The 119,623-nt window shown below is 45.4% G+C and overlaps 3 protein-coding genes across 13 annotated transcripts; 1 reads left to right on the forward strand and 2 right to left on the reverse strand.

Moving 5' to 3' along the window:
* Positions 1 to 5,743: 5,743 nt before the first annotated feature.
* CRTC2 (CREB regulated transcription coactivator 2) lies at positions 5,744 to 59,692 on the reverse strand. 5 transcript variants are annotated; one of them, XM_033924105.1, is made up of 15 exons: positions 59,432 to 59,684; positions 48,791 to 48,889; positions 43,556 to 43,672; positions 41,193 to 41,254; positions 32,823 to 32,888; positions 30,749 to 30,852; positions 29,828 to 29,857; positions 25,768 to 25,850; positions 22,256 to 22,305; positions 21,128 to 21,345; positions 19,016 to 19,320; positions 17,677 to 17,913; positions 10,887 to 10,973; positions 7,529 to 7,739; positions 5,745 to 6,562 (listed from the first exon to the last, which is right to left on the reverse strand). In XM_033924105.1, exons 1-15 carry the CDS (start codon positions 59,570 to 59,572, stop codon positions 6,357 to 6,359), a joined length of 2,016 nt encoding a protein of 671 aa, XP_033779996.1. In that variant the 5' UTR covers positions 59,573 to 59,684; the 3' UTR covers positions 5,745 to 6,356. The 5 variants fall into 5 exon arrangements, with proteins under 5 accessions (XP_033779999.1, XP_033779996.1, XP_033779997.1 ...); XM_033924108.1 differs by lacking the exon at positions 10,887 to 10,973 and having other exon boundaries at positions 5,744 to 6,562; positions 59,432 to 59,692; XM_033924106.1 differs by lacking the exon at positions 29,828 to 29,857 and having other exon boundaries at positions 59,432 to 59,687.
* A 788-nt stretch (positions 59,693 to 60,480) lies between these two features.
* On the reverse strand, positions 60,481 to 69,794 carry SLC39A1 (solute carrier family 39 member 1). 4 transcript variants are annotated; one of them, XM_033924110.1, is made up of 5 exons: positions 69,520 to 69,601; positions 68,020 to 68,118; positions 64,771 to 65,028; positions 62,824 to 62,954; positions 61,594 to 62,286 (listed from the first exon to the last, which is right to left on the reverse strand). In XM_033924110.1, the coding sequence occupies exons 3-5, from the start codon at positions 64,940 to 64,942 to the stop codon at positions 61,594 to 61,596; spliced, it is 996 nt and encodes a 331-aa protein (XP_033780001.1). In that variant the 5' UTR covers positions 64,943 to 65,028; positions 68,020 to 68,118; positions 69,520 to 69,601. The 4 variants fall into 4 exon arrangements, with proteins under 4 accessions (XP_033780005.1, XP_033780001.1, XP_033780004.1 ...); XM_033924114.1 differs by lacking the exons at positions 68,020 to 68,118; positions 69,520 to 69,601 and adding an exon at positions 69,642 to 69,794 and having other exon boundaries at positions 60,481 to 62,286; XM_033924113.1 differs by lacking the exons at positions 68,020 to 68,118; positions 69,520 to 69,601 and adding an exon at positions 69,646 to 69,786.
* A 5,182-nt stretch (positions 69,795 to 74,976) lies between these two features.
* Positions 74,977 to 106,136, forward strand: CREB3L4 (cAMP responsive element binding protein 3 like 4). 4 transcript variants are annotated; one of them, XM_033925532.1, is made up of 10 exons: positions 74,977 to 75,079; positions 82,530 to 82,693; positions 87,658 to 87,922; positions 89,283 to 89,431; positions 89,650 to 89,736; positions 93,899 to 94,005; positions 96,568 to 96,636; positions 96,766 to 96,850; positions 103,764 to 103,860; positions 104,107 to 106,136. In XM_033925532.1, exons 2-10 carry the CDS (start codon positions 82,541 to 82,543, stop codon positions 104,463 to 104,465), a joined length of 1,371 nt encoding a protein of 456 aa, XP_033781423.1. In that variant the 5' UTR covers positions 74,977 to 75,079; positions 82,530 to 82,540; the 3' UTR covers positions 104,466 to 106,136. The 4 variants fall into 4 exon arrangements, with proteins under 4 accessions (XP_033781423.1, XP_033781427.1, XP_033781426.1 ...); XM_033925536.1 differs by lacking the exon at positions 104,107 to 106,136 and adding an exon at positions 103,293 to 103,447 and having other exon boundaries at positions 103,764 to 103,902; XM_033925535.1 differs by lacking the exons at positions 103,764 to 103,860; positions 104,107 to 106,136 and adding an exon at positions 98,607 to 99,144.
* The last annotated feature ends 13,487 nt before the right edge of the window (positions 106,137 to 119,623 follow it).

Here is a 119,623-nt window from a genome sequence, read left to right on the forward strand (position 1 = left end):
AATCAATAGAATCTTTTTAAAAAGGATGTTTACATAGGACATTGCCTTTGATACAATTCTACACACTGCGAGCTAATGTCAAAAAGCACAGTTACTTACCGTAACAGGTGTTATCCAGGGACAGCAGGCAGATATTCTTGACTGATGGGTGACGGCACCGACGGAGCCCCGGTACGGACACTTTTAGAGTGATTGCACTCTAAGAACTTGGAAAGTTCTAGAGACCGCACCGCGCATGCGCGAGTGCCTTCCCGCCCGACCCCGACGCGCGGTCCCTCAGTTAAGATAAGCCAGCTAAGAAGCCAACCCGGGGAGGTGGGTGGGACGCAAGAATATCTGCCTGCTGTCCCTGGATAACACCTGTTACGGTAAGTAACTGTGCTTTATCCCAGGACAAGCAGGCAGCATATTCTTGACTGATGGGTGACCTCTAAGCTAACAAAAAGAGGGATGGAGGGAAGGTTGGCCATTAGGAAAACAAATTTTGCAAAACAGATTGGCCGAAATGTCCATCCCGTCTGGAGAAAGTATCCAGACAATAATGAGATGTAAAAGTATGGACTGAGGACCACGTAGCAGCTTTGCAGATTTCCTCAATGGGTGTGGAACGGAGGAAAGCTACAGATGCTGCCATAGCTCTAATTCTATGTGCCGTGACAGAACCTTCCAGTGTCAGTCCGGACTGAGCATAGCAGAATGAAATGCACGCAGCAAGCCAATTAGATAGCGTACGCTTAGAAACAGGACGTCCCAACTTATTAGGATCAAAGGACAGAAAAAGTTGGGGGGATGATCTGTGGGGCTTAGTACGGTCTAAATAGTAAGCTAAAGCCCGCTTACAGTCCAAAGTATGAAGAGCCTGTTCCCCGGAATGAGAGTGAGGTTTAGGGAAAAAAACAGGTAGTACAATAGATTGGTTGAGATGGAACTCAGAAACAACCTTAGGGAGAAACTTTGGATGTGTACGTAGAACCACCTTGTCGTGATGAAAGACAGTGAAAGGTGGATCAGAAACTAGTGCATGGAGCTCACTGACCCTCCTGGCAGAGGTGAGAGCAATAAGAAAAAGTACCTTCCAAGTGAGAAACTTGAAAGAGGCAGTAGCCAAGGGTTCAAATGGAGGCTTCATCAAGACGGAAAGAACCACGTTCAGATCCCAGATCACCGGAGGTGCTTTGAGAGGTGGTTTCAGATTGAAAAGACCTCGCATGAATCTGGAGACCAGGGGATGAGCTGAAAGGAGTTTCCCCTGGACCGGCTCATGAAAGGCCGTAATGGCACTGAGATGAACTCTGATGGAAGTAGACTTGAGACCAGAAGTAGACAGAGAAAGCAGATAATCCAATAGAGGTTCCACTGCAAGAGACTTGGGGTCATGATGATGTAGGAGGCACCAAGAAGAAAACCTCGTCCACTTTTGATGGTAACATTGTAGAGTGGCTGGTTTCCTGGAGGCGTCCAGGATGGAGCGAACAGGCTGAGATAACAAAAGATCAGCTGAAGTCAGCCCGAGAGATACCAAGCTGTCAGGTGTAGAGACTGCAGGTTGGGATGGAGGAGGGTTTCCTGATCCTGTGTAAGCAGAGATGGAAACAGTGGAAGTAGAAATGGATCCCTGGAACTGAGTTGAAGTAGAAGGGAGAACCAATGCTGTCTGGGCCACCGTGGAGCAATCAGGATCATGGTGGCTCGTTCCCTCTTTAGTTTGAACAAGGTCCGAAGCATGAGAGGCAGAGGAGGGAAAGCATAAAGGAATAGATTGGACCAATCCAGAAGAAACGCATCCGCTGCCAGACGGTGAGGAGAGTAAAGTCTGGAGCAGAATTGGGGCAACTGATGATTGTGAGGAGCTGCAAAAAGGTCCACCTGAGGAGTGCCCCATTGTGCAAAGATGGACTGTAGAGTCGATGGGTCGAGAGTCCATTCGTGGGGTTGGAGAACTCTGCTGAGCTTGTCCGCTAAGAAGTTCTGTTCTCCCTGAATATAAATCGCTTTCAGGAATAAGTGGCGCAAGGACGCCCAAGACCAGATTCTCTGGGCTTCCTGGCATAAGAGGCGAGAGCCCGTTCCCCCTTGCTTGTTGATGTAGTACATTGCCACCTGGTTGTCTGTGCAAATTAGAAGGACTTGAGGAAATAGAAGGTGTTGGAAGGCCTTGAGGGCATAGAACATTGCCCTGAGTTCCAGGAAATTGATGTGATGCTTCTTTTCCTGAGGAGTCCAAAGGCCCTGAGTTTGGAACTCGTTCAGATGAGCTCCCCATGCATAAGGGGAGGCGTCGGTGGTGATGACCAGATGATGAGGAGGCAGATGGAACAGAAGGCCCCTGGAGAGATTTGAGGATATCAACCACCATTGCAGAGACTGACGAAGAGACGATGTCACAGATATGTGTCGTGAGCAAGAGTCTGTCGCTTGAGACCACTGGAGAGCCAGGGTCCATTGAGGAGTGCGCAGGTGAAGCCGTGCCAGGGGTGTGACATGAACTGTGGAGGCCATGTGACCCAAGAGAATCATCATCTGCTTTGCAGAAATGGAGTGCTGGGACAGCACCTGCTGACAGAGCGATTGGAGGTTGTGAAGACGGTTGTCAGGCAAAAAGGCTCTCATCTGGACCGTGTCCAGTACCGCTCCAATGAATTGAAGTCTCTGCGTAGGCAGAAGGTGAGACTTGGGTATATTGATTTCGAACCCCAGTAGTTGTAGAAAAAAGATGGTCTGGTTGGTGGCCAGAAGAACAGTTTGAGATGAAATGGCCTTGATTAACCAATCGTCCAGGTAGGGAAAAACCTGAAGGTGGTGGGAGCGTAGAAACGCTGCCACCACTACCAGACATTTTGTGAGCACTCTTGGAGAGGAGGCAAGACCGAAGGGGAGCACTCTGTATTGGTAATGACAGTGATTGATCATGAAACGAAGGTACTGTCTGGAGGCCGGATGAATTAGAATGTGAGTGTAGGCCTCTTTGAGATCGAGAGAGCATAGCCAGTCGTTGTGATCGAGGAGAGGATAAAGCGTAGCTAGAGATAGCATCTTGAATTTTTCTTTGACCAAACATTTGTTGAGATCTCGCAGATCTAGAATAGGTCTGAGGTCTCCTGTTTTCTTGGGTACTAGAAAATACCGGGAGTAGAATCCTTGCCCTCTTTGGTCCAGAGGAACTTCCTCTATGGCGTTCAGAAGCAGGAGGGACTGAACCTCCTGACAAAGGAGGGCAGATTGAGGAGTGTGCAAAGCAGACTCTTTTGGTAGACTTTGGCCCGGAAGGGTGTGAAAGTTGAGAGAGTAGCCGTGGCGGATGATGTTGAGGACCCACTGGTCCGAAGTGATAACTTCCCACCGGCTGAGAAAGAAAGACAGTCGTCCTCCTATCGGTTGAGGGAGGAGAGGAGATGGTTGAACGCTGGCTATGCCCTCGAGTATCAAGTCAAAAGGGCTGAGTCGATTTTTGTGGAGGAGGCTGCTTAGCTGGTTGTTGCTGCTGAGGCCTAGGTGTTTGCCGCTGCTGTTGCCGCTGCCTCCTAGGTTGCTGAGTGGAAGGCTGCAAGGGGCGAGCCACAAAACGCCGCTGATAGGCCGTTTGCTGTCTGAATGGCCGTGAAGGTGGAGGTTTCTTCTTAGTCTTAAGAAGGGTATTCCAGCGGGTTTCATGAGCCGAGAGCTTCTGGGTCGTTGAGTCCATAGAATCTCCGAACAGCTCATCCCCTAAACATGGGGCATTAGCCAACCGGTCTTGATGATTAACATCAAGCTCAGAGACTCTGAGCCAAGCCAAACGGCGCATGGCTACAGATATGGCTGTTGCTCTAGAGGTAAGCTCAAAAGTGTCATATATAGACCTTACCATGAATTTTCTGAGCTGGAAAAGAGCTGAAGAGCACTGATGGAAAGCCTCACGATTTCCCACAGGAAGGTACTGCTCAAAGGAAGCCATGGTGGTAAGGAGATGCTTTAAATAAAACGAAAAATGAAAAGCATAGTTACCAGAACGATTAGCAAGCATCGCATTCTGGTAAAGTCGCTTACCGAATTTGTCCATGGCTTTACCCTCTCTGCCAGGAGGGACAGAGGCATAGACACTAGCTCCCAAGGACTTCTTGAGGGTGGATTCTACAAGAAGAGACTCATGAGAGAGCTGTGGTTTATCAAAACCAGGAATGGGGATTACTTTATAAAGGGAATCCAATTTGCGAGGAGCTCCCGGGATAGTAAGAGGAGTCTCCAGATTCTTGTAAAAGGTCTCCCTCAGGATGTCATGTAAAGGGAGTTTCAAGAATTCCTTTGGAGGCTGGTCAAAATCAAGAGCGTCCAAAAAAGCTTTGGATTTTTTAGACTCAGCCTCCAAAGGAATGGAAAGAGATTCACACATATCTCTTAAAAAAGAAGAGAAAGAGGTGGAATCAGGTTTGGAGGAAATATCCTGCAGAACAGGCTCGTCTTCCTCTGATGAACACTCACCTTCTGACTGAAGGGGTTCTTCAGAGTCGCCCCACAGATCAGGGTCTCGAACATGGGGACCACGGTCCCGAGACTCAGGGGTGGAAGGTTCTCGGTGTCGGGACTTCTGTACCGACTTACCCGACCTCACCGACGCGGTACCGGGCGATGTTATCGGTCGCACCGGAGCCGATGTCTGAACCGATTGGTGATGAGACCTGGGCTCCGGTGCGAGGACAGGCATCGATGCCGATGAGGCCAAGTGTACCGGTACCGAAGGAGTGGATGGTGACAATACAGACTGTTCCACGATCGGTACCGGTTGCTCAGTGGGGACCGATACCGGAGGGCTCGGTGTCAGGAGAGCTGGAAGGAGTTGTTTGAGCTGTTCCTTCAGCTGTACCTGCAAGATGGCCGCAATGCGATCATCAAGGGAGGGCACCGGTACCGCTTTTTTCTTCTGCGGTACCTGCGGTGCCGCTCGACGCCCCGGAGATGAGGAGCCCGATGTCGAGGGGACTCACCTCAATAGGGGCGGAGCGCTTCCGCTGGCGCCTCACGGTTGGCAGGATTGGACTCTCTGCAATGGAGACCGGAGGACGTTCCAGCGGGGAAGGCTTCTTAGCCGGCTTACCTGCATGCTGCGACGTCGACGCGGTATCGCGTGGCGTCGATGAGGTGGGTGCCGACGAAACAGGTACCGAGACCGGCGCCGAAGACGTGGGATCGGACATGTCGGTGCCGAAAAGCAGTCTCTGCTGTATCTCTCGATTTTTGAGAGTCCGCTTTTTCAAAGTGGCACAGCGGGTGCAGGTAGAGGCCTGATGTTCCGGACCCAGACACTGAAGGCACCAGTTGTGCGGGTCTGTTAGGGAAATAGGCCGTGCACACCGCTGGCACTTCTTGAACCCGGGCTGAGGGGGCATGAACGGCAAAACGGCTTCTGCCAATCGAAGGCCGAGGCCTCGATAATGGCAGTAGGCCCCGCCGGGTCAAATCAAGAAAACTCGACAAAACAAGAGAAAATTTTTTTTTTTTTTTTTTTAAAGAAAGAAAAATGGAAGGGCAAAAAGAACCCGAAAAAGTTTACGCGAGCGGGAAGGCGAATGAAAAAATTTTTCAACAGCCGTTGAAAATGCGACTTCTTAGCTCCGCGGAAACTAAGAAACTGAGGGACCGCGCGTCGGGGTCGGGCGGGAAGGCACTCGCGCATGCGTGGTGCGGTCTCTAGAACTTTCCAAGTTCTTAGAGTGCAATCACTCTAAAAGTGTCCGTACCGGGGCTCCGTCGGTGCCGTCACCCATCAGTCAAGAATATGCTGCCTGCTTGTCCTGGGATAACATTGTGTATGGAATATTATTATACATTATATACACACACACATACAAACACGTTCCCTGTTAACTCTTTACAAAAAAAAAACTTAAGTTAACTTCAGTAAAAAGACTTTCACAATCAAAACTTCTGAAGTTTGAGAAAATGTGAGCATGAATTTCTGGAAGGTTCAGGATGCAGCTGGGCCTTAGGTGGCAACTACTGGCCCTGCACATCATACCATTTAAAACAACATCAACACATGTTACATGGAATCACACAGCATACATACCAGCACATTTAGCTCATATTTTTCAAGTGAAAGCTGGGAGGGCTGCTATGATTGCCTGTGTTTGCATTTCTTTATATGATACATATAGTGCACAGAACAGACACAAGAAAAGCTTAGATAAAGTCTCTCTGGTTTTGCTTCCAATGCTCCATAAGTATTTTTCTTTTCCCTGTGGTCTTCTGGTGCATCTTGCTGTGAACAGTCCACATGGCACCACAGGGTCTGGCAGAGTCAATCAGTGCAGCAGGAAACCTGCCGACGCAGGTTTCTCAGAAATGGTTCATGCAGAGGGAATCCTGCAGATTCAGGTTTGTCAGAGACGATCTGTGCGAAAGGAGTCCTCCACTGTGGGGTCTGTCAAAAGAGCATATGGATCACTCAGCATATTTAGACCGTCCAACATGAGTGGTTCATACTTCAGGTTCTCATCCAGTCCCAGGGATGCGTCCACCTCAAAGCCTGGAAGTCCAGCCAAGGCTGCTGTGATCTCCTTTGAAAAGCCTGGAGGCGGGGCGTCGCCTATAAGAGGCAAACAGAAGTGTGTCAAGTATCAGGTTTGGGCATAGGAAACATTGCAGACAAAATGGAGGTCTGTTAAAATGGTGAAGATCCCGCCAAAAATAACCCCTCCAGGGCCTGTAGTGGCTGGGAAGCCTGAACTGTCCCAGCTGCTAAAGCAGGCAAGCCGGCAACAGCTGAAAGAAAAAACAGCTGAGAGGGAATCCTTTTACCCCTACTGTGGTGGTTCGGGGAATCCCTCCGGAGGCAGTGAGAGAAGAGCCGGGGAGCTCTAGACGCCTGCAGCCGCTGCCAACGCACCAGCCCAAACTGCCAAGTTAAGGCCGGGATGCCTCGCGGCTGGACTAAATTGTGTCCCTCTCCCCCTGAGAGGTGCCCAATTGCTCCATACCCGACCTAGCTGAAATTTAAAGTGCCGGTTAGTAGAAAAATACAGTAAATTGACAGGGAAACAACCCTGCAGAACGGCACTACCTCGGGATTATTTTTTTTTTTTCAGAACACTCTCCACAGGCTCTCGAAGCAATATGCCTTGCTTGATTTAGGGGGCAAGGCTTACTGCTGAGGCTCCTCTAAAAAAATGTGGGGAAGTGAGGGGAGGGACCCCGCTCAAGACCCGCCGGGTTTGACACCCCCGAGGTCGGACAGACCCCCAATCAGGGCCCACCCAAGCTCTGCCTGGCCAAAAACAGGGACTAGAAACCTCCTAAACAAATTCCAACAGCTCAACACCTGCTGGAGACTGAAAGAAGGCTGATAGGAATAGGGGAAGGTATCTCTTATGTACTATTCCAGAGTTTTGTTTTCAGTCTCCGCCTACTGGTCATGATTGGATATATACCCACTCGTAAAGATTAACTTCTACTGGGCTTGAGAGTGCTAAAGAATGGTCTCATTTAAGAACATAAGAAGAGAGAGTGAAAAACTTAAAACATACTGAACAATTTCTACGGGAGGGAGACATACCTGTCAGGATTATGTTAGGAACTAATCCATGTCCATTACAGTTGCTTAGGTTCTGCTTGGTCAGTAATGTGGGTTCATGAAAGCTGTTAATGCTCACTGGAATCAAGTTGTCCATTCGCTGGTAGTGGGAAGTTCCAGACTGATCTAAGTACATGTTGTTATTAACCATTAAGCAGCCAGTTTGATTCTCAACCATATTAAATTGCTCAAACTAAGGAAAGAAAAAGACACATGTAGCAGATAAGTTCGACTTAAAATAAAAATATAATTTCCTTCCACTCCTATATCTCCACGCTACAAAAGACAGAAGGAGAAATTTGGTTCTTACCTACTAATTTTCTTTCTTTTAGTCCCTCCAGACCGGCACAGAATGGATACTCTTCTGCCAGCAGGTGGAGGCTGAGAACCCACTGACTTTTAGCAGTAGTACAAGTGGACTGTGCAGTCCCATTTACAATCAGTTTGATGAATAGCCAAGCAGGAACTAACTAAGAACTAAAGAACCGTGAACTATAAACACACCAACTCCACTGTCATATGGAGAAGACAAAGTAGTTGCCTGGATTGGACAGGGAGACACTGTTGGATACTGACTAGAACAAGAACCTTCAAGGTGTCCCCCACAATTCACCAGCTAAGCCAGACAATCAAATGCTGTTCCTCTTACTATACTCCCCAAGAAACCAAGACAAGATACCGTAGAAAAAAACGTACTCTTTGTGAAAAACACCAAATAAAACGAAAGAAAGGGGGTCTGGAGGGACTAAAAGAAAGAAAATTAGCAAGTAAGAACCTAATTTCTCCTTTATTGTCCCTCCAGACCGGCACAAAATGGATGGGACGTACTAAAACAATACCCATAAAGGGTGGGACCCCTAAAGGGCTGCCACAAGAACACCGAACACCGCGTCCTGACGTGCCAGAACATCCACACGGAACAAAAGAATGGAGAGAAAACCAAACTGCAGCTTTACAGATATCCACCGGATGCACAAGAGAAGATTCAGCCCAAGAAGCTGCCTGACCTTGAGATAATCCAGGTTTCTTCTGAAGAAGGTGCACCGAAGCAATAGCCTCCTTGAACCAGCAAGCAATTGTAGCTTTAGAAGCACCATCCCCCTTATGAGGACCTGCGAGAAGGACAAAAACACGATCTGACTGATGGAACTCCTGGGTCCATTGAACATAAGCGCAATGGGCCTTAAGGACATCCAATCTGGGCAACTGCCTTTGCTTCAAAGAGCCCTCCCAAGTACCCAAGATCGGAAGGGCAACAAACTGGTTGACAGCTTGAAAACCACTGCTGGCACCTGACCTGAGGGAGGCAGTGAGGCAAGTGTCTTGTCAGAAGAAGACTTAGCAGATTTGCTCGAAGACGAGGTCCCGTCGAATGAGGTAGGCTTGATCAAGGCCGAGGTCGAGGCAGAAGGCGGAACCCCGGTGAGCTTGACTGGATGCGAGGTTGAGACCGGGGCAAGGGGATCCATACTGCCAAAGAGTTTCTCCACCTGAACTCGACGACGCTTGCGGGCTCAAGGTTGAAAGGTAGCACAGCGAGTACATGACTCCGGACGATGGTCAGGTCCCAAACACTGAATACACCACCTATGTGGGTCAGTGAGGGAGATTGCGCGCTGGCAATAGCTACACTTCTTGAAGCCTGTGACCGGCCTGGACATAGGCGGGAAGATGGCCTCGGCAAAATCGAAACCCGCTAGCAAAAAACATAGCGACCCTGAAAAATAAGAAAACATGAGCCGCGGTGAGAGAAGGCACGCAGTTTAGAACTGAGTCTAGCACAGAGCGTCAAAAACAAGACTTCTTGGCTCCGCGGAAAACTGAGAACTGAGGAGACGCGCTCCCTGTACTGGGTGGGAAGGAACTCGCGCATGTGCGGTGTGGCAATCGCAAACATTCTAAAAGTTCTACAAGCAAGTCTGCTTGCGAAGCTGTCCGTATCCGGGCTCCGTGGATGACGTCGCCCACATGTTGAGAATAGGCTGCCTGCTTATCCTGGGATAAAGTAGGGTTTTGGGGACTCACATTTTTGAATGCAGTGGTTAGAGTGGTTTATAGGCCTGGGTCCTCCTCTCTATGGTTCACTAGCCCAACCTCCAACTTAAGCCACCTCTGTACAGCTCTACTAGGCTTTCCTATGCCAGGCGCTGGAGGCAGGTATATATGTTTTTATTCCGATTTGTATGGCGGTGTGGGGGGGTCAGTGATCACTGGGGGAGTGTGTGGGGGTCCATACTTTGTATCTGCAGTAGTTATCTGGTCACTTTGAATACCTTCTGGGCACTTAAGACTTGTTTTTAGATCACCTAAGTCACAACGTATAAGTTCCGTCCAGGTAGCCTCGTAAAACTTTCGACTAAGTCTAGGTCGGCCAACGTCCCACCCTCACCACTTCTCCTAAAATGCCTCTTTCATCTCTTGGCATACAGCGGCATTCAGAGGCCTAAAATGTCCATGAATACATCTGAAAACCCATTTCGATTATCGGCATCTGAATGACCTGTCTTTTAGATCATCCAAGTGCCAATTTGGGCAGGTTTTTAGATGTATTTGTGCTTCGATTATGAGCCCCCCTAGCATATGGAATCCTACAGGGACTAACAGAAAGAAGATTATCGAAGGTATAAACCTAATCTTCCATTGTAAGCCGCTAGGGAGGAAAAAGTAAGTGCCGGTTAGAAATAAAAAACAATTAAGCTCAATTAAATGCTTCCTCTCAGATCGGCAATGCCTCAGGATTTTTTTTTGTAAGTAAAAACTTTAATTAATAAAGGAGCAGACCCCACAGGCTCTCAAAGCTGAGGCACCTCTAATTAAAATTTAGGGAAGTGGGGGAAAATGGGAGGAGGGACTCGGCCGCCTGAGTTTGGCACTCCCAAGGTCAGATGGACCCCTGAAAGGGTCCCCCAAGCAGGGGTAAAAAGGCCACTAATCAGATCCAACAGGCCCTAACTAACCAGAGGAAAGACTGCACAGTCTTACCACCTCCACCTGCTAGAGACTGAGAACAGACTGATCGCAGAAGGGACTGCACAGCCCACTTGTACTACTGCCAAAAGTCAATGTCTCAGTCTCCACCTGCTGGCAGAGGAGCATAAACCCATCTGTTCTGTGCAGGTCTGGAGGGACGATAAAGCAGCACTTAGCACTGGTTTATATGAGGAAACCCTGAGACTGAAGTACTCACACTCTGGCTACTAGAGGCACAGAGCTTCAACTGGAAAAGAGAGAGGATGGGAAGAGGAAGAAGAAGCAGATTAAAGCAGAGAGGCCAATGCTGAAGGTTTCTGCATGTCTGCAGCCTTCAGGAAGCAAAACTACTGTACACACTGTTGCATACCTGCTGGGACAAGGCACTTGCTTGTTGCGCTGTAAGTTGATTGTCAAAGCATGCATCATCAAAGAGAACACCCAGCAAAGACGCCGGCTAGAGAGATCGAGAGAGTGGGAACAAGAATTAGGGACAGGAAGCTGAGTGTACAGAATGCACAGAACAGGACCGCATACCATTGCTAGCTCTTTCCTACCAGGCAGCCACTTGGGATAAAGATTTTAAATAATTACTACTGACTTCTATTTCTTATTTACACTTTAGAGAACAATTAAAAACCTGTTTTTCAGATTTTTGAGTAATGAATACCCAATTCTTGCCATAGGTCTTCTCTTTCTTAATTAATATGCAGTCTAGAAAAGCACAGTTACTTACCGTAACAGGTGTTATCCAGGGACAGCAGGCAGATATTCTTAACACATGGGTGACGTCACCGACGGAGCCCTCGGTACGGACCTTTTTAACTAGAAGTTTCTAGTTGGCCGCACCGCGCGTGCGCGAGTGCCTTCCCGCCCGACGGAGGAGTGCGTGGTCCCCAGTTAGGATAAGCCAGCTAAGAAGCCAACCCGGGGAGGTGGGTGGGACGTAAGAATATCTGCCTGCTGTCCCTGGATAACACCTGTTACGGTAAGTAACTGTGCTTTATCCCAGGACAAGCAGGCAGCATATTCTTAACACATGGGTGACCTCCAAGCTAACAAAGAGGGAGGTGGGATGGTTGGCCATTAGGAAAATAAATTTTGTAACACAGATTGGCCGAAGTGTCCATCCCGTCTGGAGAACGCATCCAGACAGTAGTGAGTAGTGAACGTGTGAACTGAGGACCAAGTGGCCGCCTTGCAGATTTCCTCGATGGGCGTGGAGCGGAGGAAAGCCACAGAAGCAGCCATAGCTCGGACTCTGTGGGCCGTGACAGTTCCTTCCAGTGAGAGACCGGCCCGAGCGTAGCAGAAAGCAATACAGGCAGCAAGCCAATTTGAAAGTGTCCGTTTGGAGACAGGACGACCCAAACGGTTGGGGTCGAAAGACAAAAAGAGCTGAGGGGCTGTTCGGTGAGCTCTGGTACGATCAAGATAGTAAGCAAGGGCACGCTTACAATCCAGCGTGTGCAACGCCTGTTCCCCAGGATGCGAGTGAGGCTTAGGGAAGAAGACGGGCAGCACAATGGACTGGTTGAGGTGAAAAGCTGAGACCACCTTGGGAAGGAATTTAGGGTGGGTACGCAGAACAACCTTGTCGTGGTGAAACACAGTGAAAGGTGGGTCGGCAACCAGTGCATGCAGTTCGCTAACCCTCCTGGCAGAGGTGATGGCAATTAGGAAAAGCACCTTCCAGGTAAGAAGCCTGAGAGAAGTTGTGGCAAGAGGCTCAAACGGAGGTTTCATGAGAGCTGAGAGAACCACATTCAGGTCCCAGACGACAGGAGGAGGCTTGAGAGGCGGTTTGATGTTGAAGAGTCCTCTCATGAATCTGGAAACCAGAGGATGAGCCGTGAGGGGTTTTCCGAGAATAGGCTCATGAAACGCAGTGATGGCACTGAGGTGGACTCTGATGGAGGTAGTTTTGAGGCCAGCGTTGGACAGTGAAAGCAAATATTCCAAGACAGTTTCCACCGCTAAGGAGGTGGGTTCTTGATGATGCCGGAGACACCAGGAGGAAAATCTGGTCCACTTCTGATGGTAACATTGGAGAGTAGCCGGTTTCCTGGAAGCGTCCAAAATGAGGCGGACCGGTTGAGATAGATTCTCCGGAGAGGTCAGCCCGAGAGAAACCAAGCTGTCAGGTGGAGCGAAGACAGATTGGGATGTAGCAGAGACTGATGCTGTTGCGTAAGTAGAGTAGGAAACACAGGAAGTAGAATAGGTTCCCTGGAGCTGAGCTGGAGCAGGAGTGAGAACCAGTGTTGGCGAGGCCACCGAGGCGCGATAAGAATCATGGTGGCGTGGTCTTTGCGGAGTTTGGACAAGGTCCGCAACATCAGAGGAAGTGGAGGGAAGGCATACAGGAACCGATCCCTCCAATCGAGCAGGAATGCATCCGGGGCCAGACGGTGAGGAGAGAAGAGTCTGGAGCAGAATTGGGGCAGCTGATGATTGTGAGGTGCTGCAAAGAGGTCCACCTGCGGAGTGCCCCATCGAGCAAAGACGGAGAGCAGAGTCGGAGGGTCCAACGTCCACTCGTGGGGTTGAAGGATGCGACTGAGAGTGTCGGCCAGAGAGTTCTGTTCGCCCTGGATATAGACCGCCCTGAGAAAAAGATTGCGGTCCGTGGCCCAGGTCCAGATGCGCAGAGCCTCCAAACAAAGGGGGCGAGATCCGGTGCCGCCTTGCTTGTTTATGTAGTACATGGCGACTTGATTGTCCGTGCAAAGGAGGAGGACTTGAGGGCAGAGGAGATGTTGGAAAGCCTTGAGGGCATAGAACATGGCTCTGAGTTCCAGGAAATTGATGTGATGACGACGCTCCTGTGGGGTCCAAAGTCCCTGGGTGCGCAGATCTCCTAGGTGAGCTCCCCACGCGTAGGGGGACGCATCTGTGGTGATGATCATAGAGTGGGGGGGCAGATGAAAAAGCAGACCCCTGGAAAGATTTGAGGAGTTCAACCACCATTGGAGAGATTGCTGAAGAGATGATGTCACAGAGATGGGATGAGAAAGAAGGTCCGTAGTCTGTGACCATTGGTTGGCGAGAGTCCACTGAGGCGTACGAAGGTGGAGGCGTGCCAGAGGAAGGACATGCACCGTCGAGGCCATGTGACCCAGTAGGACCATCATCTGTCGGGCAGGGATGGAGGGGTGCATGAGTACCTGACGGCAGAGATGGAGCAGGGTCCGCTGGCGATCGGAGGGGAGAAAGGCCCTCATTAGCGTGGTGTCCAGAACTGCTCCAATGAATTGAAGTCGCTGGGTGGGAAGCAAGTGCGACTTGGGGTAGTTGATCTCGAACCCCAGGAGGTGGAGGAGAGAGATGGTGTGATGAGTGGCTTGTAGCACGAGTTGAGATGAAGGTGCTTTCACCAACCAATCGTCCAAGTAGGGGAACACCTGGAGGTTGTGAGACCTGAGGAAGGCCGCTACCACTATAAGGCACTTGGTAAAGACCCTGGGTGAGGAAGCTAGGCCGAACGGTAGCACCTTGTACTGATAGTGGTGGTGCAGTACCTGGAACCGTAGATAGCGGCGAGAATTCTGGTTGATGGAGATGTGAGTGTAGGCCTCTTTGAGGTCCAGGGAACATAGCCAGTCGTGATGAGAAAGAAGAGGGTAAAGCGTGGCAAGGGAGAGCATTCTGAACTTCTCCTTGACTAGACACTTGTTGAGGTCCCTTAGATCGAGAATGGGACGGAGGTCTCCCGTCTTTTTGGGGACCAGGAAGTAGCGGGAGTAGAATCCCTGACCCCTTTGATCTGGAGGTACTTCTTCGATGGCATTGAGAAGGAGGAGGGATTGAGCCTCCCTCAGGAGGAGGGGGGTATGAGACGAGTTTGAAGCAGACTCTACGGGAAGGTTGTCCGGAGGTAGAGTCTGGAAGTTGAGAGAGTAGCCGTGGCGGATGATGTTGAGGACCCACTGGTCCGACGTGATGACTTCCCAACGGCTGGAGAAAATGGTGAGACGACCTCCGATGGGTTGTGGAAGAGGTAGCAAGGGTGGATGACTGGCTATGCCCTGGAGAGAAGAGTCAAAAGGGCTGAGTTTGTTTAGCAGGCTGAGAAGGCTTAGAGGGTTGAGTGGCCTGAGATCGAGCCTGAGCATGATGTTGCTGTTGACGGGGCCGCCGAGATTGCTGGGGAGGCGGGTTGAGTGGCCTGGCTGAGAATCTCCGTTGATAAGATGTTTGTGGCCGATAAGGTCGGGTAGGCGGTGCCTTCTTTTTCGGCTTGATCAGGGTGTCCCACCTGGTCTCATGGGCAGAGAGTTTCTGGGTGGTGGAATCCAGTGACTCTCCAAAAAGCTCATCCCCGAGACAGGGGGCGTTGGCTAGACGATCCTGGTGGTTGATGTCCAGGTCGGAGACTCTGAGCCAGGCCAAGCGACGCATGGCTACGGCCATGGCAGAGGCCCGAGAGGTGAGCTCGAAGGAGTCGTATATCGAGCGGACCATATACTTGCGCATTTGGAGAAGGCCAGAGATGTGCTGTTGGAATAGCGGGACCTTGCGCTCAGGAAGGTACTTTTGGAGGGCAGACAGTTGTTGGACCAAATGTTTGAGATAGAAGGAAAAATGGAAGGAATAGTTGTTTGCCCTGTTTGCAAGCATGGCATTCTGGTAAAGCCTCTTGCCAAACTTGTCCATGGTTTTACCTTCTCTGCCAGGAGGGGTAGAGGCATAGACACTGGAGCCCTGAGTCTTTTTTAAGGTGGATTCAACCAGAAGGGACTCATGGGGCAATTGAGATTTGTCGAATCCAGGAATGGGAATGACACGGTAAAGGTTGTCCAGTTTACGGGGGGCTCCCGGTACCGTGAGGGGATTTTCCAAGTTTTTGTAGAACGTTTCCCGTAGAATGTCATGCACGGGAAGCTTGAGGAACTCCTTAGGAGGTTGCTCAAAGTCTAGAGCCTCGAGAAAGGCTTGAGACTTTTTTGAGTCCGATTCCAGAGGAAGGGATAGGGCAGCAGACATTTCTCTCAAAAATTTTGAAAATGAGGACTGCTCTGGTTTAGAGGTGGCATCGGGTGCCGATGGTTCCTCATCAGATGAGGAGGGATCCTCCTCGGTACCGAGAGGAGTTTCCTCCCATAAGTCAGGGTCCCTGACTTCTGGTCGAGACACCGGGGTGGAGGGCGCGGTATGTCGAGTTTTGGACAAGGACTTTCCAGAGCGCACCGAAACGGTACCAGGGGAGGACGACCGGCGTCTATCTCGGTCCCGAGAAGAATGCCGTACCGCCTGGTGCCGAGGAGGATCCAATGTGGCCTGAGAATGAACCACCGGATCGCCTTGAAGTTGTTGGGCCGAAAGGATCGGCATGGATGTGTTCACCGGTACCGAAGGGGTGGACACCGGGGGCTCGGTACGGGGCTCGGGCCGGTCTGGTACCGGAAGGAGCGGTGCCAGGATAGTGGGCAACAGTTGTTCAAGTTGTTTCTTCAACTGTTCTTGGAGTTGAGCCTTTAAGATGGCCGAGATACGGTCATCTAGGGGTGGCATCGGAACCGCTTTCTTTTTCTTCGGTTCCTTAGATGCCGCTCCACGCCCCGGCGATGAGGAGGCCGATGACGAGGCACTCACCGAGATCGGGGCGGAGCGTTTGCGGGACCGGTGCGATGCTGGTAGGGACGGTGTCGCCACCGTAGCCGGAGGGCGCTCGAGGGAAGAGGAAGGCTTCTTAGCCGGCTTACCTGGCGCCAGTGACGCCGATGCGGGGTCGGTCGGTGTCGAGGACGACGGTGCCGATTTTTGAGGTACCGCTGTTGAAGGTGAGGAGTCCATCGCCGACTCGGTGCCGAAGAGGAGAGTTTGCTGAATTCTTCGGTTTTTAAGGGTTCTTTTTTGAAGAGTAGCACAGCGGGTGCAGGAGTCCGCCCGATGCTCCGGACCCAGACACTGCAAACACCAATTGTGTGGGTCAGTGATGGAGATCGGGCGTGCACACCGCTGGCACTTCTTAAAACCGACCTGCGGGGGCATGAAGGGGAAGATAGCCTCCGCAAAATCGAAGCCCGAGGCCTGTATACTGGCAACAGGCCCCGCCGGGGCAAAAACGAAAGAAAAAGGGAAAAAAACAAAGTTTTTTTTTTGTTTTTTTTTTTTTGCAAATCAAAGAAAAATAAACCCGAAGGTAAAGGAAGAAAAAATAAGGAAAAAAGCGCGAGCGGGAAGGCAAAAAAGTGGTTTCAACGGCCGTTGAAAAAACACACGCGTCTTCTTCGCTCCGCGGAAACGAAGAAACTGGGGACCACGCACTCCTCCGTCGGGCGGGAAGGCACTCGCGCACGCGCGGTGCGGCCAACTAGAAACTTCTAGTTAAAAAGGTCCGTACCGAGGGCTCCGTCGGTGACGTCACCCATGTGTTAAGAATATGCTGCCTGCTTGTCCTGGGATAATTGATTTTTATGTTATGTTATGCCAAGCGGTCCCTGGCATACACCAGTTACTATACAAATATCCTTACAATCTTCTTTCTACTTTTCTTGATCTTTCTTTCATCCTCAACAGACTGTTCAAAGATATACTCTCAATGCTGAAACAAACATATCAACCCAGTGAGCTTATCATATAAGCAAGGGGCTAAGTTCGCATATTAGATGGGGACAAGATGGGAAGTACAGACAGAGTCCGTTGGAATAAACAGATGGGTGGCTAAACTCAAGGCAAGCTGATTATACAGTTAAACAAGATATAAGGAACTGACTTAGTTAGTGTGTGGGGCAAGCTAAGCCTGGTACAGAATAAGTGTATAATCAATGGCTTGGATGAAGTTCAGGGTTGGGAGTAGGTCTTGGAAAGGTTTCTGTTGAGGGTGAGTGGGGGTTATAGTGGGGTTGGTATGTTTTTCAGCATTGGGAGTGGGTCTTGGGAAAGTCTCAGTTGAGAATGGTGGTGGTGGGGGTTTGATACCTTTTTATTGTGCTTTATTTGCTCAGTTTTGTTTAACTGGGAGTGCAATTTACAAGAAACAAATTAGCCTTCTAATTTCAAAATTATGGGGCTGTTCTATTGGAAACAAAGGAGACGGCACTGTGCTTATCCCGGACTGAGCAGGCCTCGAGCCTGTCTTTGTACTTTCATCTGCTTTAGGAAAAGGAAATCCCACACACTACACAAGCGTAAGAGGACAGCTGACCTGTACTTACATTCCCCAGATGAATTTCTCCTCCAGGATGGGTGTTATATTGCTGCATGGAAGGGTGATGATGGCATGGTGTGGTGTAGTTCTGCTGTGTACTTGTGCTTTGATGCAGCGGTTGCTGTGACCACTCTGGCTGGGGGCCCTTTACAGATTGCTGGTGCTGCAGCGGTAGGCTGGGTTTGTAGGGATACAGGGGAAGTCTCTGCTCTGCTGGCAGTTTGCTGGTATCCAAGGGCACACCCTGCAATAACCCAACAAGGCCTAGTTACAAATAGCCCTCCAGAGTTCCTAAATTCCACAGGAAACTGCTGAAAATCAAGACCTTTCCTGTTCCTGCCAACCATACCGATGACAGACAACTAAACAATTGGTTAATCCATGTAATACTAGCCGTAAAGGACCAATTAACAGCAATTGTCAGTGCGGCACTAAAGACACCCCAAATTGTGTGCGTTCCTAGCCTCGCTGGATTTGACGGAGGCTTACTTACATATTCCCAGAACACCTCCCCTATATAAAGGCAAACCAAATCAAGAAAAACAATCAAAGAGATGGATAAAATACTTAATATAAAATTAACGCACTGTGAAGCCAAGTTGACCTGTAGGAAATGCCCAGACTAAAGACAAAAAAATGCAACTTGGGCGAGCTGAGCCACAAACCTCACTGCAAAGCAGCCTCTGAGAAATTCTCCGCTTTGCTGCTCACATAGACATTCGGGGATCTCTCATTTTTAGAATCTGCCTTTTTTTTTTAGATTTTAATTTCCTGTTGCTATGAGAAGTTTGGAAATTGAGCAGCCTGGATTTGGCAGTGTCCCGTCAAATGAGCGGACAAAAGTGCTCCGATAAAGCCGCGCCGTCAATAGCACGCAGGGACACATGGGCAAAGGACAAAACCGCTAAGGGACAAGTGCACGCAGGACCGGACAACTGCGGCGGTGGATCCTTTTTTGTCTTTTTGAGGGTTGGGGTGGAACCCCCCCCCCACTACACTTTAATTGTTCATTTGCTATCTAGTGTTAGGGTAAGGTTTATATCATGATTATGGGAACCCTAATCATGATATTAACCTTAGCCCAACATGAAGACCGAAGGCCCTGATTTGCTCACATTCCTCAGGTCCCATCCCTTGGGAGGGGCTTGAGTCACCTCAAGCCCCTCCCAAGGGACGGGGCCTGAGGAGTCTGATGGCCGCAAGCCTGCGCTCATTTGTCAGTGTACGGACAGGGCCTGAATTCTCCTGCGCGCACTTGTCTCTGCGTGCAGTTGTTGGCACGGCTTTGTCGGAGCACTTTTGTCCTGCGCTCAAACGTCGGTGTACCGGATTTGGCACATACATACCTGAGTGATGGAAGACAGCGTGGGGGACATTGTTGGAGAGAACTGTTTAGAGTGCGGTCTCCTTGAATCTCCCCCCAGTGGAAGTGTGAGGGGGCTGAGCGGCCCCCTGCGCCTGGGGGAGGTGCTGACAGCTGCTGCCGCCAGTGGATTCACTGTGGGGAGACAAGAGGAAGAGCTGGCAAAGCTGGGGGTGGTGGTGGTGGAGGATAGGGAGGGGTTACTGGCCGAGGAGGACAGGGGCTGGCTGCTTAGGGAGGACTGAAGGCACGGATTGCTCCGGGAGTTCTGCATAGGTGAAACAAGTCCTGTGGGAAGAAGAAAAAAGAAAACCAATCCCCAATTAATTGGAAATAGGAATAAGTAAAACCAAACAGCAATACTTGGAAAACATTATGGCAAAATCAGCTGTATATGCAGCTGACACGATCCAACAACAACAAGACAGATTAGCTCTGTCAGAGCTCAGAAAGATAGGTTTTTCCACATACGCACAAATGTTTCTGCTTTACTCTTTGCTTTGTGAATCTGTTTAGTCATAGGTGAAGGCAGGTGGGTTTGTGTGGCTGGTTTAGCCTGAGAACTTATTACACATAAACGACTTTCTCTGTCTAACAAGCAGATTTCAGTGTCCATCGAAGTTCCTCGAAGGTCTGCCCCGATAACAATCCTCTTCGAATGAGGAGTTTCTTATTGACTGTTCACAGATAACGTTCATTTTTTTTTTTTTTTTCATACCACTGACAGATTCCTTTGACTCTGTCCTTGCTTTGACGTCATTTTCTATTAAACATCTAAAAACCAAGTCATTTTTACTCTATTCTTCTTTTCTGGCCTATGGCCTGTTCTCAGAGTTGGCGGTATAGCAAATTGAAAAAAATAAATAAATTACAGAAAGATCAAGAAAAGTAGAAAGAAGATAAGAGTAAGGATATTTGTATAGTAGCTCCCTCTACCTTGCAGCAGCACAAGTTTCAAGCTTATTAAAAATTTGAGCTAAACGCTTATCAGGATTTCCCCTTAAATATGCATGTCCAGAGGGGAGGGAGGGGTTTTTTGGTTTGATTATTAAAGTAATGGTATATAGGAATGGGGTTTATGGTAGGTTTTCTTGAATTTAAAGAACGTTATTGATTAGGGGGAGATGGGATAAATTCTTTTTTTTTTATTTTTTTATTTCTTTATTCATTTTTTCATATTACAAGTGTATCAGAAAAATACATATAATCTTATAAACACACACTTGATTTTCCTTCATGAATACTTTAAGTACAATATATCATATTTATATTCATATTTTTATAATGTTTTAGATAATATGTAAATCATTTAATATGTATGATGGGATAAATTCTAATAGGGATCTTAACAGAATATTAAGTGTTGTATCTGAGTTTAAAATGTTATATATGCTGTTACACTTATTGTAAGTTTTCAAAAAATGAATAAAGAATTGGAAAAAAAAAGGATTTCGAAGCAAGATACCAACAATTAAAAACTGGGTAGATAAAAGAAATACAACCTAAAATAAAGACATGACTGGTACAAAAGGAAAAAGGGAGGGGGGCATAATTTCATTCCTTATAGGATAGAGAACAATTAAGGAACAAATTAGGGAATATTTTTAAAATCTGTTGGAAAGAACTTATAGTAATGTAAAAGCGTCCTTAAAGAAGAAGCTTTTTAATCAATCTAAGGTATTCCAAATATGAGTGGCCTAGTCTAATGTCATTACGTCTCTTGTGCTAATTATTTTCAATGACAGAACGGTTAATAGGTTTTGGTCACCTATTGGGCGATGAGGTGAATATGGTACGAGTAGTTTATCGATGAACGAAGGCGCTTTTGACGATAGTGTTTTAAAGGATTCCCTCACACCAGCAGGAGCATGGGAACAGGCAGCTCCTAGGCAACAGCAACTGCTATCGCCAAGGACCCACAGCAGGAGCAGTCAGGAACTTCCCCTTCGGCCTATTTCTGACCAGTGCCCAGCCCTGCCAAGCAAAATAAAACATTCCATCTTCTTTCTAAATGGGAGCTAAATCCTCACTGCTGCACCTTCTGACAATCTGCTGAAGACACTGCCTGCGAGGTGCACTGAGGAGGGCCACATACCTGAGGAATGGTAGCTGGCTGCAAGCGCCAGTGTGTTACTGAGGTTGGTGGTGCTTCCTTTAGCACTCAGGCAGGGGAACAGAGAATCCTCAGGATCCAGTGGAGTGGGCAAAGGGGAGGGAAAGTGAAGGCTGGTTAAATCCGGAAGAGAGCCACTTGTGTTCAGAGCTGTTGGGATCACAGGAACATTGACAGGTTGATCCAAGGATGGGTAAACACTGTAAGAAAAATCAGACTTTTATGCTCTTCAAGAAGAAACAGTGTTTTATTATAGCGCACAACATGCACCTCTGATTGCCAAGAGGATTCGTCACAGCTGATAAATCTGGAGCTCCTCAAACCCCAACTCCACCAGACCCTCCCAAAAACTGAAACTATCATTCCCCTCTACAAAAGGAATATCCCGCGCAGGAAAACTTGGAACATCCCTCCCCTTTAGAACCACAGAACTCTGGAACAACCTCACATTCCCGCTCAGAAATTCAAGCTCCCTCCAATCCTTCCGCAAACACTTGAAAACTTGGCTCTTTTCAAAAATCTAATCACCTCCCGCTCTCTGGTACCCTTGTCCCTCTCCATCTTCTTAGTTCCTCTCCTATAACCCTTCATTGTAGTTCCTTTCTATCCTAACTCTGTAAACCGTGCCGAGCTCTACGCTCGCGGAGATGGCGCGGTATACAAACCTACGGTTTAGTTTAGCACCACTAGGACCTTGAAGACAAATTAATCAATGTCAGCCCATGTCATTTCCTGTCCACATTGGGCGAGAAAGCACAGTTACTTACTGCAACAGGTGTTATCCGGAGACAGCAGGCAGATATTCTCATATATGGGTGACGTCATCTACGAAGCCTGGTATGGACAGTGTTAAAAGTGAAATGCCACTTTAAGTTTTAAGAAACTTTGCAACTGCCCGCACCGTGCATGTGTGCCTTCCTACCCGACATAGGCTCATGGTTCCTCAGTTCCGTAAGCAAGCTAAGAAGCCACCCAGGGGAGGTGGGAGGGATGTGAGAATATCTGCCTGCTACCCCCAGATAACACCTTTTACGGTAGCTAACTGTGCTTTATTCTAGGACAAGTAGGCACATAGGTCCACATTTTTTACCCTATGCCATGCACACTTACTTGATATCAGGAACTTCACAGGATCTGGGCCGGCTTGAGCTGATTAGCAACTGGAAAATAAAAAAGCATTCGATGAAAAAGAAATAGATAATGAAACTGCTAAATTTTTGGATTTTCACTCCAAGTCTTTCACTGTTTCTGAAACAGAATGGCTCAAGGCCTTTGCAATTCAGGAGCAAATTCAGGATCATAATACAAGAAAAGAAGAGTATCTTGTTTTGCTACAAAATAAGGATATCTGAACTACAGCTGTTGACTCTTCTCATAAAACAGTTAATTACCTTTAACAGGGGCTCTCTGTGGATAAAAGAATAAACTGGCCACACACATATACACAGGTGACATCATCACACCACTTTGAACCTGTTCTCATAGAACTCAGAAAAGTCCTCCTAGAGCAGGGGTAGGCAATTCCAGTCCTCGAGAGCCGGAGCCAGGTCAGGTTTGCAGGATATCCACAATAAATATGCATGAGATAGATTTGCATCACAAGGAGGCAGTGCATGCAAATCCATCTCATACATATTCATGGTGGATATCCTGAAAACCTGACTTGGCTCCGGCTCTCAAGGACCGGAATTGCCTACCCCTGATCCTAGAGGTTAACTGCTACCCCCTGCTAGTCTGTTCTCTAGCTCAAGTTTAATGTACGTTATCAATTGTTTCAAACAGTGAAGAAGAGGGACTCTGTGGCTGGCTTATCCTGCTGTCCATGCAGAAAGCACAGTTATTTACCGTAAAAGGTGTTATCCAAGGACAGCAATCAAATATTCTCACATGTGAGTGACGTCATCCACAGAGCCCGGTACGGACAGCTTTAAAAATGCATTGCCACGTTAAGTTTTGATATTTTCACATGTGGATGACGTCATCCACGGAACCCCAGTATGGACAGCTTTAAAAGTGCATCACGCCATGTTAAGTTTTTAGAAACTTTGCAACTGCTCGCACCGTGCATGCACAAGTGCCTTCCCGCCTGACGTAGGCTCACAGTACCTCAGTTCCATAAGCAAGCTAAGAAGCCAACCATGGGAGGTGGGTGGGTTATGACAATATCTGCCTGGTGTCCCTGAATAACACCTATTACGGTAAGTAACTGTGCTTTATCCTAGGACAAGCCAGCAGCATATTCCCACATGTGGGACAACCTAGCTTACTAGAATAGGACGAAGGGAGTGTTGGCCATTAAGAAAATAAATTTTGCAATAAGAGGGCTGTTCAAAAAGTATCAGACCTTTATTCATAAAAAATACTCGTATTCAGATACAACAATCTTATACTAATCTCCTTCAAAGTAGTTCCCTTGGGCTGACACACACTTCTTCCAACGGTTCTGCTAGCAACTGGTCCGTCACATTCTGCATGATGTCTTCTCTTGACTGAATCTGGTCCATTTCAGGGGCATTTTCAGCTTGGGGAAAAGCCAGAAGTCACTCAAAGCCATGTCGGGAGAGTAGGGAGCCTGAGGAATCACAGGTGTGTTGTGTTTGGCCAGGAAACTCCATATCAAATGTGAAGAATGGGCAGGTGCATTATCGTGATGGAGCTGCCAATTGTCCGCTGCCCACAAGTCCGGCTGTTTGCATCTCACAGCGTTATAAAGGCAACTTAGAACCTCTTGGTAGTACTCCTTGGTGATTTGATGATCCTGCAACACCAGGGTCCTCACTTGGTCAATGACGATCTTATTTCTAGATGTTGAGGGCCTACCAGAACGTGCTTCACTCTCTACAGATGTCTGGCCATCTCTGAAGCGGTTGTACCACTCCTTCATCTGTGTGGTGCCCATTGTTTCGTCCCCGAAGGCCTGTTGAATCTTGTGGATTGTTTCCACTTGGGAATCGCCAAGCTTTACACAAAATTTAATGCAGTAGTGTTGTTCAACTTTTTCTGTCATTTTGTCAAAAATGAAAATCGGAAGGCGCTCACTTACACTTCCTCACTCATCGGCGGTTTGCCGGAGACTGACAGCTACTGTAGGTAGAAAAAAATTCAAGCATGCGTATCAGGGTTGCCTACATACATGCACCAAACTACGCCTCCCTAGCTTTATTTGTTTACGCAAGAAAAATTAAGGTCTAATACTTTATGAATAGCCCTCGTACTGCTTGGCTGAAATGACCATCTCATCTGGAAAAAGATTCCAGACAGTAGTGAGATGTGAATGTATGAACTGAGGACCAAGTAGCAGCTTTATAAGTCTCATCAATAGGAGTGGAACGTAAGAAAGCCACTGAAGCTGCCATAGCTCAGACTTTGTGTGCATCACTTTCCTTTCCAGAGATAAATAAAAAAAAGATTTGACATTGCTATGTGAACATTTCTTAAGAAAGAACTGAATATTTCATGGGGTGTCCTAATTTTGTCACATGACTGTACATGGAATAAATTTATTCCATCCATATTCATTGTGGTAATCCAGAAAACCCATCTGGCTAGGTGTACCTCTAGAAGTGGGTTGAGAAGCACTGATATGATACGGAGCAGTGCTACTTCCCTATATCTCACCTTTCTTTCTGTAACCAACTAGATCTTAGCAATATAAGCACTTCCGCACTACTTATTCTACAAAGACATAGTAAATGATGGCAGATAAAGACCTGAACGGTCCATCCAGTCTGCCCATTAATTATTCTCATTAGAAATTCACGATTAAGTTAACTTGTCTCTTCTTTGAAATTTCAGGGTCATAGACTAAACATAACGTCCTCCTCCATATCCATATCTAAGAGAAGAGACCTGGAAGGTTGAAGGGAATAAGCTAAACGGTGCTTGGAACAGACAGTATGTACAGCAGAAGATAGTCAATGCTGGAGCAGCATGGGGGTGGGGGTGAAATTGGGGAAGACTTAACACACCTAGAACTTCCATCAATCCTATATTGAACCCCATGCCAGCACTATGACCATTGCCCAGGACTGACCAGTCTACTGAAAGTGCATTCCTTCTCCTGCTATAGTGGTCAGAGCACTACAGGTGTGTGTGTAAATGGTAAATGAGGCCGGGTTGGGTCTTTTGGTTTGTAAAAAGGTGGTATTGGTTACCGCATTTAATATTGGGTACAGTAAACATTGCCTGCATCTTGTACATATCAATCTGCAGTTTCTTTTTTGTTTTTTGCCATCTCATCACAGATCATTTTGGTGGATGCCAGCTCAGACATTCACTCCCATGCACAGGGACCTAGGATCCATTCCCAGCTAAGATCTTCTGTTCCCCATGTCCCCAGGGAAAACAGACCCAGTCATTGTGCAACAGCGACATCTAGTGGTCATGATTGCCAAGCTGCTGCAGTCGCTGGGCTAGGTAAGGATGGGAATATAAAATAAAGAATAAACCACCAGGTTATTGCAAATGAAAGCTTGTGGTACTGTAGTCCAAGACTGCAAGAAATTGCAGGGTCCAAAAATAACAACTCGTTGGGAGATGATTTTAAGGTAATAGGACACACAGAGGACTCTATGGCTAATGCCCTTCTAGCAAGGCTCCCAAGTCAGGAATCTTGAACCAACCTTCCTGGTATCCCAGGGTTTCAGTAACTGTCTGCTCTCATTTAGCAGGTTTTCTTCAATTGAAGGAACTGGAAATGGGAAAGCTGGGAAAACAAAATAATCATGGTTATGTTTATTAAAATGTCCTATACTGCTTCACATTTACGGAACAAAAAGAGATTATGTACTTACCCTGGTACATAACACAGTTATCTACTGTAACAGGTGTTATTCAGAGACAGTAGGCAGATATTATCACATGTGGGTGACGTCATCCACGGAGCCCAGTACGGACAGTGTTAAAAGTAAACTCTCATCTTTAAGTTTTAAGAAACTTCACAACTACCCGCACCACGCCTTCGCGCGTGCCTTCCCGCCCAATGCTGGCTCACAGTACCTTAGTTCCATAAGCAAGCTTAGAAGCCAACCACAGAAGGTGGGAGGGATGTGAGAATATCTACCTGCTGTCTCCAGGTAGCACCTCTTATGGTAAGTAACTGTGCTTTATCCTAGGACAAGCAGCCAGCATATTCTCACGTCGGACTCCCTAGCTTACTGAAATGGGATGGTGGGAGAGTTGGCCATTAGGAAGAAAATAGATTCTGTGATACTGCTTGGCCGAAATGACCATCTCAAATGGAACAGGATTCTAGACAGTAGTGAGATGTGAATGTGTGAATTGAGGACCAAGTAGCTGCTTTGCAAATTTCATCAACGGGAGTGGAATATAAGAAAGCTTAAGTGATGTCTAAAGTGTAAAATGTTTAATTTATTCTGTTCCAAAAAATGCCAAAGACAGACAATGATGAGCTCAGAAGTAACCTCAGAAAATACTTTTTCACAGAAAGGGTGGTGAATGCTTGGAACAGCCTCCCAGTGAAGGTAACAAAGAGTGTATCTGAATTCAAAACAGTTTGGGACAAGTGCATTAGATCTCTAAGGAAGAGGAGAGGATAGTGGGTGGCATGGTTAGGCAGACTAAATAGGCCATATGGTCTTTATTTGCCTTCATTTTTCTCTGTCTCTGTGTTTCTATATCACATTCATTGTTGATTTAAAATTGTGGAAAACGTAGACAAACATGATTTAATGAGATGGAGGCAGCATGGGTTCAGCCGGGGGAGATCTTACCTCACAAATTTGCTCAACTTCTTTGAAGATGTAAATAAACATGTGGATAAAGGTGAGCCGGTTGATATAGTGTATCTAGATTTTCAGAAAGATTTTGATAAAGTTCCTCATGAGATGCTCCTGAGAAAATTAAAGAGTCATGGGATAGGTGGCAAAGTTCAGTTGTGGATAAGGAATTGGTTATCGGATAGAAAACAGAGGGTAGGGTTACATGGTCACTTTTCTCAATGGTGGAGAGTAAACAGTGGAGTGCCGCAGGGGTCTGTACTGGGACTGGTGTTATTTAACTTATTTATAAATGATCTGGAAATTGGAACGACGAGTGAGGCGATTAAATTTGCAGATAACACTAAACTGTTCAAAGTTGTTAAAACGCATGGGGATTGTGAAAAATTGCAGGTGGACCATATGAAATTGGAAGACCAGGCTTCCAAATGGCAGATGAAATTTAATGTGGACAAATACCAAGTGATGCACATTGGGAAGAATAACCTGAATCACAATTACCGGATGCTAGGGTTTACCTTGAGGGTTAGTGCCCAAGAAAATGAAATGGGTATCATTGTAGACAATACGATGAAACCTTCTGCCCAATAAAGCAAACAGGATGCTGGGAATGATTAAAAAAGGGATGGTTAACAAGACTAAGACTGTCATAATGCCCCTGTATCGCTCCATGGTGTGACCTCATTTGGAGTATTGCATTTAATTCTGGTCTCTTTATCTCAAGAAAGATATAGTGGCACTAGAAAAGGTTCAAAGAAGAGCAACCAAGATGATACAAGGGACGGAACTCCTCTCGTATGAGGAAAGACTAAAATGGTTAGGGCTCTTTAGCTTGGAAAAGAGACGGCTGAGGGGATATATGATTGAAGTCTACAAAATCCTGAGTGGAGTAGAACGGGTACAAGTGGATCGATTTTTGCTCTGTCAAAAATTACAAAGACTAGGGGACACTCAATGAAGTTACAGGGAAATACTTTTAAAACCAATAGGAGGAATTTCTTTTCACTCAGAGAATACTTAAGCTCTGGAACACGTTGCCAGAGGTTGTGGTAAGAACAGATAGCATAGCTGGTTTTAAGAAAGGTTTGGACAATTTCCTGGAGGAAAAGTCCATAGTCTGTTATTGAGAAAGACACGGAGGAAGCCACTGCTTGCCCTGTATCGCTAGCATGGAATATTGCTACATCTTGGGTTCTGGTCAGGTACTAGTGACCTGGATTGGCTACCTTGAGAACGGGTTACTGGGCTTGATGGACCATTGGTCTGACCCAGTAAGGCTATTCTTATGTTAAATTGATAATAAGAGTGACCGATGGACAGGCTGGATGGATCGTTCAGATCTTTATCTGATATCATTTATTAAGTTACTATGTGCTACTTACTGAGAGAGTTAGATTATGCTAAAGATTTCAATGTTGGTTCATAAGATTTTTTATTGCCAAACACCTGCCTCTATAAAATCCTTGGTTATTCTGCATGTTCTAATCTAATCTAATCCTTAGGTTTGTATACCGCATCATCTCCACGTTCGTAGAGCTCGACGCGGTTTACAGTAGGAGAAATAGGAAGGAACTACAACAGAGGGTTAGAGGTAGAAGTGTGAAGAAAATTTAGAGGACTTGGGATGCCAAGATATAAGAGTTTCCTTGATTCCTAAGTTGGAGGGAGACTTACATTTTTTGAGAAAAGCCAGGTTTTCAGATGTTTGCGGAAAACTTGGAGAGAGCTCAAGTTCCGAAGAGGGGAGGTAAGGTTGTTCCAGAGCTCAGTGATTTTGAAGTGGAGGGAGGTCCCTAGCTTTCCTGTGTGGGAAATGCCTTTTAGCGAGGGGAAGGATAGTTTTAATTTGTGGGAGGATCTGGTGGTATTAGGGTTTGAGGAATTCCAAGAAAGAGGGATAAAGGGAGGGAGGATACCATATAGGATTTTGAAAGTTAAACAGGCGCATTTATAGTGGACCCTGGCGATTATCGGAAGCCAGTGGAGCTTGGCCAGGAGCGGGGAGACATGGTCAAATTTACTTTTAGCAAAGATGAGCTTGGCCGCGGCATTCTGAATCCGTTGAAGTCTGTGGAGGTTTTTCTTAGTTAGGCTTAAGTAGATAGACTTGCAATAGTCCAATCTGGAGAGGATGATGGATTGGACAAGAAAATAATTTAGCAGCTCTTCCCTCAGTTCTTAAGGGGAAAGAAACAGCACTGGATAGTTTCCAAGGCTCCCTCAACTTTCCTTTATAGGGATGCCTTTGAAACCTAAACTCAAGGATCAAGAGCAAAATTTGCAGCACTGAAATTTTTATCGTTTAAAATGAATGCAGATAGTTTGGGACACATTAATTTTAATTGGTTCGGGGTCCGTTGGCATCTTATATTACTTCACTATAGCAGGTCTTTGATTATAAGTCAGTTTTTGTCTAGTTTCATACACATCCAAGGAAGGGGGGTATTTCTGTCCTAATTTGACCTTAGAGTATTTACACTTGGGAGGGGGGGAGAAAATGATTGGTCATGTATAATTATAAGTTGAATGTGCTTATATTGACGTATTATATATTATTTATTCATGTATTGCACTATTGAAGTATGGAAAATCAATAAAGAATTATAAAAAAGTATAAAATAAAATGTGTCTTTATGACAGCCTCTTTCCACTCCTTGTTCTTCTAATCTAGATGTTTTTCTTTCGCTATTATTTTCTAGTTCTTCCCCTTTCCCTTCCTGTCCCAGTCAATATTGTACATCTGTATGAATTTGTTGATGTATGTTATTGTGTGCCCCACCTCTCTATTTTAGAATTGTAATCGCTTAGAAATTTTGATAAGCGTGTGTATCAAATGTTAAATAAAACTTGAAAGGACAGCCCACTGAAAAGCATAAGCTCACAAACAGAGGAGCAAAATCTTAGGGTTCACAGGCAGAAGTATTTGGGAGTTACGGTCACTCACCTTTACAATCTGTCTCCCCATCCATAAAACCTGAAAGATAGGAACCAAAAGGCCTGGATTTGCACCCACATCCAAATCATGTGGTAAATACATTCTACAATAAATGCTACATCCCATGAAAAAAGGGCTGCCAGGAAAAGGGGGGGGGAGACAATCTAGAAATCAATCCTATAATATGAATGGGGCTGAGTACATTGCCAGTCACACATATTGGAAAATTAATACACTATTCCGGAGGGTTGTTTTTTTTTTAGGTTTTTCTCTTCCTCTACTTCTTTTCCCTCTGTCACTTTCTCTTGTCAAACAGTTACCCAGAAAACACATTCATAGCCAGCCACTCACATCAAACTGTAAATAATAATAATAATAATAATTTATTTCTTATATACCGCTATACTGGGAGCACAGACACTCTTAGCTCATACTACAGTGGACAAAATGTCAAGAATCAAGAGGAATTAGGATGCAGAGGCCTACCACCTGTTGCTAGGAGACACAAGCCCTGACCTTGCTCCAGGAGATGAATGGCACCTCTCACTAAGAGATATGTACCCTGGCCCCACTCCAAGAGATAGGATAGGGGCGGGAAGTTTCATGGCGACACCAGGAAGTATTTCTTCACCGAAAGAGTAGTTGACAATTGGAATGAGCTTACAGTGCAGGTGATCGAGGCAAGCAGCGTGTCAAATTTTAAAAACAGATGGGATGCCTAGGTAGGATCTCTAGGAGGGTAGAGTTAAAGGGATATCTCAAAAGGTAGCTAGGAGGGAGGGTCAATAGAGTGGGCAGACTCGATAGGCCTTGGCCCTTTTCTGCCGTCACTTTTCTATGTTTCTAAAGACCTGCTGCCTCTCAATAAGAGCTGCAATTCTCAGAGTGTAACCAGAGTATGAGTCCTAGGTGTGGGAGGCAGAAACTTACCAACTTTCTGCTTAGGGGCTGCGATTCCTAGAACCGAGTCAGGGTACGTGTCTTGGGAACTAGGGTTCATCACACTTGTATGCAGTGCAGAGTCAGAATTGGTTCTATCGTTAAAAAAAAAAAGAAAGACAACAAGGTCAAACCCAAAAGCTGACACTTCACTATCAGACACCATATTTGCAGCACGAATGGCTAGTGAATTCTAGGTCTGGGGAGGAAGGAATGTAAATTAGAGCAACAGCCCCACACTTGATTCCTCTCCCAATCCTTCTAGCTGAAAGATGGCAGCATTTCTTGGTTATGAATGCCTCCCCCCACCCCCCACTAGCTTCAATCTGTGAACTAAAGGCCAGGTATGAGGAAGTCCTATGTGAGCCCAACACATGGTAGAATCCTCTCCAAAATCTTCTTCTGTGTGGCTACTTCCAATTGGACCATGTGCTCAGACTGAAGCTGATTGAGGAAGAGGTAGATGCAGGTAAGAAGCGCCAAGGGAACCCCGGGGTGACTGTGAAACAGCATCACCCAGCGGCTGGCACAAGTGCTGGTGCATGGCTCTTGGATGAAAAGTATCACAACCATAGCTGGATGGGTATATAAATTAGGGGGGAAACACTCCAGGGATTCTGGCTTTGATTTCATCTAATTCTAAGCCCAATGGGGTAGGAGGAAACTGCTAGTCAAACAGTAATAATCAGAACCCTGCCGATTTCTCTAATATAACATTTTATGTTAACAGATGGCGTGGCACAGACGCAGCCTTTAAGTATGCAGGAAAGCAGTGGCACGAGACCCAGCACTAATACATAGGTAGGCAGCGGGTACATGGATGAGCAAGCAGCATGAAACCCAGCCCTTGGATACACAGAAAAGCAGCAACACAAGAAGTGGCCCTCAGATAAGAGAGAAGGCAGAGATGCGAGACATTTCCCTCCATTACATCACAGGACTCTGGCACAAGACATATGCGCCTCAGATATGTACCTGCTTCAGATATCATTTATTTGGGATTTATTAACCGTCTCGTCACAAAGAGATTCACCCAAAGCAGTTTATAATACATTGAATAGTAATCAGGTTCTCTTGCGTATTTTCCCTATATGTTCTGGGACAATGGAGGGTTAAGTGACTTGCCCAGAGTCAACAAGGAGCAGGCTGGGATCGAACTCACAACCTCAGGGTGCTGAGGACTGTTTCCTCTTAAGCTAAGCAGGAGTCCTCCACCTACAGTCCTGCCAGTAGGGGGGGTGCTGTTTCACTATCACATTTTCAATAGTGAGGAACTCTGTGGGACTCCATGGAATGTGCCTGTCCTCAACAATTGAAAATGCAATATTGAAATACCACCCCCTACTCCTGCTCAAATTAAGAGGGAACCAGTGGTGCTTGAGGTAGCAGCTCTAACCACTGGGCAACAGAATGACAGAACAAGATACGTGCTTCAGCTTTGCAAGAGGGCAGCGGAGCCTCAAATACAAGAGAGGAAGGTATAAGACATGATGCTCTGCTACATGGGAGAGTAGTATGAGAAACATCCCTCGGACAGGCAACACAGCACATGAGACACATACCTTGGTCTGCAGGAAGACATAGCAAGACGTGTCCCACAGATAAGACAGGATGGTGTGGAATACGTCACTCAGACAGAGAAGAGAGAGCAGTGCAAGATGTGTCCTTAGGATATAAAATCCTGCTAAGCAAGGCACAAGATCATACCAGGGTGCCAGGGCTGGAAAAATCCCAGGAGCCAGATCTCCTGGCCACCTGCAATATGGCACCCAAAATTTAGAAAAGCAAAAAAAATATTTCAAAAACCATAAACATAAACCTACCCCTCTCCCCCCCCCAAAAAAAAAAAAGAAGAAAAGCAAAGTGAAATAAGAAAAAAGCCCAATAAAATAAACAACACAGCAAAAAGGCAAGGAAAATTTTCCCTGGCTCCTAAGTTTTCTAAATATATTTCTAGACCTCCAGGGTGCCGCTTACTATACATCAAGCACAGCGTTAATACAGCCTATGCAGAAGGCAGCATATGGAAAAAGAAGTAAAGATGCTGAATTTAAAATGGGTTCACCTGTTGAGTGCTGATGGCAGCCTAAACTGTTCTTTCTCCAGAGAAAAGTTACCCCATGGTACATTCCTTCATAATGAAAAAGAGGAAGATTATTGATGGGTTACAGAAAAGGATACAGGACCTGACCAGTGCAGGCATTTTAAAGATTTAAGAGAAGGAAAGAGGAAGATTCAGATTTGTGAAAATAAGAGAGCAAAGGGTGCCAAATGAAGAAGGAGAAAGCCCTGAAAAAGAGATACCAAAAATGCAGCAATGGATGCGCTCTCCAGAAAAACAGGCAACTAGGGAAAAGAAACGCGGGAAGCAGGGAACTGGTGAGTATGAACAACACCGGGCTAAATCTTAATCTAACCTGATCCTCCAAAGGACAGCAAGACCTGAGTAGCAGACAGAACTGAATAAAGCAAGCGAAAAAGAAGAAATTAGGTTTTACCTGCTAATTTGCTTTCCTTTAGTCCCTCCAGACCAGTTCAGACTGCTGGGTTAAGCACTCCCATCAGCAAATGGAGTCTGAGAAGGAAAAAATTATGTTTTACCTGATCATTTTCTTTCCTTTCGGCCTATCAGTCCAGTCCAGAACGAATGGGTTATGTCCATCCACCAGTGGATATAAACAGAGAAAATAAATAGTTCTAAGGACTTCACCTCCTAAGAATATTGTGCAGCCTGGAATGTTCAGTATTCGAACAGCCAAGCAATCTGATCACTTTGAAAAAGCCTATAGACAACGTTCCTTTGAGATTATAGCATCAAATGAACTTTGACTCGACTAACGTACAGGTATTTTACCAAGTCAGGAGATTGCAGGTATCCATGTAGAGGAAATAAAAATGCAGAAGCAGCTGCAGAAAGAACAAGTGAAAGCAGACAGGGAAGGTTTCTGGACTGGTCTGGTAGGGCTAAAAGAAAGAAAATTATCAGGTAAGACAGTTTTCCCTTCCTTTTTGTCCATATAAGACCAGTTAGGGTAGGAGAAAAATACAAATTCAGACAAGGGAAAGAGTTGTAGAAATTGATGAGGAATTTTGAGATTCTTAGGTGTGACAGTGGAAAAATAGTGTGGTATTGCATTAGAAAGCTGAGTTATTGGATTAGAAAGGCAAGCAACATGAAGAAACGAGATGAGCTCAATACAAGTGCATGAGACAGTGTAACTAAAGAATAACATTTAATTTATTTTTCAAACTACACTCAAGCTTTTGTTGAGAAATTGAAGGGTTAATTTGTAACTGGTAATTGAAAAATGGAAATAAAAATCTATTTTTAAGCAGCTGCAGAGAAACGGGAAAGGTGCAGTTTCCCAGAAAAACAGGAACTTAAGATTTTACAAAGAAAACCAAAAGGATAAATGTTTCCAATAGATAAGCAAGCATATGAAAAACAAAGGAAGGTGACATATAAGCCAAAAGCAGTGGTCTCAAACTCAAACCCTTTGGAGGGCCACATTTTGGATTTGTAGGTACTTGAAGGGCCTCAGAAAAAATAGTTAATGTCTTAGTAAAGAAATGACAATTTTGCATGAGGTAAAACTCTTTATAGTTTATGTTTCCTTTTGGCTAAGTCTTAATAATAATACTGTATTGTAATTTATAGCTAAAGAGACATATGATCAAGAATTGTTTTAGTTTACTTTTGTGATTATGATAAACATACTGAGGGCCTCAAAATAGGACCTGGCGGGCCGCATGTGGCCCCCGGGCCGCAGGTTTGAGACCACTGGCCAAAGATTAGTGGAATTAGGGGGAAAAAAGTGAAATACTGCCATCTACTGGGCTTAATGTAAAAGTGGATATGCAGAAAGTAAAGTAGCATTGTTTCATGTATTAAGAAATGAATATGAAACAATGTAACATTTTTAATTATAGAATACAAGTAGAATTATGTTGGCAAAAAATGTATGTTTTTTGTAAACATACCAGGCACAGAAGAAGTGTGTGCAAAGAAATTGTTTATACAATATTCTAGCAATCTATTCCCAGAAAGTACAGGCCATGTGACCAGCTCTGCCATTGTGTTCTAATATATGTTAATTAGCAGAATGATGTCAGATAAGGTATAAATGTTTAAACTTTTAGAGCTCTCCTTCGAAGAGAAAGACAGAAGGTCCAAGGGCATATTTCTCTTCCCAGACATAAATGCTAAAATCTGAATATCTGATTATTATACAGCCTTTGTGTCTGACTTATTTGAAGTTGCAGACAGGGAACCTTCCCCCATTTTGGGAGAAGGGACTCATTCTGGGAAATTCTTTCTGCTCCACTGTTCAAGTATTAAGAACATAAGAATAGCCTTACTGGGTCAGACCAGTGGTCCATCTAGCCCAGGAGCCCATCCTCGCGGTGGCTAATCCAAGTCCCGTCCTCGCGGTGGCTAATCCAGGTCACTAGTACCTGGCAAAACTCCAAAATGTAGCAACATTCCTTGTTCTGATCCAGAGCTGTCCTCACCACGATCTCTGGCAATGCATTCCAGGGCTTAACTATTCTCTGAGTAAAAAAATATTTCCTCCTGTTGGTTTTAAAAGTATTGTCCTCTAGTCTTTGCAATTTGTGTACCTGTTCTACACCACTCAGGATTTTGTAGACTAAAATCTTATCTCCCCTCAGCCATCTCTTTTCCAAGCTGAAAAGCCCTAACCTTTTTAGTCTTTCCTCATAAGAGAGGAGTTCCATCCCCTTTATCCTCTTGGTCGCTCTTCTTTGAACCTTTTCTAGTTCTGTTATAACCTTCTTGAGATAAGGTGACCAGAATTGAATGCAATGCTCCAGGTGAGGTTGCATTATAACATTCTTAGTTTTAATTCCTAGCATCTTGTTTGCTTTGTTGACCACTGCCGAAACACACTGGGCGACAGGCTTTATCATATTGCCTACAATGACACTTAGATTAACATAAGAACGTAAGCAGAGAATGACACGGGGACAAATTTTTCCCCCGTCCCCACGGGAATTCATTTTCCCATCCCCACGAGTTCTTTTCTAGTCCCTGCAAGCTCTGTCCTCATCTGCACAAGCCTCAAACGCTTTAAAATCATAAGTGTTCGAGGCTTGTATGGTTAAGGCAGAGCTTACAGGAATGGGATAGGGATAAGGACAGCGACAAAATTCACGGGGAAATTGAGTTCCTGCGAGGACGGTGACAAATACCGTATTTTCACGCATATAACGCGCGCGTTATACGCGTTTTTACCTACCGCACATACCCCTCGCGCGTTATACGCGTGAGCGCGGTATGCAAAAATTTTTTTACATAGTTCCCACCCCGCCCGACTCACCCCCCCCCCAGCAGGACCGCTCGCACCCCCACCCCGAACGACCGCTCGCACGCGCTCCCACCCGCACCCGCATCCACGATCGGAGCAAGAGGGAGCCCAAGCCCTCTTGCCCGGCCGACTCCCCAACTCCCCCCCAAGAACCTCCGACCGCCCCCCCAGCCGACCCGCGACCCCCCTGGCCGACCCCCACGACACCCCCACCCCCCTTCCCCGTACCTTTGGTAGTTGGCCGGACAGACGGGAGCCAAACCCGCCTGTCCGGCAGGCAGCCAACGACGGAATGAGGCCGGATTGGCCCATCCGTCCCAAAGCTCCGCCTACTGGTGGGGCCTAAGGCGCGTGGGCCAATCAGAAACGGAGAGTCGGGATAGCGCACGGAGAGTCAGGGCAGTGCACGGAAAGTCAGGGCGGGTGAACGGAGAGTCGGGACAGCGCACGGAGAGGCGGGGCAGTGCACGGAAAGTCAGGGAGGGTGAACGGAGAGTCGGGACAGCGCACGGAGAGTCGGGGCAGTGCACGGAAAGTCAGGGAGGGTGAACGGAGAGTCGGGACAGCGCACGGAGAGTCGGGGCAGTGCACGGAAAGTCAGGGAGGGTGAACGGATAGTCGGGACAGCGCACGGAGAGTCGGGGAGGGCGAAAGGAGAGTCGGGGTGGCCAGAGGAGAGTCGGGGCGGGCGAAAGGACAGTCGGGCAGCATGCACGGTATACCCGTGAGCGCGGTATACAAAAGTTTTTGTACATAAAATCGTGGTTTCTGCGCGCTATACCCGTGTGCGCGTTTTACACGGGTGCGCGTTATCTGAGTGAAAATACGGTATGTCCCCATGTCATTCTCTCACCTAGATCTTTTTCTTGGGCGCTAACACACAAAGTGGACCCTGGCATGAATAAAATGAATAGAGCTCCAAGATCTTCACCAAAAATATGAACACAGAAGTATGAAAATAATAGGAAACAGCATAGAATTGTTGGATCTGCAGGGCATAAATTTTTAAATAAAATAAAAATAAAACAAGTCAAATGGTTAACAGCAGCAGACTTTACAAAAAGCTGGATGAACATTCAGTTCATATTAAGAGTTTGAACAGTGCAATCTTCTTTGATTCACGAGCATTTCCTTCAGAAATGTAAATTGGGAAATTGAGAGAATGTGGTTAGGTATTTAAACCTCTGCATAATTAATTTTCCAATGTGGGGATGGGGAGGTATGTTATGTGATTGAATGGGTTCATTCCTGATGAATGGGATGGGTGGGGGAGGGGTCTTTTTATATGCATTTGACAATAATTGTTAGAATGTCAAGTGATTTGTACGAATTATCTGATTGAATTTTGTACACTTGTTGCAAGAGTTAAAACTGAATAAAGAATTAAAAAAAAAAAAAAATTTCCAAAGTTGTCCCCGATATTGCCTTGGGATATTTTTAAGAGGTATGTGCAAGAAATACCGTATTTGCCGGCGTATAAGACGACTGGGCGTATAAGACGACCCCCCAACTTTTACAGTTAAAATATAGAGTTTGTTATATACTCGCCGTATAAGACTACCCCTTCTTCCGATTCGCGACCCCCCCCCCCCAAGCCGGCAAAAACAGCTTTGCACCGCAGGCCCAGCCGCCCAAGACGAGTCGGAGGCCCCTACCCGCCGCATCCTGCACGTGGGCAGACTCACCCAATCGACACGCTGACCTCCCCGCGCACGCTGACCATCTTCTCTCTGCCTGCACTTTCCCCGCGGCCCTCTTCGGCGACTCAACAGGGGCAGCGATCAAGATAGGCTGCAAACGTCGGGACCTTCCCTCTCTGAGTCCCACCTATTTTGTTTCAACTTCCTGTTTCCGCATAGGCGAGACTCACAGAGGGAATGACCGCCTGTCTTGATCGCCCGAGGCTGGGAGGAACAGAAGATTTAAACAGTACCCGGCGTATAAGACGACCCCCGACTTTGGGGAGGATTTTAAGGTACTGAAAAGTCGTCTTATACGCCGGCAAATACGGTACATCAGGAGGAACTAAGCCTCTACTTATCTGCATTTAATACCGAATGCATCAGAGTTGCTTGAAACATCAGGAATTCAGTCCTTGGTTTTGGCAACATTGGTGGCTCCTTTTGAATTAGCTTCTAATAAAAGCTGGCTTGTCTTTTTTTTTTAAGAGAGATATTCCCTTTATGGGGTCCACAGTCAGGATTTTTCGTTTACAAAAGTTGGATAACTCTAGGTCTAATAGATGCTGGCATTGTAATTTAGATGCTGGACTCTAGATCATTTACTTTTTTTCTGTCCCTTTGTCAATGCATTTTTGGAAGTTAATTTGGTCCCAAATTAATTCAATGTTAGAAAATCATGTTGCCCTATCCTATGATACTATTTTATTTGGAACGTCTATGAGATTCAAGAGTCAAATTTCATCAAATAACAATAAACTTTTGTTAATACTGACGGGAGTTGCCATTCAACATATTACTGGAAATTGGAAAGATTATACTAAACTTAATTATACCTTTTGGTGGAATTCAGTCAGTCATATTTATAAAATGGAGAGAGTGCTTGCTATACAGCAAGGAAATTATAATAGTTTCAAAAAGATTTGGGGGCCATTGATTGCATATTCTAATGATTAGACACCTTGGACACCTTTTTATTACATAGGACTATATTTAATGTAGGGATGGGGAGGTATGTTATGTGATTTAATGGGTTCATTCCTGATGAATGGGATGGGTGGGGGAGGGGTCTTTTTTATATGCATTTGACAATAATTGTTAGAATGTCAAGTGATTTGTACAAATTATCTGATTGAATATTGTACACTTGTTGTAAGAGTTAAAACTGAATAAAGAATTTAAAAAAAAAAAAAAAAAAAATGGATTTTTTACTGGATTGACTAAGGATAGCCTGAAGAGGAAGAATTTCTTCCACTGAGGTCTGTATTGTAAAATTAAGGTCAGTCTTTTTTGAACCACCCCAGCTTTTAACTTTCATTAGTAACAGGACTAAAAGGTCAGCCATCGAGACCATATACAGCAGTGGTCTCAAACGCCAACCCTTTGCAGGGCCACATTTTGGATTTGTCGGTACTTGGAGGGCCTCAGCAAAAATAGTTACTGTCTTATTAAAGAAATAACAATTTTGCATGAGGTAAAACTCTTTATAGTTTATAAATCTGTCCTTTTGGCTAAGTCTTAATAATAATATTGTCATTTATAGCTAAAGAGACATTTGTCAAGAAATTGTTTTATTTTACTTTTGTGATTATGAGAAACGTACCGAGGGCCTCAAAATAGTATCTGGCGGGCCGTGAGTTTGAGATCACTGAGTTAAGGGGAACAGTTAATCTGCTGGCTGGGTTGGAGGGCAGAGGGGAGAACAGGACAATCAAGCCTTTGTGACATCATTGATGAGGCTGGCTCTTATTGGTGGGCTGAGGCATTATGACATCACAGTCTCAGCTCTGCTTCCCAAAGGCAAACAGGATGTCATGGTTACAGTTAAGCCAGTGGTCTCCAACTCAAACCCTTTGCAGGGCCACATTTTGGTTTTGTAGGTACTTGGAGGGCCTCAGAAAAAAAATAGTTAATGTCTTATTAAAGAAATGACAATTTTGCTTGAGGTAAAACTCTTTATAATGTATAAATCTTTCCTTTTGGCTAAGTCTTAATAATAATATTGTCATTTATAAGTAAAGAGACATAAGATCAAGAAACGGTTTTATTTTACTTTTGTGATTATGATACACATACCAAGGGCCTCAAAATAGTACCTGGCGGGCCACATGCGGCCCCCGGGCCGCGTGTTTGAGACCACTGATATACAGTAATTGTTTTCTTGGGCCTATATTGCATAGATTGTTATAGATGTAACTTTCCTTTATCTTGAGAATATAAGAATTGCCGCTGCTGGGTCAGACCAGTGGTCCATCCTGCCCAGCAGTCCGCTCACGCCGCGGCCCACAGTATTGACTTGGTTAATGTGATTATTCCCCATCATCTTTATGTTCTTATGTGAGAGAAGTGTGGCGCAGTGGTTAGAGCTACAGCCTCAGCACCCTGGGGTGGGGGGTTCAAACCCCACCCTGCTCCTTGTGACCCTGGGCAAGTCAACTTGATCCTCCACTGCCCAAGGTATATTAGATAAACTGTGAGTTCACCAGGACAGATGGGGGGGAAAAGGCAACTGCTTAATACACTTTGTCCATGTGATATATCAAATCCAAAATCATCATCATCAACTTGATAATTTCTGAATTTTCTATACAAATGCAACTGCCTTTGGAGTGGTTTGTTAAATGCCAGTAAAAATAAAAATACAACAGAGAACTTCTCAGACTTAATCTGCTGGTAGGAGTGCCTAATTCAGTGTGGAGGGATAATAAGGAAAAGCCAGGTCGTGACATGGATTCTGTAAAGAAAGAAAAACTTTCCAGCAACACAATCTCATGACCTACTGCTGAAAAAGTGCTCTCCAAACTAATAAATTATTAGAAAACCATGTAGGACTCTCATATGACACTATATTATTTGGTACAGCAATGAGAACTCAGAGTCCGATTTCTGCAAATAATAACAAGTTATTATTAATATTGACAGGGGTCGCCATGCAACAAATTACTCAAAATTGGAAAGATTATACTAAATTAAATTATACATTTTGGTGGAATTCAGTCTGTCACATATATAAGATGGAAAAGATGTTAGCGTTACAACAAGGGAATCTTCATAATTTAAAAAAAATATGGGAACCATTGACTAATTACTCTAATGATCAGATATCTTAGCACATGGGTAGCAGATATGTGGGGGTGGGGTGGGAAATGTATATCATATGGAATTAGGAATATTGATAAAAAGGGGGGGTATTTATTTTATCTTACAAGATTATTTGTTTGTAAATACAAGTGATATGTGAAAATTGTTTGTATTATGTTTAATTCACTTGTTGTAAGAACTCAAAATGAATAAATAAATAACAAAAAAAAAAAAAAAGTGCTCTTTAAACTCTGCACAGAGACTTCCACATAGAGCACCCAGAATCCAATGGTTGCAGGCACACTGATAAAGAGGCAAGATTTCGTTGTGCATGCAAGACATTCTTACCTCCTCCAGCTGGGCTCTGGAGGCGGTGATAGGTACACAGAGCTGTACGGAGAGCTATCCATGTGAAGAAACAGGTTAAAGAGTCAGACCCACTGGTTTCAGCCCTCACTCTCCTCTACATCGCTTTACCAAATCCTCAGGGCTGTTAACACATCCCACCCCACCAATCCATTCACCCTCTCTCCCCTAACCATTCACCCTTTCTCCTGTAGCTCAGGCCTCTAACACATGAGTTTATTAGGTTTCTCTTAAAAAGAGATTAGGTTCTTACCTTGATAATATCTTTTCCAATAGATAGGGATGGTATACTGAACCAAGGGTCTTCCATCCACTCTCACGAGTCCATTGCAGAAGATACTGATCACTGCTTTCAGCATCTCCTCCTCCTTGCTCTCTGCTGCCCCCAGTCAGTTAGTTTCAAAGCTGGTGACAGCCCTAAAGAAGAGAACAGGAGGAGAACAGGGAGATAACCACCTCCCCACAACAAGACTTTGATCTGCTCACATAATAGAACACAAAGCTCATAAACATGCCATGGAGAAGAAAGGTACAAACTCAACAATCCTTACTAACAATGAGTCATAATAAACTATGGAACCCAGGAGAAAACCCCTAAGAAACTATATACATACAATATATAATTTCTTCAAAGTAAAGACAGCTGGTAGAAAGTATAGACACGTAGCCTTCAGGCAGCAAATAGTCCAGGCAGGCGACGGGTTCAGCATGCCATCCCTATCTACTGGAAAAGATATTATCAAAAAACCTAATCTCTTCTTTCCAGTGCAATAGGGATTCTGAATCCAAGGACATACCTAAGCAGTTCCCGAAACCCCGTGTGGGAGAGAGAAGCCTGCCTGCAAAACAGGGGCTTCAAATAAGCAGTCCTCCCATGCCGCCACATCCATCCCATAAAACTTGGTGAAAGTGTGAAGAGACAACCAAGTCGCCGCTCGACAAATCTCATCCTGTGTAATTATTCTAGATTCAGCCCAAGAAGAGGCAACTCCTCTAGTCAAATGCGCCAGAAGAGCAAAAGGCAGCTGCTTTCCACAGACTATGTAGGAGGATGAAATAGCTTAACTAATCCATCTTGAAATGGTAGCCTTAGAAGCCAGCCTCCCCTTCAATGCTAGATTTGTCAAGACAAAGAGATGGTCTGAGAGACAAAAATCATTCATAACTTCCAGGTATCACACGATAGCCCTTGGGACATCCAGCACCTTCAAGACTTTGTTCTTATTTCTAGAACCAGAGGGCTGGAAAGCCAGAAACCGAACATCCTGGTTGATATGGAATGCCAAAACTATCCGGGCTCGTCCCGAAGTCTGGTCTGAGAGTAACACCCTTCTGAGCACTGTTTTACAAGTTTGAAAGCACTGCCAATCCCCTTCCTTTCTGTTTGAGCCCTACTCACAGACCAAATGCTGGGAACGAGTGCTGTAGCCTGCCTTAGCACTTCTGAGGGTAGCTGAAACCCAGAGAGGACCTCTGCCACCAGGAAAGCTGCCACTTCTGAATCTTCAGCTGCCATTCGGACCACAGCTGGACTGAGCCTTAACCCCCAAAACCATGAAGAGAGGGGAGAAAAATGCCGCCGCCATGTACACTTCAAAGAAAAGCAACTGCTGTCTGTACAGCCTGCACTAGCACTCCTGATCAAGTCAAGGAGTGAGCAAACAGTAGGGGAAAACCCCAAGCTCTACAGTTCAAGCAGGCTAGCTGAGCAGCTCCCCGCAGGATCTACCTGTCAGCTGCAGACCAAAGTTGCTCCTCTCACACAGGCTCGGCAGTCACCGCAGCTGTACTGGAACACCAAACCCCGCAAAACCACCACACAGAAAACAAAAATGAAAACTGAGCAGATCAAAGTTGCTCCTGCAGGCTCGCTTACAGAAGAAATAACTGAGGGTAGTAGAGAGCAGGGAGAAGGAGAAGCTGCTAAAAACGGTGGTCAGTATCTCCTGCAATGGACTCATGGGAGAATATGGTGCCTATTGTTCTGGAATATATCAATATAATTGCTCAGCTGGTCTTATCAGGTTTAATTCCTCAACCTCCTTATTCTATTAGAAACAAATTTTTCCTAAAATTTCCTAAGGTTCAGTGTGCGCTTTCCTGTCTCTTCTGTATACCTCACCACAAAGACATTTGTTTTAATTTTTTTTCCTATTTGAGGATCTGACATATGGTGAGGACATATTTTAGGGGTTTTTGTAGTAGCAACTGACAATTTAAGAGGAAATGCCAGAAACCGCTCTGCTACCCAGACAAATAATACTCAACAGGTTTGCCGAGTAGAATCAGCCCACTAAAAGGCCATAGCGGCCAAAATCAGCCATGCTACTGGTCTGAAAGGATATATGTCGCATGTATCGGCGAAGAGGTGACATCATACGGCGAGGATCTCTCTGCACCCTCTCTACCAGACCATGGTGCCGTGTGCTGCGAGCAAAGTCCAGTGGCGAGTGCGAGGAGCCCTGCAAGCACAAACCACACAGAAAGGTTATGGAAAGGGGTCTGTTAGGAGAGAAAATCAAAAGCATTACTGAGACAAGAGAACAGCAACCCTTGCAATATTCACCAACATCCTCTGCATGGACAAAGATGCAAATGTACCACGTAAACTCTTCATTATACACCAACACTACGGACACAAAGATCAACATCAACAGAAAACCTCACAATACGAATCAATGCTGAGACTATTTTAACATTACTTCACACAGACTGAACACTGCACAACATTATCCACCAACAGCCTCAGCATGGAAAAAAAAAAGACAGAAAGGAAAAGCAAACGCTCCACGACAAAAAAATCAACATGCACATCTAGAGCAAACCTCACACTACAAACCAACAGGCTTGATCAGAGAGAACTTCCAAGCGCACCTGGGTAAGTTGCCTGTACATATTACATCTTATGAACTCCAGAAAGAGGCTCAATGCAAGTACTACACCGAGTGTTATCAGTAAACTCGAGAGACTGAGATCGTACCCCACATACGGCAGTACCCCGGGCTTAGGTGCGAGGGTCGTTCCCGTTATGGTATGTGCAAAACTAGACAGAAAAACAAAAACTCTCTCAAATATTAAGCATCAACACCACGACACAATCAATTTGTCACAAGGAAAGGTCTGTGCGCTAGCGATTAGGAAGAAACCTACAATCATAAGTGGAGAAAAAAAAAAGTACTTTCCTCAACACGAGGCCCTTGGAGTGGTCAATGAAGTGCTGGACTCTAGAGCAGTTGTTCCCAACCCTGTCCTGGGAGGACCACCAGCCAGTCGGGTTTTCAGGGATAGGCCTAATGATAGGCATGGGGCAGATTTGCATGCCTGTGACCGCCATCATATGTGAATCTCTCTCATGCATATTCATTAGGGCTATCCCTGAAAACCCGACTGGCTGGTGGTCCTCCAGGACAAGGTTGGGAACCACTGCTCTAGAGAACGTCCTCGTTTGGTGCCCACCTGATTTTTGATGGAATTAGATACTGTGGCCATGAAGAGGAATTATTTAATTTTTGATAATAAATATTATCAACAAATTTCGGGAGTAGCAATGGGGGCATCTTTTGCGCCCTCCATTGCTAACCTATTCATGGCCAAATTTGAACAAATGTGGGTACAGTTCACTGACTATGTATTTGTTCTTTGGACAAGTACTACTATTATTTCTATAGCACTACCACACACACGCAGCACTGCACAGTCACAAAGAAGAAGAGTCCCTGCTCGAAAGAGCTTACAATCTAAACAGGCAAGACAGACAAACAGGATGTCATGGATACAGTTAAGGGGAAGGGTTAATCAGTTGGCTGGGTTGGAGGGCAGAGGGGAGTATAGGACAATCAAGCCATTGTGACATCACTGATGAGGTTGGCTCTTATTGGTGGAATGAGGCATTGTGACATCACAATCTCGGCTCTGCTTCCCAAAGACTGAAACTCTTCACACCACTACTACTACGAATTATTTTTATAGCCCTACCAGGGACTGTACAGATTCACAAAGAAAGTCCCTGCTCAAAAGAGCTTACAATCCAAACAGACAAATGGGATGTCATGGATACAGTTAAGGGGAAGGGTTAATCAGTAGACTGGGTTGGAGGGCAGAGGGGAGTATAGGACAATCAAGCCATTGTGACATCACTGATGAGGTTGGCTCTTATTGGTGGAATGAGGCATTGTGACATCACAATCTCGGCTCTGCTTCCCAAAGACTGAAACTCTTCACACCACTACTACTAATATGAATTATTTCTATAGCGCTACCATACGCACGCAGCACTGTACAAATTCACAAAGAAAGTCCCTGCTCAAAAGAGCTTACAATCCAAACAGACAAATGGGATGTCATGGATACAGTTAAGGGGAAGGGTTAATCTGCTGGCTGGGTTGGAGGGCAGAGGAGTAGGGTTAAGGATTGAGGCTATATCAAAAAGGTGGGTTTTCAGTCTGCTTTTAAACACAGGAAGCGAAGGAGATTGACGGACAAACTCGGATAATTTATTCCAGGCACAGGGGGCAGCTAGATGAAAGGAACGAAGTCTGGAATTGACAGTAGAGGAGAAGGGTACAGCTAAGAGCGGCTTATCTGAGGAACGGAGGAGGGGTTACAGAGATTTGTGTCTTGGCTTAATTCATTGTCATCCTTCTATTAAATTTGCCTTAACATATCATTCTACTGAAATAAATTTCTTGGATGTGAAGATTTGTCGTAGGAATTTGTGCTTTGAATCTATGATATACCATAAAACTACTGTTTGGAATAATCTTGCATTACACCATTGAAAAAGTCTTTTATTTCCAAAGCTTGCAAAGTGTTTTGAATGTTGCATTGTTGTCATGTTGCTGTTGAAGTTTATATTATTTCTGTTTCTTGCAAAATTTCAATAAACAGACTTTACCTTAAATGTGGACGATGCAATGTCTGCCCTATGATGGTAGAGATTTGTCTAAAGGGGTAATAACTCAACTACTATATTGTAATTGTTGCGTGACTAAAGAGATATCTGTATTTTGTAAGAAAGTCACTACATATACAAAATATACATAATAGTAAATATGAATTTCAATTCACTATTAGTCAATTTGCATATCCAATAGAACTCTGCTCAGAGACATGAAGGCTAAATTCTCCGCCTCACCACCCAATCATTGCAGTGTTCAATGCAAAGTTGCTCCAGGTTGCATATCTATTTGTTGTTACATTGCTAGCTGCTAAAGCTATGCCAAAACTTCTTTCAACTTATTTTAGTAATGCAGGTTCAGCAGGAACTTGTCGAACTTGGTCTTGAATCCCTGGAGGGTGTTTTCCCCTTTGACAGACTCCGGAACAACAAACAATATAATGATTGTCTAATTAGAGGGTTGTTTTTAGAGACATGGAGGAAAAAGGGGAACATGTTCCCCCAAAAACCTCACCACCCAATCAATGCTGTACCCTCAAACTGTAATGAAATACTATTGTGCAAACAGCATCAAAAATTAAACGAGAACTTATCTGTTGAGCTGATGTGTGGGAGATTTTTTCTTTACAAAGTTTTTGAGCTTTAACAGAGACCGACACCCTTAACCCTTTCAGGACCAAGGGACATATTTGTCCCATAACTTTAAAATCCTATAAATTTTGATTGGGATAGTCTACAGTTCTAAATTTGATATGTACGGATTCCATATGATACTGCCTTTATGTAAACAAACTGGTTCCGACATTCATTCATTAGCGTCGTTGCTAGATTGACGAGAAGATTCACTTGCCACACTGTCCATAAGCCAGAAGTGTGATTTTTTTAAATAAAAATAATGATATTTCACAAAAAAAAATCAATTTTTTGGCATCTGCAAGCCCTTTTTACCATAAAAATGTCGTCAAAACCATAAAAATTGGCCTACGATCCTTATGGTCCTGAAAGGGTTAAGAAAGACATAGTGTCTTTTTGAACTCACTATTTGGCTTCCTGATGAAATATTGAAACGTGGCTTGTCAAGGCCAAAGAACATTGCTCAATAGATAAGTATTTCATTACAGTTTGAGGGTATAGCAATGAGTGGGTGGTGAGGTTTTGGGGGGAACATGTTCCCCTTTTTCCTCCTTGTCTCCGAGAACCACCCTCTAATTAGACTATCATTGTATTGTTGTTTGTTGATTGATTTTCACTTCAATAACAGACTAATTTTTGAAAGCGTGTATGATAAGCATGAGGCAGCTATATTTTACTTTTTGTAAATTGCTGCAATAAGTGTATTTGAGACTTTTTTTCTCCTCTTAAGATTCTAGGTTTCTTCCTAATCACTAGCGCACAGACCTTCCACATGACAAATTGATTGTGATGTGCAAAATTAGCCCATTTGGAGAAATTGCCCCCGACACAAACCAACACTGGAAAAGGAGTGGCCTAGTGATTACAGCAGCTGCCTCAGCCTTGAGGTTGTGAGTTCAATTCCCACTGCTGCTCCTTGCGACTCCGGGTACAAAATAAGTTTGCTTTGTGTAAACCAGAGTTTCCCAACACGCGGTACATGTACCCCTGGGGGTGCACAAGACATCCCCAGGGGTTACTTGTCGTGGCACTGGCAACATCTGATTTCTCCCTTCTGCCGCCACCATGTCCATCCTCCCTGTGCCCTGCCGCGTCTGCTATCGCTGCTAACACTGTCCCCTATACTCTGAGACCAGGATCCGGGTGGTAGGGAGGAGGTGAGATGGACAGGTGCTGCTGGACCTAAGGGGGGGAAGGTGAAAATAGACTGGGGGGCAGTGGAGAAAGAGAGAGAGACTGGATCGGGGAAGGAGGGGACATGACTCCGGGAGATCGAGATGCAGACTGCAGGAGGAAAGCAAGGATGCACAGAGAAGAGATGCTAGACATGGAGGGAGGACAGGGACAGAGACACAGAGGGGGAATTCAGCTGAAGAGGGGATAGGAAAACAGAAGGACAATACTGATCAGAGGGGAACAATGGGGCAAGTACACAGAGGTTTCGGCAGTTGGAACCCAAGCACAGTACCAGGAAAAGCTTTGGATTCTTGCCCAGAAATAGCTAAGAAGAAAAAAATTAAAAAATTTAAATTGAATCAGGTTGGGCAGACTGGATGGACCATTCGGGTCTTTATCTGCCGTCATCTACTATGTTACTATGTAGGTTAGATGCTGGATAGGATAGAAATGCAGAAAGAAGATAGAAGGTGGGCATGGACAGAGAAGATATCCTGTAAAGACAGAAGAAAAAAATAAGAGAAAACCCAAAGAGATATTGCTTAAAAGGGCCAGATTATATAAGTCTGAAATATTAAAGACCATGCCACTTGTATGCCTTGGTCGGTATGCCAGCTGCAGTGACCTGTATTTGTTATATATGTTGCCTAGTTACTGTTTAATGTTCATTTCAAAATCTCTTGATACTCGGTTGAAACATTTTCAATCTAAGGGGTACTTGGCTTGAAGAAGTTGGAACACACTGGTGTACACACACAGGAAAAGTGGGATATCAAGTCCCATCCCATTCATCCAACACTCGCTACCTATTCTCCCCTAATCTCAACTGATTAGCTCAGTCAGTGATATTCAAATGACACAATTATAGGGTTACCTGGAACTCAGAAGCGCCGCTCCCAATCTGATTCACATTTGGCAGAGATCCTCCGTAACAGGGTCCCCGGCAGTTAAGTCTCAGCTTCTGAGCCTGTAACTACAACCAAAGCGAAAACATTCAGTTCCCAGCAAGGATAAAATCTAAAGAAAAGGTGAAGTCAAGGCAGGGATCTCAAAGTCCCTCCTTGAAGGCCGCAATCCAGTCAGGTTTTCAGGATTTCCCCCACTGAATCTGCATGAGATCTATGTGTATGCACTGCTTTCAATGCATATTCATTGGGGAAATCCTGAAAACCCAACCGGATTGCGGCCCTCAAGGAGAGACTTTGAGATCCCTGAGTCAAGGGCATATATCCACAATCCGTACCTGGGTAAAGAAACTGGTTAAGTGACGGGCAGCAGAATGGAAGTAAATGGAATACAGAAAGAGCAGAGACAATTCCTGACTGGGAAAAATTTGACAAATTAATTTACTAAATATGCAAAATCATTTTGTCCTCTAGATAATTGTCCACCTGTCATTTTGAAATCTGCACCATTAAAATTTCATAAAGAAGTCCTTCACTGGATCACTTTATTATTACAAAACGGTACATTTCCCGTGAACTTGGGACATATTATAATTACACCTATAGTCAAGAATACCAAAGAATCTTTAACTCTCACTAGTAATTACAGACCAATAGCAGCCATTCCCTTCTTTGTTAAACTAATGGAAGGTCTGGGAAATATTGGATTAACAAATTATCTTGAACAATTTTGCATTTTACATACTTCACAATCAGGGTTCCCGTTCTTGACTATTTTCATCAGCTATTTAATAAAGGAATGAGCGCTATAATTTTACAATTAGATATTAGCAGTGCATTCGATCTTTGCCACCTCACGTTTGAGCAATTCCCAATTCTCAGATTTACTGTCAAGCACATGCTCGGCCCAGCAAAACCACACCCGAGCCACCAGCCCGCCACACATTGCCGCCTGGACCGCGAGAGCTGTCACATCAAAACTCTGTTTAAGGAGGAACTCCAACTTACGCTCCTCCAGGTCCTTCAAGGCCGCACCGCCCTCAACAGGCACGGTATGCCTCTTAGAGATGGCCGAGACCACCGCGTTCACCACAGGCGACTTCAGAGTGTCCCTATCCCCTTCAGGAATGGGATACAGGCGGGCCATAGCGCATGCAAAACGAAAGGGCGCTTCCGGCACCTGCCACTGTGCGAGCATAATGTCCCGAATATCCTGATGCATAGGAAAACAGCGGGAAGCAGAGCGTATCCCCTTCAGCAAGGTGTCCACCGTACGCAGGGGCTCCGACATGGTGTCCTCAAAGTGCAAAACCGAGGAGACTTGAAGAATTAGCTCATGAAGCTCGTCCCGCTGAAAAATACGCACCACAGATGCATCTTCGCCAGCTGGTGGGTGCTCGAACCCCTCACTGGTGGAATCCAACCCCCCCCCAAGAGGATCCTGGAAATCTCCCCAAGGGTCCAGATCCTCACCAATAATATCTTGCTCCTCAGGGCAAAAATCCTCATCCCAACAGACCCTCGGGCGTTTGGATGAGAGAGGAGTAGAGGGGGGCAAAACCGCCGCTGTGAGGGGCCACACCGGGGAAGACATCAAAGGCAAACCTCCCCTCCTCCCCCCGGAGTGGACATGGAACCTTCAGCCACCAGCACATAAGCTTTAAATAGTGCCAACATAAATTCAGGGGGGAAAACTCCTGGCGGCCCCAAGGGACTTCCTGCCCCAGCAGGGGACCCTGCCATACCTTGCCTCTGTATTTCCAGAACAGGGGGAAGGTCACCTGAGGTAACAGAAATGAAGGAGGAAGTTCCTGCCGAAATTGGACCTGAAACCGCCAAAATCGGAGCGCCTATGGCCTGTCGTGTCTGAAAAGCCTGAGACTTTCCTGATGCTGAGACTGAGGAACCGACCAACGCAAAAAGGGAATCCTCAGCCGCTCCGGCAGTAAGGGAATCCTTCGCGAGGTACATGACCGCTGGCAACCGCTGCCAACGAGAGTCCCCCCACCGCTCCGGCCTGCACAACGCTTGCACAGGCAGGCCACGAGTACCTCGCGTCTGGAGCGCAGTGAGCATTTTTTCCCCCTTAAAAGTGCTCTTTGTGCTGAAAAACACCCTAACTGTAATAAAAGTGACGGTTAGATGAGAAAAAAACCCAATACAAATGGCAATTTTAAAGGGAATCAAGTCCTTCAGACCGGCACACCTCAGGATTTTTTTTCCCAACTTAGAACACACTCCATGTCTCTCAAAGCTCCAGGCCACCAGCTGAGGCACCTCTACAAAAAATGTAGAAAAATGCAAAGTGATGCACCTGGGCAGGAAAAACAAGGAGCACCAGTATACCTTGTTTGATGTAACTTTGGGCAAAAGCGAACAAGAAAAGGACCTGGGGGTAATGATAGACAGGACCCTGAAGCCGTCGGCTCAATGCGCAGCGGCGGCAAAGAAAGCAAACAGGATGTTAGGCATGATTAAGAAGGGAATCACGAGTAGATCGAAGGAGGTCATAATGCCGCTTTATAGAGCAATGGTCAGACCACACTTGGAATACTGTGTCCAACACTGGTCTCCATACCTGAAGAAGGATATAACACTGCTGGAGAGAGTGCAGAGGCGAGCGACGAAGCTAGTAAAAGGTGTGGAGAACTTGAGCTACAATGATTGCCTCAGAAAACTGGGACTATTCACCCTCGAGAAGAGAAGACAGAGGGGATCTGATAGAGACTTTTAAAATTCTAAAAGGAATCGACAAAATGGAGCAAGTTCACTCACCAGCAGGAGGAAAGGAGGGTGAGCAAGTAACAACGTTATTCACATTGTCAAATGTGACTCGGACAAGAGGTCATGGACTGAAGCTGAGAGGGGACACGGCCAGGACAAATGTCAGAAAGTTCTGCTTCACACAGCGAGTGGTGAACGCCTGGAACTCTCTCCCGGAAGAGGTGATGGAGGAAACCACCATTCTAGGATTTAAGGAAAAATTGAACGCACATCTTCTTGCAGGACACATTGGGGGATAAGAGTGATTAAGGTATTTGCTGGGTAAACCTGGCTGAGCCTCCGCGTGTGCGGATCACCGGACTAGATGGATCCCAGGTCTGATTCGGTGCAGGCATTTCTTATGTTCTTATGTAAGATGGAGGAAGGTGAGGGGAGAGACCCAGCACGAGACCCGCTAAGTTTAACACCCCCGAGGTCGGACGGATCCCCAAACAGGACCTGTCCAAGCTCTATCCGGCATAAAAGGGGAACCCAGGAGTCCAAAACAAAATTACAACAGTACTAAGAGGGAAGCCGAATTAGTCTTACCACCTGCTTTAATGGAGACTGAGGAATAGTGCTGCCCGATTCAGGAAAAAAAAAAATTTCAATTCGATTCAGCCTATTGAATTGGTTTTTCGATTCGATTTTCCTGCCCAATTGGGTGTTTTTCTCAAACATCCTGGTGGGTTTATTTTATAGCTTTTTCACCCCCTTTGGCTTCTCCTAACCACACTGGCGCTGTAGTGTAAACAAAATAAAGAAACAAAAAGGACTTTTCCTCTCTCTGTTAAATCCTAGCTCACGTTTGCGGTCTAACACCAGCTCTGGCAGGATACACTTTTCAAATCTGACATATTGTAATCACAAAACAGAAAATAAAATTATTTTTTCTACCTTTTGTAGTCTGGTCAATATTCAAATCTTGTTGGTTCCAGGCTCTGGTTGTCTTCTGATAACTTGCTTGCCAGGGTCTCCTTCTTTCTTCGTGCTAACCATCCATCTGCCATCTCTGTCCTCCCCTTCCGTTTCCCTTCCCTCCCCCGGAGGTCTGGCATCTTTCCTTTTTTTCGTCTCCATCCACAGATCCACCTTTTCTCAACTACCCTTTCATCCAGCATCTCTCCCTCCTTCCCCACCACCCCAGGGTCCACCATCTCTTCCCAACTACCCTCCTATCCAGTATCTCTATCCCCCTTCCACACCATCCCTTGTGTCCAACTTCTCTCCCTTTCTGTTCCTTCCCTCCCTAAATCACATTGTCCATCATCTCTCTCCTTCTCCTCTATTTTCAGACCCATTATTTCTTTCCCCTCCCCCAAAGTCTGGCATATGCAAGACACTTTGAACCCCCCCTCCCTCCCTAGCGATCTTTCCACTGCTTCGGAGCTGTTTCCTCCGCGATCCTGCCTCTGACGTCAGAGGAGGGATGGGACCGCGGCAGAGGAAACAGCTCCGAAGCAGTGGAAAGATCGCTAGCATCGCAATCTTATCTGCAGGCTGTTCCTCACAGGTAAATGGTGCAGGAGGCCGGGGGGGGGTGGAAAGCCGAACGCCAGGGGTGGAAACAGGCCAGGGGAGAGAACCGGACGCCAGGGGGGAACCCGACAGCAGCACTTCCCAATGACCCTCCCCCCTTGCCCTCTAAAGTAGGTGCGGTAACAGCGCTGCCATTCCTGCTTTAGGGGGCAAGGGGGGAGGGTCAGCTGAATCGGGAACCAATATTTTTTTATTTCAAATCGATTCGAATCGATTCACCCGAAGTGAATTGATGAACCGATTCGAATCGTGAATCGGGCAGTACTACTGAGGAAGACTGAATTGCTAGGCAGATTCTACCCTGATATACAAGTTTGTGCTCAGTCTCCACCTGCTGGTAACAGTGAGGCATATAACCCATTCGTATGGACTATACCAGTCTACCAATCGATACAGAAATGGTCATTTTTCTCAAGGGAGAAGGGTGAATAATGGCATGCCACAGGGATCTGTACTGGCGCTATTTAACATATTTATAAATGATCTGGAAATGGGAACGACAAGTAAAGTGATTAAATTTGCTGATGACACAAAACTATTCAAAGTGGTTAAAATACATGTGGATTGTGAAAAACTGCAGGAAGACTGGGCATCCAAATGGCAGATGAAATTTAATACGGACAAATGCAAAGTGATGCACATTGGGAATAATCATCCAAATCATAGTTACCAAATGCTAAGGTCTACCTTAGAGGTCAGCACCCAAGAAAAAGATCTGTCATCGTAGAAAATACAATGAAACCTGTCAGCATAGCTATCGCTACCATTCAGCATTTTTAGTTGGCATTACTTATGTCAGCGAAGGCCTATGGGAAATTATATCAATCTGACTCTGGCATGTGAATGCAGATAGACCCTGAGGGCAGGGAGACGGTTTTAAGTAGCCCTGATTGAATCATGACTAGCTAAAAGGTGTTAATGTCTGATTAAGAGGGTGCTTAGGACAATGGGTCCAGGTGCACAGATCAAGAAGATAGGCTGCTTGAATGGGACAAAGAAGCCAGAGACTAATCCCATCTACCATGCCTGCAAGTATCACACCCTCCTTAGCAATTAAATTAACCAGTTTCAAACAGTTTACAAATTCTAAACAGAAAGATACTGGGACATACAATAGTTTCTATACACAGAATAAGATTCCAAGCTATAAAATCCTCCTCTCTACAACACACAAAAAGCTATCAATCTATCTATCTCTTGGCACTCTGGTCCTCTCTTCTATCTCTTGAGCTCTCTCTTTCTCTGTCTATCTTTCTCTTTATCTATGGAACACGAAGCATCACCCCATTCCCCTTTTCTCTCTCTCTGCCTTTCCCTGGAACTTCACACTTCCTTATGGACTCTGTAAGGCAGGGAAACTGCTTTGCTCTCTACTTAATTGTAATGCTTAATTGTTGTAATGCCTATGAATACTACTTTTCTGTAAGACTATTTCTATAATATATTCTTTATGCAATCACCTCTGGCTGTGCCTCTTTGATTCTACTTCCTGGTGAGTCTTCAGTGAGGGAACTGAACCTGGGACCGGGCGTTTGTCAGGGCGCCTCTCAAGTGACCCCACCAACCATATATTGTGGGGGCCACTAACAAACCTGACAAAACCTTCTATCCAATGTGCAGCAGTGGCCAAAAGAGCAAACAGGATGCTAGGCATTATTAGAAAAGGGATGGTAAATAAGCCCAATCTAATATAATAAAGCCCTAAGCGCGCATGCGCACTCCCACCTGTGTGCTTCCGTTTTCCGTGCGCTGTAGGGACCCACAGGTAGGAGTGCACATACGCGCGGTGGCGCAGAGCCTGTCGGCCGCGGCAGCTCTTGCCATCTCAAGGATAAAACCAAGAAGCACAAAATCTATAAGAAGCACATCTGAAGATCTTATGAGAAGGCTGTAAGTTGCAGTATATAGTACTCCCTCCCTCCCTTCCTGTAAGTTTGCCACCGCCGCTGCCATCCTTCCCCAGAACCCACGCTCGCGGCAGCAGAAAGAAGAGGCCGTACAGCGCCGCATCTCCCGCGGCTTCGGAGTGTGAACTGGCCAGGGCAACGTCAGCGGGGACCGGAGCTGGAAGGGAGAGGAGCTGCTCGCCTCTCTCCTCCCCTCCCCCAACGGACTTTAATTCCTGGCTCCCAGGCTTCTCCTCCTGCTCCGGATGAGCCCGCGTAAAAACCCCCAAAACCCCCAGAGCTCGCTTCGGGTCCGGCAAGGGCTGCAGGTCCTGAAACCTTCCGATTCAAGCAGCGTCTGCAGCACTCTACACACGCTGCTTCAGGGCCTTCTACTGCCCTGATTTGCTGGGCAGTAGAAGGCCCCGAAGCAGCATGTGTAGAGTGCTGCAGACGCTGCTGGAATCGGAAGGTTTGTCGGGACTGTGGGAAGGGAAGTGGGGGGGGGGTGGCGGTAAGGGACTAAGGGAGCCGGCCAGACCGCGGGAAGGGAAAGGGGGGTAGGGGAAACGCTGCTGCTGCACAGGGAAGTGGTGTGTGGGGAGGGAAATGGAGGAGGAGGGAGTGCTGCTGTAGCTGCTGCACAGGGAAGTGGTGGGAGAGAAATGGTGCTGCATTGGAGGCAGGGAGAGAGACAGATAGATAGAAAGAAAAGAAGAAAGACACAGGGGCAGGGAGAGACACAGAAAGACAGACAAAGGGGGCCAGGGAGAGACAGAAATAAAGACACACAGACATATATTCAAGCACCCGTTAATGTAACGGGCTAAAATACTAGTAATATTATAATGCCTCTGAATTTCTCCATGATATGACCTCATCTTGAGTACTGCGTTCAATTCTGGTCACTATATCTCACTCACAAAAGATATAGTGGAATTACAACCAAGTTTATTAAGGATTTTCTATCCACCTCTTTCCTATTGATTACTGTATTTCCTCCCCTTTCCCTCTGTTTTTTTCCTTACTAAATCTTTCTTTCCTTCTCCCTTTTATGTAAACCACCTAGCTGTTCTCGATAGGCAAGCACTGAATAAACTTGGAAACTTGGACAGACCATCAGGGCAGCTCAGGGTAGGGGAGAAAGGCAGCAGTAGAGTACATAGACTTGACAATCAAGGTAAGGGATAGAACTACAATATAATAAGGGACGTGGGGGTTAAAAACAAGAGGGAAAGCAGTAATGTCTTCAGGACTAACACCCAGCTCAATGAGAGAATATGCTGGAGACTAGTAGGGAGCTCAGGAGTAGGCATCCTTGAACGGAAGCATCTTAAGATCAATCTTGAATTTATTAAATAGATGTTTGAGGTCGTAGGTGTTTGGGAAGGGAGTTCCACAATTCTAGACCTTGTACTGAGAAAGTAGATTGTCTGATATGTTCATGCACAATTTCACAGTATGTCAGAACTAGAGAAGAACACGAGGACAAATTTGTTCCCGCCCCCGCAGGATCTAACCCCTGCCCTGTCCTTGCCCCATCCCTGCAAGCCCAGTCCTCATCTGCAGAAGTCTCTAAATTATAAGTGTTCAAGGCTTGTGCAGATGAGGACAGAGTTTGCAGGGATGGGGCAGAGACAGAACTCAATAGGGATGGAGACAGATCCTGCAGGGATAGGGATAAATTTGTCCCAAACCATTCTCTAGTCGGAACCACTAACTGGTTTTGTCTAGTAGATCTCAGTGCTCTTGCTAGAGCATATGACATGAGGTAACAAGCAAGGTAGGCTGGCTCGCCCAAAGTCAGAACTTTCACAACTAACAAAATATGAGTTTATAAGTAAAGTCCATTTTCATTATTCACGGTAGCACAGTTCCTGAAAATGTTTGTGAACCACAAAATCATGAATAACAAAAAACTGAGTCTATGAGAAAACAGAAGTTAGGTTCTAGCAGTACACATTGCGCCTCAAAACCGCATAAAGTAAACAATCGATCCTAATGGGAAAACAGGATTAGGTTACCGAATGGGACAGCACTTGGAGTACCTATAGATGCTTGCAATTCACTCTCTGGACACTTGGGGGCCATTTCTGGAAGCAAACGCCAGTCCGTGAAGTGAAAGTGAAAGCAAAGATATTTTTTTAAGATCAGGTCTGAGAATAAGCAAACAGTGGCGCAAATGGGGAATGTCAGTCACAATGGATGCAACTTTAGATACGTGAAATCACGCATCAGGAACATGCAAATAATGAGAACAGACTATATATGGTGAGCAATAGGCAACCAGTGTACATTTTTTTAGTAAAGAGGTAACACAGTCATGCTTCTGAACGTTATGAATTAGCTAACTTGTAGTGTTTTGAATAACTTGCAGTCTTTGGAGACCCTTAATTATGAGTCCGGTATTATAGGGAGTCAATGTGGTCTAACTGTTGGATGACTGAGGATAGAGGAAGAGCAACCAAGATGGTAAAGGGGATGGCACGCCTCTCTTATGAGGAAAACCTAAAAAGGTTAAGGCTCTTCATCATGGAAAAAAGTTAGCCGAGGGGAAACATAATTGAGGTCTACAAAATCCTGAGTGGAGTTGAACAGGTAAAAGCGAATTGATTTTTCACTTTCCAAAATTACAAAGAATAGGGGACACTCAATGAAGCTATGTAGAAATACCTTTAAAAACAAATAGGAGCAGTTAGTGTAGCTGGGTTTAAAAAAGGTTTGGAGGAAGAGCCCAGAAGGAGGCCACTGATTGCCCTACTATTTGGGTTTCTACCATGTACTCATGGAAACAGGATACTAGGCTGGTGTGACACAGTAAGGCAGGGGTAGGGAACTCCAGTCCTCGAGAGCCGTATTGCAGTCGGGTTTTCAGGATTTCCCTCCATGAATATGCATGAGATCTATTTGCATGCACTGCTTTCAATGCATATTCACGGGGGGAAATCCTGAATACCCGACTGGAATACGGCTCTCGGGGACCCCTGCAGTAAGGCCCATCGAGCCATTGCGACATCACTGATGAGGTTGGCTCTCAGGCATTATGACATCACCATCTCAGCTCTGGAATGTTGCTACTATTTGGGCTTCCGCCAGGTACCGGTGACCCAGATTGGCCGCTGTGGAAACAGGAAACGGGTCTAGACGGACCCATGCTCTGACCCAGTACGGCTAATCTCATGGTCTTATACTATTGCCATATTTGCCGGCATATAAGACGACTGGGCGTATAAGACGTCCCCCCAACTTTTACAGTTAAAATATAGTTTGTTATATACTCGCCATATAAGACTACCCCTTCTTCCGCACACCTTCTGCACAACAAATAAAACTTAAAAGAACATCAGAATTTATTTCAACAATTTTAATTAATTCACTAAAGCTGAATAGAACAATAAACCCATGGGAGCTGCCATGCTATTTGTTTTCTAAACTGTTAACCAAATTGAAACTGTCAATGATAGAAGGAAGATAACACATAGAGGGAGAGAGCAAGTGCCGGGCAAGTCCCTAGCAAGTTTGCTGGCATGACAGTTTCCCTTTAAAAGCCTTCAAAAGCCTCCTGTTCGCCCCCGCAACTTCCTTAAGGGCTAGACTCCACACACGGCCGCATGTGCGAGAGACGTAGTAAAGAGAAAAGGGGTGGGGCCAGAGCGCCGCTGCTTCCCGCTGCGCAGGATGAAGGAGATGGCACCCTTGTCACACTGATGTCCCGCCATGGCCCCGCTGATGTCCCGGCAGGTTTACTAGTACCGTAAGCACCGTAAGGAGGTAAGGAAGGAGATGTTAGGGCATGTAAAGTAAGGGCATGTAAACAGTACCCGGCGTATAAGACGACCCCCGACTTTGGGGAGGATTTTAAGGTACTGAAAAGTCGTCTTATACGCCGGCAAATACGGTATATATTATACCCCTTCCTCACTTACATTGATGTACTTTTCGGAAAAGATCCAGATATCTTATAATTTATAATCCTCTACCACACCATGAATCAATGTTATGTCATTCTCTCGGTAATGTCCAGATCTCTTCTAACTTGTAATCCGCCTAGAACCGCAAGGCACAGGCGGAATAGAAATCTCTAATGTAACACCAACACTTTGTCTGTACATTATTGACTATTGTACTTTTCTTGTGTACCATTTTCCATTTGTATTTTCTAAAACTTTCAATACATTTTCAAGGAAAAAAAAAACAAAAAAACTAACAAGCAACCAAAACAAACATAAAAGCAGCATCAGGGAAAGAATAAATGATGCCTGGAAAGTGGCAAGGCCGGCACCAGGGGTGGAATTGGGGAAAGGCCCAGGAGAAAGCGAGCTGGACTTAAACTGAAAACGACTCTTCGCGCTTGAAAGGCCCGAACTAAAGAGCCGAGGGCAGAGGGGGGACCCACTCGTCCCAGCGAAGCCGGCCTCTCACCCGCGCCGAGCCGATGCCCGTCATGACCTCCTCGAAGGCCGCCGTCTCCTCGGCCTGCCTCTGCTGCTGCAGCGCGATCTTCTCGCTGAACTTGCGCGGCTTGGAGGCCGCGCTGGGCCCGTTCGCCCCCGGAGCCGCCATCTTGGGCCGCGCGCGCCAGGGCCGCCGGGAGCCGTAGTCCGGCCGGCGCTGCGGAGGGGCCGGGCCGCGTTGCCCGCTGGGCCATGGAGTTGCTGGAAGACGTCGGCGGCCCCCGCCCCGACGCTCCGGGAACTACACGTCCCACAAAGCCCGCAGGTTACGGAAAGGGAAGCTGTCAGAAGCAGCATGGAACTACTTGCTTGGCGGGTTCTCCAAGATGTAGATAGAGAGAAGGCAAAGATGGGTCAATTCTCTGAGATGATAATTATTCTCCATTCTGCAAAGGCACACAACCCAGAAATAGGCCTCCACTGCCAACTGGATCCAGTGCCTGCTTTTCAGAAGGAATGCAATGGGATGAACGGAGGATTGGGTCAACCCTGTCCTGCATCCTGAACCACCTCAGTTTGTGCTTTGATCCGGGATAAAAGGAGCCAGTAACAGCACAGGGCTGACAGCAGGAAGTAAAGAGGGAGATTTTGCTCAACATGGCATAGGGCAGGGGTGTCCAATGTCGGTCCTCGAGGGCCACAGTCCAGTCGGGTTTTCAGGATTTCCCCAATGACTATGCATTGAAAGCAGTGCATGCAAATAGATCTCATGCATAGTCATTGGGGAAATCCTGAAAACCCGACTGGACTGCGGCCCTCGAGGACCGACATTGGACACCCCTGGCATAGGGAACATGGTAATTGATTCATCCCCTTCCCCTATGCCAGGGGTAGGGAACTCTGGTCCTCGAGAGCCATATTCCAGTCGAGTTTTCAGGATTTCCCCATTGAAAGCAGTGCATGCAAATAGATCTTATGCATATTCATTGGGGGAAATCCTGAAAACCCGACTGGAATACGGCTCTCGAGGACCAGAGTTCCCTAACCCTGCCCTAGGCTAATCACGGGAAACCATCCCATCTCATTCTTCAGTGTCTATCGCAACCTTCGTCCTACATTAGCGTCCTTCAATGCAAGGCTTGAGGGTCAGTGGCTGTGCCCAGTTATACTCTGGTTCTCTTAAAGAATGACATGGGGATGGTTTCCCGAGGTTATGCATGGGGACCTCAAAGACTTAAGCTCCAACATTATCCTCATTTATTTTTTAATCTAATTGGTATTCTCTCTTTCTTTCCCTTGCTTAGCCAACTTTTGTTTGATTCAGTTTCACAACTCTATTTTCAAAATAGATAAACATTTTATTATGTATAAAAAAAAGCCACAGGAGGATGACATTTTTTGTAACATCTTTCTTTCCGATTGTGGCATTACAGTTATTTAAAATGATACTTGGATAAAGGTGTTAATTTAGGAAAAATATATGCTGTAGCATTGTTTAATAAATCTTCCATTCTACATACAAAAGTATTAACAGTATCTAAATACATACCTAAAAACAATCAGCACAACCAAGGGCTCATTTTACTAAGCTACGATAGTGTTTTTAGTGTGTGCTAACCCCACGCTACGCGGCTAGAACTAACGCCAGCTCAATGCTGGTGTTAGCATCTACCGTGCGGGGCGATTTAGCGCGCGCTAAAACCGCTATCGCAGCTTAGTAAAAAGGAGCCCCAAGTCTTGGCGTCAAAGGTGTAGAAAAAGTAGAACCTTGTAAACAGCTCTCTGAGATTTCTTTGCTGGCTATGAATAACAAATATGCACAGCAATAATGCTTTCACTCCAGGAACACGGGATTTGGTGGCGTTAGTTCCCAGTTTCAAACTGGAACACAGTTTTCCCATCAGCACTGCTTTCCATTTACACACACACACAATTTTATTGCACAACACTGATATGTGTGGCTGTAAACAGAGAGGCCAACAAAACCTTTAGACCTAGGTCTGGAGCTGCAGAGGTTCAACCAAATAGAAAAGAGTTTGTATGGAGAAGTGAAGGCACCACTGAGAACATGCTTCCAGTAGCAGCGCAGGAGGAAAGCGAGCCAGTGGAATCCCCTCAGGCTTGTGTATCGCATGAGGGAGGCAGTATGCTCTCACATAGACTGCCAAAGGTGTTCCACCTACAGCAGCTTCATATTTTAATAAAAAGGACACCAGTGACAACAGAAAAGCCTGTGATAAGCAGCAGGACTTTGAGAATGCGCTGCTGGGAGGAGCTGAGTTCATGAGGCAGAATCTCCAGAAAAGTGATGTAGATGAAGGTGCCTGTTGCAATTCCCTCCAGCACACTACGGCTCAGCTGGTGCACATCATTCGATGACTCGGTCAGTGCTATTCCCAGTCCAATACCCAGAGGAGTCATGACAGCAAAGAGCAGAATGCAGGTCACCACCACAGTCTGCCGTAGCTGGCTCTGCACAAGCTTCAGTGCTAAGCTGCAGGCGATAATGCTCTTGTGAATCAGAAGAGCAAGGGAGATCTCCAGCACCTTGGAGCTGGTCTCCTGCAGCCCCACCGCAAGCCCCTCAAAGACTGAATGCAGTGAGAGCGAGAAAACCAGTATGAAGGAACGGATGGTGGAGTGCGAGTTGAAGTCGATGTGGATGTGGACTCTTTCCTCACCATGCTGTTGTGCTGCAGGTACTGGGCCATCGTGCCAGTGCCGAGTTTGGATTTGGATTTGATTATTTACAGAAGTCCCCAGCAGCGTCTGCGTCTCGTCTAGAGATCCAGACTGATCTTTGAAAGCCAGGACAATCTGCTCCATCACCAGGACCAAGAAGAAGCCCATTGCAAGGATGAACTCCGGTAATGGAAACTGCAGCTGAAAGAGGAACCAGAAGCTACGTCACAGACCCAGTTACCGAGAGCACACACTCGCTGCAGTTCTAGCAATACAGGGCACTAAATTCCAAGCACAGCAACAGACTGCCAGGCACACAGAAGACAACGGAAAGGGAAAAGTGCTCATCTTATCCAATGAAATGGGAGACAGTTACTGCCCACATTTGCTGTAAGTGAAAGAGGATGCCAGATGTGAAGAGTTCCTGGCTTCCAGTTTTGGCTTTCACCTTCATAACCTGTACACTTTCTCTGATCAGGTACCAATGACGCAGAGTCCAAATGTAGTGGGTACAAGGAAGAAGAGTGAGGCGAGAAGGGAAAGACCCCAAGCAAATGGATTTCCTTAGCTGAACATCTGAGAGAAAATACAACTGGGAAGAGCAAGTCTAGAGCAAAAGAAGCAAAAGGATAAGGAAAAGTGAGTACATGGGGGTGGGGGAGGGAGGAGAGATTCCTGAACAAGCCACATACACATACACACAAGCAAAATGATGAAGTGTGTGGACTCAAGACTCACGGTGACATGCAGCCTCTCCATCGCCTCAGACATGCTGACAAGATAATCTGGCAGCAGATCCAGGAGGCAGGTAGCAAGGAAAACACCACCAGCAAAGCAGCTCACTAGACTCAGGACCTTCCGCCGGGTATCTGCCCAAAAGCATTACACCAAGTGTTAAGTCACAAAAAAGACCTGGCTGTCCTCTGCACACCCCATCGTAGTCTTCAGAAATGGCCTGTACTATCTACCTGCCACCCAATGCCTTCAGAAATGGCTCCCAAGACCACGTGTCCTGTCATAGAAGCAGGATGCAAATTTTGCAATGATGATGGAGACAGGGTCCCGAAGGATAGGATCACTTCGGGACACGTTTCAGAGCCTGTGTGCATATCTAGCAGAGTTTGAGGAAACCCTTCAGCCCTGCAGCTGCTCTTGCTCTCATTTTAAATCGCTCTTTCCAGATGTACCAAGTTCTTTTTCTCAGGGGCAACATCTCCAACTGGGTTATGGTTTTGCTCAATCGTTACCCTGTGCTGCGCTCCAAAACACATTATTTATGATACCCTTTCACGTTTCCTGATCAATTTAGTTTTAATAGGGTCTACTTTCTGTATCCAAGCAAAAACGTTCCCTTAGCAACCATATTAAAACAAAGCACTATTAAGTGATTCTCTCAGAGGACACCTCATGACAGTCATTTTCTTCACATTTCATGCAGGAAAGCAGGTATTTTCATAAATGTATCTGAACACTGCCCAGCCTCTAGGAAGGAAGAAGGTGGCACTATATGTGCATGTACCCCCAACCCCATTAAAATCACCGGTGACAGCCCTTATTGACATCTCTACCACTATAACTAGCCATAGGTAACAGAAGAAAAATCTCCCCCGATGACAAGACTCCATTGCTAGGCCTCGCCCTCCTACCTGTTCCCCCAATCACTAAAAAGGTTAGGGTTCTTCAGCTTGGAAAAGAGGGGAGATAAGACTGAAGTCTACAAAATCCTGAGTGGAGTAGAACAGGTACAAGTGGATCGATTTTTTACTCTGTCAAAAATTACAAAGACTAGGGGACACTCAAAAGTTACAGGGAAATACTTTTAAAACCAATAGGAGGAAATAATTTTTCACTCAGAGAATAGTTAAGCTCTGGAAAGCGTTGCCAGAGGTCATGGTAAGAGCGGATAGTGTAGCTGGTTTTAAGAAAGGTTTGGACAAGTTCCTGGAAGAAAAGTCCATAGTCTTATTGAGACAGACATGGAGTCTTATTGAGACAGACATGCTACGTGGATCGTAGCATGGAATGTTGCTACTCCTTGAGTTTCTGCCAGGTACTAGTGATCTGGATTGGCCACCGAGAGGATGGGCTACTGGGAGAAATGGACCATTGGTCTGACCCAGTAAAGCTATTCTTATGTTCTTGTTCTAATTATATCAGCTCAGGCTCACATACCCTGTTCCCAAAACAAAACTAAAGTTCAGTGATGCAGCCATAACCTCCCGCAGCCCCACATGGTTAGAGGAGCAAGAACCAGGAAAACCAAATTTCAAATCCTACTCCCTCTACTGAAACGTGTGTCCTTGGCTTACAGTAACTGGGAGACAAGGTGACTTGTCTATCTTGAACAGTATTTAAAGTGGGATAAAATATTCAGAAATTAAGATGGACATAATAAACAGTGGCATTTCAAGTTACAGCACTCTAAATCTAACCTGAACAGGTCGGTTTGTCCTATCTGAGCAGCAGCAGGTGATCTAGGGCAATTCATTGCAAGCCTTGAAAAAGGATTTACTGTCACTCCTAGACATTCTACTATAAATGTTTCCCCTGTGCTCTTGCAAACCTCCAGTACAATGCCTTCATTTATAAGTGTTGGATCATGCTTAAGGTATTATCAATGCTCTGCAAAGGGCAGGAGAACAGCCAGTCCCAAGCCCTACATCTGAATAAAGCAACAAAGGTTACCTGCAAGACCTACACTCCTCCGACACTGCAGGATGAATAGAGGGACAAGGCCACACACCAGAGTGAGCAGAAGAAGGGTCACCAGTGACCCCAGCTTCACCTCCAATCCCACTGGGGACCGGGGAACAGAATCAAAGCGTGGGCTCCAAACCATTTTCGCAGAGTTCTCCATCCCTCTTAAGTGCGGGTACAGTCAGAGGTCCTTTCCAATCGGCACCAGCTATGCAGCCGACTTCTGGGCTCTGCACCTTTAGCCACCTAGAAGTTAAGAAGAAAGCTTGGATGCAAGTTATCTTACATACACAAGTACATACAAGCACTCAAAAAACTTCCTTCTACCTTTAACCCTTTCAGGACCAAGGGACATATTTGTCCCATAACTTTAAAATCCTATAAATTTTGATTGGGATAGTCTACAGTTCTAAATTTGATATGTACGGATTCCATATGATACTGCCTTTATGTAAACAAACTGGTTCCGACATTCATTCATTAGCGTCGTTGCCAGATTGACGAGAAGATTCACTTGCCACACTGTCCATAAGCCAGAAGTGTGATTTTTTTTAAAAAAAATAATGATATTTCACCAAAAAAAATCAATTTTTTGGCATCTGCAAGCCCTTTTTACCATAAAAATGTCGTCAAAACCACAAAAATTGGCCTACGATCCTTATGGTCCTGAAAGGGTTAAGGGCTCTATCATTAATCCAAGCTAAATAACCCTATCCAATGTCTTCCTAGGTAAGTCACGTAACCTTCCATTGCCCCCAGGTACCTTGCTGTGAGCCTGCCGGACAGATAAGGAAAATACTTAGAGGACCTGCTTATTATTCAGTGTATTGTAAACTGCTTTGATATCTGTGGAGGAAAGGCAGTATATTAGATAAAAAGATAACTGTACAAGTACAGAGAAATCAAGCAGAGCAGAAGTGTAGGTGGGTGGGGGTGGGACACAACGGGAGCGGTCACCCCCCCCCCCAAACGGACTTCAAAGAAAACAGCAACTAACTATGCACCATAGGTATCACTACGGGGTCACACATTTTGTCCAATCCCTCTCATCCTTCCTTCCTCCTCCTTGTTGGCGTTTCCAGCAACTATAGAAACACTGGAGAACCGCGCCAAGCACAGTAGAACAAACTGCCTCTGGCTGGCCCCGGAAGCATTTCCTCTGCCCTGTCCCAACTACACAGACACGGGAAGTCATGTCAGATGAGGCAGGAGGCAAATACAGTAGACAGAATGCTTCTGGGGCCAATCAGAAAATAGATGGTATATGGAGAAGGGGAACAAAGCTGAAGATAGGACTGGGGGGGGGAACAGAGCAGGAGATGGATGTGATTTGATGACTGTGAGTGTTGGACAGCAGAACAGAGAATTACAGATGAAAAGATGGAGTGGGAATTGTGAGGGGATGGCGTCCACTATCTCTTCTCCCTAAACACTAAGGGACCCATAATCTAAAAACATAGACATCAAAAAAGCATCTTATAATTCAAACAATATTTTTTATTGATGATAAGAGAGTAAAAAAAAACCAGAAATGTTGATCTTACAGCCAAAGCGCAAAACAATCTGCAACTATACATTCCAGCAAATAAGTCACATCAAATTTCATAACTCAATAAAGTCAACAGTCCCCCAACCTCCAACTAAGGAGCCCCACAAACCTCCCCTCCTCCCACCCACCCGAGAATGCACTGCAAAACGAAACTAATCTCTGCAAAGGTCTTGGACTCTTATAGACCCCAACCAACAGACAAAAAAAAAAAAAACCCTTCCACATTGGCACTACTGAACAAGGAAAGAAGTAACAAAATTTCACTTTCCCCCCCCCCCCCCTCTGGAGACGTGATATCCAAATCCTCCCGGTTGCTGTGCCCAACAGGTCTAGGCATGTAGCAACTGGTTCCTCTGTATCCATGTCCAAGTCCTCCATGAGGTCTTCATTCTCCTGCTCTGAGAAGTAGTCCTCTGAGGTGGGTGACTGCGATGCGATTGTCCCCGGAGGTGGTCCCAATGATGCAGTTTGGCAGGTGCAGGCATGATGTGATACTCGGGACTTGGGTAGCCCCTGATGGTAAGAATTGGGCTAGGAGGGTATTGAAGAGGTGCCGTGCAGAACTGTTGTTGCAGTGTGGGGGGGGGTTAGTGGTGTTGTTTCTTGTATATGTGAAAGGTGGGCATAGTGGTCCTTGGACCCTTGCTGCCCTTTAGTTGTGCTCTATCTGTATCTAAATCCACGCTCTCTTCCTCGGTCGCTTGAGGTGCAGGAGGCCAAGGAGGAATGTCTGTGGCGCTTCTGGCGATGAGTCTTCCTGGAGGGGCTCCGGCCAATGGGGGATGTTCGCACATGGTCTGCGTGAGCTCCCTTCCTTGCTAGGCCCATCTGTGCGTTGGCCCTTTAAGAGGATGGAGCTGTGGCGCTGAGTCAGAGCCTAGTGGCTTGGTCAGCCACTGAGTCGCATCCTAAAGAGGCAGGAGCCGATGGGGCTGGTGTGGTGGGGAAAGCTGCAACCATTCTGCCTTGAGTTGCAGCTTGTGAGGTTTCCCAGGTCTACTGCGGCTGCCCAAGAGAGAGGGCAGCGCTGGCCGTCGACAGTTTGAGAAGCAGCCACAAAGGTGCGGGGAAAGCTCATGATCCTCCAAGTGACAGGATACTGCCAGCGGGGTTGCTTCTTTCACCTGTCCAGACTCGATTTCAATCCGGGGCAGGGCGGGTAATCCAGTAGTTTGCTGTTCCGTCACAGTCTGGTGTAGCTGCACTGCTGTTGGGGGTGCCCTTAAGTCCTCGAGGTGGGCCAGGGCTGCGTGCGGAGTGGACTCCTTTGCCAGGCAGGCCTGACTTGCACCGGAGGTTGGGTGGAGGGCCCGGTAGTCTGTGGTGCCGCAAGCTTCTTTTTTTCTTTGGCTGCTGATTCTCCAGGTCTTTCAGGGCGTGCAAGTGTCGTCTTTGAGCATCTGGCGACATTTGCAGACACAGGGGGCAGGCAGCCATGAGGTGAGCCTTCCCCAGGCACCGAATGCAAACCTTATGGGCGTCTGCAGTGGTCATCTTGTGCTTGCATTTCTGGAACATCTTAAAAACTGGTTTAGATGTGCTTTCTGTCTGAGAGTCAGCCATCCTTTTTCCTTCTTTTCTTTCTGGATGGAGAGTGTTGGAAGAATCCGACCGTTAGGCTGGGCAAATAAGGTAAACTGAGGCTGGAGGGGAACAAGCAGGGATATATAGGGCTAGTTGGCACATACCCAAGAGAAGGTCCCAAAGGCTCCCTCTGAGCTCTAGGAGAGCAAACCCGCACTTTGGGGCTTGACGGATGACTTCACCAATGTGTGGCTGACTCATCCCTGCTTGACCATGGAGAACACACAACCTCAGAGACAGATACACAGAGATCTCACAGAAACTGAGAGATAAGACCAGAACCAGGTATACAGATCCAGAGATGGATCAGAACCGAGAACAGACAGATCCCACAGACATCCAGAGACAGATACAGAGAGCCCCTAGAGCAGTGTGTCTCAAACTTTTGTAGCTCTGACACACTAAACGGAACAAAATTTTTTTTGTGGCACATTATATTTGGCATTATATAATTGCAAAACCAACAAAAATTTAACCTCTTTTACCAAGCTGCAGTAGAGGTTTCTATTGTGGCCTGGAGCGCTAAATGCTCTGACACTCATACCTCTACCGCGGCTTAGTAAAAGAGGACCTAAAATTTGAGAGTTATTTATTTAAAGTTCTTTAAGCTTTGTCTGGGTAATCGTAACAATGGCAAAATTAAAATAGATAGAATAGAATTGCTAATCAATGTGATGGATGTGCTTGTTTTTGAGTGCAAATGAACTAAAAATGCAAAAAAACACATATTTCATCATCCATTTGCAGTCACTCTCTTCTTTTTTATTTAATTTCTGTCAGAGCTGAAAATTCAAGTTCGCAAAGATAAGACAATCCAAATGGTAACAAAGCCTTGATTGCTTTGTTGCTCAAGTTAGGATAACTACTGCCATTAGTTTCTAAGGATTAATGACATCATAGAATGATGCTGGTTTGGATGGTTGTATCCCTACGCACACAGGCACTCATAATAACCTTGACAGAGTCTTGTGTACATGACATACATATCATCTGTTCTAATGTATACTTATGAAGGGAATTCTTTTAAAAATAAAGTAAAATTTTAGAATCTCTGGTTGACACACCACTGTGCCGTGGCACAGTTTGAGAGTCACTGCACTAGAGACTCACCACAGCCAGGTACATAGAGACCCACTAGATCAGGGGTCTCAAAGTCCCTCCTTGAGGGCCGCAATCCAGTCAGGTTTTCAGGATTTCCCCAATGAATATGCATGAGATCTATGTGCATGCACTGCTTTCAATGCATATTCATTGGGGAAATCCTGAAAAACCGACTAGATTGCGGCCCTCAAGGAGGGACTTTGAGATCCCTGCACTAGATACCCACCAGATTCAAGTAGCCAGAGACCTCCCCCCCACCCAGACAGATCAGAACCAGGAACACAAAAATCCCACAACCCCAGAGACAGCAAACAATTTGAGTCACTGCCCTAGAGACTCACCACAGCCAGGTACATAGAGACCCACCAGATTCAGGTAGACAGAGAACACCCCCCTCCCCCCCCCCCCGAGACAGATCAGAGCCAGGAACACAGAGACCCCACAACCTCAGAGACAGATACACAAGGACACCCCCACCCCGGAAACAAATCAGAGGTAGCTACACAGAAACCACCCAGAACCAGATCAGAGACCCCTCCGAGAAAAATCAGAGGCTCCCCAGATCCGGCGATCAAGGTCCTCCAGCTCAGCCACGCGTAACCCAAAGCCCAGTGAGCCCTCAGACCTGCATTTACGCTAAAGAGCCAGTGCAGACGTCAGTGCCGTATTCCCGCTCAGCACCGCCTCCCAAACGAATGCTCAAAGCCGCCGCCGGATACACTGTAGCCCGGCGCCATGACGCAACAAGTCAGGAAAGAACCGACCAACCGTAGTCCGCGAAGACAGCGAGGCGGGGCCAATCAGGGGGAGGGAACAACCATACGCCTGTCTGACACGCCCCTAGCTGTTCTTACGTCGGATTCCGTTCTCTAATTGTGGAAATTAGGGGCAGGAATGAAGGGAAATGAGGGATGGGGAGGGGCTGAGCCACATGGAAATTAAGGGTGGGGAGGGGGTTGAAATTGTGGCTTGGCCCATAATTCTGGAATGGGATGAGACTGACATGGACGGAATTGTGGAAACAAGAAAGTGGCCTAGAATAGAGCAGACATGGGCAACTCCGATCCGCGAGGGCCGGAATCCAATCCGGTTTTCAGGATTTCCTCAATGAATATGCATTGAAAAAGCATGCGTATTCGTTTAAGAAATCCTGAAAACCCGATTGGATTCCGGCCCTCGAGGACTGGAGTAGCCCAAGTCTGGGCTAATAAGTGAACCTAGTAAGCACTCACATGCTTTACTCCTCTGGGTGGCAACAGCCTGCAAGGAACAGCAGACTAGTGACACCAGTGTCACAGCAGACGTGAAACTGCCCCACTTTGTTCGCTGTACCCCAGGTTAAACAGTTTGTAATCAGCTCATCTCTGGGAAGGGTCTATTAGCAGCAGGACTACAAATCCCAGCATGCCCCAGGGAGGTGCCCTGTTCGCCAGCCCCTGAAAAGGAACTTTCCATTATCAGATTTAAACGTCACAGGGCCTGGTTGCTATAGCAACACACTCGCTAATCCTCGCTCGCTTCTTGCTACTGGGCGTCTGATGTCACCAAGTGGCACCGCCGCAGAGACCCTCTTCGTGATCTGATTGGGCAGGAAACAGCTCACAGAGATGACACAGTTGAACGGGATTGGCGAAAACAATGTTTATTGACAGAGGTTTGGAGAAATCCTGCAAACATTCATCACGTAACTTTATTAGCCTGAATTTAAAGTCTCGCACAGGGAAATTCCCAGAGATTTCCCCAAAAGAGTGCAAGTGGTGGGAGGGATATTCCCAGAGTGTAGTGCAAGAGGTGGGAGGGGCAAGGCATGAGAGGCGTGGCTTTAGCATGTGCAAAGTTAACCTCTTCGGAGACATTGCCAGAGCTCGGTTCCACTCCTGGATTTTTATTTTATTCATTCAATTTTCTATACCATTCTCCTAGGGCGGGGGTGGCCAACTACGGTCTTAGAGGGCCGGAATCTAGTCGGGTTTTCAGGATTTCCCTAATGAATTTGCAAGAGATCTATTTGCATGCACTGCTTCCAATGCATATTCATTGGGGAAATCCTGAAAACCCGACTGGATTCCGACCCTCGAGGACCAAAAATTGTCCCCAGACCACCATCTCTTCTCATTGGCATGGTGTCACACAGGACACAGCTCTAGCTCCGTATGGTTCTGCTTGCTGTACTAGTTCCAGTGCCACAGCTCAAAGGATTTGAGGAGGGACTGTCATTCCCACACATCAAACTTCTCAGCTCCAGCGTTAGGGATCTGTGGTAATGTTGCTACTGCATATTAAAAAATATATATATTTTGCTCATGCAGTACCCAGTGATCACAATATTCACCATAATCAATTCGATTTAGTTAGCCAAAGCACAGATGCAGGGTTTTGGTCCCATCCTAGCTCAGGTTGTAGGTTTTAGTTATCTATGAAGAGAAACCACTTTTACAGTGATGAAGATGGCAAAGGATATTCATTCATCGAACACACTGAATTATTATTTTTTTTTTAATCTGCCTATTTGCAGTCTCTGGGGCTGAGGCAAAAACTTTGTGTTAAAGTTAATGCAGAGCAGACAACTTCCTAACACAAACTTTACTTACCAATACAATAAGTTAAGACTATGCAAATGAGCCCTGCGCAAAAATGTGTGCCAACACAGGAAAACGCAGCAGGCACATGGATGCATGGGTTCACGCTAGCAGCAGCTAGATCTTGAACTCTGCATGTACCCAGAGCTGCATGTACTGGAACACTAGTCTGCATATAAAATGTTTGCAATATCAAGCTCTATAAGTAGAATACAAGTTTTCATGCACAGACCCATCTTCCCACAGGCTGGCACTCATGTCTCTGACCCAGCACACTGCCCACAGCTGCTCTGCACAAGCTGTGTATTCTTAAGCTGACAGTATGAAATCTTCAGACCTGCATTCTGTCAGCCTTTTGGACTTCTTTGTATTGAATAATCAATAGCCTCATTGCCATGGCTTTCCTACTACTACTATTCATTATTTCTAGAGCGCTACCAGATGTATGCAGCGATTTACATAGCCACAAAGGAGACAGTCCCTGCTCGAATGAGCTTACAATCTAAACAATCAAGACAGACAAATAGGATGCCAGGCATATGGAGCAGCAAGATGAAAGGAACGAAGTCTGGAATTGACAGTGGAGGAGAAGGGTTCAAACTTATCTGAGGAACGGAGTTCTCGAGGAGGTGTATAAGGAGAGAGAAGCGAAACACTTGTAGGTTAGTAATAGGAGGCTGAATTGTATGTGAAGGCAGATAGGAAATCAGTGAAGTGATCTGAGGAGAGAGGTTAGGTGAATGTAGTGAGGTTGGCAGAAGATAAGTCATGCATCAGAGTTTTGTACAGATTGCGGGAGAGGCGGTTTTAAAGTAGATTGCAGTGGTCTTCTTCTTTGTGTCTCTGTACAGCGCTGCGTGCATCTGGTTGCGCTATAGAAATCATTAAAAGTAGTAGTAGTTTAAGCAGGAGGTTACAACAGTGTGGACAAGGGTCCGGGTAGTGTGCTCCGAGAGAAAGAAGCAACAGGTTATAGCAGTTTTGGGGATGTGGGTAGAAAATGAGAGGTCGGAGTCAAAGACAATTTCAAGGTTATGAGCAGAGGAGACAGGAACGATAACAGTGTTATTTACAGAGACAGAAAATGGAAGGAGAGGAGCAGAGGGTTTAGGAGGAAAGGGAAGTAGCTCAGTCTTGGGCAAGTTTAGTTTCAGTGGCGGAGGAGTATCCAGGCAGCAATGTCAGCCAGTCTTTTTTTGGGGTTTTAGGTGAAATCTCGGTGTAGATCTGGGAATCATCAGCATATACTGGAAGTGATACTGGAAGCTATGGGAGGAGATCAGAGCACCGAGGGAAGAGGTCCTAAGATAGAACCCTGGGGTACGCGGGATGACAACAGAATTGGACCCACCAGTGCATACACTAAAGGTGTGATGGGAGAAGTAGGAAACAAGCCAGGAAAGGACCGATTCGTAGAATCCAAGTGAGGACAGCGTATCAGGGTCGGAGTTATAGTTAACGGGGGATGGTTAAACTGCTGGCTAGGGTGATGAGCAGACGGCGAGGGTTCCGCGTTGAAGGAAATCTCAAAAAGGTGAGCTTTCAGTCTATTTTTTTAATGCACCCTGGGCCGGTGTGTGTGCTCTAGGTTAGCTCATGCATATAAATCATTTTTGCACTGACTGGTATGGATTTAGGAGGGAAGCCTTGGTGCTGGATGGGATTTACTGCATGCTGAAATTATGCTGGCTGGTGGCGTCAGCTCTGAAATAAACTGTGACCAAGATACAGTCCTTCCTTCCCTATTCTTTTACTCAACAATAGAAAGCTTGTACTTGGAGGGAATGACAATGCCTGTAATCTCCGATATCAGATCTGCTTTATGGAACAGATGTCATTACACAGTGCAGCTGATTATTTCTTGTTATAGTTTAACTAAAGGAATGCCATAGAGCTGTTAATGCTGACATATATTTAGGAGTATTTCATGTCTGTGAAAGCCAGAATAATCAAGATTAAAAAAGCCAAATCCGTTCATAAAGAAATATGAAATGCCATGACTATCTGTTACTTTCAGCTGACTCAGTGAAAAGAAAACAATAGAATAACGTATTTATTTACTCGGTCACATTTACTGTATATACAATACAATCTTTATTTGTATACAGCCAATAATGAAGCTCACAGTGGTTTACATGAGTAATTATGGTGATACAAATTAAAACCAAGTACAGTAAAAGCTTGGTTTGAGAGCATAATTCGTTCCAGAAGCATGCTTGTAATCCAAAGCACTCGTATATCAAAGCAAAATTCCCCGTAGGATATAACAAACTCAAGACGATTCGTTCCACAACCCAAAAACTTTAATAGAAAATAGTATACATGCTCGTATTGCAAACCCTCACTCGTTTAGCATCGTCATTACACTCCTGCAGCGTTGGAGAGAGAAGAACCATCGACTCAGTTGCCATATGTGTATACTGTATGTACTTGTATTGCAAGACATTGCTTGTATACCAAGTAAAAATTTAATAAAATGTTTTGCTTGTCTTGCAAAACACTTGCAATCCAAGGTTTTACTGTATTACCATGTTCCTGAAAAAAATGTCACTCACATCTTCCCCTTCTCTGTTGTATGAACTAAGGAAAGGGATTTTGTTCACGGCAGGTATGGTGGTACTGTTTTCTCATCTCCCTGATGTCTCGCAGGAAACACCTCTGTACTTACATCTGGGTGCAAGATTCTGCCTTGGGGGGATCCCAGTATTGATATAACTGGTGGTTCCTAAAAGCAGCAAAGGTCAGGGTAACTTACAATATTCTCCCTCATCTTACCTTGCATCTCTGCATGATAGTAAGGGGATGGGATTTGATATATCACCTTTCTGTGGGTTACAGGTGCTTATTTTGTACCTGAAGCAGTGGAGGGTTAAGTGACTTGCCCGAGGTCACAAGTTGCTACAGTTTGCCAAGTCCTCATGCTGCTGCATTCAACCCTCTTTTAGACCATGAGCCCTCCAACGACAGGGAAATCCATTCCGTCTCTGAATCTACACTGGTTTGCATTAATACTGGAAAGACATTGAGTTAAATCTAAATAAATGAACAGAAAAGTTTAAAAGTAGTGCCAGCCTCTCTTGTCGTTTTGGCTGCTCCAGGATAACTCTGCACCCCTCGGGAAGTTTTCACCATTTTTCTCCGGTTTTCTGCATAATCTCTCTATTCTCTTCTTGCTCCCTGAACTTCCTCTCAGGCTTTAGACACGTATTTCTGTGGCCAGATTCTTTAAAGAACTCACCCAAAGCACTGAGGGGACAAATGGAGAGAGACACTTTCATCCCCTGCTGATCTTATTACACCTGCAGGGGTGGAGCTGTTCCCTGAGGAGAGCAGCTTCCACTCCTTTAACTCTGCAAACAAAACCTTCCTTGTAAGGCTGGGGTGTAACCTGGCCAGAGCTTTCCGGGATGTACACATCCTGGAGCACACAGTGATCCCCAGTGAGGCAACTGGTCCCATTTCCTGATCCAGGGCTACAGGACAGGTATAGTAAAATTGAGGGGGGGGGGGGAAGAGCTGATGGAATATGGTAAACCTGATATCTGAATCGGTTTCACTGATTTGGTGTGTTCAGTGCACTCTCTTTTCAGGCTGCAGCAGGCTAGTTGGTGCCGAGCACTGCCTGAACAGCCTGAGGGGTAACTAGTGACTGGAGAAGCAGCAGGAGATAGGAGAGTCCTGTCACCCTCCAGAAGGGGTCTCTTGTGGCGTTGGGGCAGGTAATATCCTAGCCAGGGCCTGAGGGCAGTAGTGGATGTGCCTGTAATCAGACACCGAAAACAGGTGTTTGTTATATTTCTGCAGCGTTTTTGTCATATAGGCAATGCGGTGCGAGGATCACGATCCCCTTTCCCCGCAAGGTTCAACCCCTTGGTGACATTTTGTGACCTTCCACCTTGTGCGTTTGTGCGATTGGGGCTCTGGAAATAGGGGTGTTGTAGCTGTGGAGCAAACATTTCGGCCAGAAGGCACACTAAGCCCAGTGCTCCAGCCGGAAGGCACCCAGAAGTGTGCGGAGGCCCATCTGGCCACGACCCTGAACCCATCACTTTGGTGGGGGATCCTGAAGGAGGGGAGGTACGGAGAGATGCCGGCGAGGATGAAGAGTCGTCGGCACCGGTTGACTGCCTACAGGACATGCCGCTCGCCGCGAGAGGCACATCCTAGAAGCAGTCAGCCCACGCCGGCACCTCTCCTCTTTACCGGCATCTCTGGAATCTGCTGCAGCCCACAGTTTGCGATACACTGCTGTAAAGGACCCCTGAAGAATATCACTTCTGTTGCAATACAAACTAAAAAATTTAAACTATTTTGGATATGGATTCCTCAGGTACCTCGGCCTATGTCTGACAGCATTTAGGTACGTTAGATATTTTCCTGTTCCCAGAGGTGCTTAAAACTTAATTTTGTCCGAGACAATGGAGGGTTAAGTGACTTGCCCAAGATAACAAAGAGCAGCTGCAGATTTACAAGGGTGGTTTGAAAAGTCTGGTAAAAAACAAAACAAAAACATAGTTAAACAATGTCATCTCCATCAAGGGTTCTACACACGATGAGGCATTGAAAAACAAACAAACGTCTAAGCCCAACTTGGATGTTTCCAACTGAACGTCCAAAGTTGGAGGTACAGAAATGGCCATTTTCAAATGGCAAACTGCTGGGCATCCAAATGTAATTTTTGTTGAAAATTGTCTACTTAGACATCTTAGCCACTGGGACATCTAATTTTATGCCCCATTTTCGATCAGAAAAACATCCAGGTTGAAAAACATCCTAATCCTGATTATTGGGGGGGGGGGGGGGGGGGGCCAGTATAGTAATGGACTAGTCACATAGACATCCCGACAGAGCAATGGGACACCGTAGAGGGCACTGCTATGAACGTCACATAAAGGGTGCCAGCTGTATATCTCACCATAATCCCCTTGTAATTTAGAGTGAGCCCCCAATACCTACTATACCCTCCTTTGTACCACCGCAATAGCACTTATGGCTGCAGGTGGCACCTATGTGGTAGTATAGTAGGTTTTGGGTGGGATCACATGTTGTACCATAAATGTAGTGATTAGAGTGGCTTATGGGCCTAGGTCCTCCTCTCTATGGTTCACTAGCCCACCAGGCTACTTAAAGACACCTGAATGTAGCTCTACTAGGCTTCTCCATGCCAGATGTTGCCGTTGAAAGGGGGGTCAGTGAGCACTGGGGGAGTGTGGGGGTGTCTTATCTTGACGCATGCATTGGTCATCTGGTCAGTTATGGCACTTAGACCCTTCTAAAACAGGTCTCGTTCCAAACGTATAAGTTTCGTCCAGGATGTCTTGAAAAACGTTTGATTATCACTGTAAGACGTCCATGTCTAACCCACCCTTGAGACCGCCCATAGCTCACGTATAACACACCTCCACCATGCCCATCTCATGCTCTGAACGTACAGAGGCCGGACCACCTCGCTAGATATACAGAAAGATGGTTTTGATTATTGGCACTTGGATGTCCTTAGGACGTCCAAGTGCCGATTTAGGATGCTTTTTGGACATCTATGTTTTTTGATTACGAGCCTGTTAGTCCGGCAAGTTTACATTTTTTTCATAAGCTATTTTTCCTACAATATGAAAAAAACTGGAAACTCGCTGGACTAAGTGTATAGCTCTCATTGTTTAACTTGCTTTTTTGCCAGACTTTTCATACCACCCTCATAAATCCTGATTTCCCCAGTACTCAGCCTGCCGCTCTGACCATTATGTTACTCCTCCACTCCATCCAGGAAAGAAGGAAGTGATTGTTTCCTTTTCTTACTTCTCTGGGGTAGCACAATTTCAACCTTCTCTTCTCTTTCCCTTTTTAGTTTATCAATCTCTTGTTTCTGGCTTGTTTCCAGAGAGTTGTAAAATTCTCACAGTGAGACCAGTATTGAAGAAACCTGACCTTGATAGGGATCTTATGTCTAGTTATAGACCAATATCAATCTTACCCATCTTAGCTAGAGTTATGGAGAAAATTGTTCTGCCTCAGCTAGAGAGTTTTACTGTTGAGGTGGAATGTTTGGATAAGAACCAATTTGGTTTTAGAAAGAATTGTAGTGCTAAAGTTGAAATTCAGGGTTGGGAGATTTCATAGCAACACTAGGAAGTATTTCTTCACTGAAAGGGTGGTTGATCGTTGGAATGATCTTCCACTTCAGGTAATTGAGGCAAGCAACGTGCTCGATTTTAAGAAAAAATGGGATAAGCATGTGGGTTCACTTTGTGGAAGTACTTAGGGGGAGGGTCCTTAGAGTAGGCAGACTTGTTGGGCCAGTGGCCCTTTACTGCGGTCATTCTCTATGTTTCTAAAGTTGGAAGGGAGAAGGTTCCATACAAACACAAGGAAGTTCTCTTCACCCAGAGAGTGGTAGAAATCTGGAACGCTCTTCTGGAGGCTGTTATAGGGGAAAGCACCCTTCAGGGATTCAAGACAATTTTAGATAAGTTCCCACTGGAACAAAACATACGCAAGTAAGGCTAGACTCAAATAGGGCACTAGTCTTTGACCTAAAGGCTGCCGCGTGAGCAGACTGCTGGGCACGATGGACCACTGGTCTGACCCAGCAGCGGCAAATCTTATGTTCTTGAGACCTTGTTGCTTGCAACCATCGATTAATTACATTTGGGTATTGTTCAGGGACATTGTTTTTTTAGATATTTCTGCTGCATTCGATTCCATCGACCACTGTGGTTTAATAGAAAGGTTGAGACAGATAGGAACTGGAGGAAAGGTATGCGATTGGTTTCTTGTCATTCTTGTCAAATAGGAGAATGCGTGTCCTTAGTAACGGTGAAGTGTCATCTGAAATCTTAGCACCCTGTGGAGTGCTGCAGGGATCTGCTCTATCGGCCACTTTGTTCAATGTTAAGTGAGTTGCTGGATAAAATGGGTGTCTCTTACGGGACAAACGCTGATGATGTTCAGTTCTTTTTAAAAATACATAGTTGGGGAGATGAGCTGCTTCTTGAGTTAAATGGTTACATGGATAAAATTAATGAGTGGATGCATAGTAAAGGGCTCAACTTGAATATAGGCAAAACAGAAATAATGATTGTTGGGGACAAAAATTAGCATTTATGGCCTAGAAAAGTTCATCTACTATGCCATCACTTGATTGTAATTAGTAAAGAGATTAGGGTACTTGGCGTAATCTTAGACGCAAAATTATCATTTAAACCTCAGGTATCAAATTTTGCTATGCGCAAATTATCTCTTTTGAAGAATGTGTTAACCAACTGGGAGTTCAGACAAGTGTTACAATCGATGGTACTATCACAGTTAGATTACTGTAATGGTATCCATTTAGGTATGCCTTCTGTTCGGATTAAGGAACTACAAACAGTTCAGAACTAGAGAGTTGCATGGGGAGAGAAATCCCACTCATCCCCGCCAGGATCCTCTCCGTCCCCACCCATTCCCGCAAGGAATTACCTCCATCCCTACCCGTCCCCATAAAAAGCAGCATCGTTCAAAAAATGGAAAAAGGACCAAACAAAGGACAACCAAAAGGAACACAAAGAACACCAAAGGAAGTGTCACCGTGTGGTTAAAAAAGCTAAAAGGGAATATGAGGAGAGACTGGCGGGGGAAGCAATAAACTTCAAATCGTTCTTCAGATATGTGAAGGGGAAGCAACCGGCAAGGGAAGAAGTGGGGCCACTGGATGATGGAGACAAAAAAGGAGTGGTAAAAGAGGACAAAGAGATAGCAGACAGGTTAAATAAGTTCTTCACGTCAGTCTTCACGAGGGAGGATACATCCAATATTCCGGAACCGGAGGACATCGCAAATGGGGATCGGGATGAAAAGCTGGTCCAACTAGAGGTAAGCCAAGAGGATGTCCTCAAGCAGATAGACAGACTAAAGAACGACAAATCGCCAGGTCCGGACAGCATTCACCCAAGGGTACTCAAGGAACTAAGGAACGTAATAGCAGAGCCACTTCGCCAAATATGTAACCTATCCTTAAAAACCGGAGAGATCCCGGAGGATTGGAAAATTGCAAATGTCACACCCATCTTCAAGAAGGGTTCAAGGGGGGACCCGGGGAACTACAGACCGGTGAGCTTGACCTCGGTCCCGGGAAAAATGATGGAAGCGCTGATTAAGGACAGTGTCTGTGAACACATAGAAAACAATGGACAGCTAAAGTCGAGCCAGCACGGCTTCTGCAAGGGTAGGTCATGCCTCACAAATTTATTGTACTTCTTTGAGGGGGTAAACAGACAGGTGGATAAAGGGGAATCCATTGACATCATTTACCTTGACTTTCAAAAAGCCTTTGACAAGGTACCGCACGAAAGACTGCTTAAAAAGCTGTGGAGACACGGGGTGCAAGGGGAGGTTCACCGATGGATCAAAAACTGGCTGGCAGACAGGAAACAGAGGGTTGGAGTGAAGGGCCATTACTCAGACTGGCAGGGGGTCACGAGCGGAGTTCCGCAGGGGTCGGTGCTGGGACCGCTCCTGTTCAATATATTTATTAATGACCTGGAGGCGGGAACAAATTGCGAAGTTATTAAATTTGCGGATGACACCAAACTCTACCGCAGGGTTGAAACCATGGAAGACTGCGAAGATCTGCAAAGGGACCTAACGACGCTAGAAGAATGGGCCAAAAAATGGCAAATGAACTTTAATGTAGGGAAATGCAAGGTCATGCATGTAGGGAAAAAGAACCCGATGTTCAGCTACAAAATGGGAGGATCACTGCTAGGGGTAAGTAACCTTGAAAGAGACCTGGGAGTGATGGGGGACACGTCTTTAAAGACGTCGGCACAGTGCGCCACAGCCTCAAGAAAAGCAAACAAAATGTTGGGTATCATTAAGAAGGGTATCACGACCAGGACAAAGGAGGTCATCCTGCCGCTGTATCGTGCAATGGTGCGACCGCATCTGGAGTACTGTGTCCAATATTGGTCGCCGTACCTCAAAAAGGACATGGCGGTACTTGAGGGAGTCCAGAGAAGAGCAACTAAACTGATAAGAGGTATGGAAAACCTCTCATATACTGACAGACTGAAAAAGCTGGGGCTGTTCTCCCTGGAAAAGTGGAGACTTAGAGGAGACATGATAGAAACCTTCAAGATCCTGAAGGGTATAGAAAAAGTAGACAGGGACAGATTTTTCAGATTACGGGGAACCACAAGTACAAGGGGGCACTCGGAAAAATTAAAAGGAGACAGGTTTAAAACAAATGCCAGAAAGTTCTTTTTCACCCAGAGGGTGGTGGACACATGGAACGCGCTTCCGGAGGCTGTGATAGGCCGGAGCACGTTACAAGGCTTCAAAGAAGGTTTGGATAGGTTCCTAGAGGATAAAGGAATTGAAGGGTACAGATAAGAGTAGCGGTAGGTTATAGGGATAGTCTGGGACCATTGCTCAGGCAATGGGCCTGATGGGCCGCCGCGGGAGCGGACCGCTGGGCAAGATGGACCTCTGGTCTGCCTCAGCGGAGGCAACTTCTTATGTTCTTATGTACTTCTGACAGGATCATCAATTCCACAGTTTCTTTTGTGTTTGCGTTGCTATTTTCCTTGTGAAATCTCTTTGGTGGAACCCTTTTTTTTTGTTTTCTGTTCAGGTAATTAACTTATAAACCCCCTCTTTTACTAAGGCTGACGGGTTCATTATATTATATGGACGAACCCTGCTTCTAAAACCTTCCATCCCCATGGGAGTCCTGTTGGCTAGAGGGGGGTCCCCATGGGAGTCCCATGGGTTAGGGGGGATTCCCGCGATCCCCGTTCAGACCTCTATTCAGAACTCAGCGGCTCAGATGTTGATAGGAGTGTCCCGTTATGAACATATCTCTCCTATCTTAAAAAAATGATATTGGTTACCAATACATTTTCAGATTCAATTTAAAATTCTGAAAGTTGTCCAACAGGGTATTTATTATACTTGCCAGAGACTATTTGGCTAAGTGCTCGATATTGTACAGACCACCCAGAGCATTGAGATCTGAGAACCGTTTGTTGCTTGACACAAATAAAAAGGATACAGTGCGTTATGTGAAGACTACAAAATCTTGTTTCTCCATTGCCGGCTCTGTTTTATGGAACACTGACAGGTATTTTGAGATTTTGTGGAAGTTTGTTACAGTTCAGAAAATTATCAAAGCACAAGCATTTTTTTGCTACTGGTATTTTTTCCTGGCTACGATGATATCACTTTCCTTTCTGATAGATATGACAAGAAGTCCCCCTATTTTAACTTTGTTTTATTTATTTAGTTTTGTTATTTAGATATTTGTAGACATGTGTCTTGGAGGCTGTGTATGTCAATTGTGAGCCGCTTTAGTTAAAAGCGGATTAGAAATGTTTTAAATATATAAATCCTTTCTTCTCCAGAAAGCGGTGACACCAGTACACACTGTCAGACACACAGAACCAGAGATGGACACGAGTGCACACCTGACCAGACAGAGAATCAGAGATGGACACTATTACACACACAGAAACCAGTATACACTGTCAGACACTGAAAATTAGAGGCAGACACCAGTACGCACAGCGCCAGACACAAAAAACTGGAGACGAACACCAGTACACACTGTCAGATACACGGAACCAGAGACAAACACCAGTACAGAGACCAGTACACTCATGGCCAGACACAGAAAACCAGAGACAGACACCAGTACATGTTATCAGTCACATGGAACCAGAGATGTTCCAATAAGCACATGGCCAAACACAGAGAACTGGGGATGGACACTAGTAAACACAATTAAATCAGTATATACGATCAGACACAGAGAACCAGAGACAGATGCCACTACACATATGGACACCAGTACATACTGTGAGATACACAGAACCAGACAGAGTACAAAGACAGGTTTCTGACGCTTGCTCCCTGCAGATATGGTTTCACGGTGATACTGTCTTGCCCCTCTTCATATCTAGGTGCTGGGAACATGGAACCTGTAAACCAGCCATTCCTGGGAGTCCTGTTTGACCAGTCAGAGGAAATATTTGCAGATCTTGACAATAGCACATTCCCCATCACCGACCATCTTTATAGTACCTCAGAGAAATTCCTGGAGGACTGGGAAGGTGAAAGAAGTACCGTAAGTCTGTGGGCATGGGGAGGAGGCAGGAGAAGGAGCTGGAGGAAGCACTATAGATGTGGGATCACGGGAAAGGGGTTGGAAGAAGCTCTGGAGGTCTAGGATAATGGGGAGGGACCTAAAAGAAGGACCATAGATGTGGGATCATTCTGGCATCATAGGGAGCAGAGAGTAAGCTCTACTGCCACAGGGACTGGTGGCAACTGACCTTCCAGACTAACACATTAAAGGAGGCATTAGATTTTGAGGACCACCGTCCACTTCATCACATAATCAAAGTCCTGAGTATTACAGGGTTTGAATGACTTTGACATTATGATCCTCATGCCACCCAATGTTACGTCAGAGAACTTACCTACAAATACCAAAACTAGTTCAATGTGGGCTACAATAAGAATACCAAAATGTGTGGTGTAGTGGTTAAAGCTACAGCCTCGGCACCCTGAGGTTGTGGATTAGAATCCCGCACTGCCCCTTAATCCCCCAGATACATTAGATAGAGTGGGAGCCCGTCGGGACAGTTAAGGAATAATGCTTGAGTACCTGAATAATTTGTAATCTGCATAGAATTGTAGGATATGAGAGTTGGAGTATTTTTTAGTGGTAGGTTAGAGTCCCAGGTGGAGGGAGGGGGGGGGGGGGTTCTGTTTAAAAATTGGAGTTTGCTTGGGGGGGTATAGCTGAGGGAGATCCCTGTGGGTTTTCTGTCTTCCTGGGTGGCGTTTTTCCTTGTTCAACTGTGCCATTCTTTTTCACACTGGTTAGCTGGTTCTTGTTAGGGTGTGTTGTTGCAGGCATTGCCTGATGTTTTACATGCTGTACTGACTTGTGTTTGTTTCTGCATAGTGTATGTATGGCCTTTTGCAATGCTTCCATAATAAACATATTAAAAAAAAGGAATTGTAGGTTATGCGGAATATAAATTATTAAAAATAAAAAAAATACGCTGGGAATTTATATATTAAATTGAAACAAAATACAAATCCTTTTCTGTGAAAGAACAAATTTACGAAAAAGAAAAATGTTAAAAAGTTTTCCTAAACTAGGAAAAACCTGATATAATTCTAACTGATTTAGGAATAAAATTCCAACTTGTCATGACTTGATAAATGAATGATGAACGCAATAATTTTTGAGACGTAGTCCCTCCCACTTTAAGAATCAACTGTTTTCTAGTACTTTACAATTTCCAGTAACTCTTCATAAAAACTTATGGCCTCTTTTACAAAGCCGCACGGCAACAGCCCCAAAACCCTTAAAATCTCTATGGGCTTCAGGGCCACTAGCGCGGCTTTGTAAAAGAGGCCGTTACGGCTCCTTTTACTAAATGGCGCTGCAGATTTTTAGCACAGGCCGGTGAGGTAAATGCTCCTTTGCGCATAGAATTCCTACGAGTATCAGAGCATTTACCTCTTCGACTTGTGCTAAAAACCTCTGGCGCCATTTAGTAAAACCCAGTACTAAATTGTATCCTTGTTGCTATTGATAACCAACGAAGACTCAAGCATAGATGGAATAGAATCAAATTTAGCTATTTTAAAAATTGTATGAATGGCACCTTCTATAGACAATTGGGAGAGGGAGTGCAGAAGACACGCGCGAATAGGGATGGAGGAGTAGTTGACCCTGATCGATTTTCAGAGGGTTGTGTTTGTGAGGAGCTAGCTAAATTAAAGCTAGACAAAGTGATGGGGCCGGATGGTATACATCCGAGGGTGCTGAAGGATCTTAGGGAAGTTGTGGTGGCTCCACTGACAGACCTTTTCAGTACTTCTCTACAGTCGGGAGTGGTACCAAAGCACTAGAGAAGGGCGGATGTGGTCCCGCTACACAAAAATGGAAGTGGGGAAGAAGTGGGAAATTACAGGCCGGTAAGTTTGACTTCTGTGGCAAGGAAATTAATGGTAACACTTTTAAAACAGAGAATGGTGAAGTTTCTGGAATCCGGTGGATTACAGGACCAGAGGAAACATGGATCCATTTCTTTGACTGGGTGACCAGAGAATTGGATAGAGGGAGTGCACTAGATGTGGTGTACTTAGATTTTAGCAAGGTCTTTGACAAGTGTTCCACACAGACATCTAATAAATAAACTGAGTACCCTTGGGATGGGCTCCAAAGTGACAGGCTGGGTCAAGAACTAGTTGAGTGGAAGATGACAGAGGTTAGTAGTTAATGGAGATCACTCTGAGGAAAGGGATGTTACTAGTGGTATGCCTTAAGGTTCTGTTCTTTTTAATATTTTTATAAGTGACATTGCTGTAGAGCTTTCAGGTAAGATTTGCCTCTTTACAGATGATACCAAAATGTGCAATAGAGTAGACACCCTGGATGGTGTAAAAAAACATGAAGAAAGACCTAGCAAAGCTTGAAGAATGTCTTGAAATTTGGCAGCTAAAATTTAATGCTAAGAAATGCAAGGTCCTGCATTTGGGCTGCAGAAAACCAAAGGAACGGTACAGTTTAGGGAGTGAAGAACTTATGTGCATGATAGAAGAGAGGGACTTGGATGTGATTGTATGTGATGATCTTAAGGTGGCCAAACAGATTGAAAAGTTAATGGTGAAAGCTTGAAGGATACTAGGGTGCATAGAAAGAGGTATGGCCAGTAGGAAAAAAAAGAGGTATTGATGCCCCTGTATAAGACTCTGGTGAGACCTCAAAAAGATATTAAAAGGATGGAGTTAGTCCAGAGGAAGGCTACTAAGATGGCGCGTGGTCTTCGTCTTAAGGCATATGGGGACAGACTTAAAGATTTAAATACCTACATGGCATAAATGCACATGAGTTGAGTCTCTGTCATTTGAAAGGAAGCTCTGGAATGATAAGTTAAGAGGTGATAGGTTCAGGAGTAATCTAAGGAAAATCTTTTTTTACAGAAAGGGTGGTAGATGTGTGGAACAGTCTCCCAGAGGAAGTGGTGGAGATAGAGGCTGTGTCTGAATTCAAGAAGGCTTGGGATAGGCACGTGGGATCTCTTAGAGAGAGGAAGAGATAATTGTTACTGTAGATGGGCAGACTAGATGGGTCATTTGGCCTTTATCTGCCATCATGTTTCTAACAATAGTTTTGAACAACCCACATAAGCTGTTCAGTTTATGATTGCTTACCCATGATTCAATCAAATTAAATCAATCATGCATTCCTCTCACACTTCTAGAGCAACACAGCGCCTTAAACTGGCATTCTCTATTCAAGTTTTCCTTCGCATATCAAGGACCCAAAGTCTGGAATAGCCTGCCCCTGGATCTATGATAACTCCCCCACCTACTACAGTTGCAGGAAAATGCTAAAGACACCTCTCTCTGAAAACTTTGCTATAATGTCAACCATATGTCTTGTAACTAAATTGTAAACAGCAATGATACCTAGCAGAAAACTGCGGGATTTAAGAAACTGTATTGTATGATATTGGTGCTTTTTCAATGAGTGGCGGTGGTGACCAAAAAAACAAATAGGATGCTAGGAATTATTAGGAAAGGGATGGAAAATAAGACCAAGAATGTTATAATGCCTCTATATCGGTCCATGGTGCAACCTCATCTGGAGTACTGTGTTCAGTTCTGGTCACTGTATTTCAAAAAAGATATAGCAGAATTAGAAAAAGCTAAAAGAAGAGCAACCAAGATGATAAAGGAGATGGAACTCCTCTCGTATGAGGAAAGACTGATAAGGTTAGGGTTCTTTAGCTTGGAAAAGAGATGGCTAAGGGGAGATATGATTCAGGTCTATAAAATCCTGAGTGGTATAGAATAGGTACAAGTGGATAGATTTTTTACTCTGTCGAGAAGTACAAAAACTAGGGGACACTCATTGACGTTACATGGAAATTCCTTTAAAACAAATAAGAGGAAATATTTTTTTCACTCAATGAATAGTTAAGCTCTGTACTCATTGCCAGAGGATGTGGTAACTGGTTAGAGTAGCTGGGTTGTTTTAAAAAAAGTTGGTTCGCTATATTGAAGAAAATTTTATTAAATTTTGTATATGTATTATGATCTACCATGTGATTGGTAATGGCAGATATCTTAAATTCACACAAACATCACTTTACCAGCTTAAGCCTTCTCCTCATATCATAAGAACATAAGAATAGCCTTACTGGGTCAGACCAATGGTCCATCAAGCCCAGTAGCCCATCCTCACGATGGCCAATCCAGGTCACTAGTACCTGGCCAAATCCCAAAGAGTAAGCAACATTTCATGCTATCGATCCAGGGCAAGTAGTGGCTTCTCCCATGTCTTTCTCAATAACTGACTATGGACTTTTCCTCCAAGAAATTGTCCAAACCTTTCTTAAGACATAAGAACATAAGAATTGCCGCTGCTGAGTCAGACCAGTGGTCCATCGTGCCCAGCAGCCCACTCACGCGGCGACCCCCAGGTCAAAGACCAGTGCTCAGAATGAGTCCAGACTCACCTGTGTACGTTCCAGTTTAGCAGAAACTTGTCCAACTTTGTCTTGAATCCCTGGAGGGTGTTTTCCCCTATAACAGACTCCGGAAGAGCGTTCCAGTTTTCTGCCACTCTCTGGGTGAAGAACTTCCTTACGTCCAGCAATGTCAGAAATGTTCCATTTCTTACCCAGTATGTTATATAGTGCTCAGTGTTCTTCAATAAATTAAACCAACGTATTCAAAAAGGTGTTTTGTAAAAAAAATGTATTTGATGCAAGAAAAAGCCCTTTAAACTCAATCCAATCCAATATTATAAATCAATTGTCCATGTCTTCCATTTGCAATTCATGTGCTCAACACGATCTCATGTTTCACTCAATGCTTCATCAGGAGGAAGATTTACAAGCGTACAAACTCATTTTGAGCTTCATTCTGAACAGCGTGAACCCACAGCTTCATATTCTCAGTTGAGAGAAACAAAATCATGTTGAGGAAGTGAGCTGTGTGTTAGGGGGTTTGGTTTGCAGAGTTTGAGTGACCTTGATACTATGTCTGTCTGTGTTTCAGGCTTTGAATGACTGTGAAGAATCAGATGACCTTCTTAAGGTTATGATTAACCCAAATGCTGTGTATAGCTCTCGAATCGCAGTTGCATCTCCCGAGAGCGACAGTGGGATTTCTGAGGATCCTCGGTCCGAGAGTCCCCAGCAAACCGATGCCAGCCAGGCACAGCACACACCACCAGCTCTCTACGAGGTCATTTATGACATTGGAGACTTGGGTGGGCCGAAGAATGAGGTGACTGAAAGCAATTTCGTCTCCATACAGCTAGGTAAGAGCCAGAACATAAGAACATAAGAAGTTGCCTCCGCTGAGGCAGACCAGAGGTCCATCTCGCCCAGCGGTCCGCTCCTGCGGCGGCCCATCAGGCCCATTGCCTGAGCATTGGTTCCAGACTATCCCTATAACCTACCTCTACTCCTATCTGTACCCCTCAATTCCTTTATCCTCTAGGAACCTATCCAAACCTTCTTTGAAGCCTTGTAACGTGCTCCGGCCTATCACAGCCTCCGGAAGCGCGTTCCATGTATCCACCACCCTCTGGGTGAAAAAGAACTTCCTGGCGTTTGTTCTAAACCTGTCCCCTTTTAATTTCTCCTAGTGCCCCCTTGTACTTATGGTTCCCCATAATCTGAAAAATCTGTCCCTGTCTACCTTTTCTATACCCTTCAGGATCTTGAAGGTTTCTATCATGTCTCCTCTAAGTCTCCGCTTTTCCAGGGAGCCACATACAGACATGTGAGGATTAACTCTGTCAGAGACTCTGTGTCACCTTGAGAAAAACTGTATTCAAGGAGTTAACTAAGATTGGGAGGGATATTCAGAAGATTTGTTGGGTTGGTCAGGAGTTACCAGACAAGTGTTAAGTTATATAAACCTCCCATCTGCTATTGTAGGGGAAGTGCAAATAAATGTAGGGGCCCTTTGACTAAACTTGAATTGGGCACCAATGTGCACAGGACACAGCTTTAAATGGCGTACTGTGGGACACGCTTAGTGTCTGCCAAAAATGCGCATGCGAAGGCAGGAAGCCAGGGGGCAGAGTGCACCTATTTCTGGGCATAAAATGTTGCTTTACACCCCAATATGATGTATAAAAAACGGTGTCAGGTCAAAAGCGCGCCGGGACAAAGGTGCGCCCAGACAATTGAGCGCAGCGCGGAGGTGCGCGCTGCTCAAAATTACTGTTTTTAGGGCTCCGACGGGGGTGTGTGTGGGGGGGAACCCCCCCACTTTACTTAATAGACATCGCGCCGCGTTGTGGGGGATTTGGGGGGTTGTAACCCCCCACATTTTAATGAAAACTTCACTTTTTCCCTGTTTTTAGGGAAAAAGTGAAGTTTACAGTAAAATGTGGAGGGTTACAACCCCCCAAACCCCCCATAACGCCGACGCGATGTCTATTAAGTAAAGTGGGGGGCTCCCCAACAAAAACCCCCGTCGGAGCCCCTAAAAACTGTAATTTTCTTCGGCGTGCGCCTCCGTCTTGCGCTCAGTTGTCGGCGCACGCCTTTGTCTTTCGCGCCGTTGTCTATGAACCATAAAAAACACACACACTCTTCAGTGTATGTTACCCTTTTACGGGACCTGCTGCTGCTCTCCCCTTCACTTCTCTCTGTTTTGCCCTCTAGAGGACTGGAATTCCTCTCTGCTGATTCCTGAGGCTTGCATTGTGAATGGACTGCCATCCCTCCCAGTGTCTGCTCCGCTGAAATCCAGCTCAGAGGACATGGTGGCAGCAGCAGCTGCTGCTGCAGAGCTGAAGGCCGTGGCAGCTCTGGTAGGGTCTCCAGGCTGCCCCTTCCCCTGTCGCAAAGTCTTCCTACACTGTCTCTCACATCTCCACACTCTGGAAACTTCTTCCTAGAGCTTTTTTTTTCTCAACACATTTCCTTTCTTTGCTTTTCATTCCTCCAATTCATACCCCATCCTTCAGCTCTTTCCCTCCTGGCTGGGCCACTTAGAACTGGTTTTCTCATCACTTTTCTCATTCCACAGTACCCAGAATTACTACTGACAGAGGAAGAGAAACGGCTCTTATGCCAGGAGGGCGTGTCATTACCCAGTAATCTGCCTCTAACCAAGGTAGGTACATGAAGTGAGGAAATGGAGCGCCTTCTTTACTGGTAGCTCCAGGTAGAGAATGACATGGGGACAACTTTTTCCCCGTCCCCGCGGGAACTAATTTTCCCGTACCAGCACTTGTCTGGTATTTTCCTGTCCCTGCCCCATTCCTGCAAGCTCCGTCCTCACCTGCACAAGCCTCAAACACTTTAAAATCATAAGTAGCCACATTTTAGAGCTCAGATTGTGATGTCATAATGCCTCATTCCACCAATGCCTAAGCTCCATCCTCATTTGCACAAGCCTCAAACATTTAAAATCATAAGTAGCAACATTCTAGAGCTCAGATTGTGATGTCATAATGCCTCATTCCACCAATGCCTAAGCTCCATCCTCATTTGCACAAGCCTCAAACATTTAAAATCATAAGTAGCAACATTCTAGAGCTCAGATTGTGATGTCATAATGCCTCATTCCACCAATGCCTAAGCTCCATCCTCATTTGCACAAGCCTCAAACATTTAAAATCATAAGTAGCAACATTCTAGAGCTCAGATTGTGATGTCATAATGCCTCATTCCACCAATGCCTAAGCTCCGTCCTCATCTGCGCAAGCCTCAAACACTTTAAAATCATAAGTGTCTGAGGCTTGTGCAGTTAAGGCAGAGCTTACAGGAATGGAACAGGGAAAGGAACGGCAACAAAACCTGCAAGTATGGGACAGGGAAATTGAGTTCCTGCGGAGATAATAATAATAATTATTATTATTAATAATTTATTTTTATATACTGCTGTACCAAAAAGGTTCAAAGCGGTTCACAACATGGTAAAATACATACAGTCAAAATAGAGAACATAAAATAATCAGTTAAAATTGGAACACATCAATTAAAAAAACAGTAAAATTGAAGTACATCAGTTAAGGAATAAAATGAGTTAAAAAGTTGTAGTTCTAGGATGTAGACATGTTGAACAGATGGGTCTTTAAAGTTTTCCTAAAATCAAAATAGGAAGTTGCCTCTAATATAAGCTTTCCCAGCCACATATTCAGTTTAGCAGCCTGGAAGGAAAAAATTCTATCAAAAAACTTCCTCTTTGGCAGGATTTTAAAGGGGGATAGTTGAATAGATTTATTCTATGTGTACTCTTGTTAAGATAATTCAAAAAGAAGTGGGAAGCAAGATAGTCTGGTAACATCCCAAAAACTGCTTTGTAACAAATACAGGAAAACTTAAACAGAACTCTGGACTCTACTGGCAACCGGTGAAGTTTTTCATAGAAGGGGGTACTAGGCTCCCATTATTATTATTTTTTTTTTGTTAACACCCAAAAATAAGCCAAACAGCAGTGTTCTGGATCAGTCTAAGTTTTTTGAGTGTTTTTTTGTAAGCACCCAGGTAAACAACATTACAATAATCTAAAATACTCAAAATAGATGACTGCACCAGTAAACGGAAAGAAGCTTCATCAATGAACTTCTTAATGGTGCGGAGCTTCCGGAGAAGTGAAATACATTTCTTAAACAATAGATCTGTATGTTTTTCCAAAGTCAGATGTTTATCCAGGGTTACCCCCAGTATCTTTATGGATTGTTCAATATTATATTCCAGCCCGCTCACTTGGATTGCAGTTTCTTTTATCTTTTCGTTGGGCGTTGCCAAAAAGAATTTTGTTTTTTCAGTATTTAATTTTAATTTAAACGCAGACATCCAAAACTCGATTTGATTTAAAATATTAGCCAAAGAGTTAGTAAAATCAGACGACAGAGAGATTAGCAGAATGACAATAGTGATGTCATCTGCATAAATATAAAAGTTAAGCTTTAAACTTTGTAACAAATTGCCCAACGAAATAAGATAAATATTAAACAGAGTTGGGGACAAAGGGGAGCCCTGTGGCACCCCGCAAGAGTTATCCCAGCTATAGGATAGATTGTCATCCTTAAATACCCGATAGTATCTTTTGCCTAGAAACCCCTGAAACCAGTTTAAAACTTTACCCGCAATGCCAATAGATTCCAAACAATTCAATAAAATAGTATGATCCACCAAATCAAAGGCACAGCTCAAGTCTAACTGCAGAATCATAGCACTTGTGCCTTGACTGGAAAGGGAGTATAAATAGTTTAGCAAAAAAGCCATGACTGTTTCAGTACTAAACCCAGACCTGAAACCTGATTGGTTATTATGTAGGATACTAAACTTGTCTAGATAGGTAGTCAACTCTGCATTAACCCTCCCCTCCAATAGTTTAGTGACCAATGGAATGTTAGCAATAGGTCTAAAATTTGCTATATTATTTGACGATTCTTTAATATTTTTTTTAATCGGTGTTATCACAATTTGGCCCTGTTCCTCTGTGAACTTCCCTATGGATAGTTGAAGATTGATCCAGACTAAGAGTTTAGTCTTAAAATTAATTGGAGCCGCTTTCATAACAATTGGAGGGGAAAAATTTGTCTCCGTGTCATTTTGTAGCTCCAGGCAAGTATGACACAGCAAATCAGAGGAGGCAGATGTTATTTTGCCACTCTTGCTTAATGTGTGAAGATGCATCGATATACCCGCTTTGCAGTGCACACGGTGGGGGGTTGAGAGATATGGTTGTGCGTGCCGAGTGTTTGAGAATGCACATACAAGCCTCTGCATTCAGCCAGCTAGGATACAGCATGAAGATACAGTGGTACCTCGGTTTACGAGTGCACTGGTTTGCGAGTGTTTTGCAAGACGAGCAAAACATTCGCAAAATCGGTGCCTCGGTTTGCCTCGATTTGCAAGAACCCCCCCCCCCCGCACACTGGCACCCTCCCCCCGCGATCCAGCACCCCCCACCGCAACCTGAAGTCCCCCAGAGTCCTCTTCTTACTTTAATGTAGCACCAGCATGTCGGCCTCCTCTTCTGTGTTGGCCTTGAGCATGCGCACATGCTCAAGGCCAGCACAGAAAAGGAGGCCGACATGCCAGTGCTACATTAAAGTAAGAACAGGGCTCTGGGGGACTTCAGGTTGCGGCCGGGGGGGGGGTAACCGATCACGACGGGGGGGGTGCCCGATGGCGGCGGGGGATGGTTCCGGAATGCGGGGGGGGGGGGTGGCAGATCGTTGGGCCTTTGGGGGGAGCAGCGCTGCTGGCCTCGTTGGGGGGGGGGTGGGTGGGAACGTATCAAAGCGAGCTTCCATTATTTCCTATGGGGAAACTCGCTTTGATAAACGAGAATTTTGGATTACGAGCATGCTCCTGGAACGGATTATGCTCGTAATCCAAGGTACCACTGTACTGCTCTGCGCTTACAAGACGGTTCTCGCACCTGAAGATTTTGGCAATCTACAGTGAGCTATTTATCAAAGCTCACAAGACTCTTCTCAAGCAAAGGGATAATGAGCAAAGGCTACAGACTTACAGTTCGTCAAACAGCCAACTAGTACTGACACAAACTCAAACGCAGGGAGGGGAGCTGGTACTTGAGGGTATTGCTATCTTTTAACTGGATGGCACTGAAAACCAGTGCTATCTGGTTAAAAGATACTAACTGCACTTCAATTTTCCCCCCAAAAAGTGTTTGGCACTCAAGTTGATTGACGGGAGAGCTTAGTCTGATTTGAAAATGTTTGGGTAGTGGTTCGTCGTGAGTAACAGGCTCTGTGTTTTGGGAGCGGGAGGGGGGCTATGGGCGATGAATATTGTGTAATAATTGAATTGTATGAATTTTAATGTAATTTTTAAAATCACAAATCTGGTTTAATACGAATTCTTCACAAAATTAAGTTGAAAAAAAGACAATTAATGCAGTTAACTCCTCAAACAATTATAGACAGTACATCGGGCAGGAAGGCACTGGCGCATGCGCGGTGCGGGCATCTCGAAACTTCTGAGTTTCTTCATGCAAGACATGCTTGCAAGATGTCCGTATCGGGGCTCTGTCGGATGACATCACCCACTAGTGAGAATACCTGCCTGCTTGTCCTGGGATAATCATTTTTTCAGTGAATTAGCTTCTTAGAAGATGTTGATAATTCACTGAAAAAAAAAGACAAATCTAACGAACTCCCCAAGCTCTATAGATGACTCATTGAAATAGGGTCTTCTACTAGACAGTCTTCAGTGATGAGTTGCCAGCGGACGGGCAGAAGTGCTGAGACTCTAATCTTGTCAGTCGCTTAGATTGTGTGTCATCTCTTTTAAAGACAGAAGAGCGGATTCTGAAGAAAGTTCGTAGAAAAATAAGAAACAAACGTTCTGCTCAAGACAGTCGCCGCAGAAAGAAAGAATATATTGATGGTCTGGAAAGCAGGTGAGTTCAGGGAGAGAGATGTGCAGAGTAACGTATGAAATTACGGCACATAAAGACCCAAACCGTCCATTCACTCTGCCCAATAGTCACATGCATTATCAGTTAATTTTTTTAGGACGTAGACTGTAGAAGTCTGCCCAGCACCATCCTTAGGTTCCAGCTACTGGAGTTGCTGTCAAAACCCACCTTATTTGTGGGACAGAGACTATAAAAGTCTGTCTGGCACTGTCCTCACACTCCAAATTACTGGAATTTCCATCAAAGCTCTCTCCAGTCCATCCTAAACCAAATTGCCAAATATGGATCACAAAGGGCTGGATTCTAATAAAGCATCCTGACTGTGGCGGCGGTAGACATCCTAATATTAACCAGCCAATCGGGATGCATGTTTTCTAAAAAAAAAAAAAACAACAAAAACAAACCACCAAACTTAGAGCCAGACCTTTGTCACTGTTGAAGGAGACGTGTCAGGACACTTAAGCTCACCCAAAGCTTGGCTTGGTTTCACCCGAAAGTGGCTTTGGGCAAGCTTAGGCAGGCCCTAGGTGTCTCTCTAGGGCCACGACAGATGCCTGAAATGTTGTCCAGCAAAATGCTGGCCTACATTTCAAATAGACACAGCAACTGAGTTGATCGCGGCAAAGGAATCCCCTTGCTGTGATCAGCTGAGTGGCTGTGACAGGGACCCCCGCCACCCCATCCCCAGAATAATGTCAGTCAGCAGGAGGGATGCCCACTCCCTCCCGCTGGACCCCCCCCTGCAAATTCCCCTGGCAGGAGGGATGCCCACTCCTTCCTGCCAGAACCCCCCCAGAACTGAACCCCCCTCAACCAGTGACACCTCCCCTTCCAGACCCCCCTACACTCCCCCTAAGTTTCTAACCCCCCCACCCTGTACTCCAAACCCCCCCCCCACCATACCTTTTTGTAGAAAGTCCAGCTGGAGGGATGCTTATACCCTCCAACTGGCAGGCCCGCCACACCAAAATGCTTCTCACTGCATTCTGGGATGCAGTGGGGCAAGACCTAAGGCTCTGATAAGCCCTTAGGCATCTGAGCCTATCAAGAGTCTTAGGCCCCTCCCCGGTGCATCCTAGAATGCACAGGAAAGGAGAAGACCTGCCATTTTGGTGTGGTGGGCCTGAAAGCCAAAGGGTGTAAGCATCCCTCCAGGCGGACTTCCTACAAAGAGGTATGGGGTACAGTAGGTGGGGGTCTAGAACAGTGGTTCCCAACCCTGTCCTGGAGGACCACCAGCCAGTCAGATTTTCAGGACAGCCCTAATGAATATGCATGGAGCAGATTTGCATGCCTGTAACCTCCATTATATGCAAATCTCTCTCATGCATATTCATTAGAGTTATCTCAAAAACCCGACTGGCTAGTGGTCCTCCAGGACAGGGTTAGGAACCACTGGGAAGCTTGGGGAAGAGTCTGGAGGGGGATGTCTAGAGGAGAGAGTGTCACCAGTTGGGGGGTTCAGAAGTTCCAGGGGAGAGGCTCCAGCAGGAGGGAGTGGGTATCCTTCCTGCTAGGGAAATTCATAGGTGGGTTCGGGGGTTCTATCGGGAGGGAGTGGGCATCCCTCCTGCTGGACAACTTCATAGGGGGGGGGGGTTCCCTGCCACAGCCGCTCAGCTGATTGCGGCAGGGGCTTCCCTTGCCGTAATCAGCTGATAGCAACATGATTCTAACCGGGCCGGCACCTGTGACACGGGCGTCGGTTTTGAAAATCGGGGCTGTTATGCGGGGGTTAGGCTCCTGTCCATTAGGGCAGAGCGATTCTGTATGGGATGCCAGTCGGCATTATGACATCACAATAAGAGCTCTGGAATGTTGCTAACTCTATGGGTTTCTGGCTGGTAGCTGGGACCTGGGTTGGCTACTGTTGGAAACAGGATATTGGGCTAGATCAGGGGTGTCCAATGTCGGTCCTCGAGGGCCGCAATCCAGTCGGATTTTCAGGATTTCCCCAATGAATATGCATGAGATCTATTAGCATACAATGAAAGCAGTGCATGCAAATAGACCTCATGTATATTCATTGGGGAAATCCTGAAAATTCGACTGGACTGCGGCCCTCGAGGACCGACATTGGACACCCCTGGGCTAGATGGACCTTTGGTCTGTCCCAGCATGGCAACTCTTATATTCTTAGAGAAGACAATGGACATTTTGGAGTCCCTGCCTTCTATGTACTCTGTGCAGCCACACTGCCTGCACATAGCTTGCTATGGCCCTGGCGGTTGCTATAAACCACTATGCTTTGCATGTGAATGAATAGTAATGCATGAAATAAAATTAACCTAGCCTACACACATTGTGGATAGATGGATGTGTATAAATACATTTATGTAAATGCAAGTCTCCCTTTGTGTACACATCTATACATGGTATAATATGCCTATATGTAGATATATACCCATATCTATCTATCTATATCAAGTGTAAAGGAATAATGTTTATACCCACGTACCGATGCAGACATGAACATTTGACTGCGTAGCAGAGGAAGACACGTAGTATCACGCTTTCAGCCTGTGTGTCTCTGCTTGCTAACAGGATGGTCGCCTGCTCTGTACAGAATCAGGAGTTGCAGAAGAAGGTCCTGGAGCTGGAGAAGCACAACGTGTGAGGGTCTAATTACATTGATTAGTGACAGCCGAGCTGGCACTGAGAGGAGATGGCTGGGTGTGTGGCTGAGAGATGCTGAAGTTCAGGTATTTAATGATGGTTTATTCCTGTTCCTTTTGTCAACAGGTCCTTGATAACTCAGCTCCACCGACTGCAAACACTCATCAAACAGACATCAACCAAAGCAGCTCAGACCAGCACCTGCATCCTGGTAAGTGCCTGCACTACCCACTGTATATGTGCTCCCAGCATGCAGCTGTAGAACCCCCCCCCCCCATGTCAACGCTCCTAGGTCCCGCACCCTAGCAGTAACATTGCAACTTGTATGGCTTGACCTATGGGTCCTCTTGCCACGTATCTGTGATGCTCCCAAATGCCCTTCCTGCCCCCAAACTGTGCTGGGATCAGTAGCAAAGTGAGGGCGAGAGGCGTGTGCCCCCCCCCTTCCTCCATACTCTCCTTTCCTACCCCCTCCCGCCATTCATGCACAACTTCTCTTCCCCTGTACCTCTGTAACATTCCAGGCATGAGCAACAACCCCCAGGCTGCTGTCGCACCAGCATTTCCACCAATGTCACTTCCTAGGCGCGGGTTCAGGAAGTGATGTCAGAGGAAGAGCCGATGCTAGCGCAACAGCAGGAATGTTACAGACGTACAGGGGAAGGGAAGTGGCACGCTTGCGCAGTAGCGGGGGGGGGGGGGGCGGAGAGGAGGACTGGTGCCTGATCCTCACCAAGACGGCGCTCTGGGGTGGACCGCCTGCCCCCCCCTTACTAGGCCACTGGCTGGTATCGAGGTGGGTTTAATTGATTCCACTAGGCTGAGAGTCTCTTTGCTGTGACTTCCACAGAGGTAAGTTTTTCTAATAAACAAAGTCAAAAAAAGGGAAGAAAAGAAAACCCAACTAAGAATAGTATCTACTGGGCAAACGTTATTGTTGAAAAAATATATATGTATATTGTTCAACCCGAACTGGTCTGTGTTTTGGCTCAATGAGCCTACTTCAGTGGTCAATAAGCCAATGTTCACAAAAAGACTTATACTTAATTAAAACAGATAAAAGTAAAGGAAAAACCATTTAAAAATTACATAAATCTCAAAAGACATGTGTATTTGAAAATCAATAAATTATCAAAATCAAAAGGATGATTTTTTTTATTCACAAAATCTAAAGGATAATTTATTTAAAAAACAGATGTGAGAGAGGAAACTTAAGATGGCGACCTAGGCAGACACGCAGTTCAGAGCTCCGGAGAAAAAAAGTTTTGGCTTAATTGTAAGATGGGGAACAGAAAGGGGAAGTGTCCTCCATCTATAAATCCGTCGTTCGCTCTGCGTGACCCTCCAGTACCGGCGCTAGCAGTGAGGCGGCTTTGCTGGGGCTGAATACAACTCTCCGCCTGGAGAAAAAGCTTCCGCCCATACATCCAGGCGTGGAGAGGCACACAGAGTCATCGATGGAGCAGGTCAGCAGTGAGGCTGACGAGGCATCGAATGGAGGGGATGACTGGGGCCAAGAAAGAGGAGCTGAAGGTGGAGCAACCGTGGCAGGAAGTTACCCAGAGTCTGGCTGCAGAGATTTTGCTATTTCTGGAGTAAAAGGAGGGCAAGGACCTGCGGATTCTTCTGAGGAAGAACGATGGAAACAGCAGGGCAACAGTGAGCTCACCTTCTCTCCCATGATAAGACCTGCCCATGTAACTCTGGATTCCACCTGGGATGCAGTTGCCCGATTGGAGAAACTGTTTCTTGGAAATAAACCAGTGGTGGATGTTTCCCTACAAGAATGTAAGTCACACCTAGTAATTCAGGAGGCAAAGAATTTGGGAGAGGTACAACAAGATCTAAAAGTTTTGAAAACCAATTCCTTAGTGTCTGGAAGGGGATATGAGGGGCTAAAGAACAAAGTAGAGAAGTTAGAAAATCATGCTCAGAGGTTAAACCTCCATTTTGTTCATTTTCCACAGTCTAAGAGGATTGCCCCTATTGAGGTACTCAGAACATACCTGTTGGAAACTCTAGGGGTTCCTAAGGAAGCCTTCCCACCCCTTTCCAGAGCATATTTCTTGCCAATGAAGAAGCAACAACCTTCGAGACAAGAGGAACTACCTAAGGATAGTTTGAATTTGACATAATTCCTGGAAACATCAATGGAAGAAGAGTGTGAAAGATCTACCCTCCTTGTGTCCTTTGTCTTTGAGTCTGATAAGGACTGGGTGTTACGACAATATTTTAGAAACCAGAATAAGCTGTTTATGGGAGAGAAGGTTATGGGTCTTTCCTGATGTGTGCGTTGGCACACAAGAAAAAAGAAAACAGTTTTTGCTACTTCGCCCCCAGGTGTTATCTATAGGGGCGTCTTTTCATTTGCGTTTGCCATGTATTTTTTGGAAATGAATAGATACCTTTTCTATGACCTGAAACAGCTAAAAGCTTTTTTGGAAACAAACGTGTGGTAACGGTTCCAAAGGAGGATGTGAGGGAGCTGGACGTAGACACATAGGTGTTGGGGGAAAAAGGGAAGTTATAATTGATATTCTGTCCAGGTCTCCTGATTTAATTTGTAATTGATTTATGCTTTATTGATGCCTCTTTTCCTAAATTTCCTCTCATTATATTGTGGGCTTATAGAGAATTCTATTGTTTAAATTTAGGTCAGAATTTTTTTTTCTTTTTTGTTAGATTATGGTTGCAATTGAATTCTATTTCCAGATGCATGTAAGTGCTGTTTATTTTGAAAAAATGATAAATAAAATTTAAAAAAAACCCCAGAAGATGTATCTTTAAATCACATGTGTCAAACACAAGGCCCGTGGGCTGAATCTGGCCCCCATGGTTTAGGGCCGGCATTAGGGGGGAGTAAACAGGGCTTCAAGATATCGCCTTGCTTTCTGTTTTGGGCCCTCACCTGACGTCAACAATAGCACTCGTGGGCTGCAGTGATCATCAGCTTGTGCGCGTCAGCAACACAACAAAAACAAATTTGACTGTGCCGCACCCCATTGCTGGCCGGTAATTTACATCGCTGATTTGATTGTTAACTTGCGCGTGCCGGCAGCGCACCAGACATGAATTTCAAGTTTCAAGTTTAATAAAAAATTTGATTAATCGCTTTATCTGAATTCAAAGCGATGTACATTTTGATAAAATTACATTGTTAAAATTATTACTACAGTAAATAAAACAAACTTAACTTAAGACAAATGCAACAAAATTGGAGACAAGGAATTGGGGGGAGAATTTACATTGTATTAAAAGTCTGGAGAGACATATAGGGAAAGTACATAAGGGAGGGTAGGGTGATGGAAAAAAGAGAGAAAAAAATGAGTTCTGATTTTTTGAAGATCAAGTTATAATTAATTTATAAATGCATCATTGAAGAGAAAAGTTTTTAATTTACTTTTGAATTTTTCCATGTTAGTTTCTTCTCTTAAGTGACTAGGGAAAGAATTCCAGGTTTGGGGAGCAATAACAGAGAACATAAACTGACGGCGCGTATTTATTATTTTTAAAGATGGGATAGATAATAAATGTTGTTCTGCAGATCTTAATGTTCTGTTGGTAGTGTAAGGTATTAATAATTTGTGAATAAAAGCTGGAGTTTTAAAAAAAAGAGATTTGAAAGTAAGCAGACCAAGTTTGTATAATATTCTATGGGCAACTGGTAGCCAATGAGCTTCTTTAAGAAGGGGTGTTACATGGTCGAATTTTTTAGCTTTACAAATAAGTTTAATAGATGTGTTTTGTATCATTTGTAATCGTTTAATTTCTTTATGTGCTGTTCCTATAAGCAAAGCATTACAATAGTCAATTTTTGAGATGACAAGGGAATGAATAAGAGTGTTAAGGGATTTAATATTGAGAAATTGTGACACAGAGCGGATTTGACGGAGCCTAAAAAATGAAGACTTGATAACACTACTTATATGTTCGTGAAAAGTAAGTTTTTGATCAAATATAACACCTAGTATTTTTATGTTGTATACCTCTTGTAATTTAACTTTGCCGGCTCCAGCGACGCACCCCAGTGCCGGCCCAGCTGTAGTTTAACAGTGCCGGCCAGTAATTTACACCGCCGGTGTGGTTATCAACTTGCGCGTGCCAGCAGCGCACTAGAAATGAATTTAACTGTGCCGGCCCCAGCTGGGATGCATCGCTGGGGCCCGCACAGTTAAATTCATTTCTGGTGTGCTACCGGCACACGCAAGTTGACAACTACACCGGTGGTGTAAATTACTGGCTGGCACTGATAAATTACTACTGAAGAGAGAAGAAGATAATAAAAAAGAAAAATTAACCACAAGTATACAGATCCACAAAAAGTTAATCACAAAGTAGAGAGAAAAAAAACCCATATAAATAAATGATTTAATTGCTTCCAAAATGAAGGAAAGAATCTCAGAATTGCCACTCCAAGGATCATAATACTATCATCCATATACGGAATTGTGGCTAGGGTTTCTTTCATAGATCCAAAACCCTCATATATTAACTTGACTTAGTCCGTCATTCATTTATAAATACAGTGGTGCCTCGCATAACGGACGCCTCGCACAGCGAACGCTGCGCACAACGAACTTTATGTCTTGATCCGTACAACGAACTTCGTTTCACACAACGAAGTCGCCCAAGCTGCATCCATGGACTAAAGTCAGCGGGCCGTTGCTTCGACTAATCAAGGCCCAAAGACAACGCACATTTGCTACATGAACAGAAATTGGCGTACCTATTTGTACAATAAGTTTTTGATAGAACATTGATATATCCATCCGTCTACTTCTCAGACTCTGCCCAGAAATAACAATCTACCCAGAAGTACCTTGCATAGGTCTTGCCTCTGCCTCGTCATTCTCTTGCCGCCGCCAGAGGAACCCGAGCGCTTTAGAAAATAGAACGAGCATGGTTGCTTTACAGCCGGCAGAAAAATCGACTCTAAGAGCACGCGCCAGCAACACACTCCGCACTACCAACTGCGCGCCGAGCAACAGAAACGTCAGGAGAAACTCCACCCACTCTGCGTGACCACGTATGACTCAAGACCCTCCCCCCCACCTTATCTTGGAAAATATCTCTCAACTCTTAGCGACGTTTCCTTTGAGCTGCGCACCATTTTTGAAGCTTTCCCATATCTTCACCTCCCACTGCCAGCCAAGACCTTATAGGTACGTGGGGGGGGGGGGGGGTCAGCAGGGAGTCACAGGTCGGCGGGCGGGTGGGATCCCTCCTGCCTGTATCATAGTCAGCGGGGGGGGGGGGCTTTGGCAGAGGTGGGAGAAAGCAGTAAATGAGTGGAAGTTGGCAGGCCTGGGGATGGAAGGGCAGTCGAAATACGGTATGTTGGAGCAGGGGATGAGAGGGAGGGAGAGAAGGGGAAATATTGGACAAGGGCAGAAGGGATGCTAAATCATAGGGTGACAGGCAGAGAGAACAACAGGAAAAAGAGTGGAAGCAATCTTGAACCCTGAGGGTGAGGGAAGAGAGAGGTGGTGAGATGATTGATCATGGGGAGAGGGACAAAAGGGAATAGAGATGGGATAGGAAGATAGTGGAAGTAAAAGGACAGGGAGATGTATGTTTTTAGATGTATCTAAATAAAAATAATAACAAAAAATTTATCTTTTTTTATGTCATCTTAGCATATTTTATGCTACAGAACGAATTATTTTTTTTAACATGTATTGTTATGGGAAAACGCGTTTCACATAACGAACTTTTCGCATAACAAACTTGCTCCTGGAACCAATTAAGTTCGTTGTGTGAGGCACCACTGTATATAACTTCACTACTCAATAATATAAATTTTGATTTTTAACTTTATAGCTTTTTTTAGCTTTCTTTTAACTTTTTAAATTCAAAACTGTGCAAATAGCATTAACATTAGTGCAAAAATGCAAAATTGTACAAAATAGCTGTGCAAAAAGCAAAATAACATGTAAAAAACTTTACAGCCTTAGCAGAGCACTTATCTTTCAGCTTGACATTAGCAATAAAGCAGCATAGAAGTACCGCCGCTTTGAGCCCCGTGTATCACATCCAACGGGAACCCGTTTTGCCGCTTAGCCAGCGGCTTCCTCAGGGTTTATGAGAGATACGGGTTTAAACGTTACCAATCGGTTTGTTATAGCACCAAACAAACTGATTGATAACGTTTAAACCTGTATCTCTCATAAACTCTGAGGAACGGGTTCCCGTTGGATGTGATACACAGGGCTCAAAGCAGCGGTACTTCTATGCTGCTTTATTGCTAATGTCAAGCTGAAAGATAAGTGCTCTGCTAAGGCTGTAAAGTTTTTTACATAAGTTATTTTGCCTTTTGCACAGCTATTTTGCACAATTTTGCATTTTTGCACTAATGTTAATGCTATTGCACAGTTTTGAATTTAAAAAGTTTAAAAAAAGCTAAAAAAAAAAGCTATAAAGTTAAAAATCAAAATTTATATTATTGAGTAGTGAAGTTATATATTTATAAATGAATGATTGAATAAGTCAAGTTAATATATGAAGGTTTTGGATCTATGAAAGAAACCCTAGCCAAAATTCCTTATATGGAAGAGAGAAGAAGCCAGACCACAACAGAAAATTGAGGAAGTGGGGAGGGGGGGGGGGGGCGCTGATTATAACCGTAAGCTTGCCCTCTTGATTTTCACCTCCAGCTCCACCTCCCTACTGGTCTGGCCCAGCGATACAATGTATGCAGGGGACCAGACAGGAAGTGCAAAGGTCGCGCTCCTGCATTGTACACCGCTCTGCAAGGGGAAAGGCAGCCATCCAGCAGGAGACTGCGCTGGACCTCCGCCACTTAAAAAAGGTACCGGGGGGAGGTGTATTTGGTCCATAAGATGCACCCACTTTTCCACCCCCTTTTTGTGGGTGGAAAAAGTGCATCTTATGAACTGAAAAATACAGTAATTTTGAATACTATAGTTTGTCCTTGGTTGGTTTTTCCTTTCTTCCACTTTTTGGACTTTGTTGCTTTACTATTGTGGAAGTTTTGTTCTTCTTTTTTTTTTTTTTTTTTGTTACGGTTCTTGAGCATTTCCTTCACATATCTCTGCTATCTCACTGCATTATTTTACTTCTTAATAAATTTACAGTCAATGTTTTGGGATTTTTTTTCTTGGCAGATTTTTGTTTTCTCTCTGGCCCTTCTCATCTTCCCAAGCTACAGCCCCTTCCGATGGCAATCTTCAGTTAATGAGGATGGATACAAACCCATCCGAGGTAATGGAATCCGAAAACTTAGCATCTGTTGGAGAGAGGACATTGTGGAATGAAGTGAGCAGAGACCAAAGAATGAAAGGACAGCAGAGAGAGAGAGCAAAAGAGAAACTGCATCTCTGAGAATTCAGTCTTCAAATTGTCTTGAGTTGTTATCCTATAGGTGCCGCTCTTCCTCCTCCCTGTTTCTTATCCCTTAGAGCCCTCCTGTCTCCTCACTAAACTATTTTCTTTCTCTCCCTTCCTCAGCAATCTCCAGACATATCCTGCATGAAGGGGACCTCTCAGATATGGGAGATACTGTTCCCCTGGAGAGTTCTTCTCCTCAGCAGGATCCAAAACAGAGCTGGCAAGCTCCCAAAGCTTTCAGGCCTGCAGCCTCTAAGGAGAGAGCCCATAGTCATGCTAGATTCCTTCTGGCATCTTTATTGGGAGAGAAAAGCCATAATGGATCTTTTACTAACCCCTCAGGACCAAAGAACCAGACAAGAGAGATTCATGTGGATCCCCAAGCCATAAAAAAACAGACGCCAATGGAATTAGTAAAGCTCATAAGACATAATCTGAGCTCCGATTCTGGAAAACCTGTACATGCTGATGAGATGTGATAGCCAGTGACTCTGCCCAGCATTCACTTATGTTAGACTCTGAGATCACCTTATGGACTGACATAAGCTCCTTCCTCCTCAGTCACTGGTACATCTACTGAACTCTACAGCTGAGAGTGACTTATCAGCTGATCTCAAGCCAAAATCACGGAAGATGAGGGAGCTGAACTCTCCCTGCTCTGAGCCAAGAATCTGATGCAACAGTCTCCCTCCCTTTGTGCTCGTCAACTTTTTCATATTCTTCAGACACTGGTCGCTGGTGGCAAATTTTACAGCTTAAATTTAAATAATTCCTGATAGTTTAGAATGCGAATAGTAGGGGAAGGCTGAATGTGGTATAGACTACCCATCACAGTACCACTCCCAGTACATGCACATATACACACTCATTATCATATGGACTTCCTACCACTCACACACACATTCATAGAGTACCCATCACATGCATACAGACTCACACCATAGATACTGCCCAGTGGCGTAGTAAGAGGGGGGAGGGACGGACCTCCCCAGGTGCCTTTCCACTCCCCCATGCCATGCTCACACTCTCCTTTTCCCACCCTTGTATCTCTAAGATATTTGCCAGTGCGAGCAACTACTCTAGCCTAATGCTTGCGCTGGCTTGGTTCCTTCTGAAATCACTTCCGGGTCGCGGGGCCAGGAAGTGACATCAGTATAAGGGTGGGTAGGGAGAGCGCGGGTGTGGAGAGAGGAGGGCAAGGGGAGGTGCCACTGCCCCAGGTGACGTCTACCCTTGCTGTGCCACTGATACCGCCTATCATATTACCATTCCCAGTACACATATGGAGTTCCCATCACAGTACCATTCCTCGTACTAGCAAACACACAGACACGTCATGTAGAGTATCCAGCACATGTATACTGTAGCGCCTCAGTGGGCTGGAGCTCCCAGAACAAAAAAAAGCAAGTCACTGTATCAGCAACGAAAGTAGAAGGGATAACGCTCATTTCTCTTGGACAGGGACTGGGTAAAGTGTGGACCTCATGGATGTCCTTATAAAAATCTGCTCCCTTCAGGGATGAGTGGGATCCGTGAGGTCCCTGGGAATTAAAACAAGAATCTCTGCGTACCTCACGTCACAGCCACTGTCTTTTCAATGCTGTGTGCTTGAGCTCTGGGGTGCAGAAAAGCTGGGCACGACAAAAGGGAGAACTAGGGTAAAACTCCAGCAATCCTAATCAGCATCAGAAAAGAAACCAGCAAAGAGGATCTCGCAGACCCCACAGAACTAAAAGCTCATGGCCCTAAAAAGAAAGCGGCTTTGGTGTGGGGTCCTCAGAGGTTCTTTTTAACTCCTGCAGATCTCACGGATCTTGCTCACTGCACGGATCTTCGTATTAACTCCTGCGAACCTTACGGATCCCGCTGGAGGGGGTAAGATGAAGATACATGGGGTGAGCGGGATCTGTGAGGTCCACAAGACTTAAAACAAGGATTCCTGCAGACCCCCATGCCATGGCCACTTTCTTTTTAAGGTTGTGCAGTAGAGATCCCTCTTAGACACAGTCAGATGAGTCTGGTTTCCCTTGCAAGTTACTGCATCTAGACTCAGTTTTTCTCTCTCTCATTTCTGAAGTCTACCTGGCCCATGGCCATACTTCAGATTAGACCTTGAGGTCTGTCCTAAAAAAAAAAAAAAAAAAAAAAAAGAGACAGGCTTGCACATTGCCCTTAGTCTCAAAACAAACATTTTAGTTTAGCATAAACAAACAAAAATATATATATATCTTCAGGGTAATCTTTCACTGACCCATAAATCCCCTGGGAAACTAACAATTCTGTTCCTTCAAGATAGCCCCTAACTTCCCCTAATCCACAAGCTTCTTGTGAATGAAACAAACAGGTTTGCCTGTGGCTCTCTGGTTTTCCCTTCAAGCAGAGATCTTTCAGTCTCAGGCATTCCTTTGTTGCAGTCACAAAGCCGTCTGTTTCACTAAAGCACTGGGTTCAGAACATCCAAACTCTTCTTTTAACTTTGGCTCTTATCTTCCCAGGCAGAGCAAATAAACTGGTTAGTCTCTCGCTTGCCTTACATGCAAGGTTATAACTGTGCAGCTGAGAAAGTCCCTAGGTCCCCGTTCACCCTTCAGGAATTCTGTAATAAAAGCTTATAATTTTGTTAGTCATGTATGTTTCCCCTAACTTTGTAATTTTTAGCTGTACATCGCTTAGAATTTGGAATAGGCGATTAATCAAATCTTATAATATGGAAACTTATAGCACTACTACAGGGTTCTTCTCCTCCAACCTACTCTAGGTTCCAGATAAGGCTATAACACCAGGCTCTTAACTTTCAACAATGCTTACTAATCACTTCCGTTCTCAGTTTATTTCAATACTGTCATGGGTAGACTGACAAATCTTCCCTTAGTTCTTTCTTTAACAGCTCTGTTTCTCCTGAGGATGAAGCCATTCCATCTCCGTTTTTCCTCGCAAGCATCAACTCATAAGAACATAAGAAGTTGCCCCCGCTGAGTCAGACCAGAGGTCCATCTTGCTCAGCGGTCCGCTCCCGCGGCGGCCCATCAGGCCTAGTGCCTGAACAGTGGTCCCTGATTAATTTTGTAACTTACCTCTAATCCCATCCCTATAATCTACCTCTACTCTTATCTGTACCCCTCAATCCCTTTGTCTCCCAGGTACCTATCCAAAGCTTCTTTGAACCCCTGTAGCGTGCTCCTGTTTATCACATCCTCTGGTAGCGTGTTCCATGTATCCACCACCTCTCTTAGGCTCTCAGATGTTTCCAGTTCTATGTAAAACCTGCGAGTTTGTGTGTGCAAAGTGGTAGAGAAACTGCAAGCTCTACTCCCCATTAGTTCTACATGTCTTGACCCATCAATACCCTGAATAGTCAAGCAGTTTAACTCTTTGGGCTTGTAACCTAAATATTACCAAGCCTGGACTCTTGTGTTCCTTAAACAGGTCTTTTTTTAAAATATCAATTTAGAACAAGCATGAACACTTACAGCTTGTAGATCTTACAGCTGTGCTTCTTCACAAAGTCCATACACTCCATTGGCACATCCTTTGCTTAGGGGAAGCCAGGAATGTTTTCCTTAGTACCTATGCAGAGGTAACATGCACTTAAGCTTCTCTCACAAGTTGAATTCCTACTAACAGACTCGAGTTAGGAAGCCAGCAAACCCAAAGTGTAAAAAACAGATCGGGGAAACAAACTCTCTCTACATGTGGTGTGGTTAAGATGGACTTAGCTTTCTTCCAGAGCTGAAGAAGAAGGTGGGCTCCAGCAAACTGCAGCCAATACTTCTGGGAGATGCTAAGCACTCTGGGAATTTGAGTCCACAGAACACACACAGTTTACACATCTTAGAACAGACAATCTATATACTTGCTTTATACAAGAAACTGAGAAACTGAACACTATCCATCCTAGATTCCTGAGCTGCCCGAGACTGCAAGCTTAGTGTAGACTAATTGCTATAATTAGGAAATGGGTCCAAACTACAGAAAGAGCTATCAGGGGCAGATCTCCTTTTATCAAACCCAGCTGACCTCTTTCCCCTTTCCTTATCACAACACACACACTTCAAATACTACTACTACTACTTATGTAGTGCTGCTAGATGTACACAGCGCTGTACATTATGGTCAAATATATTTTATTGAGCAAGCAAAAACACAACATAGTAACACAAAGTACAGAAACAGCTCAAAATTTTTGTGTTGTAAAACAGTCCCCAAAAGAACCACCCCCCCCAAACCCCCCTCCCCACCATACCCACCCCTGGGTCCTCCCTCGAACACAAATTAACAAAGAATGGAATAACAAACTATACAAAAAAGGCATAAAAGGGAAGTACAGACAAAGCATCAATTAAGTATCCGGCTACGAGCCAGAGGGGTCAAAGTATTCCAGAAAGGTTCCCAAGTGGTCTGGAAAAGACGACCATGTCGAGAAGCCAAGTCAGACACATCTCGTCGCTCCCACATCAAAAGAGCGATCATGCGGCTCCTCCAAAGGGAATAGTCCGGTGCCTCAGCTTCAAGCCATTTCAGCAGGATGCATTTCAAGGCAATCAGGATAGACCACTTGAGGAAAGCGGCAACTCCCTTGAAACGTGGAAAGTAGTGAGGAACAGTCCCAAATAAAAGCAAAGGAGAACTGCGAACAGTAACATGCCAAATAGACTCCACAAAAGCAAATACAGCAGTCCAAAACAGTTGTATCTGAGGGCAAGACCAGAACATGTGGCCTAAGCTGGCTTCCGGAGCCTGACATCGAAGACAGGCTGCATGGGGACGGAAGTGAGCCAAATAAGCCCTTTTAGGAGAAATATATAAACGAAAAATCAATTTAAAATGTTGCTCCCAAAAGGTAGTGTATTTACGAAAAGCAGGCAGTCGCCGGACAGCCTGAAGAAGGACATCAGAAGGCAAATCAACAGCAAGATCACCGGACCAAGCATCTCGTAGCTTAGAATGGTCAAACAAAGGGCATTCATCCTTCAAGTGGCGGTGATGAAACTTGAGAGGGACCGATTGTTGAGAACCAAGGGTAAAGGCCGTGGACAAAGTCTCATGACAAGCGGCCTTCAAGGAGCTAGAAGGTAAGGAAGAGATATAATGATGGATTTGCATGTAAGCAAAATAGTCAATAGCAGGGAGATCAAATTCAGCTCGCAACTGAGCAAAAGATTTAATGGCGCCTTCATCATTAACCAAGTGAAATAGATAATGAATGCCCTTTGTTTCCCACCGAGCAAAGCTCGGCCCATCAATCCCAGGTAAGAAAGAACCATTGAAACGAATAGGAAGGAAGGGAGAGACAGAAGGAGAAAGAGAGTGAAATTTACAGACCCAACGCCAAACCTTCCGTAAGGGTCGATGTAAAACTTTCATAGAAAGAGATTCAGGTTCTGAAGAAGGGACAGAATGAAGATATGCACTGAAATGAGTAGAAGAAAAACAGGAAAGCTCCAGAGCTGAGTTAGTGAATGCCGAAGTACCCCTTAAAAGATCATTAATATGCCTCATTCCACAACCAACGGTCAAATAGCGGAGATTCAGTAATCCCAAACCACCCCTATACCAGGGAGTGGCCGCCCGCTTATAAAGCAAGCGAGGCCTCTTCCCTGCCCAAAGAAATTTTTGGACCAGTCGTTCCAAGCGGCGCTCGTCCCGAAACGTCAAATAAAGGGGAAGAACCTGGAAAACATAAAGCCAACAGGGGACCAGTAGCATGTTGTACAGGTGTACTCGACCCAAAAGCGAGAAAGGAAGAGACTCCCAAAGGCGCAACCTATTCTGTAACGTCTGAAACAACGGGGCTACATTCAACCGGTACAAACTAGACAAGTCGAGTGGAATAGTAACCCCCAAGTACCGCAAAGAAGAATCTGCCCACCGAAGAGGGAATACACCCCGCCACGAAGTACGTAAATCTAGTGGAAAAGGTAAGGCCAAGGATTTATCTAAGTTAAGAGACAGCCCTGAATAAAACCCAAATTCAGAGATGAGATCCAGAGCCGCCGGGAGTGAATCTTCAGGTCGGGTAAGAATGAGAAACATATCGTCTGCGTACGCCAGGGTCTTAAGTTCGAAGTCACCGACCGAGAGACCTCGTACCTCCGCAAACCCCCGAATAGTGCATAACAACGGTTCCAAGGAAAGAAGAAACAAAAGAGGGGAAAGAGGGCAGCCCTGTCTGGTGCCACGAAGGATAGGGAAGGAGTCAGAACGAGTCCCATTAACAAGCAATGATGCCAAGGGATTAGAATATAGGGAACGCACCGCGTCTAGAAAGAATCCCCCGAGCCCCACATACTCCAAGGTGCGAAATAAAAAGGACCAGTGAATACTATCAAACGCCTTAGAAGCGTCCAAGCTAACAAATAAGGTCGGAATCCGGAAAGATTGACACTGGGCAAGAGCAAGAAGTACCTTGCGGACATTATGTACAGACTGTCGGCCCCGAACAAAGCCTACTTGATCCTCATGGATAAGCTGAGGTAAATGAGGAGCAAGACGATCAGCCAACATACGAGCAAAAAGTTTAAGGTCCACATTAATCAATGAAATGGGACGATAAGATTCCGGCAAATCAGCAGTCTTACCAGGCTTCAAAAGTAAGGTAATAAGGGCTTCATTTGCAAAACGCGGAAAAGAACCACGGGCCGTGGCAGCAGCAAAATATGCCAATAAAGGTCCATAAAGTGTCGGAGAAAGAAGCCGATAGAAATCACCCGAGAACCCATCCGGACCCGGAGCCCGGTCAGCGCGGAGCGATTTAATAGCAGACTCCAATTCAGCCGCCCTAAACGGACTATTAAGAGAGGCAATCGCATCCGCTGACAAACGAGGCAACCCAGAAGAGTGAAGGTAGTCCGATATCATATCCAAAGAAGCGTCTTCTGGAGCTTCATATAACCGACTAAAGAAATCAAATAAGACCCCAGAGATCTCAGAAGTCCGAGACACCACACCTCCGCCCCGGGTACGCAGAGATAAAATCGGCTTCCTGCCAGTCGTAGCGTTAACCAAACGAGCCATAAGACGGCCGGGTTTATTACCGTAGCGAAGGAAACGATGATGATAAAAGGCTTTGCATTTTTGGGAACGAGAATGGAGAAGGGAGTTCAGGGCCACCTGAGTAGATAAGTAGCAGTCCCGAGTCCCCGGAGAAGGGTGAAGTGAAAAGGACCGCTTTGCCAAACGCAAAGCCCGTTCCAGGGTAACAATCCCCTGATTAATACGCCTCTGACGAGCACAGAGAAAGGAAATGATATGCCCTCTAATCACCGCCTTCCCAGCCTCCCAAAACAAAACAGGATCAGCCATGTGGGAAGCATTATTTGTAGAATAGTCGTCCCACTGGGTCTGCAAAAAAGCACGAAATTCCTCATCCTGAGCAAGATAAAAAGGAAACCTCCAAGACGGCGCGCGGAGGTAGGTAGGATCCAAGACAACATCAACCCAAATCGGGGCATGATCCGAAATCGACAAAGGACCAATCTCCGCCGAGTGGACAGAAGGAAACAAAGAGGTAGATAAGAAAATATAATCGAGACGGGACCAAGTACCATGGGCACGAGAGAGATGGGTATAGTCACGAACTTCCGGGTGGAGAAGACGCCACGGGTCTACAACCGAAAGAGAGTCACAGAAATCGGAAAGGAGATGACTCTTAGAACCCAAAGAAGAAGCAGAAGAGCTAGACTTATCCTGATCGGGATGCAGCACCAAGTTAAAATCTCCCAAAAGAAGCAGCGGGTCATCAGGAAAGCGAGAACGAAGATGAAGCAATCGCTGTAGGAAGGCTGACTCTCCTGAATTAGGGCCATATACCACAAGGAAAAGATAAGAGCGACCCCCCAAAGTAAGGCGAAGAAGCAAGAAGCGACCGTCAGACGACTTATCCAGAACCTGGACCCCTATTGGAGAAGACTTACGGACCAGCACGGCAATGCCCCCATGACGACCCGAAGAAGAAGCAAAAAACACCTCCCCCACCCAAGATCGACGTAGCTTAAGATGTTCTGCATCAGTCAATCTAGTTTCCTGTAGACAAGCAATGTCAGACCGGTAACGTTGTAAAGCAACAAGTATTTTGGATCTCTTAACAGGCGACGTGATCCCCCCAACATTCCAAGAGGCAATTCTAAAAGGGGTACTCATAGCCGAAAAGCAGGAAGGAAGCAATACCAGAGAAGGAAAATCAGGTGAAAACTACCCCAAGGGCCCAGCCTCCCCCAGAGCAGTAGAAATTGCCAAAAATGCAGTGAACAAAAAGAACCAATAATGAAACATATCAAACTTAAAAGGTAAATATCGAGAAGGAGGACCCCCCACCCCCCAACACCCACCCCTCCCAAACCCAACCCGCCCATCCCAACCCCCCACTTCCCCCCCAACCCCCCACCACCCCCCAGAAACAAACCCCCCAAAAACCCCACCAGAATACAAACCCCGTCCCACATACGCGGAACAGAGATGAGGCACAGAAAATGTAGTCAGGGCCCCAAATCCCTCAACCCCACACACACCACAGACACACCAAATACCTCATTCATCCAACACACCCACCGGGAGAAGCATAGGGGAGCGAAGCTAGAAACATAAAGACCCGGACCACGGGGAACAATAGAGCCCCATAGCCAGGAGGCCCTAAATGGGCACCAAAATACCCCCGAAAAGAACATATAAGTAAAGTAGAAATAAGAAAAGCAGCCCCACTAGAGCAGAGGAGATAGACACACAATCACCAACTCTCAACCACACCAATACCCCCCCAATCATCCACTCCCAGCCATACGCACCCAGTCCACATCCCAACGGAGAACTCAACCCCCACTAACCTACCCCAACCCACCAAGAGGAGACAAACCCCAACTCCACACAGGATAATGACCAAAACAGAAACCACAAGAGCGAAACTGCCAAGCCAGACATTCAACCCCAAGAACAACAACTTGTAGATGAAACAAAGAGGTATCACATGTAGGCCATTAGCAGTCCAAACTTGGGTAAGATATCATGAGCAGTAGAGTCCAAACGGCTTAAGAGCCAAACAGGAAGCAAGCAATAGGAAAATGCAAAAGGCCAGCAATGATGAAGCAGAACAAAGCCTCTCATTAAAGGAGAACAGCTCCCCACACCAACTCTGCCCCAGGACTCAGGTAGCCGAAGAGGGTCCCGCCTCTCCCGGTAGAGAATCCAGGTAAGCCTGGGCATCCTCCGCCTTGGAAAACTGGCGCCAGCCAGCTGGAGTCCAAACCTTCAGTTGCGCCGGATAGAGTAGCTGGAACCGCTGTTTCTTGTCAAAAAGGGCAGAGCACACCCGGGAGAAGCGCCGTCGACGTTCTTGTAAGGCGGGGGAGTAGTCCTGGAACAGACGCACCGGGACCCCCTCATAGGAGAGAGTATTCCGCTTTTGCCTGTACTGCCGCATAAGTTCAGACTTCACCGCCGAATTGTGAACTTTGAAGATGGTGACTCGGGGGCGGTCATGATCATCCGAACGCCGGCCCAGGCGGTGAGCCCGGTCAAGCTTCAAGGGCCCCATCCCCGCTGGAAGCGGCAACTCCTGATGAAGCCAAGACTCCACGAGGGAAAGGAGACGAGAGTCAGGAACAGTTTCAGGAAGTCCAATCAGTCGGATGTTATCCCTCCTCGAGCGGTTTTCAAGATCTTCTATCTTTTCCGCCTGTCGCTGGAGCTGGGAACGCAGAGAGGCCAGATCCGCTGCCGAGGAGGAGCACGTGTCCTCAACCCCCGAGACTCGAGTCTCCAAATCCCCCGTCCGCCGCGTCGTCTCCCCCAGCAGGGATTCAAGAGAGGAAAGCTGGCTGGATAGAAGATCAAAGTGGGAATCCAGCGCCCGCACCACGGAAGCCGACAACGCCGCTATGTGTGCCTCCGACAGGGGAAGCGCGGAACCCAGGTCTCCCGCCGCCATCTTAGGCTCGGGTCGCGCTGATCTTGTCTCCCTGTCCTTGCCGGCGCGGCTCGATTTACTGCTCATTACCGGGCTGGGCGTCAGTAAAAAACGGTCCATAAACCTCCTCGGGTATGCAGTGCAGTGTAAGGGCAGGCCAAGAGAAGCAGTACGGTGCAGAGGGATTCAGGGCCCCGGAGCACGAGTGAAACGCGTCTCACCCCGCTCAACACATCACGTGACCTTACAGCGCTGTACATTAAAACATTCAAGAGACAGTCCCTTCTCAGTAGAGCTTACCATCTAATCAAACAGACAAATAGGTCAAGTGGAGGGAAATCAGGGAGTTTCTCAGGCATGGATGCTTTACAAGCGCATGGGAATTAGGACTTAAAAGTAACCTTGAGCAAGTGGGCTTTTAGCTTGGATTTGAATACTGCCAGAGTACCACTCCCAATACACACACACAAATATATCAGAGTATCCCTCACAGTATCACGCACAGTTTACAGAGACACACACACTGCCTGTAACAGAAGAGGAAGAGCAGAGGTAGCAGCAAACAGATTCATCCTCCTTCCCCCCCCCCCCACATACACACAGGTAGGCATGGGACCAGCAGCAGCGTAGTCTTCCCTCACACACTAGCAACAGACATCGTCTTGTATAACAGCACACCATAAGTACTGCTTACTACCTCTAGGCCAATGGTCTCCAACTCCAACCCTTTGCAGGGCCACATTTTGGGATTTGTAGATATTTGGAGGGCCTCGGAAAAGAAATAGTTAATGTCTTATTAAAGAAATTACAATTTTGCATGAGGTAAAACTCTATAAATCTTTCCTTTTGGCTAAGTCTTAATAATAATAATATTGTCATTTATAGCTAAAGAGACATATGATCAAGAAACTGTTTTATTTTACTCTTATGATTATAATAAACATACCGAGGGCCTCAAAATAGTATCTGGTGGGCTGCGAGTTTGAGACCACTGCTATAGGCTAAGGCTCTTTACAACTGCATTGTGATGTCATAGAAACATAGTAGCATGATGGCCATCCACAGCATCCACTATCTCCTCCTCTCCCTATTGGCTAAGGTTTTTAACATTTGCATCTCCTCTTCCTATAGGCCAGTGGTCTCAAACTCAAAACCTTTGCAGGGCCACATTTTGGATTTCTAGGTACTTGGAGGGCCTCAGAAAAGAAATAGTTAATGTCTTATTAAAGAAATTACAATTTTGCATGAGGTACAACTCTTTAGAGTTTATAAATCTTTCTTTTTGGCTAAGTCTTAGACAATGATCAAAAAACTGTTTTATTTTACTTTTATGATTATCATAAACATACCGAGGGCCTCAAAATAGGACCTGGCGAGCCGCATGTGGCCCCCGGGCTGCGAGTTTGAGACCACTGCTCTAGGCCAAAGTCCTGATTGTTCTAAGAAAGAATTAGGGGGTCTTTTAATAAGGCACACTAGCCGATTTAAAGCATGCTAAATCAGCTAGCACACCTTAGTAAAATTATTCAGAGAGGGGTTTGTCTGAGGAGGAAAAGCCTCAGGGCACAGCTCGAAACCTCAACATCCTTACAGACTTCACCGTGCCCCCTCACAGGCAGAAAATCCTCCTTATTCCTTACTCTTAAGTCGTGTTGTTTCTTATGAACTACTTGATGCAAAAACAGTCTTATCAATTTGCAAGATACCCGATGCTTACAAAAGTTATATCTCTTGTTACTTAAAGTGATCAAATGTGAAAAGGTAATCCATAACTCATGTCTTCTCCTGGTCAAAACCGATCCTGCCCGCTAAACGCTATATAGGTAGTTCAAAGTTCTTGATGAGTGGAATTATGTTTTATATGATGTAGAATGAAGATTTCACATGCTTATCTTTTTGAGTGATAAGTTCTGCAGAAATTCCCAGATTTGTATGTATTTAATAAAATTTCTAATTTTTATTCTCAGATTCTGAGAAATTACACTTGGAAGGGGGCCAGGATGGTAAAAGGAATGAGCAGGGAATCTTGGTCCACTATCTTGGCTGTATCAGTTAACAGCTGACAGGGTTTCTGCCACCTCCTGCCCTCACTGCACAATATCACTGTGGGGTGAGCAGAAAAAGGTGGCACCCTCAGAGATGAAATGTCACATTAACTGGTCATTTGAACTACAAATTGAGCTATTGCTGGATTAATAGTTTTATAATTCTTTCTAGACTAGTTTTTTAGTATGCTACATTAACAGGTGCTAGAATAGATGTGTAGACTTTTAGCACAATGGGGCGCTGAGGTGTTTCTTTCTTTCTCTCTCCCTACCCCCTGCTTGTCTGTCTTTCTTTCTGTCTCTCTCCCTAGCCCCCTGTGTTTCTGTCTTTCTTTCTGTCTCTCCATCTCTTTCTTTCTTTCTGTCTCTCTCCCTGCCCCTGTCTTTCTGTCTGTCTTTTCTTTCTTTCTCTCTCCCTGCCCCTCTAGCCACCGCCGCTGATTTAATAATAATAATAATAATAATAACTTTATTTTTGTATACCGCCATACCCAAGGAGTTCTAGGCGGTTTACATTAGATTAACAATAAATTACAAGTGGTTTAAAAACAATTGAACACTATTAGAAGCAAGCAATAAATAACAAGTGGTTCGAAAACAATTGAACAATATTAGGAGCAAGGAGGTAGATGAAGTTAGGGGAGAGAGGGGGGTAGGTCAGGGGGGGAGGGGGGTGGGTAGGTTGGGAAAAGAGAGGTGGAAGGGGGCAAGAGGAGATTGTTGTTCATTGGAGAAGGGTGTTAGGTGTCTTGTCCATTTAAGCCATTGCTGAAAATTTAAGCCTGCTTCCCCAATGCCAACATTGATATTATCATACGCTGAGACGTACTGTGCATGCGGAGGCACAGAGTTTCAATGCACATGTGCGCTAAGGGTTTTATTATTATTGATAAACAAATAAATAGATGGTATTATAATGCCATAAAGATACCAGATCTCTAAAGTACAATAAATATTATTGTGAAAAATGAAATTCATAATATAATGAATTACTCATATATTTCTAATAGTGTTAATTATTGCAGGATGTAATAATATATAGAGACAATAGAGAAAGGTATTAACACATAACGTAGGGAATAGGTAACATAACACATATACACAAACAAATTGATACATTAATGTGTGGTAATGCTAATTGAATAAACTAGTGCAGAAAAAGTACAGAACTGGTAAATTGCTGATGAAGGACAGGAAGGAAGGGGGGATGAGAAATTCCTGAAGGAAACAATGCCTCCAGTAACTGTAAAGTATGATGATCCAGCAATAAGACATAAGGGCTTTGTTGAAGTAAAAAAAAAAAAAATCAAAGGACAGCACATAGCATGAGGGGTGAGCATATGATGAGAGGATCGGGGCAAATAAGAGTTTGTGGTCCCAGAAATGAGGGTGATGGAAGAGGTAGACAGGGGCGGAGAAAATGGAAACATTAGATAGGTTGTCAACTGCTACTGCTCTAACCAATGAGCAGATGTGCATGAGAGAGTAAGAAATTTGAGGATTAACTATATAATGAATAATCATACTGAGCTTTGGGTGCTTGCTTTACTCTTTTTGTATTGCATTGAGATACCCTGTCTGGCCAGAGAGAAAATAAAATCATCTGCTTTATTTAAAGCCTTTCCAGAGTATCATTGTGAGTTGTTTTTTGTTTCTCACAATTTGGGGGCTCGTCCGGGATGATGTCATCATTGGCTGGGACTAGTGTCATTGAGCTGTGGGGAGACGCATCCTGCTGAGTTCAGCAGTCTCATGGCTCTCAACAGGGGTCTCACAATGTACTGACAAGTATCCTGAGACCTGTTTGAAAGAAAAGCTTCAGTAAAGCAGAAGGGGATGCATAACCGTGTGATTTTGTGCGCACGGACCAAGGTAAGAAATTTTCTGGGTTTAATAATATTACCTTGGTGGTTGGCAGCATTCTGTGAATACCTTGAAAGTGTGTAAGTAAGCCATGCCTCTGGCACAAAGTGAGTGCGGAGTCTGGCCAGAGACATAGAAACATAGAAAATGACGGCAGAAAAGGGCCAAAGCCCATCAAGTCTGCCCACTCTAATGACCCACCCCCCTGACTTTACCCCCCAAGAGATCCCACATGTAAATCCCATTTACTCTTAAAATCTGGCACGCTGCTGGCCTCAATCACCTGCAGTGGAAGTTTATTCCAACGATCAACCACCCTTTCGGTGAAGAAATATTTTCTGGAGTCGCCATGAAATTTTCCTCTCTTGATTTTCAGCGGATGCCCTCTTGTGGCCGAGGTCCTTTAAAAAAAAAGATATCATCTTCCACCTCAATACGGCCCGTGATATATTTAAACGCCTCAATCATGTCTCCTCTCTCTCTTCGTTCCTCAAGTGAGTACAGCTGCAATTTATTTAGCCTTTCTTCATACGGGAGATCCTTGAGCCCCGAAACCATCCTGGTGGCCATTCGTTGAACCGACTCAATTCTCAGCACATCTTTCTGGTAATGTGGTCTCCAGAATTGTACACAATATTCCCGATGAGGTCTCACCATGGATCTGTACAATGGCATTATGACTTCGGGCTTCATGCTGACAAAACCTCTACGGATACAACCCACCATTTGTCTTGCCTTGGATGAAGCCTTTTCCACTTGATAGGCAGTTTTCATGTCATCGCTAATGATCACTCCTAAATCACGTTCTGCCTTAGTCCTAGCTAAGGTCTCACCATTTAGTGTGTAAGTTCTGCACGGATTTCTGCTGCCCAAGTGCATGACTTTACATTTTTTAGCATTGAAGCTTAGCTGCCAAGTCGACCAGTGCTCCAACAGAAGTAGGTTCCGTGTCATATTGTCTGGCAAAGTGCTTTTACCTACTAAGTTACACAGTTTGGTGTCATCGGCAAACAATGATATTTTACCCTTAAGCCCTTGGGTTAGGTCTCCTACGAATATGTTGAAGAGGATCGGGCCCAAGACCGAGCCCTGCGGTACTCCACTGGTCACCTCCGACGTTTTGGAGGGATTACCGTTTACCACCACCCTCTGAAGTCTACCGTTTAGCCAATCCTTAACCCATGCAGTTAGTGTTTCCCCTAATCCCATCGATTTCAGCTTGTTCAATAACCTGCGGTGTGGGACGCTATCAAACCGCAGGTTATTGAACAAGCTGCAGGGATAATCGAAAGCTTGAGACTTCCTAAATGAAACTTATACGTTGTGACTTAGGTTATCTAAAATCAGGTGCAAGTGCCCAGAAGGTATCCAAAGTGACAGATAACCACTGCAGGAACAAAATAAAGACCCTCCCCCTCCCCCCCACACACACAACCCATGTTCACTGACCTCCTCACACCCTCACAAAGTTAAGAATAAAAACGTACATACCTTCCTTTGGAACATCAGCACCTGGCATAGGAAAACCTAGTAGAGCTGAACAGAGGTGGCTTAAGTAGTCTGGGGGATGGGCTACTGAATTATAGAGAGGAGCACCCAGGCCCATAAGCTACTCTAACCACTACATTCATGGTGAAAAATGTGAGTCCCCCAAAACCCCACTCTACTGTCATATAGGTGACACATGCAGCCATAAGGGCTATTGGGGCATAGTGGTTTTTGGGGGTGTTTTGGGGGGCTCACTATGACCTGCACCCTTTTGTGAAGTTCACAGCAATGCCCTGTAAGATGCCCCACTACTCTATATCTGGGTGGCCAGTCCATCACTTTG

Source organism: Geotrypetes seraphini, chromosome 16 (genome assembly GCF_902459505.1).
Source record: "Geotrypetes seraphini chromosome 16, aGeoSer1.1, whole genome shotgun sequence".
NCBI classification, from domain to species: Eukaryota; Metazoa; Chordata; class Amphibia; order Gymnophiona; family Dermophiidae; genus Geotrypetes; species Geotrypetes seraphini.

What these genes read in the sequence shown, in the direction of transcription:
- SLC39A1 (XM_033924114.1), bottom strand. Translation starts at nt 64,942, where the DNA reads ATGGAGAACTCTGCGAAAATGGTTTGGAGCCCACGCTTTGATTCTGTT. An exon ending in GAGGAGTGTAGGTCTTGCAG is followed by an intron (nt 62,955 to 64,770) that starts GTAACCTTTGTT and finishes GCTTTTGGGCAG; the next exon opens with ATACCCGGCGGAAGGTCCTG. An exon ending in TGGAGAGGCTGCATGTCACC is followed by an intron (nt 62,287 to 62,823) that starts GTGAGTCTTGAG and finishes TTCCTCTTTCAG; the next exon opens with CTGCAGTTTCCATTACCGGA.
- CREB3L4 (XM_033925532.1), top strand. Translation starts at nt 82,541, where the DNA reads ATGGAACCTGTAAACCAGCCATTCCTGGGAGTCCTGTTTGACCAGTCA. An exon ending in GTAATCTGCCTCTAACCAAG is followed by an intron (nt 89,737 to 93,898) that starts GTAGGTACATGA and finishes TCTCTTTTAAAG; the next exon opens with ACAGAAGAGCGGATTCTGAA. An exon ending in GAGCTGGAGAAGCACAACGT is followed by an intron (nt 96,637 to 96,765) that starts GTGAGGGTCTAA and finishes TTTTGTCAACAG; the next exon opens with GTCCTTGATAACTCAGCTCC.
- CRTC2 (XM_033924105.1), bottom strand. Translation starts at nt 59,572, where the DNA reads ATGGCGGCTCCGGGGGCGAACGGGCCCAGCGCGGCCTCCAAGCCGCGC. An exon ending in CTGCCATCAGCACTCAACAG is followed by an intron (nt 30,853 to 32,822) that starts GTGAACCCATTT and finishes TTTTAACGATAG; the next exon opens with AACCAATTCTGACTCTGCAC. An exon ending in AGCCCCTAAGCAGAAAGTTG is followed by an intron (nt 29,858 to 30,748) that starts GTAAGTTTCTGC and finishes CCTATCTTTCAG; the next exon opens with GTTTTATGGATGGGGAGACA.